A 144179-nucleotide genomic window follows, 5' to 3' on the forward strand; every position below is an offset into this window, starting at 1 on the left:
CATAAAAAATGGCAACTCCATCAGCTTAGACCTCTTCGGGTACTTTGAGATCAGCAGCACTGAGCATATTTACTCTGAATGCTTGAGCTTTGCCTTGCCAGATAAGAGCTTCAGTAAGGCCAGCAAAGATTTGGTGGAAGGTTTTTAAGAGAGCTGTGTCGTAATACTGACGTTGGATGTTGTTATGACGAATGTGATTGAAGGTCTGTTGTGCGAGAGTCATCATCTCGTTCTGCTTCATTGCGTCAGTATCCATCTCTTGCTTATTCAGATTAAGCAACCTTATAGCCTCACCAATTTGCTCTACTGAGCACTGACTATACGACACCATTTGCTCATTGGTCTTAAGTTGCTCAGTTTGAAGCTGAGCAAAAAGCATTTTGAGTTCAGATGAAGTGGCATAGTCAGTGTTCACAGCTGACAATTTCTGGACTTGTTGATGGAGAGAGTTTAGGTGTTGCACGATTGTCAGCTGGATCTCAGCCAGCTTGGCAATTGAATCCTGCTTAGCTTGTTGTGTTTGGAAGGATAAGACGACGTTCAGCAGATCCTTGAGTCCCTTAACTTCGTTGAGAAGCTGAGTGACTTGGGAGAGCTGGGTGGTCTCAAGAATTAAAGATCCACCAGCAGGAGAAGTGGAATGTTGAAGGTCTCTGATTAATGCTTGCACTGAGTCAATGATCTTTTTGCCGGACTCAGTAGCATTCAGATGGCTATGTGAACCTTCAGGGACATCAGTATGACCGGAAGGAAGAGGAGTGAAAGGGGTAACCTGGTCAGTGACTGGAATAGTATGCTCAATCTGCACTTGAGTTGTAGGAATAGTTGATTGATCGGCAGAGAGTTGAGTTTGAGAAGTGGTAATGCGAATATTGTCTGTGTTGACGGCAGAGGTGTGTGGGGTCAGCACCATGCTTGAGGAGATAGCATGAACAGTAGACGGCTCAACCTGACTGGTTGATGTTGCAGAAGCATTGGGGTCGGCATGTTCCTGTTGAGAAGAAACAGAGGCTTGTTTTTCTAATGGCGCTGATGTAGTGGAAGTGGATTGGCGTTTGAAAAACTTGAGTTTGACGCTAGAAGGGTCCTTAGTTGTCTTTGAGACGACAAAGTCAGGAAGAGTTGGTATTTGCACAGGAGGTTCACTTACTAGCTTCTCACTGGCCTTGACCAACTTTCGCCTTCTACAAGGTGGAGTGACAGTATTATCAGGTTCTCCTGAGTGAGAAGGGGAAGATTCTTGTTGCTCAGTATGAGGCTGGTCAGCTTGCTCTTCAGCTGGATCAACAGTGTGTTGATCGAGTACTTGCTCAACTCCAGCAGCCAACTCAGTATCGGCATGCTCAACCTCAATCTCACTGGCTGTTTCCTCAGAGTCCTCAGCGTCATCCTGACCGCTGGCTTCTTCTTTTTCTTCTTCAGTACTGTCACCATCAAGTTCTTCCTCAACTTGAGAGATGAAGTGATCATCTAGTTGAACCTCATGTTCATCATGCTCAGCTTCTGTACCTTGACACTGGGTGAAGTGAGAGTCACCCAGTACAATGAAGTCAGTATGTATGGCATTCAGTGGAGCCAGTGTTGAAGACTTCTGCTTCTTCTGAGGTTGCTCCACAGCTTCCTCAGTTCTAGGCTCACCTTGCCTGCTTCTTTTCTCAGCTGACTTACCAGCTGACTTCTGCCTCTTTGCTGGAGACTCAACGTTTTTGGTAGGAGTCTTAGCAGTTTTCCTCTTGCGGGAAGCTGGGGCCTTAGTCCTTCGCCCTTTCTTAGGCTCATCAGTTCCCTCAGCTTGGCCAGCAGCAGCAGCTTTACCTTTTTTCAAGGGCTGTCCAAACTTCAATGCCCTCAGTGAGGCAGTTGTTATCTCAGATCCTCGATTTTTCTCCTCACCTTCAAGATCAAACTTATGGTCAATGAGGATTCTGGTGATGAGTGATCCAAGCCGCATCATGCCAGTGCTTCGAAGGAAACCAGCAATGAGGAAGACCGGCATGTTGATGGGAGTGTACGTCAGCATGTGCCATATAAAGCACTGCTCGAAATTTGTTGCTGATGTAGTGCAGTTGATCTTCGGGTAGATGAAGTAGGTCAGCAAGTAGTGAGCCATCTTCTGGTGCTGACCCATTGATGAAGCTGACACTTCTCCTGAGTGACCCTCAGGTTTGCAAAAGTTGTGTACATAGTCAGTTTTGTCCTGATCTCCCGATCTTCTCAGCCTTGCTCCCTCAGTTTTTAGCTTGAGAAGATTTCCTATGTAGAGAGGGTTGATGAAGATGGTTTTGCCTTTCACCTCAGTGCATAGGTAGTCAGTGTTGTCATTGGCAACTTTGAGGTTGTGGTAAAATTCCCTCAATAGGTCAGGATAGGTTTCATCCCTAACCGAAAATAGCTCAGTCCAGCCGTTTTGTGAAATCCATTCGCAGAAGGGTTGTTCGTTCTGTACGAAGTTTTCTGAGACCTATCTGGAGGGCTCAACTTTCCATTCTCGTACGTTCTCAAAAACTTTGGAGTAGGTGCGAACTTTCACAGTCTTTCCTTGACCAGAGGTTTGGCCAGTTTTTCCCTTGCTCGGTGTAGGGGGATTTCCAGTAGGTTCATCGGAGTTAGTCTTTTGGTGGCCGGCACCGGAGGTATTGTAAGAAACCTTAGTCATTTTCGAGGATGGGGAAGGTTTAGAAGGATCTTGAGAGAGAAATTTTCTTTGCCTTAAAATTTGATTAAGCGTAAAGAATAAAAAATGGGGAATTACCCATTATTTATAGATGGAGTGAGCGGTGTGGATTTAATCAAATCCATGTGTCAGTTTTGCCTTGGGATTGTGTACCGACAAAGATCCTAGCATTTATGACACATATGGCGAATACGTCATCCTAGGGCTATACGCGTGCTTTTGCATTCATTCTAACGGATCTAACACTCAGCGTGTAGAATGCTAAGCGTTTGATATTCTGAGTGGTCAGTATTGCATTTACGGATGATTTTAAAGTTTAAGTTTAAACTAATTTACTTAGTGTGCAAGTTTACTCAGTATTTGATGTTCAGTCAGTTTTGATGAGTTACTTAGCAAACAATCAATCATTCAGCATAGTAATTCACTCAGCATTCATATTCATTTAGCACAGGAATTTACTGAAGAGGATTAAACATACCAATTGCTTCTCTCAGTATGCTGAACTGCTCACGGGCCAGTAGCTTCGTGAAGATATCCGCAAGCTGTTCGTCCATTGGGACAAAGGTCAGCTTGATCTCACCCTTGAGTACATGGTCTCTAATGAAGTGATGTCTGATGCTGACATGCTTCATTCTGCTGTGTTGAATTGGGTTCTTTGAAAGATCAATTGCACTTTTGTTGTCACACTTGACTTCAATTGTCTTCGTTTGAACACCATAGTCTTCAAGCTGTTGCTTAATCCATAGGACTTGAGCAACACAATGACCAGCAGCAATGTACTCAGCTTCAGTGGTGGACAAGGCTACTGATGCCTGCTTTTTGCTGAACCAGGATACAAGACAGCTTCCTAAGAAGTGACATCCTCCAGAGGTGCTTTTACGTTCTAGCTTATCCCGTCCATAGTCAGCGTCAGTGTATACGATGAGTGTAAAATCATGAGTATTTGGATACCACAGACCTGCGTTCACTGAGCTTTGCAAATATCTAAGGATTCTCGATATAATTTGCTGTCTACTGACTTACCATTCTCGTCAGCGCAGAGGACAGTGTCAGTGCCCATAGGAGTGGATATTGGCTTGCAATTCTCCAAGTCATATTTCTTTAATATCTCCTTGGCATATTTGGCTTGACTGATGAAGATGCCATTCTTTCCTTGTTTAATTTGAAGACCGAGGAAGAAGTTGAGTTCTCCCATAATGTACATTTCAAACTCAGTCTGCATTTGTTTGCTAAACTCCTTGCACATTGATTCGTTAGTTGCACCAAATATTATATCATCAACATAAATTTGGGCCAGTAGGGTATCTTTACCCTTTTTCTTAATGAATAAGGTTGTATCAGCTTTGCCCCTGACGTAATTTCTAGTCAGCAAGAAATTGGTCAGCCTCTCATACTAAGCACGTGGTGCTTGCTTGAGGCCGTACAGAGCCTTTTTGAGTTTGTAAACATGGTTTGGGAACTTAGGGTCCTCAAAACCTGGAGGTTGATTTACATAAACCTCCTCATTTATAACTCCATTAAGAAATGCACTTTTGACATCCATTTGGAATAATTTAAAGTTCATGTAAGATGCATATGCACATAGAATTCTAATTGCCTCTAGCCTTGCCACTGGGGCAAAGGTCTCACCATAGTCAATACCTTCTTGCTGACTGTAGCCCTGAGCTACAAGCCTTGCTTTGTTCCTGACTACGTTTCCTTGTTCATCCATCTTGTTCCTGAAGACCCATCTTGTTCCGATGGTCTTTTGACTCTTTGGATGAGGCACTAACTCCCATACATCGTTTCTTCTAAATTGATCGAGCTCCTCTTGCATTGCGATCATCCAGAATTCATCGTACTCAGCTTCAGCGAAATTCTTCGGTTCTTGTACTGAGACGAAAGCAACATTGCTGAGGTACTTCCTAGTTGATTCCTCATCATCAGGGTATTCCCAGCAGAATCAAGGATTGCACTTTCTGAGTGCCCTCTTGGAATCCTTATTTCTTTGGGTAGATTTATGTCTTGTGCTGTTTCTGTTTCAACAATCTCTGCAGAAGTAGATGGGTCAGTAAAAGTAATCTTAGGTTCACTCTTACTCTTGGTCAGCCTTTTCGTGAATGACTCAGTAGCTGGTTCTTGGTCAGCGGTGGTTACTGAGTGTGGATCATCTTCGGTCAGCGGCTGGTATCTACCTGCAGGGTCAGTTTCGTCGAACTCTACATGTACTGACTCTTCTAAAACTTGAGTTCGCTTATTAAAAACTCTGTATGCTTTGCTGTTTGTTGAGTAGCCCAAAAAGATAGCCTCATCAGCTTTTGAATCAAACTTTGCTAAGCTATCTTTGGTATTTAAAATAAAACATCTACTTCCAAAGGCACGAAAGTATCCTATATTGGGCTTTCGTCCTTTCCAAAGTTCATAGGGGGTTTTCTTGAGTATAGGTCTAACTAGAGCCCTATTAAGAATATAGCATGCTGTGTTAACAGCCTCTCCCCAAAAATACTTTGGAAGCCTATGCTCATCCAGCATTGTCCTGGCTATTTCAACCAGAGTTCTGTTCTTCCTTTCTACAACCCCATTTTGCTGAGGTGTTCTAGGAGCAGAAAAATTGTGGTCAATGCCGCTGGCTTCACAGAATTCAACAAACTTTTGGTTTTTGAATTCTCCACCGTTATCACTACGGATGTGAGCTAATTTTAGGTCTTTTTCATTTTCAATTTTTCTAACCAAATTTGAAAATGTCTCAAAGGTCTCATCCTTGCTGGTCAGCAAGATAACCCACGTATACCGAGAGAAGTCATCTACAATGACCAAGGAAAATCTTCTTCTACCCAGACTCAGCGGCTAGACTGGACCGAAGAGATCCAAGTGTAGTAACTCTAATGGACGTTTAGTTGAGACGATATTTTTGCTATGAAAAGATTGTTTGGTTTGTTTTCCAGCTTGGCAAGCGTGGCATAATTGATCTTTTTGAAATTTAAGTTCAGGCAGTCCCTCAACCAATTGCTTTCTTGCTAGTTTGGCTAGGAGGTCCATGCTTACATGACCAAGTCTCCTGTGCCATAGCCAGGAATTTTCTTCCTTTGATACTAAGCACACAGTTTTTGAAAACTTTTTCTCTAAGTCTAGCATAAAGACATTATCTATCCGAGGGGCAGTTAAAATTAACTCATTTGTTTTACCCTCGTATATTTTACATCCAGTAGCATCAAATATAACTTTTCTCCCATTGTCACATAGCTGAGCTACGCTGAGTAAGTTATATTTGAGTCCGCTGACTAGGGAGACAGATTCAATAGTAGGATTACCTCCGATGGTTCCTGACCCTACTATCTTACCCTTCTTGTTGTCTCCAAAACTTACGCTCCCTCCTCGTTTACGCTCAAACGTAATGAACTGAGTTTCATCACCCGTCATATGCCTTGAGCATGCGATGTCAATATACCACATCTTTGACTTCTCGGCACATCTCAGGCTTACCTGCATTGTAACTAGTTACTTTTAGGTAACCAATTCTTTTTGGGTCCTGACTTGTTAGGTGCAATAGGTATAGCATCATATTTTATTTTATGGCGACATACATGGACAGTATGGCCATTCTTTCCACAGAATTCACAACTGACCTTCTGTTTAGGGTGTTTCACTGACTTGTCAGCACCCCAGTGCTGAGCGTGCCAGCACACCTTAGTGGTGTGTCCTAACTTCCCACAAAAGTCACACTGGACTTTTCGCTGGGGATTCCATCTCTGCTTAGTACCTTGGTACTGAGTTCTCAGAGGACTGTTTCTTTTATTTGGAACCTTTAGTTGGTTCTGGATAGTTGTGATGTCCTTACTCAGTTTCTTTGAAACTGACTGGACTTCAGAGATAGACTCATGTATGATCTTCATGTTATCATGCAGAGTTGTATTGTCTTGAAGAAGGTATCTGAGGTCACTCAGTTTGACCTCTTCCACTTCGTCACAACGCCTGCTGAGTGCTCTAACTTTCTTATTACACTTCTTGACAAGTGTATAGAGATCACTCAGGGCATTAACCATATCGTTTCTGAGCTGGGGAAGAGAAATTACCTCATTTGATTGCTCCTCGTCATCTGATAGGTCAGCATGCTCAGAGACGCATGGCTCAGCAAGTTCGTCAGCCATGAAGCATATCTTCGCTGACTCGGTGGCCTCAGTTTCTGTAGATGAAGACTCATCGATGTCGCTCCAAGTAGCCACCATTGCTTTCTTCCCACTTTTCTTGTCTTTCCTCAGCGTGGGGAAGTTTGACTTAATATGGCCAGTTTGATGGCACTCAAAGCATGTAATGGGCTTTGAGCTGTCCTTTCTGTATTTGCTGTCACTTGAGTCAGCCTTATACTTATCAAACTTTCTGTAAGGCTTTTTAGAGTATTTGTCACTCTTCCTGAATAGCCTTTTCATCTTCCTTGTGAACATAGCCATCTCCTCATCGTCAGTTGAACTCCCGTCAGTGGAGTCAGCTTTCATGACAAGGGATTTCTGCTTCTTGTCTTCAGATTTTTCCTTCACCTCAAAGTTTTTCATGGATATCTCATGGGTCAGCAATGAACCGATGAGTTCGTCATATTTGTAGGTGGTTAAATCCTGAGCTTCCTCAACTGCTGTCTTCTTTGCTTGCCAGTCTTTAGGAAGACTCCTGAGTATCTTTTTGACTTGTTCTTCCTCAGTGAAGATTTTTCCAAGTCTCTTGAGCTCATTAATGATGTTGGTAAACCTTGCATTCATGTCTGAAATGCCCTCATCATTGTTCATCTCGAACAGCTCGTACAGTCTCATCTGCTGATTCACCTTGGACTCCTTTACTTTATTGGTTCCTTCGTAAGTGACTTCCAGCTTTCTCCAGATCTCTTGTGCCGACTCACAACCTGAGATTTTATTATATTCTGCAGCATCGAGCGCACAGTGAAGCATATTGATAGCCGAAGCATGGTTTTGGAGCTTCTTAAGATCATCCTCTGTCCATTTAGCCTCAGCTTTTACAACTGTTTGGCCAGCCACAACCTCGACAGGTACAAATGGGCCTTGGACTATAGATAGCCAGGCACTCATGTTTGTAGCCTGAATGAAGTTTTTCATCCTATTCTTCCAGAAGGTATAGTTTGACCCGAAGAATAGGGGAGGCCTAGTAATGGACAGCCCATCAGGCAGTATTTGAGTTGTTTGGTTTTCAGGGAGAAACCGAGTGCTGTTTTCGCCCATGGTAGGGATCAGCTCAAGGTTGTTAGACCTTTTAAAGTGAGCTTTTAAGCTCTGATACCACTTGTTGGTCCCTTGTAGGGTTACAAGTATAGTTCCAAGGGGGGGTTAGGAACTATTTAAACTTTTTCGCAATTAGGGCAGACTTCTTTTTCTAAGGAAAAAGGTTTTAACAGCGGCGCTGAGTAAACAGCAAGATACTGGCTTAGTCAACTGGTGACTAGGTCAGTTTCTTAGCTTGAGTCAGGAGATAGCACTTAGAGTCTATTCCTGAGCTCAGACGTTCAACGCGCACAACTCAACTTGACCTCTTTACTTGGTCAGTTTTTGGTTATTTTAAGCAAGCAATATAAATAAGGAGTTAAAGGTAAGAAATACTTCACTCAGCAGATTTATCCAGGTTCGGCTTCTTCTAAGCCTACGTCCTGTCCCCGGAACACGTTCCGAGATTTCAAATCCTCTACTGAGCTCTTTAAAGGTAGAGCCTCAAACCTTTTACAATATCAGCAACTGAGTATGACAAGAGTACCTTCCTCTATACCTCTACTCAATCCTAATCTCTCGCTGAGTACTAAAACCGAGTACTCAGCCTCTCCTTTCTATCTCTAGAAATGATAAGTGTTTTGTCCTATACAAAGATTTGCTAAGACACTTTAGACGATTGAAACAATCACTCTAGACTTTTACACAGATATAAGAATTGTAGTGTAAGAAATTTGCTTTGCTTCTTTGCTTGCAGAACTTGTAGAAATTTGGTCAGCGTAATGGCTTGATCAAGTTCTGTGTTGAGTGAAGCTTCTGATGGCACTATTTATAGAGACGTCTGGGCATCGGTCATTTCGAATTTCGAAATAACCGTTGGAGGGAAACGGCTACATGTCGTTGTCATCCTGACTTGCTCAGAGCTCTCGGCCAATCAGAATTGTGTATCTTCTGTCCTCGGTCAGCTCAGCAGACTGTCTCTCCTTTTATGGTAAAGTCAACTGGACAACATACTGTGTCGTCTGAACTTTTCCCAAAAGGGAAATACTTTGTCTAGAAGTTTTGCTTTGCCAGCTGCTGTCTTGTACGCTTTGTCGAGACTACTCAGCAGCTTCATCTTGAAGTTGTTCCCGAAGGTCTTCTAGATCCTTCCGTTTGCTGAGTTGCGTTTTGTTCAAAACGGCAACATCTTGACATACGCGGGCCGAGTTGTACTGAGTTGTTTGACTTGGGCCTTGGCTTCCGTATTGGGCTTGGGCCTTTTGATTCTTATGTCTTATAACAGTTTTAACTCAACATTGAACAAACACATTAGTGGAATAAATCAAAGCATTTAAACTTAGTGTGTTTAGAATATGTATTTTAAATTATATTTAAAAAATTTTGTCAAATCAAAATTATGTGGAAAGGTATTTCAACAGTGAAGGTGTTCCATGGGATCTTTGTTGCCATTATACTTACTGACCCTCGGTAGCGGACGCTTGATAGGTCCGATCTGCATTGCGAAGCGCTCTGCAGTCCTGTCCTCAGCTCTTTGGTACTTTTCTAGAAATAAATCTGACAATCGATCCCAATCATGCTTGCAAGAGTCGGGTAATGAGTGGAACCACCCCAAAGGCTCACCTATCAGCGAATGGTGGAACCACTGAGCAATCTCGTCCACCCTGAAGGATTCAACAAACATATCACGCATATATTCACGCAAGTGCACATCGGGATTCTCTCCACCACTAAACAGACCCAATTCTGGCACAATAGTCCGAGACGACCCTTCCCCGGTCTCTTCAGCACTATCTTCATCATACGGTGCTCCACCGTCCAACCCTTCACCCATCGGTTCACCCTCCTGTTCCTCGCCAAGGAAGGACACATATAGACCACTTCCTATATTGCCTTTTTCATCGGAGTCCAGCAACTCCTCTTCATTTTCCTCGAAGGATTTCATCACTACACTTTCTTTCAGACCGAATCTGATCATGCTCACCCTATGATTAGGCAATGGATTACGCCTAGTGGAAGGGTTTGCTGATGAAGGATCAGCTATCTTTTTCTCCTCAATCAAATCTTGGATCTCGTGCTTCAACCTCTCACAGTTCTCAATAGTATGCCCATAACTGCTGTGGAATTCGCAGTATCCCCTAGCTTGTATCTGCGGAGAAGGTGGAGCTTTGTTATAAGGAGTAAGAGCTTTCAGCAACCCCTTTTTCTGCAATCGTTCAAAAACTTTTGCGTAAATCTGATCAAATTTGGCGAACTGCCTCTTTTCGATAGCATTAAGATCAAGCACTTTCACCACTGCAGATTCTGCACTCGCACGATTGGCATGTACCGCAGCTCATTCTTAATATACGGCAATGTGTTACTGACTACCATTCGGATCTGATCCTGCTCAAGCGGCTTCTGCTTCATAACCGCGGCCTTGGCTCTCCATCTTTTTACAAAATCGGAAAAAGATTCCCCAGTCTGTTGCTTAGTGCTCTCTAACTCTTTCAAAGTGACCTCAAGCATGGTGTTGAAGCTATACTGAGCGATGAATGACTTTGCTAACTCCTTCCAATCTCTCTTCGTCACCATCGGCAATGCATGAAACCATGTGAGGGCAGCCCCCTCTAGATAAGTGTTAAACAGCCCCAGGACTTGATCCTCAGTCAGGATCGTGTGCTTCATCACAGCAATATACTGATTCATGTGGGCAGTGGGATCTCTAGTTCCATCGAACTTTTTCATGTCAGGGAGCCGGAATTTTAAAGGCAAAGCCGTTGCCGATAAACAATTCTTCAAGTTATAAAAGTCCTGACTCCCGGAACTTCCCCCACGTAGATCCTGCACCTCTTGAGTGATGTGTTGCTTCCACTCCTCTTCCTTAGCTTTCTCTTTCTCCAGCTGTTTCCGGATATAATCCTGATAGTCATCCTCATTCCCAAAGCGGGGACCATCGTTCACCTCGTTCTCAGCGTGCTTACTGCCACTCTTGTCATCCTTCATGGCCAACTTAGCTATCTGGGCCACTATCGCGGCTAACTGCTCATTAATGTTGTTCACAGAGTTTTCCAATCCGGCCACCTTTTCGTCGGTCGCAGACATGCTAACGGAAGAATGAGTATACCCGGATGAAGACGAATCATAAGCCACAATTGCCGATTCGGAACTGTCGATCGGTAACCGGTCAAACTGCCTGACTAGCCGGTTACTCTCGCGAAACCACAACCGCTTAATGATGAAGTCTGTGCGAACGGTATCCATTAGTATGTGTGCATGATTTTATATGCATGATTCGTGGTGTGTGCGTTTATTTATTTACGGATATATAAGATAAGAAGAACAAACGTTAGTCTAATTACACGTATCACAACATCTCTCTTCCACCCTTATTCCTCCACACACTCGATGGTCCAAGTCTCTTTCCTAGGATTTTGGTTTGGGGCTCACATTACGGTCCAGGGGACGCGTGATGCTGACGATTTATTGCGGGAAAGTAAATCACTCATCAGACAACACAGTTCGTTTTAACGTATCAGCGTTTAGTGACTAAGATATCGACCAAATTGGATTGTCTTTTCGGGATAACTCATCTTTTGTCATTTTGCGAGATGCATTAGTTCGGGTTTTGACTCCCTTTTGAGCGTATCTCGGATTTAGACACGGTACGAGTTATTCTTTCAGTCCAATCGTTCGTTATTGACAATGACTCGTTCCCTTTTATTCGCGTGGGTTCGTGTCTCGATTTTTGGATTACGACGGGATCTTTTGGATCTATCGAGAGACGTAACCACGTGTTCATTCGGTGATGAAAGCACTTTTAAGGAACGGACTCATCGTGTAACGTGTTTGTTTTTAGCGTTAAGAATCCATTTGCTTGTTTTTGCTACATGAAAAGACGGTGAGTCTTATTTGAGCGCACGATAATCTTTTGGCTACTAACAACTTTTATTCTTTCCAATTTACGGGATATATCACCTTAGTGTGGTTATAGAAAATCAACGTTTCGTTGAATCGCATGTTTATTCGAAGCAGGGATATTACCGTTCTTTTTGAGTTAGGCTCGAGTTTAAGCAAACATGCGTATCGGGCCATATTTCTTGTAGTTTGGTAACGGTCGAAATGATCGAGTTGTTAGTCAAACCCACAGTCTCGTCCATATGGCGCAATTATGTGGTTTAGCTTAATTCGGCTTTGTGATTTTAAACGGCATACATACCGATTCGAGACACGTATTTAACAAAATTGGTTCATTTTCTTTAACTACCCTCGGGATGGATATACATCGTAGATACAGAATGACTTTGGTCGTTTGTTTATTTTTGCTTTCCTTTTATTTTCTTAGTCACTTTTGCGGACACGTCCATTTCTCTTAAGAACGACACAAGGCATAACGTAAGATCTCGTCTTTTATTCAGAAGGGACGGGCCACGTTTGCGAAACTCTTTACGTTACAACGGGGTCATTCAAAACAGAAATGTTCTTTGTTTTCGTTTCGTCATAATTTCGTTTTATCCCAACCTATTTAAAGAATGTGAATAATGGCTACTGTTAATACAGTCTTTTGAATCGAGATATAACTATCCTTAATATCAAAGTGACTTGAACTAATACGTGCTTACGTCACAACGTATTTCCTGAACATGTGCCTTCTTCGGGACACAGAAAGGGACCAGGCGGGTCGCACAAGTTCATTCATACGAGATGACTAAGTCGTCTTTAGTTCGAATCGTTTCGATGTTTTGGGGTAGTTCGTATATCGGTTTAAGAGTATATATTAACGTATCATTTCATTTTCTTTACATATTTTAGGATTTAGACACGTATCATGGCAATTTGAAAACACGAACTGATTCATTCATCACATCAAAAATAGTAACGGGTAATCCTATGGCAACTTCTGAGGCTACTATATGCTGACACGGCTGATCGCGGGACCTCATAGGACCGCACAAATTCGCCCCTAACGAATGGATGGGGACCCTTTGGCGCCTTACTGTAAGGGAGAACTTACACTAGCCTCTTTCGAGCGACGAATGGACTCTCGCTAGAGGTTTCGCGGAAATTACCCAAAAGGTTTGCAATAATGCTTATTAATGCATACGAAAAGAAATAATACGATCCGTCCCCGTTAAGGGCTTAATACACGCCTTCCGAAATCAAATTTCTCACTTCCCCAGCAGAGTCGCCACTTGTTAGACGAGGTGCCGCGGCCTAATCTCCCGGGCGGACCGGGGGGTGGACACCTCATGGCGATGTAAGCGGTGATTGGCGCCGAAAGCAACCAATCATGGAATCAAGCTGCTCGGTAGGACCGGAGCTCGGAGTATGGAAGAGTCGCCACCCACGAATGGGAAAATGAACACCGATCCCTTGCGGGAGACCGGTGAGGGTTCGAGAAACTTAGGTACGAGCCGAGAAGGCTAGCTCCTTTCCGGAGAAAGGCTACTAGGCACCCCGACATCGCCCGGTTATGAACCACCGGCCTCCTACTCAGCGTGTTAGGCGATAACGGACTAATCGCATATCTCTTTAAGTTTAAAATTCATTTGAAACCTTTTCTTTCTCGTTTTGAAAACCGTTTTGAGCATATATTATTGAAAGCCACTTTGGTAAAGAATCACCCATTTACATCAGTTCAACATACATAGGAGAGAGAGGGGGGAGAAGAACGAATTAATTTATTTAACGGGGTGTCTTATGCTTCGATTCACATGTCAACCCTACACTAAAATCACTTCCCAAAAACGAGTTTATTTACATGGTTCGTACCTTAATCGCCGTTGGAACGATTTAGGTACGTTTCAAAACCCCGTTTGATGACGTTTACTCGAATCGCCGTTGGAACGACTCGAGCGTTTGAAAATGTTGAGATAAGAGTTTTAACAAGAAAACGATTCAAAACTCTATTATTTACAATAAAAACGATTTTAATTACAAGGTTCGCCTAATCCGTCGTTGGAACGGATTGAGGTTTCAACACGTGATGTTTTGGAAATGGTTTAAAAATGACAAGAAAACGTTATTCACACTTCAGGAACATCTAGAAAAGCTTTAATTTAAACCAACCAATTAAACTCTCTTTTTGTGATTTATTTTCCCTTTTTCACTCAATTAACCCTTACTTGAATATAATTGCAACAAATACCAAATTAAACCCAAAATTCACACCATTAAATACATTTTAAAATAGATACATTTTGGATAAAAATGGTATTTACACCTATAGATTAAAAATAAGGTAAAACCTAATATACACTATAGTTATGGGTATGTACCAACAAAAGGAAAATAATACTAAGGATAGTATGCTTATTATCCTAAAAACTTATGAAAATAATGCATAATGTTTATAGATGAGAAAATAGCATTTGACCCAAGAATAGTTTTTACATAAGAAAATAACCTTTAACCCCAAAATAACTATTATAATAAATATATAGAAAATAACTTTCCCAAATATACATTAAACATCAAAATAATACCTATTTATCCTCAAAACATCTACTAATTAATTACCCCAAAATACCCAAGTAAATAACATTCTAAAATAAAACCCAATATAATTTAAATGAATGAAAAAGAAAATATATACATATAGTTTTATTAAATCAAATTAATGAAAAATAATATCCAAACACATTAAATAAATATATGTACAAAGTATTTAAAAATAGCTTGAAAGTATACATTACATAAATATACATATATATATAAAGGACCAAAAGCCCAAAAGTTGAGAAGGAGGGACCAAAACAGCATTTTTTACATTTCAGCAGATTTACCGACGGAAAATCCGTCGGTAAACAGCAATCAGTGACAAAAAAAGAAGAATTACAGAAACAGTCCACAACTTTTCAGATTTGTTCAAAGGCTTAAAATTAGATCTATTCTATCGTTTTGGAACTCCGAACTACCCAAAATGGATCATAGTTTATAACGGAGGTTCTTAAACGATGTTTTTTTTATTTAAAACGTTATTTTGAAATATTTTTAAAAACTTATAATTACAACGTTTTTTAATACCCGAACTACCTTTGAATCGGATCACGGTTCGTATTGGGATATTAAAACGAGGTTTTTATTTTAAAACAAAACCGAACGTTTATCTAATACGGGATGAAAATAAATAAATACGGGAAATTAAATAAAACGTGACAAATAAATAAATAACTAAATAAATAAAATTATAACATAAAAATAAATAAAGAAAATAAAACAAATAAAATAAATAAAACGAGTCTAGTCCTCGGATAATACCTCAAGTTCGGTATTGACGGTTGAAGTCGGTTGATTCCACAAATCGTGCCTTTCCGGTGTTTTTTGTATTTTTGGTAAAATCTTAACTTTTAGGAAATTCGGAATTTTTAGGAAAAAAAATGTTTTTTCCAAAAAAAAAAGTCACTTCTCTCTCTAAAATGTTAGAGTAAGAAGTTCCCCTCCCAAAAAGTCCTCCTTTAATGCATGGGGATCCGTGCCTTATATAGGCACCGGATCCCCGGAAACTTTCGGCGACGCCCGAAGAAAATTGGGCGTCGCCCAAAGTTCGTTGGGCGAACGCCCAACATGGTTGGGCGAACGCCCAACTATTGTTGGGCGTACGCCCAACTATTGTTGGGCGTACGCCCAACTTCAGTTGGGCGTTCGCCCGACGATCTTTGGGCGTCCGCCCAACGTCGCTGGGCGGTCGCCCAGCGGCTGCCGGGCGCGCTCGCCCAGCGGCCGTCGGACGTGCGCCTCGCGCTGTCGGGCGTGCGCGCCCCACGGTCGTCGAGCGCGCGCTCCACGCTACCGGGCATCCGCGCCCAACGGACGTCGAGCGTGCGCCCCGCGCTGCCGGGCATGCGTCCAACTATCATCGGACACGCGTCGGCTGCCGCTAGGCGCTCGCACCACGTCGCTGAGCACTCGCGAGCCGTCCACTTGACAACCGTGCCTCATATTAACTTGTCTTTTCTTATTATATATTTTTGTTTTAAAACTTCCGGAATCAACCGCTTCGACCGTTTTGTTTACAGGTTTTCGTCACAGGTCCTCCGACTCGGTGTCTACAACGTGTCGACACACTTAGTATGTCTTGAGTTGACCGTGCGGAAAGTATACGGGACCTGCCCCACGATGCGAATGTGCGGATAAATGAGGTATGACCACCAAGCATTTTGGATCCGGCAAGGATGCATATCTAACGAACAATACGCCTAACCATGATAGAGGGATGCGGGGTATGTCACGACACATGGGATATGTCTCCGGATGACTTAAACACGATGGTGAAGATGCATGTGACATGTCACAATGCATGCGGTACACCCCCTAATGGTATGAATAGGATGATAAAGATATGTGCGGTGTATCCCCCACAAAGTATAACATGGCGAAGACGTAGGTAATACCTCAGGGTCTAAAGGTACTCCTCCGGACTAATATATGAGACACATCATAACATGCGGGGTAGACCTCTTGACGGGTATACGAGACATGGTAAAGACGCACGAGATACATTGCGATATACGGGGTATGTCTTCTGTTAGGCACCTAGCAAGGCGAGAACTCAGGTCATGACATACGGGGTATGGCTCTAGACTAGTGTACCCGATATGGAAGACGCATATGCGACCTATCGCGATGTACGACCTTGACAATACCTGGATGTACGCGATGTATGGCAGCGTATCAAGTACACGTCCTGACTAGTGTATAGCTGACGTGATGGAGACGCATGGGACACTTCAGGATATGGAAGGTGGGACGAGGCAAGGACGTATGGGATACGTCACGGCCCAAATGGTATGCCTCTCATCTAACGTACATAACATGGTGAAAAAGCACATGATACGCCATGACATATGGGGCGTGAAGCTCATGCCCCTCGTTTGGTGTAAATGATGAGGCGAAGATGTACAGGATGTGTTATAACACACCTAGTACGCCTTCTGACCGGTGTCTAATGACACGGTAGAGACACAAGGAATGGGTCACCATATACAAGGCATGACGGGAAAAGACATATGGGATACGTCATGACATAACAGGTACGCCTCTTGATCGGTGTCTGAATGATTAATGGAAGATGTATGGGGTGCGTTACGTCCTACGGGGTACGACCAAGTAAAAATGCAAGGAATACGTCACCACATGACCGGTGGGACTCCTGACGGGTGGACGCGTGATGACACGACGCAGCAAGGACATAGGGGATACGTCATGAGAGAACAGTACGCCTTTTGATAGGGTAAGGACATATTGGAGATGCCGCGACATACGGGGTATGCCAAAACCAAGGCGTATGGGATACGCCATGACATAAGGGTTGTACCTTCTGACTAGTGCCTACGATACTGGAAAAATGTACGAGGTACGCTACCATACGCACAGTATGCTAAGGCAAAGACGCATAGGATACGTCACGACATAATGGACATGCCTCCTAGCTAGCATACAAACGACATGATGAAGACGCACGAGAAGTGCCAAGGACGTATAGGATGTGTCCCAACACATAAGTACGACAAGGCAAAGATGTATGGGATACGTCACGATAACTGGTATGCCTCCTGAATGACATGCGATGCTGGGGTCGACTCTTTCTCACATTCCTAATAAACACGTCCTAAGTCTACGAAACCTAGAATGGCTGCATGCAATTTGGTTAGCATGCAACACTCTATATGGTATGACTGCAATGATTCGTTAAGCATAGAATGCATTATAAGTTAAATCTGACTCGACTGATGTACAACAAGATATAAATCTATACAAACAAACTAGTTAGCGAAAATCGTACATAACGCGTAATCAGATCGCAACAAGAGAAAGAAAATGTTAGATATCAATCACAATTATCACGCCATCTCTCTTCCATCCTTATTCCTCCACACACTCGTTGGTCCAAGTCTCTTTCCTAGGATTTTGGTATGGGCTCACATTACGGTCCAGAGGACGTATGATGCCATCGATTACTGCAGAAAAATAAATCATTCATCAAACAATACAATTCGTTCTGACGTATCAACATTCCGTGACTAAGATATCGACCAAATTGGATTGTCCCTCTGAATAACTCGTCTTTTGTTATTTCACGAGACGCATTAGTTCAGGTTTTGACTCCCTTTTGGCGTGTCTCGGATTTAGACATGGTACGAGTTATTCTTTTGGTTCAATCGTTCGTTATTGACAATGACTCGTTCCCCTTTATTCACATGGGTTCGTGTCTCGATTTTTGGATTACGACGGGATCTTTTGGATCTATCGAGAGACGTAACCACGTGTTTGTTTAGTGATGATATCACTTTATTTTAGGGAACGGACTCATCGCGTAATGTGTTTGTTTTTAAGCGTCAAGAATCCGCTTGCTCGTTTTGGTTATGTGAAAAGACGGTGAGTCTTATTTGAGCGCACGTTAATCTTTCGGCTAGCAACAAATTATTATTTCTTCCAATTTACGGGATATACCATCCTAGCGTGGTTATAGAAAATCAACATTTCGTTGAATCGCATGCTTATTCGAAGCAGGGATATTACCATTCTTTTCATTTAGGCACGAGTTAAGCAAACATGCAAATCGGGCCATATTTCTTGTAGTTTTGGTAACGGTCGAAATGATCGAGCCATTAGTCAAATCCACAGTCTCATCCATATAGTGCAATTATGCGGTTTGTTATCTTAACTCGGCTTTGTGATTTTTAAGCGGCGTATATACCAGTTCGAGGCATGTATTTAACGACATTGGTTCATTTTCTTTAACTACTCTCGGGATTGACATATATCGTAGATATGGAATGATTTTGGTCGTTTTTATTTTATTTTCCTTTTATTTTCTTAGACACTTTTGCAGATACGCCCGTTTCTCCTTAGAACAACGCAAGGCGTAACATAATAGCTCGTTTTTTATACGAAACTCTTTACGTTACAACGGGGTCATTCAAAACAGAAATGTTCTTCGTTTTCGTTTTGTCATAATCTCGCTTTATCCCAACGTATTTAAAGAATGTGAATAACGGTTACCGTTAATATAGTCTTTTGAATCGACATATAACTATCCTTAATACCAAACCGACTTGTACTAATACGTGCTTACGTCATAACATATTTCCTGACATGTGCCTTCTTTGGGACACGGAAAGGGACCAGGCGGGTCGCACAAGTTCATTCATACGAGATGACTAAGTCGTCTTTAGTTCGAATCGTTTCGATGCTTTGGGGTAGTTTGTATATCGGTTTAAGAGTATATATTAACGTCTCGTTTCATTTTCTTTACGTATTTTAGGATTAGACACGTATCATGGCAATTTGAAAACACGAATTGATTCATTCATCATACCAAAAATAGTAATGGGTAATCCTATGGCAACTTCTAAGGCTACTATATGCTGACACGGCTGATCGCGGGACCTCACAGGACCGCACAAATTCGCCCCTAACGAATGGATGGGGACCCTTTGGCGCCTTACTGCAAGGGGGAACTTACACTAGCCTCTTTCGAGCGACGAATGGACTCTCAATAGAGGTTTCGCGGAAATTACCCAAAAGGTTTGTAATAATGCTTATGAATGCATACGAAAAGAAATAATACGATCCGTCCCCGTTATGGGCTTAATACACGCCTTCCAGAATCAAATTTCTTGCTTCCCCATCAGAGTCGCCACTTGTAGGTGCCGCGGTGTTAGACGAGGTGCCGCGGCCTAATCTCCCGGGCGGACCGGGGGGTGGACACCTCATGGCGACGTAAGCGGTGATTGGCGCCGAAAGCAACCAATCGTGGAATCAAGCTACTCGGCAGGACCGGAGCTCGGAGTATGGAAGAGTCGCCACCCACGAATGGGAAAATGAACACCGATCCCTTGCGGGAGACCGGTGAGGGTTCGGGAAACTTAGGTACGAGCCGAGAAGGCTAGTTCCTTTCCGGAGAAAGGCTACTAGGCACCCCGACATCGCCCGGTTATGAACCACCGGCCTCCTACTCAGCGTGTTAGGCGATAACGGACTAATCGCATATCTCTTTAAGTTTAAAATTCATTTGAAACCTTTTCTTTCTCGTTTTGAAAACCGTTTTGAGCATATATTATTGAAAGCCACTTTGGTAAAGAATCACCCATTTACATCAGTTCAACATACATAGGAGAGAGAGGGGGGAGAAGAACGAATTAATTTATTTAACGGGGTGTCTTATGCTTCGATTCACATGTCAACCCTACACTAAACTCACTTCCCAAAAACGAGTTTATTTACATGGTTCGTACCTTAATCGCCGTTGGAACGATTTAGGTACGTTTCAAAACCCCGTTTGATGATGTTTACTCGAATCGTCGTTGGAACGACTCGAGCGTTTGAAAATGTTGAGATAAGAGTTTTAACAAGAAAACGTGATTAAGCATACAAGTCAATTTATTTTGTACAAATCATTTAAGAAAACGGTTCAAAACTCTATTATTTACAATAAAAACGATTTTAATTACAAGGTTCGCCTAATCCGTCGTTGGAACGGATTGAGGTTTCAACACGTGATGTTTTGGAAATGGTTTAAAAATGACAAGAAAACGTTATTCACACTTCAGGAACATCTAGAAAAGCTTTAATTTAAACCAACCAATTAAACTCTCTTTTTGTGATTTATTTTCCCTTTTTCACTCAATTAACCCTTACTTGAATATAATTGCAACAAATACCAAATTAAACCCAAAATTCACACCACTAAATACATTTTAAAATAGATACATTTTGGATAAAAATGGTATTTATACCTATAGATTAAAAATAAGGCAAAACCTAATATACACTATAGTTATGGGTATGTACCAACAAAAGGAAAATAATACTAAGGATAGTATGCTTATTATCCTAAAAACTTATGAAAATAATGCATAATGTTTATAGATGAGAAAATAGCATTTGACCCAAGAATAGTTTTTACATAAGAAAATAACCTTTAACCCCAAAATAACTATTATAATAAATATATAGAAAATAACTTTCCCAAATATATATTAAACATCAAAATAATACCTATTTATCCTCAAAACATCTACTAATTAATTACCCCAAAATTCCCAAATAAATAACATTCTAAAATAAAACCCAATATAATTTAAATGAATGAAAAAGAAAATATATACATATAGTTTTATTAAATCAAATTAATGAAAAATAATATCCAAACACATTGAATAAATATATGTACAAAGTATTCAAAAATAGCTTGAAAGTATACATTACATAAATATACATATATATATAAAGGACCAAAAGCCCAAAAGTTGAGAAGGAGGGACCAAAACAGCATTTTTTACATTTCAGCAGATTTACCGACGGAAAATCCGTCTGTAAACAGCAATCAGTGACAGAAAAATAAGAATTACAGAAACAGTCCACAACTTTCCAGATTTGTTCAAAGGCTTAAAATTAGATCTATTCTATCGTTTTGGAACTCCGAACTACCCAAACTGGATCATAGTTTATAACGGAGGTTCTTAAACGATGTTTTTTTTATTTAAAACGTTATTTTGAAATAGTTTTAAAAACTTATAATTACAACGTTTTTTAATACCCGAACTACCTTTGAATCGGATCACGGTTCGTATTGGGATATTAAAACGAGGTTTTTATTTTAAAACAAAACCGAACGTTTATCTAATACGAGATGAAAATAAATAAATACGGAAAATTAAATAAAACGTGACAAATAAATAAATAACTAAATAAATAAAATTACAACATAAAAATAAATAAAGAAAATAAAACAAATAAAATAAATAAAACGAGTCTAGTCCTCGGATAATACCTCAAGTTCGGTATTGACGGTTGAAGTCGGTTGATTCCACAAATCGTGCATTTCCGGTGTTTTTTGTGTTTTTGGTAAAATCTTAACTTTTAGGAAATTCGGAATTTTTAGGAAAAAAATGTTTTTTCCTAAAAAAAAGTCACTTCTCTCTCTAAAATGTTAGAGTAAGAAGTTCCCCTCCCCAAAAGTCCTACTCTAATGCATGGGGATCCGTGCCTTATATAGGCACCGGATACCCGGAAACTTTGGACGACGCCCGAAGAAAATTGGGCATCGCCCAAAGTCCGTTGGGCGCGCGTGCCCAACTGACGTTGGGCGTTCGCCTGACGATCGTTGGGCGTCCGCCCAACGTCGCTGGGCGCTCGCCCAGCGGCTGCCGGGCGCGCTCGTCCAGCTGCCGTCGGGCGTGCGTGCCCCACGGTCGTCGAGCGCGCGCTCCGCGCTGTCGGGCATCCGCACCCAACGGACGTCGAGCGTGCGCCCCGTGCTGCCGGGCGTGCGTCCAACTGTCGTCGGACACGCGTCGGCTGCCGCTAGGCGCTCGCACCACGTCGCTGAGCACTCGCGAGCCGTCCACTTGACGACCGCGCCTCACATTAACTTGTCTTTTCTTATTATATATTTTTGTTTTAAAACTTCCGGAATCAACCGCTTCGACCGTTTTGTTTGCAGGTTTTCATCACAGGTCCTCCGACTCAGTGTCTACACGCGGCCTCGCTCGGGCGGACCGGGCGGTGGACACCGTTGACGACAGATGCTGTGATTGGCGCCGAAAGCAACCAATCACGGAATCAAGCTGCTCGGTAGGGCCGGAGCTCGGAGTATGGAAGAGTCGCCACCCACGAATGGAAAATGAACACCGATCCTTTGTGGGAGACCGGTGAGGGTTCGGGAAACTTAGGTACGAGCCGAGAAGGCTAGCTCCTTCCCAGAGAAAGGCTACTAGGCACCCCTATATCGCCCGGTTATGAACCACCGACCTCCTACTTAGCATGTTAGGCGCTAACGGACTAATCGCATATTTCTTTAAGTTTAAAATTCATTTGAAACCTTTTCTTTCTCGTTTTGGAAACCGTTTTGAGCATATATTATTGAAAGCCATATTAGTAAAGAATCACCCATTTACATGAATTTAGAGTATATGGAAGAAAGAGGGAGATAGAAGAAAGAATTAGTTTATTCACCACGTGAGTTATGCTCTATATTATACATTAAATCTACACTAATCTCACTCCCAAAAACGAGTTTATTTACATGGTTTGTACCTTAATCACCGTTGGAACGATTTAAGTACATTTCAAAACCCCGTTAATTTACATGATGTTCACTCGAATCGCCGTTGGAACGACTCGAGCGTGTAAAAAACGTCGAACAAAAAGTTTTAACCAAAAACGTGATTAAGCATACAAGTCCATTTATTTTTGTACAAAACCGTTTAGTTAAGAAAACGATTCAAAACTCTATTATTTACAATGAAAACGATTTTAATTACAAGGTTCACTTAATCCGTTGTTGGAACGAATTAAAGTTTTAAAACGTGACGTTTAGGAAATGGTTTGAAACGGCAAAAAGCCTTTTATTTACACTTTAGAAATATCTAGAAGAACTTTACTTTAAATAAGCAAATTAAACTCTCTTTTTTGTGATTTATTTCCCCTTTTTCACTCAATTAATTTTTACTTGAATATATTTACAAGAATGATTAATTTAAATCCCAAAACTAACCAAATAAAACGAATTTGAAATATGTACATATAAATGTCCAAAAGTAGAGTGAATATACCTATATATATATATATATATATATATATATATATATATATATATATATATATATACATTTTTATCTAAAAATAAGGATATATCTATAGATTAAAAAAAACAAGTAAGAGATACTATATAATATAACTAAGTATATGTATAATAATGATAACGAAAAATACTAAATATAATACACTTTTATTCCAATTTAAAAACATGTAAAAAATAATGGATAAAATTCATAAATAAGAAAACTACATTTAAACCAAAATAGTTTTTATACATAATAAATATATAGAGAGTAACTCACCCCAAAAACAATAAAAGGAAAACATATATATATACATATAGCTTTTACGGGGTGAGATCCAGCGTGACAAGAGTTTAAGTTGTGACAAGGAGCTTATTGTGTGACATAACAAAACTACGTAGTTTTGATGATAATTAAAAAGGGAAGGTGTCAAATTGGTAAATAAAATGAAAGAGATGATAGAGAAAATTGTTTTATTTTTTTTCTTTAAAATGCATTTTCCCAACTTTTCCAATCTCGTTTTTCAAAACATTTTATACCGTTGGACTCGTCTTAATTAAACGGTCATTTTAAGATCCATGAAGCTCAAGTAAAAAAAATTCGGTGAACGGAATCCGGGTGGGCGTTTTCCGGTGAGACAAAAAGTATCCAGAAAATTCTCAAAAATTTCCAGAAAATGTAAAACATTATTCTAAGAAACTTTAATTCTTTGGTCGAAACGGGATTTCTTACGGTTTAGTCCCAATAAAACTTTTTCCTTAATTTTATCCATTTTACATGCTTCAACAATTTGTTGGGACTATACCGTACGAAATCTCGCTTCGACCCAAGAATTAAAGTTTCTTAGAATAATGTTTTACATGTTTTGGAAGTTTTTGAGAATTTTCTGGGCACTTTGTTTCTCGCCAGAAAACGCCCACCCGGATTCCGTTCACCGGAATTTTTTTTACTTGAGCTTCAGGGATCTTAAAATGACCGTCTAATTTAGACGAGTCTAATAGTATAAAATTTTTTGAAAACCAATGTTAGAAATGTCGGGAAAATGTATTTTAAAGAAAAGAAATAAAACATTTTTCTGTTGGAACAATACAAGTATTATGTTGGAACAAATGGTATACTGATTTGGAACAAATGGTACACTGATTTGGAACAATGTAAGTAGGACAAAAAATGTGTCCAGAAAATTATCAAAAAATTCAAAAACATGTAAAACATCATTTTAAGAAACTTTAATTCTTGGCTCAAAGCGAAATTCCCTACAGTTTTGACCCAATAAATTGTTGAAGCATATAAAATGGATAAAATTAAGGAACAAGTTTTATTGGGACTAAACCGTAAGAAATCCCGCTTCGACCCAAGAATTAAAGTTTCTTAGAATAATGTTTTACATTTTTTGGAATTTTTTAAGAATTTTCTGGACACTTTTTTTCTCATCAAAAAACGCCCACCCGGATTCCGTTCACCGGATTTTTTTTTACTTGAGCTTCAAGAATCTTAAAATGACTGTCTAATTTAGACGAGTCTAATAGTATAAAAAATTTCGAAAAACGAGGTTAGAAATGTCAGAAAAATGTATTTTAAAGAAAAGAAATAAAACAATTTTCTGTTGGAACAATATAAGTATTATGTTGGAACAAATGGTACACTCATTTGGAACAACGTAAGTAGGACAAAAAACGTGTCCAGAAAATTATCAAAAAATTCCAAAACATGTAAAACATTATTTTAAGAAACTTTAATTTTTGGCTTAAAGCGAGATTCCTTATATTTTTTACCCAACAAATTGTTGAACCGTGTAAAATGGATAAAATTAAGGAAAAAGTTTTATTGGAACTAAACCGTAAGAAATCTCGCTTTGACCGAAGAATTAAAGTTTCTTAGAATAAAGTTTTACATTTTCTGGACACTTTGTTTCTCGCCGAAAAACGCCCACCCGGATTCCGTTCACCGGAATTTTTTTTACTTGAGCTTCATGGATCTTAAAATGACCGTTTAATTAAGACGAGTCCAACGGTATAAAATTTTTTGAAAAACGAGGTTGGAAAAGTTGGGAAAATGCATTTTAAAGAAAAAAATAAAACAATTTTCTCTTTCCTTTTATTTACAAATTTGCCTCATCCTTTTGGTTAATTATAAAATTGGTCCTTGTCACACAATAAAGCTTATCACACCACAAGAAATGTGTCACACCTGATCTCTCCTCTAGCTTTTACAAAACCAAATTAATGAAAATCATACCCAAATATACAAGATAAGTATTTAATAGTAAATTATTACTAATTATACATTTTGAAAATAATTTTAATAAACACCTTACCTATTTATACATATATCTATACAAGAATAAATGTAAAAAAAGATGAGAAAAAGGTTGAAAAGGGGATTTTTTAAATTCCAGCAGCTTTACCGACGGAAAATCCGTCGGTAAACAGCCTTTAAAGACAGAAAATGGAGAATTACAGAATCAGTCCAACAGTTTCCAGATTTATTCAAACACTTTAAAACATTATTTAAAAATATTTTTAAAATCTATATTTACAACGTTTTAATTCCGAACTACCCTTAAATCGGGTCACGGTTCGTGTTGGGACTTTAAAACGAGGTTTTTATTTCAAAACAAAACAAAACGTTTATTTAATATGAGACGAGAATTAAATAAATACGGGAAAATAAATAAACGTAATAAATAAATAAATAAAGAAACAAAACTATAAATAAAATAAATAGATGAAATAAATAAAACGAGTCTAGTCCTAGGATAATACCTCAAGATCGGTATTGACGGCTTGATGTCGGTCGATTCCACGAGTTATGATTTTTGGTATTTTTTGGTGTTTTGGTAAAATATTAAACTTTTAGGAAATTTGAATTTTTTAGGAAAAAAAATGTTTTCTCCCAAAAATTCACTTTCTCTCTCTAAAAATAATTTTCTAGAGTGAGAAGCTCCCAAAATCCTCCTCCCTCAAATGCATGGGGATCCGTGCCTTTTATAGGCACGGATCCCAAGGTTGGGCGTGCGCCCAACGGGGGGTTGGGCGGACGCCCAACATGGAGTTGGGCGACGCCCAACTAGCGTTGGGCGGACGCCCAACCTTGGTTGTGCGCGCGCCCAACAGACGTTGGGCGGACGCCCAACGCACGTTGGGCGGACGCCCAATGCAGGTTGGGCGACGCCCAACGCTGGCTGGGCGCGCACCGGCTGCCGTTGGGCGCTCGCCCAACGCCGCTGGGCACTCGCGAGCCATCTATTTGACGACACGCAATCCCTCCGGACCCTTTCGTGGTTTTTTTATTTATTATTTATTTTTTATTATTGGAATCAACCGCTCTAACCGTCTGTCATGGGTTTTCATCACAGGCCCTCCGACTCTGTGTCTACACCAGCACATTAGGTTGTACGAGCTGTTTGAAATGAATGATGATGAAGGAATCTCTGAGATGAACGCAAGGTTTCACAAACATTATCAATGAGCTCAAGAGACTTGGCAAGATCTTTACTGAGGAGGAGCAAGTCAAGAAGATACTAAGGAGTCTTCTTAAAAGCTGGCAAGCCAAGAAAACTATTGTTGAGGAAGCTCAAGACTTAACCACCTACAAGTATGATGAACTCATTGGCTCGCTGCTGACCCATGAGATCTCAATGAAGAACTTTGAGGTGAAGGAGAAGTCTGAAGACAAGAAGCAAAAGTCTCTTGTCATGAAAGCTGACTCCACTGATGGGAGCTCAACAGACGATGAAGAGATGGCCATGTTCACTAGAAAAATGAAAAGGTTGTTCAGAAAGAATGACAAGTATTCAAAGAAGCCTTACAAGAAGTTTGATAAGTACAAAGCTGAGTCCAACGATAGCAAGTACAAGAAGGACAGCTCAAAGCCAATCACATGCTTTGAATGTCATCAAACTGGCCATATCAAATCAAGATGTCCTACCTTAAGGAAGGAAAAGAAGAACAGCAAGAAGGCAATGGTGGCAACCTGGAGTGATAGTGATGAGTCATCATCATCAGGAGATGATGCCACTGAGTTAGCAAAGATCTGTTTCATGGCAGATGAGCTTGCTGAGCCGTGTGTTTCTGAGCATGCTGACCCCTCCGTTGCATCTGACGATAAGGCACACTCAACTGAGGTAATATCACTACCCTTGCTCAGAAATGAAATGATAAATGCCCTGAGTGACCTCTACACACTTGTCAAAAAGTGTAACAAGAAGGTTAGAGCACTCAGCAGGCGATGTGACGAGATTGAAGAGGTCAAACTGAGTGACCTTCGATATCTTCTCCAAGACAACTCAACTTTGCATAGTAACGTAGAAATTATGCAAAAGTTTGTCTCCGAGGTCCAATCAGATTCTAAGAAACTGAAAAAGGATGTCACATCTATTGAGAACCAACTCAAGGTTCCGAATAAAAGAAATATTCCTCTGACCACTCAGTACCGGAGTACTAGTCAGCAGAGATGGAATCCTTAGCGGAATGTCTAGTGTGACTTCTGTGGGAAGAAAGGACACACCAGAAAGGTGTGCTGGCACGCTCAGCACTGGGGTGCTGACCAGTCAGTGAGATATCCTAAACGGAAGGTCAGCTGTGACTTCTGTGGGAAAAATGGACACACTGTCCAAGTGTGTCGTCATAAAATTAAATATGATGCTTTACCTGCTGAGCCTAACAAATAAGGACCCAAAAAGACTTGGGTACCTAAAGATAACTAGCTATATTGTAGGTAAGCCTGAGGTGTGCTGAGAAGTCAAAGATGTGGTGCATTGACAGCACATGCTCGAGGCATATGACTGGTGATGAAACTCAGTTCATCACATTTGTGCGTAAACGAGGTGGAAGTGTAAGTTTTGGAGACAACAAAAAGGGTAAGATAGTAGGGTCAGGAACCGTTGGTGGTAATCCTACTATTGAGTCAGTCTCCCTAGTCAGCGGGCTCAAATATAACTTACTCAGCGTAGCTCAGCTATGTGACAATGGGAGAAAAGTTATATTTGATGACACTGGATATAAAATATTCGAGGGTAAAACAAATGAGTTGATTTTAACTGCCCCTCGTATTGATAATGTCTTTATGCTTAATTTAGAAAAGAAATTTTCAAAAACTGTATGCTTAGTGTCAAAGGAAGAAAATTCCTGGCTATGGCACATGAGACTTGGTCATGTAAGCATGGACCTCCTGGCCAAATTAGCAAGAAAGGAACTAATTGAGGGACTGCCAGAACTTAAGTTTGAAAAAGATCAATTATGCCACGCTTGTCAAGCTGGAAAACAAACCAAACAATCTTTTCATAGTAAAAACATTGTCTCAACTAAGCATCCATTAGAGTTACTACACTTGGATCTCTTCGGTCCAGTCCAACCGCTGAGCTTGGGTGGTAGAAGATTTTCCTTGGTCATTGTAGATGACTTTTCTCGGTACACTTGGATCATCTTGCTGAGTAGCAAGGATGAAACCTTTGAGACGTTTTCAACTTTAGTAAGAAAACTTGAAAATGATAAAGACCTTAAGTTAGCTCACATCCGAAGTGATAATGGTGGAGAATTCAAGAACCAACAGTTTGTTGAATTCTGTGAAGCCAACGACATTGACCATAATTTTTCTGCTCCTAGAACGCCTCAACAAAATGGGGTTGTTGAAAGGAAAAACAGAACCTTGGTTGAAATAGCCAGGACAATGCTGAGTGAGCATAGGCTTCCAAAGTACTTTTGGGGAGAAGCTGTCAACACAGCGTGCTACATACTTAATAGGGCTCTAGTTAGACCCATATTAAAGAAAACTCCCTACGAACTTTGGAAAGGACGAAAGCCCAACATTGGATACTTTCATGCCTTTGGTTGTAAATGTTTTATTCTAAATACCAAAGACAGCCTAGCTAAGTTTGACTCAAAAGCTGATGAAGCTATCTTTTTAGGCTACTCAACAAACAACAAAGCATACAGAGTTTTCAATAAACGAACTCAGGTCTTAGAAGAGTCAGTACACGTTGAGTTCGATGAAACTAACCCTACAGGAAAAGACAAGCATCTGACTGAGGATGATCCATACTCAGCACCCGCTGACTAAGAAACAACCGCTGAGTCACTACCTCAAGGGCTGACCAAAGGTAAAAGCGAAACTCAAATTGTTTTCACTGACCAATCTACACCTGCAGAGATTGTTGAAACACCACCAGCTCAAGACATCAATCTTCCAAAAGAGATCAGAATACCAAGAGGACACTCAGAGAGTGCCATTCTTGATGCTGCTGAAAACACCTTGATAACAAGAAATCATCTCAGGAGATACCTCAGCAACGTAGCATTCGTCTCAATTCAGGAACCAAAGAACTTCGCTGAAGCTGAGTACGATGAGTTCTGGATGAATGCAATGCAAGAAGAACTTGATCAGTTCAGAAGAAATGAAGTATGGGACTTAGTGCCAAAACCAAGAAGCCAGAAGACCATAGGAACAAGATGGGTCTTTCGCAACAAGCTGGATGAACAAGGGAACATGGTCAGGAACAAAGCAAGACTTGTAGCTCAGGGCTACAGTCAGCAAGAAGGTATTGACTACGGTGAGACCTTCTCCCCAGTGGCAAGGCTAGAGGCTATAAGAATTTTATGTGCTTATGCAAGTTATATGAACTTTAAATTGTTTCAAATGGATGTTAAGAGTGCATTCCTTAATGGAGTTATAAACGAGGAAGTCTATGTTAATCAGCCTCTAGGGTTTGAGGATCCTAAGTTCCCAAACCACGTTTATAAGCTCAAAAAGGCTATGTATGGTCTCAAGCAAGCACCACGTGCTTGGTATGAGAGGCTGACCAGTTTCCTGCTGACTAGAAATTATGTCAGAGATAAATCTGATACAACCTTATTCATTAAGAGAAAGGGTAAAGATACCCTACTGGCTCAGATATATGTTGATGACATTATTTTTGGTGCCACTAATGAGTCAATGTGCAAGGAATTTAGTAAGCAGATGCAGGCTGAGTTTGAAATGTCAATGATGGGAGAACTCAACTTCTTCCTTGGACTTCAAATCAAACAAGGGAAAATGGCATCTTCATCAGTCAAACTAAGTATGCTAAGGAGATATTGAAGAAGTATGAACTTGAGAATTGCAAGTCAATATCTACCCCTATGGGCACTGACATTGTCCTCTGCGCTGATGAAAATGGTAAGTCAGTAGACAGCAGATTATACCGAGGTATGATTGGTTCTCTACTCTACTTAACTGCTAGTAGGCCAGACATTCAGTTCTCAGTATGTTATTGTGCTAGATATCAATCTAACCCTAAGGAATCTTATTACATAGCTGTAAAAAGAATCCTTAGATATTTGCAAGGCTCAGTAAATGCAGGTTTGTGGTATCCCAATACTCATGATTTCACACTCATTGGATACACTGACGCTGACTACGGACGAGACAAGCTTGAACGAAAAAGCACCTCAGGAGGATGCCACTTCCTTGGGAGCTGTCTTGTGTCCTGGTTCAGCAAGAAGCAGGCGTTAGTAGCCCTATCAACCACTGAAACTGAGTACATTATTGCTGGAAGCTGTGTGGCTCAAGTCCTATGGATTAAGCAACAGCTTAAAGATTATGGCGTTCAGACTAAAACAATTGAAGTCAAATGTGACAACAAGAGTGCCATTGACTTATCAAAGAACCCAATCCAGCACAGTAGGATGAAGCATGTCAGCATAAGACATCACTTCATCAGAGATCATGTACTCAAGGGAGAGATCAAGCTGACCTATGTCCCAATGGATGAGCAGCTTGCTGATATCTTCACAAAGCCACTGGCTCGTGAGCAATTCAACATACTTAGAGAAGCCATTGGTATGTTTAATCCCCTTCAATAAATTCCAAGTATAATATGTGATATATGCATGCTGAGTGATTTACCATGCTGAGTGATTTATGCTAAATTAATAACTATCACATGCTGAGTAGATATACATGCTGAGTGTTTATCTTAAGCTGAGCTACTAAGCATAAGAATTATTCCTTTGCGTAACACTGATTACTCAGAACTTTAAACGTTTGAAATCCTTAACACTGAGTAAAGATCCGTTGCAAAACTTAATGCCAAAACACATGAATTAAATAGCCACCTAGGATGACGTAAGCGTGATGATTAGAAAACACATGCGCCGAATGTGTCATAAATGCCAGAATATTTGTCGATTGAGTATCTCGAGGTCAGACGGCCACCTCAACGCTTAGGATCAATTTGACACCTCTATAAATAGTGGATGATTTCCCACTTTTATCTCTTTACGATTAGAAATCTCTGGTATTCAAATACTCTTCTCTAAAAACTCCCAAACTTCTCAAACTCTCAAAGAATCATGACAAAAGATTCTCAGAATGTCTCCGGTGCCGGTTACACCGATAATTGCTCCGATGAAAACCCTCAAATCCCTGCTCAGCAGGAACACGATGAGACTCCCACCAAGTCTCAAGAAACGAGTCAGCGTGACCACTCAAAGGTCACTACACCGAGGAAGCAAACCAAGGCTGGCCAAGTCACCTCCTCGAAAGGGAAGGAAAAGCAAGATAAAGCAAAGAAGCCCGTGGAACATACCTACTCTCCAGTTTACGAGAATGTGAGGGGGTATAAGGTTGACCACTCTAGATGGTTTTCAAAGGGTTTTGTGGAAGCTGAGCAACCCTTCTGTGAGTGGATAAAAAACAACGGCTAGACAGAGCTGTTCTCAGTTCGCGAAAATACCTATCCCGAGTTAGTGAAGGAATTCTACGCTAACCTAAAAGTCGCGGATGATAATCGGGACTACATGGTCACCCAGGTTCGAGGGAAGGATATCTTCATCAACCCGCTTATCTTGCCTCACTACTCAAGCTGAAAAACGAAGGAGCAATACTTCGTAAATCTGGTGACCAAGATAAAACCAACTACTCCGTCGAGTTCTGTAAACCTCCTGGTCATGTAGGCGAAATTTCGAGTACCTCCATGGGCCAGCATTAGAAGATGGCCCACTACATACTGACCAAGATCAACTGCACCAACTCAGCGACAAACTTTGAGCAGTGCTTCATCTGTCACATGCTGACCTACACGCCGACAAACATGCCTGTCTTCATAATCGGTGGGTTTCAAAGAAGCACTGGAACCCTTAGGTTAGGCTCCATAATTACCAGAATCCTCAAAGATCACAAGGTGAGCTTGGTTGAGGAAATCCACACAATAGGAACAGAGATCACTGCAGCGGCACTGTTTGGTCTATTCTACAATCAACCAATTGTGCCCAAGAAAGGGAAAGCAGTCACTGTCCAGGAAACTGAGGGTATGCAGACCTGTAAAGGAAAGAAGGAAAGAAAGAGGAAAGCTGTTCAAAGCCCCTCTAAAGAAGTTGTTTCTCCACTAAAGAAGCTTAAATTTGTGTCCAGAGGAACAAAGCCTCAAATTCAACAAGGGCTAGATGGACCTAGGTCAGCGGAAAACCTCAAGAGGCAAGCTGAGCCTGAGGTAGAAGAGAATGAGGACAATGATGAGCAACCACTGAGGAAGAAGAAGAAAATCTCTTCTGAGTTAAGCCCCATCAATGCACCTCCCACTAACTTCGTTATTCCTGCTGACTCACACTATGCACGAAGTCTTGGCACTGATGCTGGGCAACCACAGGATGAATAAGATGAAGAAGAACTGGGTGGTCAGTTCGATAATGAGGAAACAGTGGATGATGAGCATGATGAGCCAATAGATGTTGACCAACATGGCACAATTTACACTGAGGAGATTGAAGAGGAAGAAGCCGAGCCAACAGAAAAGGAACACACTGTTCAAAGGGAAACTTCACCTGTTGACTCTATTGAGTCTATTCCTGCTGACCCCTCTCCTCCAAAGACCAAGAAATTAAGGAGACTTAAGAAGAAGGCACACCGATCCCCAGTCATTGACCTAATGAGTGACTCACCTTTGAGGGATGAAATCACTGACCTATCAGATGTGCATATTAGGTTCTTCTCTAACCCTATTGAGTCTCCACCTGAGCAACAAGCCAAGATGATGTTGAGCAAGTGCTCGAAGATCCTGCTCCTCAACATGTTGAGCAAGCTAAGGAAATACCTACTCAGGTCAATACTGAACTTCCTCAGCTTCCCAAATCCAGTCAGCTTCAGCCTGACTCTGAGCAAGTAACACGTTCTGCCGATCATCCTCTTGCACAAATCCAAGTGCAGAATCTAATCCAGTCAGCTTCTACTGGAAATCTCAACTCAAGGCTAGCCGCTGATCATGCTGGCACTTCTAATATTGAGCAGAACCAAACACCTCCACAATCAGGTTCTACTCGTATTTCGGCTGCTGAGCCAAATGATGATGGATCCTTCTCGTATCTAAATGCCTCTGAGTTTGATCGAAGAATTATTGACTCAGCTCAAGCCCTACTCCAGGACCTCCATCAAAAAAACAACGATGCCGCTGGGTCAGTTCCTATTGAGCCAACTCAGTTTTCGTCTGTCACTCAGCTTCTCACAGAAATCAAAGGTCTGAAGGATCTTCTGAGTGTCATGACTTCATTACAGTCTCAAGAGCCCAGGCAGGAATCAATAACGAAGCTGGCCAAACTCCAGCTGACCATGGTTAATCACATGAACTCTCTACAGGGTCAACTTCATCAATTGTCAGCTGCGAACACAATGTATGCAACTTCTGCCGAAGTTCATCAACTCTTCAACCAGCTTCACACTGAGCAAGAGAAAACCAATCACCAACTCTCTTCCTCCTCCCAATGCTCCATTGAGCAAATTAGTGAGGTTGTACGTCTGCTAAACTTAAGCAAGGAAGAGATGGAAACTGACCACCTCAAGACGAACGAAATCCAGAAGTACTCTCGAGTTACTTTCAACCACGTGCGCCACTCAAATGCTCAACGTCGGTATTTTGAAACGTCTTTGCTAAAGATGTTTCATCAAGCTTTTGCAATGCTCACTGACAGTATACACTGGGTTGGAAAATCTCAAGCATATATCCTGAGTATGCTCAGTGCTGCGGCTATCAGGATTCCACGTTCTATTTTGGATGATGGTGTTCCAGTTTTTGACGACATAAATGAAAGCACACGAAAGCTTAAGGCATTCTCTAAACGCCTAACTCAAGCTGCCATTGAAGACACCTTCATTCCTCCTCCTCCCGATGGTGGCAAAACGGGGGAGAAAGAACAAGCTCAAAGAACTCAACATTCAGAGGAAGCTTCAGGAAGTCAGCAGAAATTCAAGGGAAAAGGAAAAGCTAAAGAGCATGAAGCCCAGCTCAACTACAAGAAAAAATAGCTTGACTAGGATTGACTAGATTCAATTTTTGTCAAACTTGTAGTCTTTTCCTTATGCTTTTTTGTTGTGCTGACCCTGAATACAAAACTATGCATGCATCTATTTTTTTCAAATTTGACCAATCTTATGTGATGCTTACTTATGTTTTGTGCTGAATAGTTATCGCATCTTCATTAAATCAATTGTCTACATTGCTTTATGATTGTATGTTGTGTTGATCAATATGTTGACCTCTTTTATATGTCTTCTTAAACACATTGAACAAAGAAATACTCAGCGCTCTCTGATATCTAAATCTTCCGCATAAACTGAGTTAAAAAGAATATGTTCCAAGAGCTGACCTAATTCTGAAAACCGACCTTAGACTTACTTGATTAAACCTTGAAATGTTTAAAGTAAAACTAAGTCAGCAGCTCAACCCTTACGGGGGAGTATACTGAGTAATATAAGGTCAACTATCATGGGGGAGCTCAACACTGAGTTCTTGACTGAATATTTTTGCCAACATCAAAATGGGGGAGTTTGTTGAAACACCTTTCCACATGATTTTGATTTGACAAAATTATTTATGTAATTGATAAAAAATATTCTCACACATTAAATTTAAATGCTTTGATTTATTCATACTAATGTGTTTGTTCAATGTTGAGTTTATTGATTTATAAGACATTAAGATATAAAGTCTAAAAGCCCATAACTGGAAGTCAAGCCCAAGTCAACTGATCAAGACCACACGGCCCAAGACTTCAAAACACGGTCGTTTTGTACAAAGCACAAGCTCAACTTGAAGAAGGATCGAGAAGCCTTCTCTCAATTGCTTCAAGATGAAGCTGCTGAGTGGAACAACAAGAAGTACAAGACAGCGGCAGACAAGAACCAACTTCTAGACAAAGTATTTCTACTTTGGGTAAAGTTCAGAAGGCGCAGGAAGCTATCTGGAAGACTTTGCCAAATATTTCGAAACATTCTGTTTACCGGACGAAAAGCTGCCGAGCACTGCCGTGGACAGAAGATGCAAGAATCTCATTGGCCAATGACACTGAGCACGTACTGAGTGACAATGAAAGGAAGCCGTTTCCCTCCAACGGTTATTTCGAAATTCGAAATTATCGGTGCTTGAAGTGTCACTATATAAAGGCCTCTCATTTGCTTCATTCGATGCAGATCTTCAATTAGTCGAAACGCTGACCAAATTCATACACGAAGTTCTGTGAGAAAAGCAAAGCAAAAATCTTACACCAATTTCCAATTATTGTGTAAAAGTCTAGAGTGATTTCAATCATCTAAAGTGTCTTAGCAATTGTTGTTTAGGACAAACACCTTATCATTTCTAGAAGAATAGAAAGGAGAGGCTGAGTACTCGGTTATAGTACTCAGCGGAAGTTATAGGAGTGAGTAGAGGTATAGAGGAAGGTACTCTTGTATACTCAGCTTCTATTGTAAAAGGTTTCGTGCTCTACCTTTAAAGAGCTCAGTAGAGGATTCAAAAAGCTTAGAACGAGTTCCGGGGACTGGACGTAGGTGGAGAGGCCGAACCAGGATATGTCTGCTGAATAACATATTTCTAACCCTTAAACTCCTTTATATATTGCTTGCTATAAAACTGACTAAGTAATGAACTCACGCTGAGTTGAGTGCACTAAGAAGCTGAGTTCAGGAATAGACTCTAAGTGCTATCTCTTGACTCAAGGAAAGAAACAGACTTAGTCACAAGTTGACTAAGCTTGCATCTTAAAACTACTTAACGCCGCTGTGTAAACCTTTTCTTAAGAAAATAAGTCAGCCTAAACGGACAAAATTTTAAATAGTTCCTATCCCCCCCCTTGGAACTAAACTTGTCACGTTATAAGGGACCAACATTGAGCTTAATAGGTAATGGGTTATTTTTGAGTTGACACGAAACTGACACGCAAATTTTTGGGTTGGGTTAGTATTGATATCTGAACCCGAAAACGACACGAAATGACACGGATATTGAAAATTATTGTTATATTCTCTCGTATTTTTTTATGTCACTTTATTAATAAAGATAATAAAATTATAATTATTAATTGCAAATATTGATTTGAATTTCCTAAATTGTTATAAACACATTACATTACCATCTAACATGATATTATCAAACTTTTCGGTAATTAGTGTTAATATATTAATCTAAAAATGATATAAAATGTTTAAAAACAGTACCATATCTTCTTATATTTTTAAGAGTTATTATTAATATATATTCATAACAAAATTACATGTAACCCGAAAACACGACACGAAATCGACACTAACTCGAACAGGTTAATACGATTTTGACACGAAAGTTTTTGGGTTGGGTTTGGGTTTACTCTTTTGACACGAACCCGAAATGACAAGACACGAACACGACTCGAACACGATAATTTTTAGGTCTACTTTCTCCTACCATTACGAATTCCACTATTCCTACTACTCTTCCCAATAATTCAAATACCCCTACCCATTCCATCATTCCTACTACTCTTCCCAACAATTCAAATACTAATAATTCCAATATCCATACCTCCATACCTACCTCCTCTATAGATGGGACTTCTTCTCTTTTACCTTCTAAGGATAATATTCTTTCTAGTCATTCCTTAAACATTTCGCTCTCTTCAACCATTCCACCCTCTTCTATTGTACCTATTTCTTCTTCAATTAATCCCACACCTTTACCTATTCCTCATAGCAGATTTGGTCGCCCGCTTAAAACACCTTCATGGCTACAAGATTTTGATGCTACTATTAAAACTACTTCTCCTACTATTTCTTGTTTACCTCCCTTTAGTGCTCAATATTCTACATTCCTTTCCACTATTGATACTGATTTTGAACCCACCACATACCAACAAGCATGTTCTAATCCTAATTGGGTTCAAGCTATAGAGGCAGAATTATGAGCCTTGGATGACAATGACACTTGGGATCTCACTACCCTTCTTAAAGGCAAGAAAACCATTTCTACTCGATGGGTTTTTCGCATTAAACGTCATCTTGATGGGTCCGTTGATCTATATAAGGCTCGATTAGTAGCTCGAGGATACAATCAAATTCAAGGTATTGACTATACTGATAGTTTTTCTCCAGTTGCTAAGGTTGTTACCGTTCGGTTAATGATCGCTTTTGCTTCTGCCCATACTTGGCATATTCACCAACTTGATATTAATAATGCCTACCTTCATAGTTTTGTGGATGAAGATATTTATCTTCAACCTCCTTTTGGGTACTTTAAAGCTTCACTTGGACAGGTTTGTAAATTGCGTAAATCGCTATATGGCTTTAAACAGGCCGGTCGTCAATGGAATAAGGAATTTACTTCTCGACTTATTGAGGATGGTTTTAAACAAACACCTTGTGATCATTACCTTTTCACTTATGATCATTCTAATATCTTCATTGTTCTTATCATTTATGTTGACGACATTCTTATTACTGGAAATTCTTCCGATGTTATTCAAAATGTCAAAAATCATTCACATGCACTCTTTACCATAAAAGGACATTGGTCTCGCTAAATATTTTTTGGGCATTGAGTTAGCTCGGGACACTACTGGCATTTTTTTATCCCAACGTAAATATATCTCGGATTTATTGTCTGATACGGGACTTACAACAACTCATTCCTCACCTTGTCCCATGCAACCCGGTCTTACTTTGGATCCGGATCTTGGCACTCCGATAGCTTTTCCTTATCAATATCGTCGTTTAATTAGCCAATTATTATACTTAAATTTTACTTGTCCTGATATCAGTTTCACGGTTCAACAACTCAGTCAGTTCATGACCACACCTTGTACTCATCATCTCAACGTCGTGTTTTATCTTCTTCGGTATCTTAAGGGTACCCTTCATTATGGCTTGTTTTATGGTGCTTCCTCTAATCTCCACATTACCGCCTATTATGATGCTGACTGGGGTCGTTGTAAAACATCTCGTCATTTTGTTAGTGGTTTTTGCATTTTTCTTGGCACTTCATTGATATCTTGGAAGGCTAAAAAGCAACCCACTGTTAGTAAGTCTTTCGTTGAAGCCGAATATCGCAGTATGGCAAGTACGAGTTGCGAATTTAAGTGGCTTTCTTACTTACTTCGTGAATTTCATGTTCCCCTCCATTTACCTATTCCACTTCATTGTGATAACAAAGCCGCTATTTATATTGCTTCTAATCCCATTTTCCATGAGCGTACCAAACATTTGGACATTGATTGTCATATTGTTCGTGAACTTCTTCTTTCCGACTTTCTTTCCACTCCTCACATTTCCACTAAATTTCAACTTGCTGATCTTTTTACTAAACCGCTATCCGCTCCTTCTCTTCAATTTTTTCTTCCCAAGTTGGGTCTTGTTTCATCACAACCTCCATCTTGAAGGGGGGTATTAGAGTATAATAGAGTTACTTTATATGTAAGGACACTCTTGTAATTAATTATAAATAATATAGGATCATTTGGTAATTATCTCACTCTCATGTAATAGTATAAATAAGTGTAAATACTTATTAATAAACAAGAGAGTATATTTTAATTTTGTTCCCTCTTCTCATATATTTCCATAACAACTTTAGGAGTTGAAAATAATAACAAGACACCATGTAGAAATTCTTATATTTTCATAACAACTTTAGTTGGTTGAAAAAAAGTTTGTAGTTTTCAAATGTTTGCTAATTTTTTATTTTGATAATTATTTATAATTCTGTTGTGAGTCACAAGTAGTATTTAATATCATTAGTGAGTTTAATGTAAATGATCCAAAAATTTATAATTAGTTATAAAATTACAATTAAATCATACTACAAAACATAATTCTCAAAATGTGACTATTTTTTATATATATTACAAATAAACTATACTTTTATATCCTAATTTATAAATTTTAGATCATAATTCAATAATTCTAAATCCTAAAACATATATCCTAACTTCTTTCTTTCTTTGGTAGGAAAAGGAAAGAAAAAACCAAAAAGAAACCTAACCCGAGATTAGCCTAGGGAAGCTAACCTCTACCACATCATCCAGAAGGAGAGAAGAAAGGAAAATAGGAGGAGTAGAGAAAGTTGTGACCCCCAACATCTTCTCATGCCCTACCGCTGTAAAACGATCCGCCACCCGGTTTTGTTCTCTGAAAATATGGCTGAAGTTAATAGAATCAAAGAAAGAAGATATCCTTCTAATGCCTCTGATTAAATTTTGGCTATTTAAGCAACAATCACTATCATCAGAGATCATTTTGATAGCTTCAAGGTTGTCGGCTTCCACCAGCAACTTCTTTAAGCCCAGGCTCTTAGCAAGTCTAAGGCCAGAAAGGACCCCCCAAAGCTCTGCAGAAAAGGGAGACCCTATACCCAAATTCTGAGCGAACCTAGAAACCCAAACACCACTATCATCTCTCAGAACTCCTCCAGCAGCAATATTACCGTCTTTAAGACAAGAACCGTCGGTATTTAATTTCACCACCCCTTCATTAGGCCTACACCAGCCAACAAGATGAACTGCCTTCTTCTGGATAAATCTAGCCGGAGAGACCTCCTTGAAGCTATCAACAATAGAACAAAAAATTTTAGAGAAGAAGTCAAGCAAATTAGGAATAATCACAGCTTCTCCTCCAAAAATCTCAACATTCCTCCAGTTCCAAATCTGATGACAGATCACTGCAAAGAAGATATCACCATGTTCTAGATCGGCCAACAGCTTTCCATTAACACCATCAGCAAACCAGTCAAGTTCAGAATGGGACAAGAAATCAGAAAGCAACTGGTTAGGGAGAACTTTCCTCCACACCTCTTTACTCCTAACACAATCTCTAAGAGCATGGCAAATGGTTTCTTCATGCCCTCTGCATCTACTACAAGCCCCAAACTCCACCAGATGATGCCTTTTTCTATTAATATTAGTAAGCAGTATATTCTTGACACCAAGCCATAAGAAACTCCTAATACGGTAAGGAACTTTCATAGCCCAAATCTTCTTCCAAACTTCTAAGTGCGGACTCTCCAAATTTTGAGTGAGGGCCTCATAGGCAGACTTACAAGTATAGGCTCCGTTGTTAGTCAGGGCCCAACAATGACTATCCCTATCTTCCTCATGGCTACTAATCTTAACTCCTCTAATTCTCAGAAGGGTTTCCAGATTGAAAAAGGAATCAAACATTGACCAAACCCAATCACCCTCAGAATCTACCACACCAGCAATCTTCCAATTACGGATATCAACAGGCGGAGGAGAGATACAAACCTCTAGTAAAGATTTTTTACCAATCCAGATATCATTCCAAAAGCTAATAGTCTTGCCATTGCCCAATGCCCAACCAATCCCAGAGCAAAACTCTGAAAACACATTACTAAGGCCTTTCTAAAGAAAAGAACAATTAATAACTCTCTCCTTGGGACCTCCAAAAATTCTATCTTTTCTATATTTCCCGCATAGTAAGCGAACCCAAAGGGAGGAAGGAAGTTGCCACATTCTCCACAGAAGTTTCATTAATAAAACTTTATTATTGTCCATGGCTTGCCTAATCCCCATGCCTCCCATAGCTTTAGGCTGACAAACCTCTTTCCAAGGAACTAGGTGGATTTTGTTCCCCTCAGCGGAACCCCCCCATAGGAACCGACGATTGATTTTATCAAGATCATTAAGAACAGGCTCAGGCAACTTACAGGCTTGCATAATATGATTAGGGACCGCACAATTCACTGACTGAATTAAAGTAAGCCGGCCTGCAAGAGACAGGGTTTTAGCTTTCCATATGGCACATTTACTATTTGTTTTGTCGAAAGTTTCTTTAAAGGAGGCTTTGGACACTCTATCACTATGGAGGGGAACCCCCAGATATTTACCCAAAGAATTGGTCAGTGGAATACCTGAGATTTCACTTAACCTTTTACAGACTCTTTGATTCATGTTTTTAGAACACAACATCCGGGATTTTTGGATATTGAGCTTTTGACCAGAAGCTGTGCAAAAACAGTTAAGGATATCCATGATCACACCAATCTGATCCTCATTCCCTTCCACAAATAACATAACATCATCTGCAAAGAATAAATGGGTAACCGGGGGACAAAATTTATTGATGGAAACCGGATGAAAAGTCCCATTACCAACAGCCTCTTGGATAAGGTGAGTCAACCTTTCCATAGCAATAACAAATAAAAAAGGGCTCATGGGGTCCCCTTGACGGATGCCCCAGGAAGGAGCAAACTCCTCCGACATATCTGCATTAATCAAAACTTGAAAACCAGGAGAAGAAATGCAGACCTCGATTAATCTCTTCCAATTATCCGGAATCCCCGCTCTATTAAGACTATCCAGAAGGAAACTCCAATTGAGGCGGTCATAAGCTTTCTCCAGATCCAGTTTAAGGGCCACAATACCCCTTTTACCCTTTTTAATTTTCATCGAGTGGACCATCTCCTGGGCGATAACAACATTATCCATCATCTGTCTGCCAGGAACGAAACTGCCTTGATTCTGGCTAATAATCTCCGAAAGAATACACCAGAGTCTATTGGCCACAATTTTGGTAACAGCTTTATAAATCACATTACAAAGACTGATAGGCCTCATTTGTAAAAAGAAGATGGCTTCTCCACTTTCGGAATCAGGACCAAAAGGGTCTTGTTCACAAGACTAATATCCTCAGATCCCCTAAAAACTCCTTTAATAAAACTATAAATACCTTCCTTCACAGTATCCCAATGTTTGTGATAAAAACCGGCAGGAATACCATCAACCCCAGGAGCTTTAGTAGCCCCAATGCTAAAGATAGCCTGATCAATCTCTTTCTCGTCAATAGGGTGGAAAGCTTTCAAAACCTCCCAAACAGGGAAATGTAGTATTAGAAAAAGCTTTATTCAGATCCACACTATCCTCTTTAAACAAATCTTTATAAAAGATAAGAGCTAAGCGACGAATATCCTCGTCCTCATAAACCCAATCTCCATTCGAATCTTTGATAGCATCAATTCGATTCCTCTGCCTTCTAACAATAGTAGAAAGGTGGAAATACCTGGTATTGCGATCGCCATCAGTAATCCAAGCTTTCCTAGATTTCTGAAACCAAAGAAGCTCTTCTTGTCTTAACACAGCTTCCAATTCCTTCTGGAGAGTTCTAAGAAGACCATCCAAGCTATGATCAAATCTAACCTGCAACAAACGTTGAAAGCCTTCGATTCTGCTCAACAGTTTATTCTTCCTTCTGATGATATGGCCAAAGACGTTTTTATTCCATCTCACCACATTCCTTCTAAAACTCTTAGCAGCAAGGAGCACATTAGAATGAGGCTGCCAATTGTCCTGAACAAAGTTTTTAAACTCAGGGTGAGATTCCCAAGCCACCTGGTACCTAAAAGGTCTGTCCCCTCTAGGACGATGACCTCTAACCAATTTGACTAAAATAGGGTAGTGGTCAAAGTGCCGGAAGGGGAGATTTAACACAGTTACTTCAGAAAATCTACAATGAGCCGCAACATTTGCATAAACTTTATCTAAACGGATAAAAGTATTATTACGTTTCCAAGTAAACTTATGACCAGCGGCCCCCAGATCCGAAAGCCCACACAAATCCATACTCTGTTTATGATTCAGACACCGGCTTACATAATGGTTCCCACCCCCTCTTTGATCACTCATAAGAGCAATATCATTAAAATCACTAGCCACAAACCAAACATCCTCCATACTCGTACTCAAAGTATGCAGAACCTCCCACAACCTTTTACGATTAGCCATAATAGGGTCCGCATAAACAAAGGTAATAAATAAGGGTTTATTACCAGGATAAATAACTTTGCTGTGAATAAATTGTTTATCCATACCAACAATATCAATATGAACGTGATCTGGCTTCCAAAAGAGCCAAATCCCACTAGCCCGGCCAGTAGCTTCCGATCTGACACAATTCCAATTTCTAAACTTTCTAACAACCTCATCCGCTTTAGTTCCACTGATCTTTGTTTCCATTAAAGCAAAACAAGAAGGGTTAAACTGTTTAATTAAATCTTTAACATGGATACGGGTAGCCTTGCTAGCCGCTCCTCTAACATTCCACACAAACAAATCCATAAAAGGAATACTACTGACCACATGCCCACCACCCTAGATTAGGTACTTATTGGGGGCTCCTGAGAGCCTAGAAGAGGTGCATGTAGGCTCCCTTTTATCATAAAATTCCAAGGAACTTTGATTATTTTTCTGATTTCCCTTAGGTTTTTTCATATTCATTTTATTGACACCCATGGTTTTCCCATTTGTTTTGGCTCAGCACAGATTTTCGGAATACTAACCTCATTGATCTTCTCCTTCACAATTGGGGCATGAGCCTGGGAACCACCCAGTGCCTCAACTTTGGATTCAAACAGAGGATTAACAGTCTCCACATTCATAGTTGCTGGCTCCGCAGGTTCTAAACCTGGCATGCTTAGCTCCAGTTGCTCATTCGCAAGGTCAGAATTTTGAGCAGCCTCAATAGAAAGAACTCCAAATCTAGACCCTGTGCTGGCAACCATAACACCACCTATACCTTCTATCTCCTTAGAACCGGGCTTTTCCTTAATTTCAGGATTGCTCTGGTGAAGACCAATATCAGGAGGACGATTCTGAACAACAGTCGTATGAGTCCTTTGTCTTCTAGACCTCTTTGCAACCATCCAGGGGCCAAAATTCCTCCCATCACCTTGAATCCCCTCTTCTCTCACTTGAACGGCTTCAGCAACCTTTACAACAACCTTTGCCCTCTTAGAACACCCTTCATAAGTATGGCCAAACATACCACACTCATAGAAGATATTATGAATACCTTCATACTCAATAAAGTAAACCATATTATGAACACATGATTTAGACAAAAGGGGCTTAGCTAGATCAATATCAATGCAAACTCTTGCAAATTTACCTCTAACTTCCCCAATGGCAGTTTTATCCACATGGTGAACTTTCCCAACTAGCCCGCCAATCTTATTAAGAAAGTTCTCATTATAATATTCAATTGGAAGGCCCGGGAATCTCACCCAAGTTAGAATCCTATTCACTGAACAGTCATGTGGATTAAAGTTAGGGAGCCATGGCCTTAAAGCCAAAACATGATTAGAGATAATATACGGACCCCCATTAATCACAGCATTAAAGTCCTCCACTCTAGTAAATTTTATTACATAATAATCATTTTCTAAGTCAGTAATACTGACTTTCCCTTTCTTAGCCCACTGCGCCAGGATTCTCTGCGCGAAATAGTTGAAACTAATCCTTTTTCCAAGCACCGTCACTATTAAAGATAACTTCCATTTAGCCCTGAGAGCACGCTTCTCGACCGACGAAAGCCGAATCATAGGGCATAAAGGATCATCATGTTCACCATTATGAACTCTAATCCTTAAAATATTTTTAAAATAATGATTTATTTAGTCTGGTATAATTCAAATTATTACTTGACATAATTATAAATAAATTTTTAAAACTGGTCATGATGTTTGTTTTTAAAAGGGAAATTTACAGGAAAATGACATAAGTGGCAGTAACAATCCGCTATATAATTGTTGTCTTTTTGCACATGCTTGTTTTAAAATTTTTTATTTTTTAAACATCTTTTTTTTGCTTTTTTATTTTATTCGCACCATTTATTGATCTTATGTTGTTTGGGTTGTCTTCCCTTTGAACTTGTTTTGTTTTTAATGTTCACTTGTTTCATTTTCAGAGTTGACTTGTTTTTTTCCTCTTATTTTCTTTGGTTTGAGTTTCTTTTTGTCCGTGTTTTTCGTATCAGGTACTTTGTTTCTCATATGTTGTATTGTTTCTTTGTGTATTCGTTGTTTGTTTTTTCTTTTTGTAAATTTTTAGAATGGTTAAAGGTGAGAATGACACTCTCTCTTACAATGAGAAACATTCCACTAGAATTTTGAGGATTATGAAGAGAATACTTAAATTAAATTGATGTATGATATGGATTGAAAGAGGAAAATATTGTGGAATGTGACGACTTTATGAAGAAATAGAAGAGATGTTTGGGGAATAAGTTGCATGGTGATAAAAATAAAAAGGTTTTTATGAAGAATGTTGTCCGGAAGAACATTGAGTATGCTTATAAGGAGAGTAACGGTAGTAAATCTGATTTGGATGAAATTTCGCATGTTCGAAATTTTGAGGCATGTAGATTTTTTTGTTTCACTTTATTTTAGTCAATTAAATAAGCTATGTATATGCATTGCTTTGTTTTGTTGTTGCTGGTTATGTTTGTTAATTTGTTTGCTAGAGTTGAAATTTCATTAAACCAACAGAAATTAGAAGAAATGGAATGAAACGGTGTGAAATATAATGTAATTGGTTCATATAAGATGAAATTGATTTGATTGCGTTTGGAGTTTTCATGACATTATTATGTTAAATTGGCTGTAACTGCGATTTAATGGATTCCATTCATTTTCATTAGAGACAGTTTTATTTGTAGTTATATTTTTTAATTGTTTTATCTGTAATATTTTTGTTATTACAATTTTTTTTAATGTTGATAATGTTTTTTTATAATATTTTCCTTTTGTTATACATGGATTTCATCGAATTTCTATCATTTTTATAGAGAGGTGAAATTGTGTGAAATTGTTTCAAATTTTGTGAAATATTGTGAAATTATGTGATTTTGTTGATGTTAACTATTTATAATTGATTTTATTTATTTGTTTATTTATTGATTTTGTTTGTCGTGTCTAGGATTTGTATTTTCAGTCAAGAGAATATTGGGATGTCAATGTACAAATAGATGGTGTATTCATGCTTTGAGATATATAAAATCAAGGTTAAGTGAAGAGTGGTTAAGTTTGTTTAGTAAAAGTTGTGTTGATAATTTTATTAATCGGGCAATTTGGCATAGCAGAATCAGTTGATTCATTATTTTCTTCTGAGAGAGGTTCATCAATAGAATAGTTCGTTCTTTATCTCAAAGTTGGTTGTGTGAAACTAAAGTTTGATATTGATGATTCTTTTACGAGTGGATTGAGTTGTTTGAAAAATAGGGAATATTTTTCGGAGCATAGAATATTGTTGATTTAGAAGTATTTTGGTAGGAAGATATTGGTTAATATTAAAGATGTGGAAGATGTTTGCTTGAAAGATTAGAAACTTAAATGAGATTGTGATTTAGAAGTATTTTGAAAAATAGGGAATATTTTTCGGAGCATAGAAGATTGTTGATTTAGAAGTATTTTGGTAGGAAGATATTAGTTAATGTTAAAGATGTGGAAGATGTTTGCTTGAAAGATGAGAAGCTTAAATGAGATTGTGATTTAGAAGTATTTTGAAAAATATGGAATATTTTTCGGCGCATAGAAGATTGTTGATTTAGAAGTATTTTGGTAGGAAGATATTGGTTAATGTTAAAGATGTGGAAGATGTTTGCTTGAAAGATGAGAAGCTTAAATGAGATTGTGATTTAGAAGTATTTTGAAAAATAGGGAATATTTTTCGAAGCATAGAAGATTGTTGATTTAGAAGTATTTTAGTAGGAAGATATTGGTTAATGTTAAAGATGTGGAAGATGTTTGCTTGAAAGATGAGAAACTTAAATGAGATTGTGATGATTATTTTATTAAGCGTTTTATGGTTTATTTTTTTAAATGTTTTTTATTAGGAAAAAGAGGTAGGAAGCACGTACTCATGCATCACACTATGTTTTTGTGGACTCTAATTATTCTCGGGGTGAAGAGGTTTCTGTTATTAGTATTTAATATATTGTGAAGTTTTCATATAGGAATAGCCTCGACCATTTTTCTCAAAAATTGAATTGACAAAATACGAGAGATATCAACTTACCGACATAAGTACTTTAACGCTCAAGTTAGTACTAAATTCACATCTGAATGAGTAAAATAAGAAAATAGGCTAGATGTGTTGAGTGACGCTGGTTTGATTGAGGCAAAGACTTGTGATGCACCTATGATATCAAATGGGAAGCTGAAGACCGATGATGGAGATTTACTTCCGGATCCTGAAAGATATAGACGAATCGTTGGAAAATTGAACTATCTTACAATCACTCGTCCTGATATTTCTTTTGCAGTAAGTGTTGTAAGCCAGTTCATGTCATCTCCAAGAACTTCACACTGGGATGCTATTAGTCATATTATGAAATACTTAAAGGGGACTCCGGGGCGTGGTATACTATATCAAAATCATGGTCATCACACTGTTGAAGGTTTTACAGATGCGGACTATGCAGGAGATCTTACAGATAGGCGTTCTACTACGGGTTATTGTGTATTTGTCGGAGGCAACCTAGTATCTTGGAAAAGTAAAAAGCAGAGTGTCGTATCTAGATCCAGTGCAGAATCTGAGTACAGGGCTATGGCACAAACTACGTGTGAACTTGTATGGCTACGGAACCTTCTTGGTGAGATTGGATTTGCTCAGATGAAACCCATGAAGTTATGGTGTGATAATCAAATAGCTATCTATATCGCCAATAATCCTATATTCAATGAAAGAACAAAGCACATAGAAGTTGACTGCCACTTTACTCGAGAAAAGATAGAAGATGGCATAATTACAACTCCACACATCAGAACAGGGGAACAATTGGCAGACGTGTTTACAAAAGCATTACCGGGAAATCGGGTTAACTATATATGTACCAAGCTGGGCATAATTAACATCTATGCTCCAGCTTGAGGGGGGGGGGTGTAATTAATATAGTCCATACCTATGGCTGCTTAAGGTGCTATTTGTCAATGTAAATGTAATTAATACAGAGTGGCTCAAGGCTGCTGTAGGGTAGAAATATTTAGGCTGCTTGTGGGGTAAGGATAGTTGACTGTCTAGCTAAGTTGTGTATATAAATATATGTAATGTGATACAGAAAATATTGAGATATAAGATTACAGAAGTTTACAAATACAAACTGTTTCATTCAATGCTTCTCCAACTCCTCTGGAGCCATCATGAACTAATCTCCTGTTGGGAAAAAATAAAAGGTTAAAAAACCCAAGACTGTGCATAATATTCACCAACAAAACATAAAAAATAAAAATTAAATTGATTAAAAGGAACAAGTTGCGAAAAAGAAAGAACAAACCTGTGGAGCATTAGTTCCACTTGCCCATCCACGATACTTGATCCGCCAACTGATCTATCTACTAAGATGGAGAGCTTTGACTTATCATCTTTCATGTAGATTCCAAGATTAATCTGAATGAATAAGAAAAGTGCCTTGCAAGTTAGTGCCAATTGAGAACAATAACTTCCGCACACATAATATGTTAGTAGATGTATGTGTTCTCTTGCTCTTTGCTAGAGTAACAAGTTAAAGACATGACCAACATTCTAATCCGATCTATTTCTAGAATTCAATCATCATAATCACATGTTTCAGTATATACTCGTTAAATTCAATAATGAAAATAAAATAATTTCACTTCTAAGATATCAACAATGTAATATAGGTTGTTTGATGAAACTTTTTCCCATATGGAAAAGTTTGGAGTGGTTCATGCAATTCATGGAATTACAGAGAAATAACATACAGGGTAATAATTTCCTGCCACAGGTTGGTTTACTTGGAGGTCCCAATCTTTTCTGTAATCTCGAATCTGCAAAGCAACGATTTTTCATTACATACAAACAACTTGATTTGAATTTCCAAGCAAAGATATGCAAAAACAAGGAAGTAACATACCCTTTCTATGAAATCACGCCCACTCGAATCTGTATAGAATGTTTTGTTGTTTTTCAGAGTTGTCGTGATTTTTGTAACCACTTCTTTGCCAATTCCATCATCAATTGGTATAGGCCCGATCTAAATATGAGAATTTTATTGATAAAATTTCCAAAATACACTAATTATTTGATATGGCAACAAATTTTTAACCACTTACAACAAACTCAACTTCAGCATGTTCTTTGTCCTTGTACACTCTTGTTATCTGTTTAAAAAAGGGTCAAACATATATAGAATAAGCAACATATCCTCGTGAAGTCGTGAAATTTGCTTTCTTGAAGAAATAAAGTGCAAGAACTGAAGGCTACTAGTTTCAAGAAGAGTAGAAATTACAACTGAATGTTATCTTATGCTATGAAAGAAGCTACCTGATATATCCATGAATTGATCCTCTGATGTATTTCATCCAATAGAGGTCCTCGTAAAACTGTGAAAGCGACCTGAATTATTCAACCTTTTAGTTGCTTGTTTGACACTAGATATTAAGAAAAACTCGAGAAAAGAACATATATACATGTTCTTTAGAGTTGATGGGATATGTACCATTTGGGCGAAAGATGTAAGCTCCATAAGCCTTCAATGAGTTAAACAAATAGTTACTCATATGCTTTTCCTCAAGTGAAAAGACGATGACACTTAAGTATATGATTGGAAGGAATAAATAAAACCTGGAGATCCTTGGACCCATCGTCTCCAGCATAATAGCTATATGATTGCTCCATGTATGTTTTGACCTTCATGTTTATATTAGAATAGAACTTAAATGTTAAATGCACATAAATATACCAATTAAAAGTAACAGTTTCTTATATTTTAGCATGAATCATTTGAAACAATTAACTTATTTTAGATTTAAGTGAAAGTTTAAACAAGGCCTACATGCCGAGCTTCTGCTATTTATATATTGAGTAAGCTTTCCTTCTTTTCCAGAATATAGTAGCTTTAAGTACCCTGGACCTATTGCAGTTGTATCATTTTGGGCGACTTTTGTCTTGTATATTATCTGTGCCTCTGAAATAGCTGCTGTTGTAACATACCGAGGAAATGAACATACAAATAAACTAAATGTGAATACAATATACATTACAGTCAATATAGTAAAAAATGATCCTAACAATTCTCTAGTTTAGATTGCTATCCTCACCTGCACCTTTAGGAGTTACTTTTGCACTGGAGATTGTGTAAGTGCTAAAACCAAGAGGTGGTACAGATGCTGAAAATGCCAACCAGTACTTTGGGGTCACATTTAGGGAACTGTCCATATATGCCATGGAATGGTAATTTCTTATTCAACGTACAACAACAACCCCATAGAATTACAAGTTGATACATAAACTCTTAAAATTCAACCACTTTCTGAAAATCTAATTTTGTTTTTGGTGTAAATTTTTATTGGTTTTTTTATTAGCATCTCCAACCACAACAAGGATCAAATTTGCAAGTTTCATTGTTTTTCCTTTTGGCTTTCAAATCTTGTTTTTTTGCTTCTAGATTCATTTTTCAAATCTTCAATTTCTTGTAGAAGAGAATCAAATTTTATGTCATTTATCTATTTGTTAAGTAAAAAACTTAATACTTAATTACATATTTAAATTTGTAATTTTTTACCGTTGGACATCCTCTAATTATATTTTGATCTATCACAAATTTAAATCTATCACACTTAAACTTATCAATTTTAATCTTGCGACCCCTCTATTTTTTGATTTGACACCTTTTTATTAATAATCATAAAAAAATATGTCCAATGTTTGAATAAATAAGCGACCTGACACCAGTAACCACTCAAAACAACCATAATATCAGTATTTAATGGGTTTAATCAAGCTTTAGTCTCAATAGCATTAATTACTAATCTGAGATGTTCTCATCCTTCTAACTACTTACAACATCTGTTAGAACTTAGAAGTCAAAGTGTTTTTAGAAATCGACATACAAAGGGGAGAAAATGACTGCAAAATAAGAGGTACATACATGATAATACAAGTTACATATTAGAAACAGAAAATACCTTCCATTAGAGTATGGGAATAAGCAACTGATCAATGCTTCAAGATCCTGGTCTTAACTGTTATGCCTTTGGATCTTTACTCCATTTTTTTTATTAAAACTCTACAAGGAAGGTTCGGATTTCCATAGGAGCAAGTTCAACAACTAGTGCTACTGGATCTACAGCTCCTCCCCTCACAAACGCTTCTTCTTCTTCGGTAGAGCCTTCTACTCTCCAAACTAGCCTTTTCCTCTCCATTTCTGCTCTTTCTTGGTTTGCAGATAAACTTGTCTCTGTTACTTTCATTATCTGGTAGTCCTAGATGATTCAAGCATTAATTAAATAAGAAAGTCTAACTGGATACTACTGAATGAAGCTATTATCGACAAATCATGTTTCTTATACCTTGCTGTTTGGGAACACCTTTTTCAATTCTACACTTGCCATGACTGATATATCCTTGTCCTCTCCAGTCTTGCAGTTAAAAGCATCAAATCAGAACAAGGAAAAGTTTTAAGATAAAAGTGGACTCTGCTAAGAAACCAGAATTTAGAAGTAGAGTAAGGCACGAGATCAGAACACAGTAATCGTTGTTCCGTATTAGCAAATGCATCTATGTTATGTTAAATTCCATAGCTAATTTGCCTTCTTTGAAATGCCTTGCTCATAAAAGAAAGTTTAAAAGAAGGACATATTCTTAGAATCTAGACAAAAAAAAAAGAACAATAATCCTTGATAAACATTTTAAAGCTGTTAGAAGAACAAGATTCTGGATTTTAGACTAGTGCGAAAAAATAGATAAGAAACTGCAAACCTCATATAAGTGAGCCAACCGAATCAGAACCTTTCCATCATCTAATTCCTGCACAGTTTTAGAAAAAGTATACTCTTTTCAGCTTGAAAATGTATAGTCAATGTATGATTATCAAGGCTCATCTTCAAAACATACTATGCTCAAATATACCACCAGTAATTTTTTTAAAGTTGTTTCAACTAAAGCATAAAAGAGTACCCTACTACAAGGAAAGCATTGTGGCAATTCCAATATTGAAAACTCAATTGTTGTGGCAATTCCAATATTGAAAACTCAATTGTTTTGTCTCTGGAAATCAAATTTGTTACTTTTCTTGTTTTTGTGGTAATTTATTCCTTAAAATAATACTAAACAAATAATTCGGGGTAGTCTATTATCAAAATTATTTTTGCATCCAGTGAAAATTTAATGTTACCGAGTAATAGCAAACATGTTCTCTCAGCAACCAAACAGCTTATTTGCCTGTACTTTTTCTCTTGTTTTACCCACCAAATGAAATGACCTGTGGCAGTAAAAAGATCTAGCAAGCGTAAAAAGGCACCTGAAGAGTTAGTATTGCAACATTATCTGGCAAAACATAGGAGGGATCCATTGCAGAAAAGGTTGTTACATGAGAGTTTGTCCAGTTGCCTCCATCCTGTCAAAGAGCACTATGCATGTAAGAGTTACTGATAAAGCACAAAAGCAACAAGATTCCAGAATGTTTCAATGTAGTTGATTCACCTGCTCTGCAAATGCAAGGAGGAAGGGAGAATATATTTCCTGACCATATGAGCGATGCCACTTAGCACCCTCACTTAGAGGATCTACTCGTAAGTAGTACTTCCCCAAAATTTGAAAGATGTATGCAAATAAAGTAAGCTAAATCTTCTTTCAAAAAAAAAGTAAGCTAAATCTCACAAAACAGGTAGCTAGACTTCAAATCAAATGCCCTCAAATTCTAAAAAAAAATATAATGATAGTATGTACTTAGGTACTTACTTGCAAACCTGTGCATTTATCAAGAAAACTGTAATTAATATAGTCCATACCTATGGCTGCTTAAGGTGCTATTTGTCAATGTAAATGTAATTAATACAGAGTGGCTCAAGGCTGCTGTAGGGTAGAAATATTTAGGCTGCTTGTGGGGTAAGAATAGTTGACTGTGTGATACAGAAAATATTGAGATATAAGATTACAGAAGTTTACATGGTATTAGAGCTTGAGGTTCTCTGTATTCTTGGGTTTGTGTGTTCTGGGTAGTATTTCCCAGGTCTGTGTGTTCTGGTAGAATTTCCAGAGTTATCAGTGAAGGGCTTGAGTCCCTTGTGTATATTTCTAGGCTTCAGTTTCTCACCACCCATCTCAGTCCTCCTTTCCGCCTCCGACCGGTCTGTCTCCGAAATCCGACCAGCTACCGACCTGCGCGTGAGTCCCATGCGCCTCCGTCAGAAAATCCCTCCGCCTCCACGCGCCGGCGTGTGACGCCTCCTTTCAACCTCCGTCTTACCTTTCCGGTGTCGGAATTTGATTTCCGACCATCCTGTGTACTCGCCGCCGACAGGCAAGTCCCTCCTCAGAATAAGACCTTCTAGTACTCTTTCGTTTACACCGTGTTTTTTTTTCTCTCCTGACGGTTCTATTCCTTCCTTTTACAATTTTCCTTTTTAAGTGTACTTCCTTTAATTTCAAGTGTATTATTTTTATTTAAAAAAAAGAAACAAAAAAGAGAGAAAAAAACAGAAGACAGTAAAGAAAAGAGAGAAAAGAATTTCCTTACCAAAAAAAAATATGTATATATATATATATATATATATATTCCATCTAGTTTCATGGCGGAAGGAATTGAAAAGAAAATTGGGACAGAATTTACGTTAGGGTCCTCCAAAATTACAGATAGGAAATTAATTGGGAGTCAAAACTATACTCAGTGGCAACGCACTATCCGTAGATTTGTCAACAGTGTTGATTTAGAAGACCATTTAACTAGTAATCCTCCGCCTAAAACAAATGCTGATGCTCGTAAGAAATGGTTAATGGAGGGTTATAAACTGTTTAATCAAATTCAAAACACTCTCGATCCCACTATTGATGATGTTGTGACTCACTGTGAGATTGTCAAGGAGTTATGGGAATATCTGGAGTTTCTGTATGCTAACAAAAAGGATATGTCTCATCTTTATATGTTACTGTTAAAGATTTATCGTGCAGAACAAAAAAATCGATCTCTTCTGCAATATTACACTGAAGTGAAACATGCATACGAAGAAGAGAACGGTATGTTTCCTATTGTGTCTGATGTGAAACAAATTCAAGCACAAAAGGAGCGCGTTGTTGTTCAATGTTTTTTGGCAGGTTTAGGTCCTGAGTATGATGTGGCCTGTACACAGTTGTTGACTAGTGGGACACTCCCATCTTTCGCGGAAGTCTACTCTCGTTTACTTAATGTATGTAAGGATGGCGTAATGGCTTCTGGTACGTTGTCTTCTGACACAGTAGCCTTGGTAAGCAATGCTAATCCAGGTCGGCGTGGTGGAGACAATACTCTTCCTAGTGGCCACCGTAGCTCCCCTCGTACTTGTTATCATTGTGGGGGAGAAGGGCATGTTAAGAAGCATTGTTGGAAACTGCATGGTAAACCACCCCAACACTTGGGACCACACCCTCTCCGAAGATCTGCAAATATGGAAACTCAAGGTGGCATCATTCCAACATCGTCCTCTGTCACCATTTCTGCCGATGAGTATGCTCGGTTTCAGCAACTTTCTGCGACTTATGATGCAGAACAACCATCAACTTCAACCTCCGCTTTGGCTGATACAGGTAATCATGTGGCATGTGTCTCCACCTCCTCTCGTAATTGGGTGATTGACTCTGGTGCTACAGACCATATGACTGGCAACACAGGTATTCTTTCTTCTTTTCAACATCTGGCCAATTTTCCATCTGTTATGTTAGCTAATGGCTCAACTGCTTCTGTAATTGGACAAGGGACAGCTCACCCAACATCTAATATTCCTTTATCCTCTGTTTTATGTTTACCCAATTTTCCTCTTAACTTATTATCTGTCAGCCAACATACTAAGACCTTTAACTGCTCTGTTGTTTTTTATCCTACCCATTGTCTTTTTCAGGATCTTGGGACGAAGAAAATTATTGGTAGAGGGAACCTGGTAAATGGATTGTACGTACTTGATTCAACTTATCGACAAGTGTCAAAATCCATTATCTGCACAAGCGCGTCCTTTTTGCAACTTCACTGTCAATTTGGCCATCCGTCCTTTCCAGTTTTACTAAAGTTATATCCTAGTCTTCCGCGTGATTCTACTCTGGAATGTGAAGCTTGTCAATTTGCTAAGCATCACAGGGTTTCGTATCCACCGCGAATCAATAAACGTGTCGAGTCTTCCTTTTATTTGGAGCACACTGATGTATGGGGTCCGTGTCCTGTTGTGTCCAAACTTGGTTTTCGTTATTTTGTAACCTTTGTTGATGATTATTCTCGTGTTACTTGGCTTTATCCTATGAAAAATCGTTCAGAATTATTTACTATCTTCTGTGCCTTTCATGCTGAGATTCGCACACAATTTAACAAATCTATTTGTATTTTGCGTAGTGACAATGCTAAAGATTATGTATCTTGCACTTTCCAATCGTATCTTTCCCAGCATGGTATTATTCATCAGACTTCTTGCATTGTTACCCCTCAGCAAAATGGTGTTGCCGAACGTAAGAATCGTCACTTATTAGAAGTCGCTCGAGCACTGTTGTTTCATATGCAGGTTCCTAAAACTTTTTGGGCAGATGCGGTCTCCATTGCCTGTTTTCTTATTAACCGTATGCCCTCTTCAGTCCTTAATGGTCAGATTCCATACTCCCTTCTTTTTCCCTCGTCTTCTTTATTTCCTCTTGCACCACGTGTTTTTGGATGTACTTGTTTTGTTCAAGACATGCGACCACAAGTCTCCAAACTTGATCCCAAATCCATCAAGTGTATCTTTGTGGGTTATTCTCGGACTCAAAAAGGGTATCATTGCTATTCTCCTTCTTTGGGTCGTTATTTGGTGTCTGCTGATGTCACCTTTTTTGAAAACACTCCTTTTTATGGTCTTGAATCAACTCTTTCTGCTGATCCGGCAAGTCCGTCTGACGATAATTATCTTGTTTATACTGTAAGTGAGTAGGTGGTTTCTGATCCTTCTCGGCCAGTTGTCCGTCACGTTTATTCTTGGCGTGTACGTCCTTCAAGTGCTGCACCTTCTAGTGCTCTAGTTGCCAGTGTTGCCCCTCCTGTTTCGTCTCCAGATCCTTCCCCACCTTCAGATCCTAGCATTGACCTTCCTATCGCCCTCCGAAAAGGTACCCGCCAATGCACTTACCCGATTTCTTCATTTGTATGTTATGATGCGTTATCACCTTCCTCGAAGTCTTTTGTAGCTTCTTTAAATTCAGTTGTTGTTCCTTCCTCCCTCTCTGAAGTACTGAATCATCCTGGTTGGCTCCAAGCAATGAAAGAGGAAATGCATGCCCTTGAACAAAATCATACTTGGGATCTAGTGTCTCTTCCATCTCAAAAGCGTGCTATTGGTTGCAAATGGGTGTACAATGTCAAGTTCAATCCAGATGGTTCTATTGCTCGGTTGAAAGTTCATTTTGTTGCCAAAGGTTATGCTCAGACTTATGGCATTGACTATTTAGAGACATTTTCCCCTGTTGCCAAACTTTCCTCTGTTCGATTGTTCGTGTCTTTGGCTGCGTAAACACGTCTGCCAATTGTTCCCCTGTTCTGATGTGTGGAGTTGTGATTGTGCCGTCTTCTAGCTTTTCTCGAGTAAAGTGGCAGTCAACTTCTATGTGCTTTGTTCTTTCATTGAATACAGGATTGTTGGCGATGTAGATAGCTGCTTCATTGTCACACCATAACTTCATGGGTTTCATCTGAGCAAATCCAATCTCACCAAGGAGGTTGTGTATCCATACAAGTTCACACATAGTCTGTGCCATAGCCCTATACTCAGATTCTGTACTGGATCTAGATACAACACTCTGCTTTTTACTTTTCCAAGATACTAGGTTGCCTCCGACAAATACACAATAACCCGTAGTAGAACGCCTATCTGTAAGATCTCCTGCATAATCCGCATATGTAAAACCTTCCATAGTGTGATGACCATGATTTTGATATAGTATACCACGCCCCGGAGTCCCCTTTAGGTATTTCAGAATATGACTAACAGCATCCCAGTGTGAAGTTCTTGGAGATGACATGAACTTGCTTACAACACTTACCGCAAAGGAAATATCAGGATGAGTGATTGTAAGATAGTTCAATTTTCCAACGATTCGTCTATATCTTTCAGGATCTGGGAGTAAATCTCCATCGTCGGTCTTCAACTTCCCATTTGGTATCATAGGTGCATCACAAGTCTTTGCCTCAATCAAACCAGCGTCACTTAACGCATCTAGACAGTATTTTCTTTGAGTGAGGTAAATCCCTTTACGGCTTCGGCAAACTTCAATGCCCAAAAAATATTTTAATTGTCCTAGGTCCTTTGTCTGAAAACAAGTATCGAGGAATTCTTTCAGTTTTATAATGCCAGTTTCATTATTTCCAGTAATTACAATGTCATCAACATATACTACTAGTAAAATGCATCCAGAACTAGATGATGAGTAGAACACAGAATGATCATATGCACTTCGACAAAGACCAAATTCAATGACAGCAGCACTGAATCGTCCAAACCAAGCACGAGGAGATTGTTTCAATCCATACAAGGACCTGCATAACCGGCAAACTTTCCCATCTAGTTTCATGGTGGAAGGAATTGAAAAGAAAATTATGACGGAATTTACGTTAGGGTCCTCCAAAATTACGGATAGGAAATTAATTGGGAGTCAAAACTATACTCAGTGGCAACGCACTATCCGTAGATTTGTCAACAGTGTTGATTTAGAAGACCATTTAACTGGTAATACTCCGCCTAAAACAAATGCTGATGCTCGTAAGAAATGGTTAATGGAGGGTTATAAACTGTTTAATCAAATTCAAAACACTCTCGATCCCATTGTTGATGATGTTGTGACTCACTGTGAGATTGTCAATGAGTTATGGGAATATCTGGAGTTTCTGTATGCTAACAAAAAGGATATGTCTCATCTTTATATGTTACTGTTAAAGATTTATCGTGCAGAACAAAAAAATCGATCTCTTCTGCAATATTACACTGAAGTGAAACATGCATACGAAGAAGAGAACGGTATGTTTCCTATTGTGTCTGATGTGAAACAAATGCAAGCACAAAAGGAGCATGTTGTTGTTCAGTGCTTTTTGGCAGGTTTAGGTCCTGAGTATGATGTGGCCCGTACACAGTTGTTGACTAGTGGGACACTCCCATCTTTCGTGGAAGTCTACTCTCGTTTACTTAATGTATGTAAGGATGGCGTAATGGCTTCTGGTACATTGTCTTCTGACACAGTAGCCTTGGTAAGCAATGCTAATCCAGGTCGGCGTGGTGGAGACAATACTCTTCATAGTGGCCACCGTAGCTCCCCTCGTACTTGTTATCATTGTGGGGGAGAAGGGCATGTTAAGAAGTATTGTTGGAAACTGCATGGTAAACCACCCCAACACTTGCGACCGCACCCTCACCGAAGATCTGCAAATATGGAAACTCAAGGTGGCATCATTCCAACTTCGTCCTCTATCACCATTTCTGCCGATGAGTATGCTCGGTTTCAGCAACTTTCTGCGACTTATGATGCAGAACAACCATCAACCTCAACCTCCGCTTTGGCTGATACAGGTAATCATGTGGCATGTCTCTCCACCTCCTCTCGTAATTGGGTGATTGACTCTGGTGCTACAGACCATATGACTGGCAACACAGGTATTCTTTCTTCTTTTCAACATCTGGCCAATTTTCCATCTGTTATGTTAGCCAATGGCTCAATTGCTTCTGTAATTGGACAAGGGACAGCTCACCCAACATCTAATATTCCTTTATCCTCTATTTTATGTTTACCCAATTTTCCTCTTAACTTGTTATCTGTCAGCCAACTTACTAAGACCTTTAACTGCTCTGTTGTTTTTTATCCTACCCATTGTCTTTTTCAGGATCTTAGGAAGAAGAAAATTATTGGTAGAGGGAACCTGGTAAATGGATTGTACGTACTTGATTCAACTTATCGACAAGTGTCAAAATCCATTATCTACACAAGCGCGTCCCTTTTGCAACTTCACTATCAATTTGGCCATCCGTCCTTTCCAGTTTACTAAAGTTATGTCCTAGTCTTCCGTGTGATTCTACTCTGGAATGTGAAGCTTGTCAATTTGCTAAGCATCATAGGGTTTCGTATGCACCGCGAATCAATAAACGTGTCGAGTCTTCCTTTTATTTGTAGCACACTGATGTATGGGGTCCGTGTACTGTTGTGTCCAAACTTGGTTTTCGTTATTTTGTAACCTTTGTTGATGATTATTCTCGTGTTACTTGGCTTTATCCTATGAAAAATCATTCAGAATTATTTACTATCTTCTGTGCCTTTCATGCTGAGATTCGCACACAATTTAACAAATCTATTTGTATTTTGCGTAGTGACAATGCTAAAGAATATGTATCTTGCACTTTCCAATCGTATCTTTCCCAGCATGGTATTATTCATCAAACTTCTTGCATTGTTACCTCTCAGCAAAACGGTGTTGCCGAACGTAAGAATCGTCACTTATTAGAAGTCGCTCGGGCACTGTTGTTTCATATGCAGGTTCCTAAAACTTTTTGGGCAGATGCGGTCTCAATTGCCTGTTTTCTTATTAACCGTATGCCCTCTTCAGTCCTTAATGGTCAGATTCCATACTCCCTTCTTTTTCCCTCGTCTTCTTTATTTCCTCTTGCACCACGTGTTTTTGGATGTACTTGTTTTGTTCAAGACATGCGACCACAAGTCTCCAAACTTGATCCCAAATCCATCAAGTGTATCTTTGTGGGTTATTCTCGGACTCAAAAAGGGTATCGTTGCTATTCTCCTTCTTTGGGTCGTTATTTGGTGTCCGATGATGTCACCTTTTTTGAAAACACTCCTTTTTATGGTCTTGAATCAACTCTTTCTGCTGATCCAGCAAGTCCGTCTGACGATAATTATCTTGTTTATACTGTAAGTGAGCAGGTGGTTTCTAATCCTTCTCGGCCAGTTGTCCATCACGTTTATTCTCGGCGTGTACGTCCTTTAAGTGCTGCACCTTCTAGTGCTCCAGTTGCCAGTGTTCCCCCTCCTGTTTCGTCTCCAGATCCTTCCCCACCTTCAGATCCTGGCATTGAACTTCCTATCACCCTCCGAAAAGGTACCCGCCAATGCACTTACCCAATTTCTTCATTTGTATGTTATGATGCGTTATCACCTTCCTCGAAGTCTTTTGTAGCTTCTTTAGATTCAGTTGTTGTTCCTTCCTCCCTCTCTGAAGCACTGAATCATCCTGGTTGGCTCCAAGCAATGAAAGAGGAAATGCATGCCCTTGAACAAAATCATACTTGGGATCCAGTGTCTCTTCCATCTCAAAAGCGTGCTATTGGTTGCAAATGGGCGTTCATGTTGGGAATTAGGCTAAGGTATAGCAGCGGAAATATAAAATTTTTAGCCTACTTCCTTTTAACCATAGGATCCGTTAATTATTATTTCATATAAAGAGGGATAAGAAGAAATACCTTATGATGAACAATCTACCGTTGTTAATGAAGTGCCCACAACTCTTCTCCGAGTTCCCAAGCACAAAGTAAAACACAGTGAGATTAAGTTAGAATCAACCGTATGAGATGCAACCAAAATAGATTGCCTCTAATTAATCAACACAAGATCAAAGAGAAAAGAAGATGAATGAAATTAATCAAATGATGAAAGTCGTATTAATTCTCATCCACGAACTAGGGGAGTCAAATTCTCTTTCTCTCTCTAGATGTAGGTTTCGAAAATCACATAGAGGGGAGGGTAAGAGCTTAGTCGAAATTCTATGTAGTAGGGGGTATATATAATCACTTGTATCTAAACCATAGTTAGATAGGAATAGGTTACTTAATAGGAATTCAATTCGGAATAGAATTCCTAATTATTATCTCACTATATATCTAATATATATAGGATAATAATAAATAACCTTATTGGATAATAATAGGAGTATATTAATCTAATTAAAACTCCTAACTTAATTATCTCTTAATTAATTTAATTCATATTCCTAATCAAATTAGGATTAATGGAATTAAAATAATTCCTTACCAATTACATATAAATTTCGGCCCCCTCTATTTAAATGGGCCTTACTGGGCTCAATTGGGCTTCCATCAATTAATAACATCCATCTCTCTTTTGGTTCCAAGTCTTATGTGTGATCCATTAGGTTCTTACTACTTCTGGCCGTATGCAACTATTAAATTAATTTCTTCAAGAATTATATTTAATCTTTGCATAATGGAATGATGTACTGAGTATGTTATTGGCAAGTCTGTAATCATTCCCCCAGAGTCCGTTAAGAAGACAGGTTGATTCTGTCGTTAACCTTTCCGTATTAGTTACAGTATAATTCGATCCTTTATCAACTACATCCTTGAACTGAATCTTATGACTATGGATGATGTCAAGTCACATATAGCGAGACGTTCGTTTTACTTGTACAGGCCGAGTCAACTCAAATAGATAGGTTAAGTGAAATCCGCATTTCAAGTCTTAAGCTATCACCTTGCAAGGATTTAGAGTCGAGTCTTCCACAAGTGATCCATGGACGTATCTCCCATTAATCGGGAGTGATAAATGCTCAATCCAATGTATAACTACCCTGACATTACCTCCTATGACACCCAACCTTTGCAGTTCACACCCCAGAGTCATCTCTGTTAAGGATCGTGGGACCGCAGGATCAAAGTCTCACATTCAGTAATTCAGGATGACCAATTAACATTCCTTTGAGTCTGAGGATTAGTTATACCTATTAATACCAATGAGATGAACAGGTGACAAGGATGAATCTACCCATCCTGTTATCTCAAATCGGATCCCCAATCCTAATGAACAACGTTTCATCAGATCTGTGTAACTGTCCAGATATCTATATATATGAAGCTCGTGAGATCAGCTTTCTGTCAGACAAAAGACATTGTTACATACAAGTCTCAACAGTGATATATCAATCCTAAACATATCACTTGACTTGGGGTGGTTTTAAGTTTATTAGTTTATTATAAAGTTTTGTCTCACTTCATGCTTGTATGAACACTTTATAATCACTTTAAACAAACTTACGGATTTCCTTTTATTAGACTTTATTTAGTGCTTAAAAGGGATTGCCTTTATATAGTTATAAAACATATATCTCATTAAAACAAATGATATAAAGAACAATTCATTTACATTAAGTTTGTATCCTAGAACAATTGTCTATAGGACACCAAACCCCAACATACTCCCACTTGGACTAAAGCCAATTGTTTCTAAAACTTATCCCAGTAGAAGTTAGATGACGATCATGTACTTTCTGGGTTAAAGGCTTTGTCAACGGATCTGCAACGTTGTCATCTGTAGGTACTCTTTCTATTCTCACATCTCCTCTAGCCACAATCTCTCTAATGATGTGGTATCGCTTTAGGTAGTGCTTGGATGCATTATGAGACCGTGGTTCCTTTGCTTGCGCAATGGCTCCGTTGTTATCACAGTACAGAGTAATGGGATTGACAATGTCAGGCACCACACCTAGTTCTGTAATGAACTTTCTAATCCAAACTGATTCCTTTGCTGCTTCCGCAGCAGCGATGTACTCTGACTCGGTCGTAGAGAAAGCTACGCTTCCCTGCTTGGAACTCTTCCAACTGACCGCGCCCCCATTCAAGATAAACAGGTATCCTGATTGGGATTTAAAATCATTCTCATCTGTGAGATGACTTGCATCCGAAAATCCTTCTATTTTTAGATCACCTTCTCCGTACACTAGGAACATATCTTTAGTTCTTCTCAAGTACTTAAGAGTGTTCTTGACAGCTGTTAGACAAGGTGCCGAACGGCCTCGCCCGGGCGGACCGGGGGGTGGACACCTCATGGCGACGTAAGCGGTGATTGGCGCCGAAAGCAACCAATCGCGGAATCAAGCTGCTCGGCAGGACCGGAGCCTGGAGTATGGAAGAGTCGCCACCCACGAATGGGAAAATGAACACCGATCCCTTGCGGGAGACCGGTGAGGGTTCGGGAAACTTAGGTACGAGCCGAGAAGGCTAGCTCCTTTCCGGAGAAAGGCTACTAGGCACCCCGACATCGCCCGGTTATGAACCACCGGCCTCCTACTCAGCGTGTTAGGCGATAACGGACTAATCACATATTTCTTTAAGTTTAAAATTCATTTGAAACCTTTTCTTTCTCGCTTTGAAAACCGTTTTGAGCATGTCATTGAAAGCCACTTTAGTAAAGAATCACCCATTTTGCATAAATTTAAGATACATAGGAGAGAGAGGGGGAGAATAAAGAATTGATTTATTCACGGTGTGATTTTATGCCTTAGTCTGTACACTAATTCTAAGCTAATCTCATTCCCCAAAACGAGTTTATTTACATGGTTCGTACCTTAATCGACGTTGGAACGATTTAGGTACGTTTTAAAACCCCGTTGATTAACATGATATCGACTCGAATCGCCGTCGGAACGATTCGAGTGTTTGAAAACGTGAGATAAGAAGTTTTAACAAAAACGTGATTAAGCATACAAGTTCATTTATTTTTGTACAAAATCATTTAAACAAGAAAACAATTCAAAACTCCATTATTTATAAATAGAAAACGACTTTAATTACAAGATTCGCTTAATCCGCCGTTGGAACGAATTAAGGTTTCAACACGTGATATTTTGGAAACGGTTTAAAATGACAAAAATATTTTATTTACACTTGAAGAATATCTAGAAAAAATCTAATTTAAACAAACAACTTGAAATCTCTTTTTGTCTTTTATTTTTCCCTTTTTCACTCAATTACCCTTTATTTGAACATAATTACAACACTTACAAATTAAACCCAAATTCACCCAACCCAAATACTTTTAAAACATATATATATATATAGGAACCAAAAGAAAAATAAACATATATATATATATACATTTTGGTAAAATGGTAATTATACCTATAGATTGAAAATAAGTGAAGAAACAATATATCCTATGATTATTAATATGTAAAAATAGTAATGAAAATACTACTAGACACATTACACCTTTATTTTAATAAAACAAATGTAAAAAAAGAATGAACAAGGTTCATAAATAAGAAAATAACATTTAATCCCCAAATAGCTTTCACATAATAAGTATATAGAAAATACCATACCCAAATGTACATCTAACATCAAAATGATATCTATTTATCCCAAAACATTTACCAATTAATTACCCAAAACACCCAAGTAGATGATCCCCTAAAATAATACCCAATATGGTTGTGAGTGATTTTTATAGAAAACATATATGTACATATATATATTTTACAAAGCTAAATTAATATAAAGGATACCCCAAGTGTAAAATAAATAGATACTTAACACACTATTATTAATTATATAATCCCAAAAATAATTTTAATAAGATAAATACCTAATTATATATACATATACAAGGGACAAATATCAAAAAGTTAAGAAAAGAGGGTTAAAAAGGCATTTTTAAAATTCCAGCATATTTACCGACGGAAAATCCATCGGTAAACTGCCTTTACTGACAGAAAACGGGATATTATAGAAACAGTCCCTTTGAAATTCCAGATTTATCAAGACTTATTAGATCTACTCTATTTCATCATTTTAGCCCCCAAACTACCCCAAATCGGGTCATGGTTTGTAACGGAGGATTCTAAAACGACGTTTTATTGAAAATAATGGTTCAAAACACTTGTAAACACACGGATCTACGACGTTTGGATCCCGAACTACCCTTAAATCGGGTCACGGTTCGTATTGGGATCCAAACAAAGTTTTTATTTCAAAACCAAAACCAAATACTTGTTCAAATGCAAAACAAAAATTAACTTAACAAATCTAAACCATAAAAGTGTAAAAAAAACAAATAAATAAATAGATCTAAACCACCAAAAATGCAATAAAAAATTAAACGGGTCTAGTTCCTCAGATTATTATCTCTTCAATCGGTAATGAAAATCCAAATCAAGTCGATTGATTGTGTTTTGAATCGGTTTTTGTGTTTTTTGGCTTTGTTCGGGTCTCGTCGAATTTCTCCAGGGGTTCGGGTTTTTTCTTTTCTCCCTTTTGTCTTGGGCTCCATCCTATTTATAGGCAAATGGAGCCCTAAAAAAGTAATTTACCTTTGCTTGGAGCCAAGGTAGGCTCCAAGCAAAGGTTGGCAGCTCACCCTTGGCTTGGAGCCAAAGGTAAGCTGCCAACATTTTTATTTTACTTACTTTTAATTTTTTTTTTTATATAAAATACCAAAATTTGCACTTGGCTTCGGCCAAGTGCAGCAAAAATGCACTTGGCCGAAGCCAAGTGCCATGGGCTGGGCCTGGGCGGCCCAGCCCACGTCACGGGCCGTTCAACGGCCCGTGACGAAAAATAGCGGTCCCCGACGGGACCGCATTTGTAAAAAAAATAAATAAACTAAATAAATAAAATACACCTAAAATAACCAAAACTAAAAAATGATTTTTATCAAAAATGATTTTTATCAAAAATGATTTTTATCCAAAACCGATTTTATAAAATTAGCTTTTATAAAATCGGTTTTTTACAAAACTCTCTTTTTATTTTTCGAGTTCTAAAACAAAACCCTTATTGATCTGAAATAAGAAAATGGCACGAAATACTCCGAACTCGGCGAGACGGTTTAAGATTTCATTCGCGGAACCGATTCGACCGTTGCTCGATTAAATTTTCGAATTCAATCAAGCCGGTCTTGACGGTTCCTTCGAACAACGTTTTTTTTATTTATTATTTTTACCGACTCATCGTTTATTTCAATCGACTGATTTGGATCCCTTTTTATAATTTTTCTTCGTCGGTCCTCCGACCCCGGTGTCTACAGTTGCCCCTACTTTCTATTTTTGGCAGTGACGTGTGTGCTTTTTCGAAAACCTCTTTTCGTGAATTCAACACATGCAATGCGAAATATATTAAAGTAAAAGACACCTATAGAGTGGGAGGATAAATACCTGATCTCCATGTCGCAAGTTCCTATCTTGTCTTCAATCTTCACTTTGGCTGTCCCGTCCTTGCCTCTGAATCGGCTGCCGGTGAACGCTCCTTCTGGGGCCCCTAGTCTCCAAATCGACCGCAGGTAAAATGGCTCTTTCTAGCAACCCTAGTCTAAATCGACCGCAGGTAAATGGATTTTTCTAGTGACCCTAGTCTAAATCGACCGCAGGTAAATAGCTTTTTCTAGCGACCCTAGTCCAAATCGACCGCAGGTAAATGGCTTTTTCTAGCGACCTTAGTCCTCTCATCGACCGCAGGTAAAGTTTCTTTTTCTAGCGACCCTAGTCTTTATCTCGACCGCAGGTAAAGTTGCTTTTTCTAGCGACCCTAGTCTTTATCTCGACCGCAGGTAAAGTTGCTTTTTCTAGCGACCCTAGTCTTTATCTCGACCGCAGGTAAAGTTGCTTTTTCTAGCGACCCTAGTCTTTATCTCGACCGCAGGTAAAGTTGCTTTTTCTAGCGACCCTAGTCTTTATCTCGACTGCAGGTAAAGTTGCTTTTTCTAGCGACCCTAGTCTTTATCTCAACCGCAGGTACTCTTTCGTTTTGAAATTAATCCTTCAACCCTAATCTCCACATCGATCGCAGGCGTCCTTTCGTTTGCGTATCTCCACATCCATCGTTCGACCCTAATCTCTACATCGATCGCAGGCGTTTTCATGTATTGTAGACCTCCAAATCGAACATCCGACCTTAATCTATACATCGATCGCAGGCGTCCTTTCGTTTGCATATCTCCAAATCCATCGTTCGACCCTAATCTCTACATCGATCACAGGCGTTTTCTTGTATTGCAGATCTCCAAATCGAACATCTGACCCTAATCTATACATCGATCGCAGGCGTTTGCTTGTTTCGTATATCTCTAAATCAACCGTTCGACCTTAATCTCTACATCGATCGCAGGTGCTCTTTGTTGATGATAGCTGGGCTTTATCACTCGTCTGAGAGTTGGAATTGAGACCTCGTCCAAGAGGTTTTGACCGCAGTCGCTTTGATATTTGGGCTTTATCACTCGTCCGAGAGTTTGTGACCGCAGTCGCTTCATACCGTAGACTGGAGTCCGTAGCGGTGCCTGTGCCCATTGATAATTCCGTAGACCGCAGTCCGTAGCGGGGCCTGTGCCCATTGATAATTCCATAGACCACAGTCCGTAGCGGGGCCTGTGCCCATTGACGATGCCATGGACCGCAGTCCGTAGCGGGGCCTGTGCCCATAGATCGAATCCTAATTTGCCTATCGAAGCCTGCCTAGACTTGCACAAATTTCGTGGAGCTATCCAAGTATTTCTGCGTGCGGCTTGACTTAAGTCACGCCCATCATCTGGTGAGTATTGTATAACCTAGTGTAGTGATATGTATGCACATGATTATGAATGAATGTATGTATATTTTCTCTTTTTTTTTTCTTTCTCCTTTTTTTACATTGCTTCCCTCCTATTTTTCTTTACAGGGAGGCCTCCATTCTATGGACCGAAGAGTACAGGAGGGCATGGCGGCCGGGCGAGGAGAGTCACTACAGAATGATGATGCTCAGATCGTACATCATTATCGAGAGATGGAGGATGAGTGCTCCACCTGGGAGGAGCGAGGCCGGGCAACCGAGGAGAGGAGCCGTGTGGATATAGAGGTCCAGCGAGCTGCTGAGGAGAGTTTGCGGATTGCGGTAAAGGGTCATCGGGTTGCCGAGGAGGCCTTAGCCGAGGAGTGGGCACCTTACTTCAGAGGCTTTGATTTTCTTGAGGGCTTTTGGGACTTTGGGGTTCCTCCTCTTTGATAGTCCCGTCATTGTTTTGGTTTACGACTTTATTAGTACTACCGTGATGTATAGTGGGTATATGTGAAAAAGATGTTTGTGTAGGCTTTTTATTTGGTGGTGGGGAAAAGAAATGTTTAACTCATGACTTGTAATACCATACATTCAGTCGATCATAATCATTTCAAACATTCTCTTCGAATATATTCATGCCTTTATTTATTTACAAGTAATAGAAATACTTAGCCACTTACACATTATTTCCATAATAGCTCAAGATATAACTACTGTTACCAGGACCCGCCTTTTTTCGGTTTTCAAGTCCCAGCGATTTTTCAACTCTCCTTTTATTATCCCAGAATTTTCAAATGAGCGCCCTCTTGGGTTTTCACTCATTGGGATGTCCCTTATTGTTGCATAGATCGCCCTTTGCGGGTTTTCAACCTATCGGGAATTTTTATTTCTTTTATTTCTTTTTTTTTACGAAAAGTATTTCTTAAGCCTATCCAGATTGGTAGGTTCGGAGAACTCAATGCCATCCATCGTGGTTAGTTTCACCGCCCCTTTGCTTAGGATCTTCTTCACGAGAAACGGTCCTTCCCAGTTTGGCCTAAACTTGCCCCTAGGGTCGGTGCGTGTCATTCGGATCTGTTTCAGCACCATGTCTCCTTCTTTGATAGGACTGACCTTAACCCTTTTGTTGAAAGCCCGGGCCATCCTCCTTTGATATAGCTGTATGTGGTAAAGGGCCTCCATCCTCTTCTCGTCTACCAATGCCAGTTGTTCATAACGCTTCTTCACCCATTCCGCTTTAGGAATCTCTACTTCTACCGCGATTCTCAGCGATCGCTTCTCAACCTCAATAGGCAGAACCGCTTCTGCCCCATATACTAAGGAGAACGGCGTTGCCCCAGTTGACGCTCTAACCGTCATGTGATAAGCCCATAAAGCGAGCGGAAGCTGCTCGTGCCAATTCCGATGCGATGCTACTGTCTTTACGAGAATCCTCTTAAGGTTCTTATTGGCCGCTTCTACTGCCCTGTTAGCTTATGGGCGATATGGAGACGATCTATGATGCTCAATACCGTACTCTTGGAAGAGACTTTTCACTTCCCCTTGAAACTGGATCCCATTATCCGTGATCATGTGGTGAGGCACCCCAAACCTGGTGATTAGATGCTTTTCAATAAAATTTCTCATCTGCTTCGATCCCAGCTTACTAAACAATTCTACCTCTACCCACTTGGTGAAGTAATCAATGGCAACTACGATGAACTTGTGTCCATTTGATGCATTAGGCCTCACCTCACCGATGATATCAATGCCCCAAGCTTCAAACGGCCAAACGGGTGCCAACACGTGCAGTTCCATAGCTGGCAGGTGATTATAACCGCCATAGATTTGACAATCGTGGCATTTCTTCTCATATTCATTGCAATCTCTTTCCATAGTGAGCCAATAGAAGCCTTGCCTTATGATTTTCTTTGCTAGCACTGACTCCATTGCTTCACGGCCTTCTCCCTCATCTAAACATCTCAATTGTAAACCATCGGCGTGCCTTTTGTAAAGCAAATCGTTGTGGATGACGAACTGCTGGGCTAACCTTCTGATCACGGCTTGATCCTTAAGCTCTAATTCTGTCGGATAAGTTCCACTTTTCATGAAGTTCACGATGTCGAAATACTAAGGCTTTCCATCCACTCCTAACAACATTACATCTTCGGAGCACGGTTTGTGAGACCTCTTCAATACCAGAGGCTTTGAGGCAATATTCTGTGGATTATCCCATACCGACACCAACGTGGCCAAAGCATCTGCCGCTTAGTTCTGCGCTCGAGGAATATGATAAAAGCGGCACTCACTGAACCTCTGTGCCAACCCCCCTAGCTGGTCTAGGTACGGGTGTAACCTTTCTTCCCTTACTTCCCAGTTTCTCTGCGCTTGTTCGATAATCAGTTTTGAGTCGCCCCAAATTTCAACATATGATACTCCCAGCACTGCTAATGACTCCAACCCATAGATGCACGCTTCTTATTCGGCCATATTATTGGTGAGAGGGATGGATAACTTCTTTGCCATTGGGATCCTTTCTCCTTCTGGTGAGATAAGTAGCACTCCTACTCCGGCTCCATTTGAGTTAACCGCTCCATCGAAGAACATTTTCCATGGTATAACTTCTATTGCGTTCAAGTGCTCATCGGGGAAATCATAATTTATCTCCTCCTCTTCTGCATTCAGAGGCTGATTGGCCAGAAATTCTGCTATGGCTCTCCCCTTAATAACCTTCTTCGTCATATATTCGATGTCGAACTCTGATAATAACAACAACCATCGGGCCAGCTTCCCGGTTAAGGATGGAGTTCGGTACAGATACTTCACGGGATCCATCCGGGAAATAATGATCACTTTGTAAGACTGAAAATAGTGCCGCAGCTTCTTCGTTAGCCATACTACTGCCACGCACATCTTTTCGATCATGTTATACTTAAGCTCATATTCCAGGAACTTCTTACTCAGATAATACACTCCATGCTCTACACTAGTGTCCCCTTCCTGGGCCAACATTGCTCCAATGGATCGCTCCTCGATCGCTACATATAGGAGAAGTGGTTTTCTGAGTTTGGGTGGTCTCAAAACTGGCGGATTAATCAAATAGGTCCAGATGCTCTCCAAGGCTTGCTGACATTTGTCGTTCCAAACCGTCGGTTGATCTTTCCGCAGCAGTTTAAAGATTGGCTCGCAGATCATGGTGAGTCGTGCTATGAACCGACTGATATACTGAACCTGCCCCAAAAATCCTCTCACTTCTCTCTCATTCTTCGGTGCCGGCATTTCCTGTATGGCCTTTACCTTGTCGGGATCCACCTCGATCCCCTTGTTACTGATCACATAGCCTGAGATTTTCCCTGATGAAACACCAAAGAAGCACTTCTTCGGGTTCAACCTCAGCTTGAATTCTGCAATTTGGGCCAAAAACTTCTCGAGTACAGCGAAATGCCCCTCTCTCATCTCCGACTTGACCATCATGTCATCCACATAAACTTCCACCTCCTTATGTATCATATCATGGAACAGTGCCGTAGCCATCCGTTGATAAGTTGCCCCGTCATTTTTCAAACCAAACGGCATTACCCTATAGCAGTACGTTCCCCACTCAGTTGTGAACGAGGTCTTTGCCTTGTGCTTTTCTGCCATTTGAACCTGTATGTAGCCCATGAAGCCGTCAACATTTGTGTGCAAGATGCTCGATGCAGCACTGTCGATTAATACGTCGATGTGAGGCAATGTGAATTCATCTTTGGGGCAAGCCTTGTTGAGATCTCTATTATCGACGCACATTCTCCCTTTACCGTCCTTCTTCGCGATTGGTACTACATTTGCAACCCAATGGGGATAGTCGATTACTTTGATGAACCCTGCTTCTAACTGTTTCTTCACTTCCTCTCTGATCTTATCTGCCCATTCCGGCCTCATGCGTCGGAGTTTCTGTTTCACGAGCTTAGCCTCGGGGTATGTTGGAATACGGTGAGTTACGATTGATTGATCGATTCCTGGCATGTCTTCGTACGTCCAAGCAAACACTATTTCATATTTTTTTCATTATTCTCTCAAATTCTTTTCTCTCTTCAATAATTAATTCTTGAGCAATTTGTATAAGTTCAGGATTTTCATCCGTGCCAAGATTTAAAGTTGACATTTCTATTGCATTGATTTCAAATGTAGGCATGTTATATGAATGAGAATGCATGGAATGATCAGAATCAACATCAAGCAAGTAAGCAAAATCAGAATTCATTTCATTGATAGTTTTGGCGAGTACATCATCGGATTCAAACAAAGCAGTAACATAGTTGTCATCATCGGGGTTCTCGGAGTTTTCATAGGCCTTGGAGGTGTTTGGTTCATCCACCGCCCCCACGGTTGTCTATGCAGTGATAACTTGCTCCTCAGCATTCAGGTCAAGCATCATGATCCCCTCTATGAAGCAGCTTGCCTTTCCTTTGCCCCAGTCAGTAACATCGTTGAAGATCTTAAATCCGGGCAGATTCTTTCCCTCGGTGCCTCGGCCCGACTCTACCATTACGGTAATTTCCAGCTCGTCATCAGACTCATCCCAGATATGGATTGGAGCTTTCTGATTGATACATTCCTCTTCCGAGGAACTTCCCCAGATATCCACAACAATCAGATCCATCACGTGGGGGACGTTCGGATTTACGTAGGAAGGGTCCGACGATCCATACCGAGCCCATCCTATAAGCTCATCATAATCCTTCACGAACACCCTGCTCAACCTCTTTGCCACAAGTGGAATAGCACCCTTTCGGATGCACATGAGTTGCTCCTGATCGCTCAAGGTGACCTGACATGAAGCATACTTGAACCTCCATCTCCTAGCATAATCCACGAATGCTTCCTCGGGAAATTGCTTGATCCTTTCTAAATCTTCCAACGACCCAGTCCACGGGATGTACATCTCATATCTCTGCACGAAAGCCTCCATTAGGGACCCCCAGTCCCCTTTTGCCTTTGCCGAGAGCATTCGGTGCCACATCAAAGCTTCTCCTACGAGTGTCTTTGGAAAATGCTGAACCAACTCACTTCGATAGAGTCCTGCGTCAAACATGTAGGCACGGAAACAGTTTATGTGGTCGATGGGGTTCTCACCTCCTTTGTACTTAGCCATGGTTAACACCGCCTCAGGTGTCTCCTCATCGGGTAACATCGGCACTTCCTCTGGGTATCCCCCTGCGGTGTACTTCTTGATGAATCTCTTAGTCATTTCAGCCCAATTCACTTTAACGTTCATCGGAAGAGACATATACCACACTAGTGACTCTACCGCCAATGAGTTGCAAAACAAACTCATGATTTCATCCTCTTTGAAGCCCAAAGGACCCATAGCGGATAGGTAAAAATGCAAGTGCTCCATGGGGTCCTTGCCTTCATTATACTTGCTGTCAGTCAGAAACGGACGTTTGATAAGCCCAATTTGCATCGCGCTATGTTCCCCCACCTGTGTTTGGGCTTTTCGATACTTCACCAAAAATAAGCTTGACATCAGTGACCAATCATGCTTAGTCGAGTCAGGTAGTGATTGAAACCACTTCAAAGGTTCGCCCACCAGCGAGAGATAGAACCATGGAGCGACTTCTTCCACTTTGTATGGCTCCCCAAACATAGCGCACACGTATCCATACAAATGAGCTTCGGGGTCTTCTACCCCACTAAACAGTTTCAACACAGGCATGATCCTCCGAGATGATACTTCCTCGGTTTTCTCAGTTTTAGTTCCATCATCCATCACTTCTTCCGTTGGCTCCTCTTCCAAAGCCGACCCATACAAACCATTTCCCACATTATTCTTCTCATCGGAGTCCAACAACTCCTCCTCGTCTTCCCCGAAGGGTTCCACAATCAAACTCTCTTCGAGCCCAGACCCGATCATGCTCACCCTATGGTTAGGCAAGGGATTATGCCTAGTGGAAGGGTTTGCTGACGAAGGATCAGCTATCTTCTTTTCCTCAATCAAATCCTGAATCTCGTGTTTCAATCTCTTGCAGTTCTCAATAGTGTGCCCATAATTACTGTGGAACTCGCAGTATCCCCTAGCTTGTATCTGCAGAGTAGGTCCTGTCTTGTTCTTGGGGGTAAGAGCTTTCAGCAACTCCTTTTTCTGCAATCGTTCGAAAACTTTTGCATAGGTCAGATCAAATTAGGCGAACTGCCTTTTCCCGATAGCATTGAGTTCAATCACCTTTACCGCAGCCGGTTCTACCTTAGTACTTGGCCCTCCAGCACTATACCCCGACTTTGTCCATTTAGTATAAGCTCTTTTCGGCTCTCCATCCCCCTCAACTGTCAAAGCATAGCTATATATCTGATTAAAATCGGTGAAAGGCATACACCACAGCTCATTCTTAACATACGGCAAAGTATTGCCGATTACCACCCGGATCTGATCCTGCTCCGACGGCTTCTGTTTCATAACTGCTGCCTTAGCTCTCCACCTATTCACAAAATCGGACAGAGACTCCCTAGCCTGCTGCTTGGTGCTCTCCAGCTCCCTTAAAGTAACCTCAAACATAGTGTTGAAGCTATATTGGGTGATGAATACCTTCGCCAGTTCTTTCCAATCTCTCTTCGTTCCTAGTGGCAATGTATGAAACCACACGAGGGCAACTCCCTCCAGATAGGCACTGAACAACCCTAGGATCTGTTCCTCAGTCAGAATTATGTGCTTCATCGCTGCCACATATTGGTTCACATGGGCGGTAGGATCCCCAGTTCCATCGAACTTCTTCATGTCCGGGAGTTGGAATTTCAAAGGCAAAGCAGTCGTCGATAAGCAGTTCTTCAAGTTATAAAAATCCTGACTCCCGGATCCTACCCTGCATAGATCATGCACTTCCTGAGTGATGTGCTGCTTCCATTCCTCTTCCCTTTTCTTTCTCTTCCCTAAACTGCTTGTTACACAATCCTGATAGTTATCTCCAAAACGGGGACCCGTGCTCACAATGTTCTCAGCTGGTTTACTGCCACTCTTGTTACTCTTAATTGCAAGCTCGTCCAGCTGGACTAAAATTGCGGTTAACTGATCGTTGAGGTTGTTTACCACTCTTTCTAACCCTGATATTCTCTCATCTGGCGTAGACATACTGACCGAAGACTGAGCTGATTCGGACAACGATGATTCGGATGTCACAACTGTTGATTCAGAATTGTCAATTCGTAGCTGATCAAACTGCCTGACTAGCTAGCTACTCACGCGAAACCACAACCGCTTAATGATGAAGTCTGCGCGAACGGTCATCCATTAGTATGTATGCATGATTTTATATGCATGATTCGTGGTGTGTGCGTTTATTTATTTACGGATATATAAGATAAGAAGATCAAACGTTAGTCTAATTACACGTATCACAGCATCTCTCTTCCACCCTTATTCCTCCACACACTCGATGGTCCAAGTCTCTTTCCTAGGATTTTGGTTTGGGGCTCATATTGCGGTCCAGGGGACGCGTGATGCCGTCGATTATTGTGGAAAAGTAAATCATCCATCAGACAATACAGTTCGTTTTAACGTATCAGCGTTCAGTGACTAAGATATCGACCAAATGGATTGCCCTTTTGAATAACTCGTCTTTTGTTATTTCACGAGATGCATCAGTTCTGGTTTTGACACCCTTTGAACGTATCTCGGATTTTAGACGTGGTACGAGTTATTTTTCTGGTTCAATCGTTCGTTATTGACAATGACTCGTTCCCTTTTATTCGCGTGGGTTCGTGTCTCGATTTTTGGATTACAACGGGATCTTTTTGGATCTATCAAGAGACGCAACCACGTGTTTGTTTAGTGATGAAATCACTTTTCGGATTTTTTCCTTAGGGAACGGACTCATCGCGTAACGCGTTTGTTTTTAGCGTCAAGGATCCGCTCACTCGTTTTGGCTACGTGAAAAAGACGGCGAGTCTTATTCGAGCGCACGATAATCCTTCGGCTATTAACAACTCTTTATTTCTTCCAATTTACGGGATATACTATCCTAGCGTGGTTATAGAAAATCAACGTTTCGTTGAATCGCATGCTTATTCGAAGCAGGGATATTACCGCTCTCCTCATTTAGACACGAATTGGGCAAACATGCCAATCGGGCCATATTTCTTGTGGTTTTGGTAACGGTCGAAATGATCGAGCCATTAGTCAAACCCACAGTCTCGTCCATATGGTGCAATTATGCAGTTTAGCTTAATTCGGCTTTATGATTTTAAACGGCGTATATACCGGCTTGAGGCACGTATTTAATGGCATTGGTTCATTTTCTTTAACTACCCTCGGGATGGATATACATCGTAGATACAAAATGACTTTGGTCGTTTGTTTATTTTCTTTTATTTTATTTTCTTAGTCACTTTTTGCGGATACGTCCATTTCTCTTTAGAACAACGCAAGGCATAACGTAAGAGCTCGTTTTTTATTCGGAAGGGACGGGCCATGTTTGCAAAACTCTTTACGTTACAACGGGGTCGTTCAAAACAGAAATGTTCTTCGTTTTCGTTTCGTCATAATCTCGTTTTATCCCAACCTATTTAAAGAATGCGAATAACGGCTACTGTTAATATAGTCTTTTGAATCGAGCTATAACTATCCTTAATATCAAACCGACTTGAACTAATACGTGCTTACGTCACAACGCATTTCCTGAACATGTGCCTTCTTCGGGACACGGAAAGGGACCAGGCGGGTCACACAAGTTCATTCATACGAGATGACTAAGTCGTCTTTAGTTCGAATCGTTTCGATGTTTTGGGGTAGTTTGTATATCGGTTTAAGAGTATATATTAACGTATCGTTTCATTTTCTTTACATATTTTAGGATTAGACACGTATCATGGCAATTTGAAAACACGAACTGATTCATTCATCACATCAAAAATAGTAACGGGTAATCCTATGGCAACTTCTAAGGCTACTATATGCTGACACGGCTGATCACGGGACCTCACAGGACCGCACAAATTCGCCCCTAACGAATGGATGGGGACCCTTTGGCGCCTTACTGTAAGGGGGAACTTACACTAGCCTCTTTCGAGCGACGAATGGACTCTCGCTAGAGGTTTCGCGGAAATTACCCAAAAGGTTTGTAATAATGCTTATGAATGCATACGAAAAGAAATAATACGATCCGTCCCCGTTAAGGGCTTAATACACGCCTTCCGAAATCAAATTTCTCACTTCCCCAGCAGATTCGCCACTTGTTAGACAAGGTGCCGAACGGCCTCGCCCGGGCGAACCGGGGGGTGGACACCTCATGGCGACGTAAGCGGTGATTGGCGCCGAAAGCAACCAATCACGGAATCAAGCTGCTCGGCAGGACCGGAGCCTGGAGTATGGAAGAGTCGCCACCCATGAATGGGAAAATGAACACCGATCCCTTGCGGGAGACCGGTGAGGGTTCGGAAAACTTAGGTACGAGCCGAGAAGGCTAGCTCCTTTCCGGAGAAAGGCTACTAGGCACCCCGACATCGCCCGGTTATGAACCACCGACCTCCTACTCAACGTGTTAGGCGATAACGGACTAATCGCATATTTCTTTAAGTTTAAAATTCATTTGAAACCTTTTCTTTCTCGCTTTGAAAACCGTTTTGAGCATGTCATTGAAAGCCACTTTAGTAAAGAATCACCCATTTTGCATAAATTTAAGATACATAGGAGAGAGAGAGGGGGAGAATAAAGAATTGATTTATTCACGGTGTGATTTTATGCCTTAGTATGTACACTAATTCTAAGCTAATCTCATTCTCCAAAACGAGTTTATTTACATGGTTCGTACCTTAACCGCCGTTGGAACGATTTAGGTACGTTTTAAAACCCCGTTGATTAACATGATATCGACTCGAATCGCCGTTGGAACGATTCGAGTGTTTGAAAACGTGAGATAAGAAGTTTTAACAAAAACGTGATTAAGCATACAAGTTCATTTATTTTTGTACAAAATCATTTAAACAAGAAAACAATTCAAAACTCCATTATTTACAAATAGAAAACGACTTTAATTACAAGATTCGCTTAATCCGCCGTTGGAACGAATTAAGGTTTCAACACGTGATATTTTGGAAACGGTTTAAAATGACAAAAATCTTTTATTTACACTTGAAGAATATCTAGAAAAAATCTAATTTAAACAAACAACTTGAAATCTCTTTTTGTCTTTTATTTTTCCCTTTTTCACTCAATTACCCTTTATTTGAACATAATTACAACACTTACAAATTAAACCCAAATTCACCCAACCCAAATACTTTTAAAACATATATATATATATATAGGAACCAAAAGAAAAATAAACATATATATATATACATTTTGGGTAAAATGGTAATTATACCTATAGATTGAAAATAAGTGAAGAAACAATATATCCTATGATTATTAATATGTAAAAATAGTAATGAAAATACTACTAGACACATTACACCTTTATTTTAATAAAACAAATGTAAAAAAAGAATAAACAAGGTTCATAAATAAGAAAATAACATTTAATCCCCAAATAGCTTTCACATAATAAGTATATAGAAAATACCATACCCAAATGTACATCTAACATCAAAATGATATCTATTTATCCCAAAACATTTACCAATTAATTACCCAAAACACCCAAGTAGATGATCCCCTAAAATAATACCCAATATGGTTGTGAGTGATTTTTATAGAAAACATATATGTACATATATATATTTTACAAAGCTAAATTAATATAAAGGATATCCCAAGTGTAAAATAAATAGATACTTAATACACTATTATTAATTATATAATCCCAAAAATAATTTTAATAAGATAAATACCTAATTATATATACATATACAAGGGACAAATATCAAAATGTTAAGAAAAGAGGGTTAAAAAGGCATTTTTAAAATTCCAGCATATTTACCGACGGAAAATCCATCGGTAAACTGCCTTTACTGACAGAAAATGGGATATTACAGAAACAATCCCTTTGAAATTTCAGATTTATCAAGACTTATTAGATCTACTGTATTTCATCATTTTAGCCCCCAAACTACCCCAAATCGGGTCATGGTTTGTAACGGAGGATTCTAAAACGACGTTTTATTGAAAATAATGGTTCAAAACACTTGTAAACACACGGACCTACGACGTTTGGATCCCGAACTACCCTTAAATCGGGTCACGGTTCGTATTGGGATCCAAACAAAGTTTTTATTTCAAAACCAAAACCAAATACTTGTTCAAATGCAAAACAAAAATTAACTTAACAAATCTAAACCATAAAAGTGTAAAAAAAACAAATAAATAAATAGATCTAAACCACCAAAAATGCAATAAAAAATTAAACGGGTCTAGTTCCTCAGATTATTACCTCTTCAATCGGTAATGAAAATCCAAATCAAGTCGATTGATCGTGTTTTGAGTCGGTTTTTGTGTTTTTTGGCTTTATTCGGGTCTCGTCGAATTTCTCCAGGGGTTCAAGTTTTTTCTTTTCTCCCTTTTGTCTTGGGCTCCATCCTATATATAGGCAAATGGAGCCCTAAAAAAGTAATTTACCTTTGCTTGGAGCCAAGGTAGGCTCCAAGCAAAGGTTGGCAGCTCACCCTTGGCTTGGAGCCAAGGGTAAGCTGCCAACATTTTTATTTTACTTACTTCTAATTTTTTTTTTTTTTTTATATAAAATACCAAAATGTGCACTTGGCTTCGGCCAAGTGCAGCAAAAATGCACTTGGCCGAAGCCAAGTGCCATGGGCTGGGCCTGGGCGGCCCAGCCCACGTCACAGGCCGTTCAACGGCCCGTGACGAAAAATAGCGGTCCCCGACGGGACCGCATTTGTAAAAAAAAAATAAACTAAATAAATAAAATACACCTAAAATAACCAAAACTAAAAAATGATTTTTATCAAAAATGATTTTTATCCAAAACCGATTTTATAAAATTAGCTTTTATAAAATCGGTTTTTTACAAAACTCTCTTTTTATTTTTCGAGTTCTAAAACAAAACCCTTATTGATCCGAAATAAGAAAATGGCACGAAATACTCCGAACTCGGCGAGACGGTTTAAGATTTCATTCGCGGAACCGATTCGACCGTTGCTCGATTAAATTTTCGAATTCAATCAAGCCGGTCTCGACGGTTCCTTCGAACAACGTTTTTTTATTTATTATTTTTACCGACTCATCGTTTATTTCAATCGACTGATTTGGATCTCTTTTTATAATTTTTCTTCATCGGTCCTCCGATCCCGGTGTCTACAACAACAATCCAATGCTCGTCTTCCGGATTACCTTGGTAACAACTCGTTACTGATAACGCGAACGCTACGTCCGGTCTATTGCATAGCATAACATACATAATCGAACCGATTGCGCTGGCGTACGGGACTACAGCCATGCGTCTTTTATCATCATCGGTTTTAGGACATTGATGATTGTTTAACTTTACTCCATGTAGCATGGGTAAGTTACCTCGTTTCGATTCAAGCATGCTAAACCGATTTAGCACCTTTTCAATGTATGTAGCCTGTGAAAGACCAAGCAGTCTACGTGATCTATCTCTGTAGATCTTTATACCAAGTATATAGGCTGCTTCACCAAGGTCTTTCATTGAGAAGTTACCAGATAACCATACTTTCACTGACTGTAGTAGAGCAATGTCATTTCCCATTAATAATATATCGTCCACATATAGTATGAGAAATGCTATAGAGCTCCCACTTGCTTTCTTGTAAATGCAAGCTTCTTCGCAATTTTGTTCGAAACCAAATTGTTTTATGGTTTCGTCAAAACGCTTATTCCAGATTCTAGATGCTTGCTTGAGTCCATAAATGGATCTCTGAAGTTTGCAAACTTTATTTGCATCCTTCGATATGAAACCTTCAGGCTGCATCATATATACATCCTCAAGCAGGTTTCCATTCAGGAAAGTTGTTTTCACATCCATTTGCCAAATCTCATAATCAAAATGAGCGGCAATCGCAAGCATGATTCTGATTGATTTGGACATAGCCACAAGAGAGAAAGTTTCGTCATAATCAATTCCTTGCTTCTGACGATATCCTTTCGCTACTAACCTAGCTTTGTAGGTGCTAACCTTTCCATCCATGTCTGTCTTCTTTTTGAAGATCCACCTGCACCCAATGGGAATTATCCCTTCGGGTGGATCAACCAAAGTCCACACTTGGTTAGTATACATGGAATCCTTGGCCTCAAGCCATGCTTTAGAATCTGGACTAGTAAGAGCCTCTTCGTAGTTTTCGGGTTCGTCATCTAACACGGGAACCTCATTATCATCTCCCACTAGAAAACCATATCTAACTGGGAGTTCACGAACTCTTTGTGATCTACGAATAGGTGGCACTGGAGTCTCATCTAATGGGACTCCTTCGGGTACCTCAACCGCCTCTGTCGTTTCAGTTGGTGTCTCTTCTTCTTGAACTTCGTCAAGTTCAATCATGCTTCCCTTTTGTGTTTCTTCAAGAAACTCTTTCTCTAAGAAGGTTGCATGCTTGGATATGATTACTTTCTGATCATCTGGATGATAGAAGTAATATCCCATGGTTTCCTTAGGGTATCCAATGAAGAAACATTTATCAGATTTAGAATCTAGTTTGTCGGACGCAATGCGTTTGACAAACGCTGAACAACCCCATACTCTCATGAATGAGAACACGGGTTTCCTACCAACGAACAATTCATATGGTGTGGAACTAGCGGATTTAGTTGGTACTCGATTTAGGGTGAAGAGGGCAGTTTCTAAGGCATAGCCCCAGAACGTCTTTGGAAGTAAGGCCATGCTCATCATGGATCGTACCATATCTAGTAGGGTACAGTTTCTCCTCTCGGATACACCATTGTGTTGTGGTGTATAGGGAGGTGTCCATTGTGAGCATATCCCACATTCAGTTAGATAATTCAGAAAATCATCAGAAAGATATTCGCCACCTCGATCAGATCGAAGCGTCTTTATTTTCCTTTCTAATTGATTTTCCACTTCATTCTTGAAGCATTTGAATTTCTCAAAAGCTTCTGATTTGTGCTTCATCAAGTAGACGTAACCATATCGGGTATGGTCATCTATGAAGCTTATGAAGTATCTGAATCCTCCTCTTGCTTGGACTGACATAGGACCACATACATCTGAATGAATAAGTCCTAGAGTGTTTGATACACGCTCACCTTTATTGCTAAAGGGTGTCTTTGTCATTTTACCTTTTAAACATGATTCGCATGTTTCCAATGATTCATGATCGATTGGATCTATAAGCCCATCTGAATGTAGCTTTAGCATGCGTCTCTTGTTTATATGGCCTAAACGACAATGCCACAAGTAAGTTGAATTATCTATCTTATGTCTTTTGGTATCAATTGCAAAAACATGAGTTTTGTCATCCAACACATAAATCCCATTTTGTGATATTCCTGAAAAATAAAAGATCGAATCTTTATAAAAATTGCAACTATTGTTCTTTATTGAAATATGAAAACCGTCGTCAACAAGACGGCTAATAGAAATAATGTTACGAGAAATTTCAGGAACGTATAAACAATTCCTTAATTCTATTACAAGCCCAGAGGGCAAAGATAAAACATAATCTCCAATTGCGATGGCGGCAACTCTTGCTCCATTTCCCACTCGCAAGTTTATGCTTCATTTCTTTAGTTCCTTAGTCTGTTTTAGCTCCTGCATATTTGTACAAATATGAGATCCACATCCGGTATCAAGTACCCAAGATTCAGACAGTGAAACTGTATTTATTTCAATATAAAACATACCAGATGTTGAAGCACCGCCGTTTCCCTTCTTGAGGGAGGCTAGGTACTCCTTGTAGTTCCTCTTCCAATGCCCGTCTTTACCACAGAAGTGGCACTCTCCTTTGGGCTTCTTCACTTCCTTTCCCTTTGCTTTGTTGGGCACGGCTTTCTTACCTTTCTTGGGATATTTAGGATTGGGATAATTCCCTTTCCTCTTCTTTGATCCCTCAATGACAAGAGCCGGTATGACTTTGTCTTTCTTTATATTGGGCTCAACCGACTTGAGCATATTTGCAAGCTCTTCAAGAGAGGTTTGCAAGTCATTCATCTGATAGTTCATAATGAACTGTGAATAACTTTCTGGGAGGGATTGAAGAATTAAGTCTACACTTAATTCGTTATCCATCGCAAATCCAATACTAGAAAGTTTGGTAATGCAGCCAATCATCTTGACACAATGTGTCATGACAGATGTGCCCTCTTGCATCCTACTACGATATAGCAACTTGGATATCTCGTAGCGTTCGCACCTGGTTTGTTTCCCAAACAATTCCTTTAGGTGTACGATGATGGAATAGGCATCCATTTCCTCATGTTGCCTTTGTAATTCCGGTGTCATCGATGCAAGTATGATGCATCCGGCATGATCATCATTAGCCTTATGCTTCTGGTAAGCATCAATTTCCTCAATGGGAGCATCATCAGCAGGGATAGGGGGTATCAATGTATCAAGTACATACCCTATCTTATCAAACTTCAAAACAATTTTGAGGTTACGAAACCAGTCGGTGAAGTTTGAACCATTCAACTTGTTATCGGTAAGAATGTTTTGCAGATTGGTTTTAGTCATGATTTTAAGAGTGTGCGTTTAATTAAACCTGAGAGTGAGAAAGAGTAAACGTATGTCATTCATTTTCTTAAAGTATATCAATCTAAAATTATAGGACTTTTAGTTTATTTTAGATTGCTCCCACTATTTTGCCAAATTAATAGCCATCCATATTAATTCGAAGAATTTCACAAATCCTTTAGTGAGCTAGGATCCTAACTCCTGAGATTTCGCCTTGAGTTTACTCAACAGGCTAGTCTCATTCATTAGGTAGATTCATATGATCAATCACATCTCTAATGTGATTCCTAGGTTATTGGGTTACTAACCACATTAGTAACTATTATGCTATTCATATTAATCCCAACCATCTTGCCCATTAGTTTATGACAACATGAGTTTACTCATCCAATTATCATAATCTAATTTAAGTATTACCCCATATTCATGAAAGAACGATTTTCGATAATTCAGGTGTTACCATAAGACCCCGAGCTTGAGTTTACTCAACAACCCAAAGGCCCCCAGTACTGCCGGCTGAATTATAATATTAGGGAGGGGCAATCGATTTTAATAACTTGCTTATTTACTTAACTTTTTAACGAGGGATTTTATTTTAGGTCTCATAATCTAACTTAGTCTTGATTTGCTTTAGCATACATCAGACACATACATTCACATACATTGGCGTTATGGACATATCATCTAAATTATTCCGTCGAACCAAAGACGGAATAAAAGGGCAAACCTAAGGAAATACTAACTATTACATATTTCTCTTTAGGTCCTCCGTCTTCTCCATGGCGCCTTGAAATTACATATTAATTTCTATACTACTAAAGAAAACTTCAACTGAATTGAAGGGAATTAGATGAGAGGAGAAATTACAATAGATAGTAGATAGGCAGGACTCGCAGGCCCTATTTCAAAAATACCAAAAGACTAAAGAGAGGGTCCAAATATGTCCATAACTCCAAACATGCATAGACTCAATTAAATAAATTTAATTGGTTGATTACATAACTATCTTATGTAATATTTATGTTAATCACATTAACTTATCAAATTAACTTTCATCCAATTTTACTTCTAATAGTTTCGTATCCTTTTATATTAAACTTTTAGGTTAATATAACTATACAAAACTTTAATTATGTATGTTCCAATTATTTAGATTTTAATTCATTTAACATTTTGATTTACAAATTCGTAAAACAAACTTTTAAACAAATTTTCATTCGATAATCAAAAACAGAAAAACTATCAATTTCTGAAATATATATATTCAAATATAAAACGATTTTAAACCATTTAAAATCAAGTGGGTATCGGGCCGGGCCCGAGAGTGGGCCGCTGCCGATTGGCAGCGGCCCTTAGGGCGCGCGGGACGCCGCTGCCTTGCGGCAGCAGCCGCGCGTGACAGCGGCCAGTCGCGCCGCGAGGCGCGACTCGGCCCGCTGTCGCGTTATATTTTTTTTATTTATAAATATATATATATATATATATATATATATATATCAGATTTTAAAACGATTTTAAAAACGATTTTCAGAAATAGGAAAAACTACAATAGGTTTCCGTTTTATCTTTAGATTTAATAAAACTGATTTTATTAACCTAACTATAAAACTAATAGATTCTGTTATAATGATTATCAACCGAAATAATTAGGAACATATGCATAATCAATTTTAATTAACAATTAATTAAAACTTATTTATCCTTAGGATTAATTAATCAAAACTTATTTATCAATTAATCTAACCATAAATATTTATTCAATCCTATTGAAAAACTTCTAAATTTTCATATATGAAATAACGGATTTAACGATGGCTCTGATACCACTGTTGGGAATTAGGCTAAGGTATAGCAGCGGAAATATAAAAAATTTAGCCTACTTCCTTTTAACCGTAGGATCCGTTAATCGTTATTTCATATAAAGAGGGATAAGAAGAAATACCTTATGATGAACAATCTACCGTTGTTAATGAAGTGCCCACAACTCTTCTCTGAGTTCCCAAGCACAAAGTAAAACACAATGAGATTAAGTTAGAATCAACCGTATGAGATGCAACCAAAATAGATTGCCTCTAATTAATCAACACAAGATCAAAGAGAAAAGAAGATGAATGAAATTAATCAAACGATGAAAGCCGTATTAATTCTCGTCCACGAACTAGGGGAGTCAAATTCTCTTTCTCTCTCTAGATGTAGGTTTCGAAAATCACATAGAGGGGAGGGTAAGAGCTTAGTCGAAATTCTATGTAGTAGGGGGTATATATAATCACTTGTATCTAAACCCTAGTTAGATAGGAATAGGTTACTTAATAGGAATTCAATTCGGAATAGAATTCCTAATTATTATCTCACTATATATCTAATATATCTAGGATAATAATAAATAACCTTATTGGATAATAATAGGAGTATATTAATCTAATTAAAACTCCTAACTTAATTATCTCTTAATTAATTTAATTCATATTCCTAATCAAATTAGGATTAATGGAATTAAAATAATTCCTTACCAATTACATATAAATTTCGGCCCCCTCTATTTAAATGGGCCTTACTGGGTTCAATTGGGCTTCCATCAATTAATAACATCCATCTCTCTTTTGGTTCCAAGTCTTATGTGTGATCCATTAGGTTCTTACTACTTCTGGCCGTATGCAACTATTAAATTAATTTCTTCAAGAATTATATTTAATCTTTGCATAATGGAATGATGTACTGAGTATGTTATTGGCAAGTCTGTAATCATTCCCCCAGATTCCGTTAAGAAGACAGGTTGATTCTGTCGTTAACCTTTCCGTATTAGTTACAGTATAATTCGATCCTTTATCAACTACATCCTTGAACTGAATCTTATGACTATGGATGATGTCAAGTCACATATAGCGAGACGTTCGTTTTACTTGTACAGGCCGAGTCAACTCAAATAGATAGGTTAAGTGAAATCCGCATTTCAAGTCTTAAGCTATCACCTTGCAAGGATTTAGAGTCGAGTCTTCCACAAGTGATCCATGGATGTATCTCCCATTAATCGGGAGTGATAAATGCTCAATCCAATGTATAACTACCCTGACATTATCTCCTGTGACACCCAACCTTTGCAGTTCACACCCCAGAGTCATCTCTGTTAAGGATCGTGGGACCGCAGGATCAAAGTCTCACATTCAGTAATTCAGGATGACCAATTAACATTCCTTTGAGTCTGAGGATTAGTTATACCTATTAATACCAATGAGATGAACAGGTGACAAGGATGAATCTACCCATCCTGTTATCTCAAATCGGATCCCCAATCCTAATGAACAACGTTTCATCAGATCTGTGTAACTGTCCAGATATCTATATATATGAAGCTCGTGAGATCAGCTTTCTATCGGACAGAAGACATTGTTACATACAAGTCTCAACAGTGATATATCAATCCTAAACATATCACTTGACTTGGGGTGGTTTTAAGTTTATTAGTTTATTATAAAGTTTTGTCTCACTTCATGCTTGTATGAACACTTTATAATCACTTTAAACAAACTTACGGATTTCCTTTTATTAGACTTTATTTAGTGCTTAAAAGGGATTGCCTTTATATAGTTATAAAACGTATATCTCATTAAAACAAATGATATAAAGAACAATTCATTTACATTAAGTTTGTATCCTAGAACAATTGTCTATAGGACACCAAACCCCAACAGTTCAATGTCAAGTTCAATCCAGATGGTTCTATCACTCGGTTGAAAGCTCGTTTGGTTGCCAAAGGTTATGCTCAGACTTATGGCATTGACTATTTAGAGACATTTTCCCCTGTTGCCAAACTTTCCTCTGTTCGATTGTTCGTGTCCTTGGCTGCGTAAACACGTCTGCCAATTGTTCCCCTATTCTGATGTGTGGAGTTGTGATTGTGCCATCTTCTAGCTTTTCTCGAGTAAAGTGGCAGTCAACTTCTATGTGCTTTGTTCTTTCATTGAATACAGGATTGTTGGCAATATAGATAGCTGCTTCATTGTCACACCATAACTTCATGGGTTTCATCTGAGCAAATCCAATCTCACCAAGGAGGTTGCGTAGCCATACAAGTTCACACGTAGTCTGTGCCATAGCCATGTACTCAGATTCTGCACTGGATCTAGATACAACACTATGCTTTTTACTTTTCCAAGATACCAGGTTGCCTCCGACAAATACACAATAACCCGTAGTAGAACGCCTATCTGTAAGATCTTCTGTGTAATCCGCATCTGTAAAACCTTCCACTGTGTGATGACCATGATTTTGATATAGTATACCACGCCCCGGAGTCCCCTTTAGGTATTTCAGAATATGACTAACAGCATCCCAGTGTGAAGTTCTTGGAGATGACATGAATTGGCTTACAACACATACCGCAAAGGAAATATCAGGACGAGTGATTGTAAGATAGTTCAATTTTCCAACGATTCGTCTATATCTTTCAGGATCCGGGAGTAAATCTCCATCGTCGGTCTTCAACTTCCCATTTGGTATCATAGGTGCATCACAAGTCTTTGCCTCAATCAAACCAACGTCACTTAACACATCTAGACATTATTTTCTCTGAGTGAGGTAAATCCCTTTACGGCTTCGGCAAACTTCAATCCCCAAAAAATATTTCAATTGTCCTAGGTCCTTTGTCTGAAAACAAGTACCGAGGAATTCTTTCAGTTTTATAATGCCAGTTTCATTATTTCCAGTAATTACAATGTCATCAGCATATACTGTTAGTAAAATACATCCAGAACTAGATGATGAGTAGAACACAGAATGATCATATGCACTTCGACGAAGACCAAATTCAATGACAGCAGCACTGAATCGTCTAAACCAAGCACGAGGAGATTGCTTCAATCCATACAAGGACCTGCGTAACCGGCAAACTTTCCCATACTCCCCCCGAGCAATAAAACCAGGAGGTTGCTCCATGTAAACTTCCTCGCGTAGATCACCATTCAAAAAAACATTCTTGACATCAAGTTGATGAAGCGGCCAGTTGTAAGTAGCAGCCAAAGAAATGAACAATCGAACAAAGGAGATGTTGGCAACAGGGGAAAATATCTCTAAATAGTCAATGCCATAAGTCTGAGCATAACCTTTTGCAACTAAACGAGCTTTCAACCGAGCAACAGAACCATCTGGATTGAACTTGACAGTGAACACCCATTTGCAACCAATAGCACGCTTCTGAGATGGAAGAGACACTAGATCCCAAGTATGATTTTGTTCAAGAGCATGCATTTCCTCTTTCATTACTTGGAGCCAACCAGGATGATTTAGTGCTTCAAAGAGGGATGAAGGAACAGCAACGGAATCTAAGGAAGCTACAAAAGACTTCGAGGAAGGTGATAACGCATCATAACATACAAATGAAGAGATCAGGTAAGTTCATTGGCGGGTACCTTTTCGGAGGGCGATAGGAAGGTCAATGCTAGGATCTGAAGGTGGGGAAGGATTTGGAGACGAAACTAGAGGGGGAACACTGGCAATTGGAGCACTAGAAGGTGCAGCACTTGGAGGATGTACACGCCGAGAATAAACATGACGGACAACTGGCTGAGAAGGAACAGAAACCACCTGCTCACTTACAGTATAAACAAGATAATTATCGTCAGACGGACTTGCCGGATTAACAGAAGGAGTTGATTCAAGACCATAAAAAGGAGTGTTTTCAAAAAAAGCTAACATCAGCGGACACCAAATAACGACCCAAAGAAGGAGAATAACAACGATACCCTTTTTGGGTCCGAGAATAACCCACAAAGATACACTTGATGGATTTGGGATCAAGTTTGGAGACTTGTGGTCGCATGGCTTGAACAAAACAAGTACATCCAAAAACACGTGGTGCAAGAGGAAATAAAGAAGACGAGGGAAACAGAAGGGAGTATGGAATCTGACCGTTAAGGACTGAAGAGGGCATATGGTTGATGAGAAAACAGGCAGTGGAGACTGCATCTGTCCAAAAAGTCTTAGGAACCTGCATATGAAACAACAGTGCTCGAGCGACTTCTAATAAGTGACGATTCTTACGTTCGGCAACACCGTTTTGCTGAGGGGGTGACGATGCATGAAGTCCCGTGAATAATACCATGCTGGGAAAGATACGATTGGAAAGTGCAAGATACATATTCTTTAGTATTGTCACTTCGCAAAATACAAATAAATTTGTTAAATTGTGTGCGAATCTCAGCATGAAAGGTACAAAAGATAGTAAATAATTTTGAACGATTTTTCATAGGATAAAGCCAAGTAACACGAGAATAATCATCAACAAAGGTTACAAAATATCGAAAACCAAGTTTGGACACAACAGGACACGGACCCCATACATCAGTGTGCACAAAAAAAAGGAAGACTCGACACGTTTATTGATTCGCGGTGGATACGAAACTCTATGATGCTTAGCAAATTGACAAGCTTCACATTCCAGAGTCGAATCACGCGGAAGCCTAGTAAAACTCGATAAGAAGGATGGCCAAATTGACAGTGAAGTCGCAAAAGAGACGCGCTTGTGCAAATAATGGATTTTGACACTTTTCGATAAGTTGAATCAAGTACGTACAATCCATTTACCAGGTTCCCTCTACCAATAATTGTCTTCATCCCAAGATCCTGAAAATACAATGGGTAGGATAAAAAAACAACAGAGCAGTTAAGAGTTTTAGTAAGTTGGCTGACAGATAATAAGTTAAGAGGAAAATTGGGTAAACATAAAACAGAGGATAAAGGAATATTAGATGTTGGGTGAGCTGTCCCTTGTCCAATAACAGAAGCAGTTGAGCCATTGGCTAACGTAACAGATGGAAAATTGGCCAGATGTTAAAAAGAAGAAAGAATACCTGTGTTGCCAGTCATATGGTCTGTAGCACCAGAGTTAATCACCCAACTACGAGAGGAGGTGGAGAGACATGCCACATGATTACCTGTATCGGCCAAAGCGGAGGTTGAGGTTGATGGTTGTTCTGCATCATAAGTCGCACAAAGTTGTTGAAACCGAGCATACTCATCGGCAGAAATGGTGACAGAGGGTGGGGTTGGAATGATGCCAGCTTGAGTTGCCATATTTGCATATCTTCGGGGAGGGTGCTGTCCCGAGTGTTGGGGTGGTTTACCATGCAGTTTCCAACAATGTTTCTTAACATGCCCTTCTCCCCCACAGTGATAACAAGTGCGAGGGGAGCTACGGTGGCCACTAGGAAGAGTATTATCTCCACCTCTCCGACCTGGATTAGCATTGCTTACCAAGGCTACTGTGTCAGAAGACAATGTACCAGAAACCATTACGCCATCCTTACATACATTAAGTAAATGAGAGTAGACTTCCGCGAAAGACGGGAGGATCCCACAAGTCAACAGCTGTGTACAGGCCACATGATACTCAAGACCTAAACCTGCCAAAAAACACTGAACAACAACGCGCTCCTTTTGTGCTTGCATTTGTTTCACATCAGACACAATAGAAAACATACTATTCTCTTCTTCGTATGCCTGTTTCACTTCAGTGTAATATTGCAGAAGAGACCGATTTTTTTATTCTGCATGATAAATCTTTAACAGTAACATATGAAGATGAGACATATCCTTTTTGTTAGCATACAGAAACTCCAGATATTCCCATAACTCTTTGACAGTCTCACAGTGAGTCATAACATCATCAACAGTGGGATCGAGAGTGTTTTGAATTTGATTAAACATTTTATAATCCTCCATTAACCATTTCTTACGAGCATCAGCACTTGTTTTAGGCGGAGGGTTACCAGTTAAATGGTCTTCTAAATCAACATTGTTGACAAATCAACGGATAGTGCGTTGCCACTAAGTATAGTTTTGACTCTCAATTAATTTTTTATCCGTAATTTTGGAGGACCCTAACGTAAATTCAGTCACAACTTTCTTTTCAATGCCTTCCGCCATGAAACTAGATGAAATATATATATATATATATGATAGGGGTATTTTTCCCCTATCTTTTAGCGTGATTTACGGGTTAATTTTAGAAGAAACAAATAAGTTTAATTATAAAAATAGAGTGTTTTAATAAAATAACAGAATAAAGATAAATCCCATGCTTTCAGTTATTTTCCCTTATTTTTGAGTAATTTAGGAAATAAAAACATCAAGCTAACTCGGCCCCGAGATTTGTATTTCAGGTACGAGCAAGGAGTGAAAATCCACTCAGATACGCGAGGCGCATCATCTCATACGCGGGGCGTGAAACATAAAGTCAGAAATGATTGCCCTATCCACAAACACCACGCGGAATCTAGTCAGCATACGCGAGGCGTACGCCAACTTACGCGAGGCGTATAAACACATGTCAGAAATAATTGCCTAATCCTGAAAAGTCAGACTGCATGGTCTCCCTGAGTCAACGATCCATACGCGGGGCGTACCACCTTACACGCAGGGCGTGTAAGGGAATTCTTCAATGCAAAAAGATCAGAGACTCATTTACGCAGGGCGTGCCTCAAGCTACGCACGGCGTAAAAGGACCAAATCAAGCAGTAAAAAGTCAGAGACTCAAACACGCAAGGCGCAGTCCATCCTACGCGGGGCGTGTTTGAGGCATCAAGATCCGGAATTGGTCCACATGCAGGAGATTTCCGACGGAATGGGCATACACGCGGGGCGTACTCCACCATACGCGGGGCGTATTATGGGATTTCTGCACAAATAATGTTGCTCCATACTTGTACCTTGCAAAGTTACAATTTTGCCCTAGCTTGATATGTATAAATAGGCAGCTCTTGATACACACTTATACACCAATTAGAGAGAGCAAACTATACTTGTTTTGATTGTTGTAGTTTAGATTTGTGTTTAGGCTTTGTGTAACTAAACTCTTCCATCTCGAGAGCTTGTCCGTTGCTCCCGGCATTTCATCAAAGTCCCGCTCCATCTCCGCACACCAAGCTCGAGAGCTCCACCATTCAAGTCCTTAGAGACGGCTTTTGAGTCTGGTTAGCTAGTTCCGAGGGTGGATTCTTCCCTTTACACTTGCTAATTAGCTTGATCTCATCCTATGTACTAGGCTTGTTTGTAATCCATATTTACACTTTCCATATTTATAATTTATGATTCATAATCTTCTTTTCTATATATGTGTTGATGTTTGTTACTTGTTTTGATATTCATAATTGATTGTTGTGTAGGAGAACGCGACTTCCGACGCCATTCGGGCTATTTTTAGGGATTCATATAGGTGTTGCCTTACCGGAAGTGACAAATCGGAATCCGTAGGAATTGACAAGCCACAGAACTTACGGGCCCTAATTTCTAGTCCCAAGCATTAGACATGCCTTGACTAGGAACCACGTAGTCTAAGTACTTCACGGGTCGGTTACTCTACACGTAGTTGTCTTTGCAAGAGCAAACCATCAACTGTGTAAACATTAGAAGTCATTATTTGTCATGATTATAACTTATCGCACCCATATCACTTTATAGAGTTTCGTTATATAAATTCGCCTCACACGTAGTTAGGAGTAGTTTGTAGTTGTGTCTCACACCAACCTCAAAGTATTCACCGCTTAAATAACGTATAAAACCGAGTCGTTTAATACTTGCAGTTATAAATCCCGTGGATTCGATACCCGGTCCTAACCGGATTATTACTTGATACGACGGGGTACACTTGCCCCTAAGTAGTGACATCTAGTAGATATAAAGCACTTAGAAAGACCACATCCATAGTCATAACGCAATCATCGTGATATACATTTCGTCGTTAAAAAGAACACTACTAGGTGACACGCATCAATATATATTCTTGTTTTTTTTTCTTTTTTCTTTTTCTTTTTCTCTTTTTTTTTTCTTTTTTTCTGTTTTCCTTTTTTTCTGTTTTTTTTAATATAAAGGTAAAACACTTGAAATTAAAGGAAGTACACTTAAAGTAAGGGTGAAAACCCTACTTCGAAAAATAAAAGAACAGAACCGACAAAAAAACTACACGTAAAAGGAGTACCAGAAATGCAGAAACTACACGTGAGGAGGAACTTGCCTGACGGCGGCGATCACAGAGGGTGGCCGAAAATTAGATTCCGATGCCGGAAATCTAAAACGGAGGTGAGAAGGAGAAGGCACGCGCCGGTGCGTGGAGGCGGATGGAGTTTCTGAAGGAGGCGCGTGGGACTCACGCGCAGGTCGGTAGCTGGTCGGATTTCGGAGACAGGACGGCCGGAGGTGGAAAGGAGGGTTGAGATGGGTGGTGAGATAAACTGAAGGCTGGAAACATACACAAGGGACTCAAGCCCTTCACTGATAACCATATTTTTTGGGGATTGAAGTTTGCCGAAGCCGTAAAGGGATTTACCTCACTCAGAGAAAGTACTGTCTAGATGTGTTAAGTGACACTGGTTTGATTGAGGCAAAGACTTGTGATGCACCTATGATACCAAATGGGAAGCTGAAGACTGACGATGGAGATTTACTTCCGGATCCTGAAAGATATAGACGAATCGTTGGAAAATTGAACTATCTTACAATCACTCGTCCTGATATTTCCTTTGCAGTAAGTGTTGTAAGCCAGTTAATGTCATCTCCAAGAACTTCACAATGGGATGTTGTTAGTCATATTCTGAAATACCTAAAGGGGACTCCGGGGCGTGGTATACTATATCAAAATCATGGTCATCACACTATTGAGGGTTTTACAGATGCGGATTACGCAGGAGATCTTACAGATAGGCGTTCTGCTACGGGTTATTGTGTATTTGTCGGAGGCAACCTAGTATCTTGGAAAAGTAAAAAACAGAGTGTCGTATCTAGATCCAGTGCAGAATCTGAGTACAGGGCTATGGCACAAACTACGTGTGAACTTGTAAGGCTACGGAACCTTCTTGGTGAGATTGGATTTGCTCAGACAAAACCTATGAAGTTATGTTGTGATAATGAAGCAGCTATCTATATCGCCAATAATCCTGTATTCAATGAAAGAACAAAGCACATAGAAGTTGACTGCCACTTTACTCGAGAAAAGATAGAAGATGGCACAATCACAACTCCACACATCAGAACAGTGGAACAATTGGCAGACGTGGCGACAACAACACAGGGTGGCCGGAATGAGAGGATGAACCAGAGGGCTGGTGAGATAGAATGATGTCCCAATAGTGAGTATTCAAGAGACCCAAGCTCTTGACAGAAATGGAACCCTGGGAAATACTACCCAGAAAATATTGAACCCTAGGAAATACTACCCAGAAAATATTGAATCCTTGCAGAAACACAACTCTGGAAATACTTCAAAACTCTGGAAATACTACCCAGAAAAAATAATTTAGAAACCTTAGACCTTAGGCTCTGATACCATGTAACACACCATGGAAATAGAGAGCACATGTTGACAACATAAAAACAAGATAGAAAAGTGCATAGAAAGGATTTGCTGCCATATCAGTAAGACTTGATGGTGCAGTAATGTAGTAAGCGATGCCGCCAACAGGAACGGACTGGCCATTTGAGTATTCAGATTCCTCAGGGGGAGTCTAGGAAAGTTTGCAGGTTGCGCAGGTCCTTGTATGGGTTGAAGCAATCTCCTCGTGCCTGGTTTGGACGATTCAGTGCTGCTGTCATTGAATTTGGTCTTCATTGAAGTGCATATGATCATTCTGTGTTCTACTCATCATATAGTTATGGGTGCATTTTACTAGTCGTATATGTTGATGACATTGTAATTACTGGAAATAATGAAACTGACATTATAAAACTGAAAGAATTCCTCGGTACTTGTTTTTAGACAAAGGATCTAGGACAATTGAAATATTTTTTGGGGATTGAAGTTTGCCGAAGCCGTAAAGGGATTTACCTCACTCAGAGAAAATACTGTCTAGATGTGTTAAGTGACACCGGTTTGATTGAGGCAAAGACTTGTGATGCACCTATGATACCAAATGGGAAGCTGAAGACCGATGATGGAGATTTACTTCCGGATCCTGAAAGATATAGACGAATCGTTGGAAAATTGAACTATCATACAATCACTCGTCCTGATATTTCCTTTGCAGTAAGTGTTGTAAGCCAGTTCATGTCATCTCCAAGAACTTCACACTGGGATGCTGTTAGTCATATTCTGAAATACTTAAAGGGGACTCCGGGGCGTGGTATACTATATCAAAATCATGGTCATCACACTGTTGAAAGTTTTACAGATGCGGATTACGCAGGAGATCTTACAGATAGGCGTTCTACTACGGGTTATTGTGTATTTGTCGGAGGCAACCTAGTATCTTGGAAAAGTAAAAAGTAGAGTGTCGTATCTAAATCCAGTGCAGAATCTGAGTACAGGGCTATGGCACAAACTACGTGTGAACTTGTATGGCTACGGAACCTTCTTGGTGAGATTGGATTTGCTCAGACGAAACCCATGAAGTTATGGTGTGATAATCAAGCAGCTATCTATATCGCCAATAATCCTGTATTCAATGAAAGAACAAAGCACATAGAAGTTGACTGCCACTTTACTCGAGAAAAGATAGAAGATGGCACAATAACAACTCCACACATCAGAACGGGGGAACAATTGGCAGACGTGTTTACAAAAGCATTACTGGGAAATCGGGTTAACTATATATGTACCAAGCTGGGCATGATTAACATCTATGCTCCAGCTTGAGGGGGAGTGTAATTAATATAGTCCATACCTATGGCTGCTTAAGGTGCTATTTGTCAATGTAAATGTAATTAATACAGAGTGGCTCAAGGCTGCTGTAGGTTAGAAATATTTAGGCTGCTTATGGGGTAAGGATAGTTGACTGTCTAGTTAAGTTGTGTATATAAATATATGTAATATGATACAGAAAATATTGAGATATAAGATTACAGAAGTTTACAAATACAAACTGTTTCTTTCAATGCTTCTCCAACTCCTCTGGAGTCATCGTGAACTAATCTCTTGTTGGGAAAAATAAAAGGTTAAAAAACCCAAGACTGTGCATAATATTCACCAGCAAAACATAAAAAAATAAAAATTAAACTGATTAAAAGGAACAAGCTGCGAAAAACAAAGAACAAACCTGTGGAGCATTAGTTCCACTTGCCCATCCACGATACTTAATCCGCCAACTGATCTATCTACTAAGATGGAGAGCTCTGACTTATCATCTTTCATGTAGATTCCAAGATTAATCTGAATGAATAAGAAAAGTGCCTTGCAAGTTAGTGCCAATTGAGAACAATAACTTCCACACACATAATATGTTAGTATATGTATGTGTTCTCTTGCTCTTTGCTAGAGTAACAAGTTAAAGACATAACCAACATTCTAATCCGATCTATTTCTAGAATTCAATCATCATAATCACATGTTTCAGTATATACTCGTTAAATTCAATAATGAAAATAAAATAATTTCACTTCTAAGATATCAACAATGTAATATAGGTTATTTGATGAAACTTTTTCCCATATGGAAAAGTTTGGAGCGGTTCATGCAATTCATGGAATTACAGAGAAATAACATACAGGGTAATAATTTCCTGCACAGGTTGGTTTACTTGGAGGTCCTAATCTTTTCTGTAATCTCGAATCTGTAAAGCAACAATTTTTCATTACATACAAACAACTTGATTTGAATTTCCAAGCAAAGATATGCGAAAACAAGGAAGTAACATACCCTTTCTATGAAATCACACCCACTCGAATCTGTATAGAATGTTTTGTTGTTTTTCAGAGTTGTCGTGATTTTTGTAACCACTTCTTTGCCAATTCCATCATCAATTGGTATAGGCCCAATCTAAATATGAGAATTTTATTGATAAAATTTCCAAAATACACTAATTATTTGATATGGCAACAAATTTTTAACCACTTACAACAAACTCAACTTCAGCATGTTCTTTGTCCTTGTACATTCTTGTTATCTGTTTAAAAAAGGGTCAAACATATATAGAATAAGCAACATATCCGCGTAAAGTCGTGAAATTTTCTTTCTTGAAGAAATAAAGTGCAGGAATTGAAGGCTACTAGTTTCAAGAAGAGTAGAAATTACAACTGAATGTTATCTTATGCTATGAAAGAAGCTACCTGATATATCCATGAATTGATCCTCTGATGTATTTCATCCAATAGAGGTCCTCGCAAAACTGTGAAAGCGACCTGAATTATTCAACCTTTTAGTTGCTTGTTTGACACTAGATATTAAGAAAAACTCGAGAAAAGAACATATATACCTGTTCTTTAGAGTTGATGGGATATGTACCATTTGGGCGAAAGATGTAAGCTCCAGAAGCCTTCAATGAGTTAAACAAATAGTTACTCATATGCTTTTCCTCAGGTGAAAAGACGATGACACTTAAGTATATGATTGGAAGGAATAAATAAAACTTGGAGATCCTTGGACCCATCGTCTCCAGTATAATAGCTATATGATTGTTCCATGTATGTTTTGACCTTCATGTTTATATTAGAATAGAACTTAAATGTTAAATGCACATAAATATACCAATTAAAAGTAACAGTTTCTTATATTTTAGCATGAATCATTTGAAACAATTAACTTTTTTTAGATTTAAGTGAAAGTTTAAACAAGGCCTACATACCGAGCTTCTGCTATTTATATATTGAGTAAGCTTTCCTTCTTTTCCAGAATATAGTAGCTTTAAGTACCCTGTACCTATTACAATTGTATCATTTTGAGTGACTTCTGTCTTGTATATTATCTGTGCCTCTGAAATAGATGTTGTTGTAACATACCGAGGAAATGAACATACAAATAAACTAAATGTGAATACAATATACATTACAGTCAATATAGTAAAAAATGATCCTAACAATTCTCTAGTTTAGATTGCTATCCTCACCTGCACCTTTAGGAGTTACTTTTGCACTGGAGATTGTGTAAGTGCTAAAACCAAGAGGTGGTACAGATGCTGAAAATGCCAACCAGTACTTTGGGGTCACATTTGGGGAACTGCCCATATATGCCATGGAATGGTAATTTCTTATGCTTACAGAGGCACAAGAAGAGGCAAAATCTGCGATTCAATTTTTTTCCACTTGAATCCTTGACATTGACATTTTCATTAATGACCTGCATCAACTTTTTATGTCAGGTGATAAACATAAGCTATTGAAAATTTGCAGAATGAGAGAGTCATCTATAAGACAAAATTGGATAGGACAAAATTGGATATGCATCCTGATTTAGAGAAATATATACATTCATGCATATACATGCACATATGAGTCTTTAAGAATCTACAGGCTTCCATTTAATATAAAATAAAGACCACAAAAGTTCAGCATAAAAAAACACTCACGGGAATTCTTATCACACCCTCTCTTTGCCACCCCAGAGAATTGTAGACAAGCACCACCTACAGAAAAGGATCCATCAAAAAATGCTCTGTTCCACCAAAAGAAGTGCGAGAATGTCATTTGTGCTCTCCTTACCAAGCTTTTTCCATTTGAAATATCAACTTCTGATGCTGGACAGTAAGTTATGTTCAGCAGAGGACACTGAAAGGTTGAAATGAAAAATACAAAGAAAAATCTGCATGTTAGGCAAAAAATATGGGTTTGAACTCTTTCTACTTCAAAGAACAAAGTATAATGCACAAAGTGAGATATAAAGCTTAGTTAGTATTAGTATTGCCTGTTGAAACATGTTTGTTGTATTTGTGCAACCAGTTTTTGATTTTGACTTTGCTATGCAGGTTAATGATGCTCCAACTACCTTCTCAGCCTGCAAGATTGCTAATAGATTTAAAGTAATTGAGCTAAAGCATAATAACAGGAAACCAAGAGAACATCAAATAAGCAAATATAAACCTCTGTATATCCTATTGACAGGCGTTTCGCGTAATCATAAGCCACATGCTGTATCTCTGTGCCAGTAACTGCATCATGGTGTTGAGCAATTGCTAAGGCATCAGCTAGAGAATCTGTATTTGGTCCAGCTTTACTCCTTCCTTTAAAAAACTCCAACTGTCTTGCTGCCTAATTTTTGTTCAAATTCAGAATAAGCATCATTTGCTCAGATTTCTGTCAAAACCTAATCATATAATTCTTACCAAATAGTAACCACTCATTGTTCTAATAAGAATTTGTAAAGTATCCAGTCCAATAAGAATTTGCATCATCTGCATATCTGACATTTTCAACTGTTAAGTTTTAACTGCTTGAAGAGAAAAGAGGAATGGCCAAACAATACTAAATTCAATTCCCAAATTCGCACTTACGGAAAATAGTCATCAGTCTTGAGTGGCCAGGATTCTTTTGCAGCATATTTTGCATCAGTATATATTGATGGTGTTGAATACAAAGCATTTACACGCCCATCCTGCAAGCATTCATTCCAATATTAGCATCGCAAATTACAGAAGTAGAAAGATCTAAACATTCCTCAAAACAAAAGCATATCATATGTAGCACAGTTGAATCAACGTGCCAAAAAGAATTAATAATTTAGGTGCATGCAACAGAAAGAAAGAAAGAGATGTTGTAATCAGAAGTCTTCATCAGCCATAAAAAAAATATTATATCCAGAAAACTTCTCAAGAATAACTCACAAGCATTTGCGTTTACAATTAAGGAATCACAAAACGTTCATGCTTTTTATTTATTTTTTACTATTGGCATTCTTTTATAAGGTTGAGTAACTAATCTTTACAAGACTTGACCTGACCCTTCACTACCAGGACCCAGCTGGATCGGCTAAGACATTCATGCTTAGTTCGCAATTAGATGGAAAATATGAACATTCAGCTGCTGTGAGCAGTTTAACGCATAATTGTAATCTCTGGAGATACTAACTTGATTCACATAATGAATAAATTTGTCCATCTGCTTGAACCATGTATGAGCATATTGGTACTGGAAATTGGTCCCCATAGTCCACATGATATGATTTGTCCGAGTTATATTAGCCTGGAAAACAGAAGGTAAAGAACTGTTGTAATATGCCTCCACTGACTTGAACTTTTTTCTTTACATATCCCTCAACACCATCTTACACAACCAACTTTTCTAATATAGAATGGGATCAAAATAAAAGAAAGTTAACCTCTTAAAGAGGATACGTCATTTGATGGTATAATGTGAACATAAATAGAAAGAGAATGAATTAACATCATTATCTTACTTGAGAGATTGCAGCAGACACAAAATCATTCACACGATCAAAGACATTGTAGTCGAACAAATTGATGTTATCCTTCAGGTGAGCAGAAGAAGAAAAAGAAAATTTTAAAAACCATATATTGTTAGAAAAATAGGTTAACGTATATCAGCGGAAATATAAAAAATTTTAACCTATTTCTATAAACCACAAGATCTGTTAACCGTTATTTCATATAAAGAGGGATAAGAAGAAATACCTTTTAGATGTTCTATCTACCGTTGCAAACGAAGTGCCGAAATCGTGAACTGACTTGATGTAGGAGTAGTAAAACGAATTTCTCCCTTTTGTTTGTTTTTCTTCTTTCATGAACACAACAAAACAAAACAAAACAAAACAAGTAAACGATCAGAAATCAACCGATGAATAGCAACCAAAATAGATTGCCTCTAATAAATCAACACAAGATCAAAGATAAAGAGAAAGAGATGAAAATCAATTGAACGGAAGGAAGAGGTGAAATCTCATCCTCGGCTAAGGGGATTTCGAATTCTCTCTCCTGGAATCAATAATGGATTTCGAAAAATCCCTAGTAGGGGTATTTATAATATCTTGTATCTAAACCCTAGTTAGATAGAATTAGGTTTCTTGAATAAGAATTTAATTCGGAATAGAATTCTTAAAATATTATCTATTAATATATCTAAATATAAAAGATAATAATCAATAACCTTATTGGATAATAATATGAGTAATATAATCGAATTAAAACTCCTAACTTATTTATCCTTTAATTAATTTAATTCATAATCCTAATCTAATTAGGATTTAACAAAATCAAATTAATTATTCATGTATCTAGCTACATGAATTTCGACCCCCTTGATCCATGGGCCCTATTGGGCTCATTTGGGCTTCCATCAATTAATTAACATCTATCTCTCTTTTAGGTTCCAAGTCTTATGTGTGACCCATTAGGTTCTTATTGCTTCTAGCCATATGCAACGTTATTAAATAAATTTCAAAGAATTATATTTAATCTTTGCATAACGGAATGATGTACAAAGTATGTGATTAGCAAGTCCGTAATGATTCCCCCAGAGCTATAAGAAGACAGGTTGATTCTTTCGTTAACCTTTCCATATTAGTTACAGTATAATTCGATCCTTTATCAACTACATTCTTGAACTGAATCTTATGACTATGGGTGATGTCAAGTCACATATAGCGAGACGTTCGTTTTACTTATACAGGTCGAGTCAACTCAAAAAGATAGGTTAAGTGAAATCTGTATTTCAACTCTTAAGCTATCACCTTGCAAGGATTTAGAGTCGAGTCTTCCACAAGCGATCCATGGATGTATCTCCCATTTATCGGGAGTGATAAATGCTCAATCCAATATATAACGATCCCGCAATCACTTCCTGTGATACCCAACGTCTACTGTTCACACCCCAGAATCATCTCCGTTAAGGATCGTGTTACACCAGAGTCAAAGCGTCACATTCCGTAATCCAGAATACCAATTAATATTCCTTTGAGTCTGAGGATTAGTTATACCTATTAATACCAATGAGATGAACAGGTGACAAGGATGAATCTACCCATCCTGTTATCTCAAATCGGATCCCCAATCCTAATGAACAACTTTTCATCGGATCTATGTAACTGTCCAGATATCTGCATATATGAAGCTTGTGAGATCAGCTTTCTGTCGGACAGAAGACATTGTTACATACAAGTCTCAACAGTGATATATCAATCCTAAACATATCACTTGACTTGGGGTGGTTTTAAGTTTATTAGTTTATTATAAAGTTTTGTCTCACTTTATGCTTGTATGAACACTTTATAATCACTTTAAATAAACTTACGGATTTCCTTTTATTAGACTTTATTTAGTGCTTAAAAGGGATTGCCTTTATATAGTTACAAAACATATATCTCATTAAAACAAATGATATAAAGAACAATTCATTTACATTAAGTTTGTATCCTAGAACAATTGTCTATAGGACACTAAACCCCAACATACTCCCACTTGGACTAAAGCCAATTGTTTCTAAAACTTATTCCAGTAGAAGTTAAATGACGATCATGTACTTTCTGGGTTAAAGGCTTTGTCAACGGATCTGCAACTTTGTCCTCTGTAGGTACTCTTTCTATTCTCACATCTCCTCTAGCCACAATCTCTCTAATGATGTGGTATCGCTTAAGGTAATGCTTGGACGCATTATGAGACCGTGGTTCCTTTGCTTGCGCAATGGCTCCATTGTTATCACAATATAGTGTAATGGGATTTACAATGTCAGGCACCACACCAAGTTCTGTAATGAACTTTCTTATCCAAACCGCTTCCTTTGATGCTTTCGCAGCTGCGATATACTTTGACTCTGTCGTAGAGAAAGCTACGCTTCCCTGCTTGGAACTCTTCCAACTGACCGCGCCCCCATTCAAGATAAACAGGTATCCTGATTGGGATTTAAAATCATTCTCATCTGTGAGATGACTTGCGTCTGAAAATCCTTATATTTTCATATCACCTTCTGTAACCCCCTCACTTGGATCACATGATATCTCACACAATATCAGTTATAGACATGCTTTCAATTCTCAATCATATCATCTGTGCTACGGAGGAGTTACACTCAACTCACGTACTTATATATCTCAACACATGTGCTTCCAGCTCACAATATTCGGATAGCACTCTCAACTTGGACCATTTCACATATCCATCTAAGCAAGCTTATATTCATTTATAATCCAACCATTATCCAGTTCCAGTATGTGCACAAGGCTCAACATGCCGTATTTACTCATAACACTGCAACATACTCAATCATATCACTTTCTTATCAATCATGACGTATCACAAACACTCAAACATTATCCACATCATTCACATCAGATTCAACCACATCTCACATTCAACAAGTCACAAGGCACAATACAGTCATACACATATATAAGCAATATGCTTACCGTCGCACTTGGTTCGATCTATTCAACACGATCGGGTGTGCGTTCAATTGCACCTTGCCCTCCTAATGTCACATAACATTTATACAATTAGCCTTAACATAAACTTAATAAAAATATAAACTAATCAATGCTATATGATTTACAAGACACTAACTCCACAAAGTTCATACAATCTAATCCTTTTATCTTAGATCATCACATGACCTACTTGCACACATTCTGCCATAACTTAATCGTCTACTAATCGCACGGTAATCGCATTATGCATATGAAACTTCTAATGACAATGCGATGAATCTAAAATGTATGTATTCAATCATGAAAACATATATGAATGTGGGAAGATGTATATGTTAGGGTTTTAGGGATGTTACACCTTCTCCGTACACTAGGAACATATCTTTAGTTCTTCTCAAGTACTTAAGAATGTTCTTGACGACAATCCAATGCTCGTCTCTCGGATTCCCTTGGTAACGACTCGTTACAGATAACGCGAACGCTACGTCAGGTCTAGTGCATAGCATAGCATACATAATCGAACCGATTGCGTTGGCGTACGGGACTACAGCCATGCGTCTTTTGTCATCATCGGTTTTAGGACATTTATGATTGTTTAACTTTACTCCATGTAGCATGGGTAAGTTACCTCGTTTCGATTCAAGCATGCTAAACCGATTTAGCACCTTTTCAATGTATGTAGCCTGTGAAAGACCAAGCAATCTTCTCGATCTATCTCTGTAGATCTTTATACCAAGTATATAAGCTGCTTCACAAAGGTCTTTCATTGAGAAGTTACCAGATAACCATACTTTTACCGACTATAGTAGAGTAATGTCATTTCCCATTAATAATATATTGTCCATATATAGTATGAGAAATGCTATAGAGCTCCCACTTGCTTTCTTGTAAATGCAAGCTTCTTCGCAATTTTGTTCGAAACCAAATTGTTTTATGGTTTCGTCAAAACGCTTATTCCAGCTTTTCGATGCTTGCTTGAGTCCATAAATGGATCTCTGAAGTTTGCAAACTTTGTTTGCATCCTTTGATATGAAACCTTCAGGTTGCATCATATATACATCCTCAAGCAGGTTTCCGTTTAGGAAAGCTATTTTCACATCCATTTGCCAAATCTCATAATCGTAGTGAGCGGCAATAGTAAGCATGATTCTGATTGATTTGGACATAGCCACAGGAGAGAAAGTTTCGTCATAATCAATTCCTTGCTTCTGACGATATCCTTTCGCTACTAACCTAGCTTTGTAGGTGCTAACCTTTCCATCCATGTCTGTCTTCTTTTTGAAGATCCATCTGCACCCAATGGGTTTTATCCCTTCGGGTGGATCAACCAAAGTCCACACTTGGTTAGTATACATGGAATCCATTTCAGAATCCATGGCCTCAAGCTATGCTTTAGAATCTGGACTAGTAAGAGCCTCTTCGTAGTTTTCGGGTTAGTCGTCTAACACAGGAACCTCATTATCATCTCCCACTAGAAAACCATATCTAACTGGGAGTTCACGAACTCCTTGTGATCTACGAATAGGTGGCACTGGAGTCTCATCTAATGGGACTTCTTCGGGTACCTCAACCGCCTCTGTTGTTTCAGTCGGTGTTTCTTCTTCTTAAACTTCGTCAAGTTCAATCACGCTTCCATTTTGTGTTTCTTCGAGAAACTCTTTCTCTAAGAAGGTTGCGTGCTTGGATACTATTACTTTCTGATCATCTGGATGATAGAAGTAATATCCTATAGTTTCCTTAGGGTATCCAATGAAGAAACATTTATCAGATTTCGAATCTAGTTTGTCGGACGCAATGCGTTTGACAAATGCTGAACAACCCCATACTCTCATAAATGAAAACACGGGTTTCCTACCAACGAACAATTCATATGGTGTGGAACTAGCGGATTTAGTTGGTACTCGATTTAGGGTGAAGAGGGCAGTTTCTAAGGCATAGCCCCAGAACGTCTTTGGAAGTAAGGCCATGCTCATCATGGATCGTACCATATCTAGTAGGGTACGGTTTCTCCTCTCGGACACACCATTGTGTTGTGGTGTATAGGGAGGTGTCCATTGTGAGCATATCCCACATTCAGTTAGATAATTCAGAAAATCATCTGAAAGATATTCGCCACCTCGATCAGATCGAAGCGTCTTTATTTTCTTTCCTAATTGATTTTCTACTTCATTCTTGAAGCATTTGAATTTCTCAAAAGCTTCTGATTTGTGCTTCATCAATTAGATGTAACCATATCGGGTATGGTCATCTATGAAGCTTATGAAGAATCTGAATCCTCCTCTTGCTTGGACTGACATAGGACCGCATACATCTGAATGAATGAGTCCTAGAGTGTCTGATACACGCTCACCTTTATTGCTAAAGGGTGTCTTTATCATTTTACCTTTTAAACATGATTCATATGTTTCCAATGATTCGGGATCGATTAGATCTATAAGCCCATCTGAATGTAGCTTTAGCATACGTCTCTTGTTTATATGGCCTAAACGACAATGCCACAAGTAAGTTGAATTATCTAGCTTATGTCTTTTGGTATCAATTGCAAAAACAGGAATTTTGTCATCTAACATATAAATCCCATTTTGTGATATTCCTGAAAAATAAAAGATCGAATCTTTATAAAAATTACAACTCTTGTCTTTTATTGAAATATGAAAACCGTCGCCAACAAGACGGCTAATAGAAATAATGTTACGAGACATTTGCGGAACATACAAACAGTTCCTTAATTCTATTACAAGCCCAGAGGGAAAATTCAAAACATAATCTCCAATTGCGAGGACGGCAACTCTTGCTCCATTTCCCACTCGCAAGTTTATGCTTCCTTTCTTTAGTTCCCCAGTCTGATTTAGCTCCTGCATATTTGTACAAATATGAGATCCACATCCGGTATCAAGTACCCAAGATTCAGACTGTGAAACTATATTTATTTCAATATAAAACATACCAGATGTTGAAGCACCGCCATTTCCCTTCTTGAGGGAGGCTAGGTACTCCTTGCAGTTCCTCTTCCAATGCCCGTCTTTACCACAGAAGTGGCACTCTCCTTTGGGCTTCTTCACTTCCTTTCCCTTAGCTTTGTAGGGCACGGCTTTCTTACCTTTCTTGGGATATTTAGGATTGGGATAATTCCCTTTCCTTTTCTTTGATCCCTCAATGACAAGAGCTGGTATGGCTTTGTCTTTCTTCATATTGGGCTCAACTAACTTGAGCATATTTGCAAGCTCTTCAAGAGAGGTTTACAAGTCATTCATCTAATAGTTCATAATGAACTGTGAATAACTCTCTGGGAGGGATTGAAGAATTAAGTTTATGCTTAATTCGTTATCCATCACAAATCCAATACTAGAAAGTTTGGTAATGTAGCCAATCATCTTGACACAATGTGTCATGACAGATGTGCCCTCTTGCATCCTGCAACGATATAGCAACTTGGATATCTCGTAGCGTTCGCACCTGGTTTGTTTCCCAAACAATTCCTTTAGGTGCATGATGATGGAATAGGCATCCATTTCCTCATGTTGCCTTTGTAATTCCGGTGTCATCGATGCAAGTATGATGCATCCGGCATGATCATCATCAGCCTTGTGCTTCTGGTAAGCATCAATTTCCTCAATGGGAGCATCATCAGCAGGGATATGGGGTATCGTTGTATCAAGTACATACTCTATCTTATCGAACTTCAAAACAATTTTGAGGTTACGAAACCAGTCGGTGAAGTTTGAACCATTCAATTTGTTATCGGTAAGAATGTTTTGCAGATTGGTTTTAGTCATGATTTTAAGAGTGTGTTTAATTAAACCTGAGAGTGAGAAAGAGTAAACGTATGTCATTCATTTGCTTAAAGTATATCAATCTAAAATTATAGGCCTTTTAGTTTATTTTAGATTGCTCCCACTATTTTGCCAAATTAATAGCCCTCCATATTAATTCGAAGAATTTCACAAATCCTTTAGTGAGCTAGGATCCTAACTCCTGAGATTTCGCCTTGAGTTTACTCAACAAGCTAGTCTCATTCATTAGGTAGATTTATGTAATCAATCACATCCTCAATGTGATTCCTAGGTTATTGGGTTACTAACCACATTAGTAACTGATATGCTATTCATATTAATCCCAACCATATTGCCCATTAGTTTATGACAACATGAGTTTACTCATCCAATTATCATAATCTAATTTAAGTATAGCAGCGGAAATATAAAATTTTAAACCTATTTCCATAAACCACAAGATCCGTTAACCGTTATTTCATATAAAGAGGGATAAGAAGAAATACCTTTTAGATGTTCTATCTACCGTTGCAAACGAAGTGCCCACAACTTCATAAGAGATAGAAACTGTCTACCAATCTGCCCCTACCCGAAAATACTTTCCAGAAATCCGAACGACAATCCGAACGGTGGAAACATGGAAGAATATGTCTAGAAGCTCCTGTCCAAAAATCGCGACGATCTGACAGTTCAATCTCTGGGAATCCGCGAAATCGTGAACTAACTTGATGTAGGAGTAGTAAAACGAATTTCTCCCTTTTGTTTGTTTTTCTTCTTTCATGAACACAACAAAACAAAACAAGTAAACGATCAGAAATCAACCGATTAATAGCAACCAAAATAGATTGCCTCTAATTAATCAACACAAGATCAAGGATAAAGAGAAAGAGATGAAAATCAATTGAACGGAAGGAAGCGGTGAAATCTCATCCTCGGCTAAGGGGATTTCGAATTCTCTCTCCTGGAATCAATAATGGATTTCGAAAAATCCCTAGTAGGGGGTATTTATAATCTCTTGTATCTAAACCCTAGTTAGATAGAATTAGGTTTCTTGAATAAGAATTCAATTCGGAATAGAATTCTTAAATATTATCTATTAATATATCTAAATATAAAAGATAATAATCAATAACCTTATTGGATAATAATAGGAGTAATATAATCTAATTAAAACTCCTAACTTATTTATCCTTTAATTAATTTAATTCATAATCCTAATCTAATTAGGATTTAACAAAATCAAATTAATTATTCATGTATCTAGCTGCATGAATTTCGACCCCCTTGATCCATGGGCCCTGTTGGGCTCATTTGGGCTTCCATCAATTAATTAACATCTATCTCTCTTTTAGGTTCCAAGTCTTATGTGTGACCCATTAGGTTCTTATTGCTTCTAGCCGTATGCAACGTTATTAAATAAATTTCAAAGAATTATATTTAATCTTTGCATAACGGAATGATGTACAGAGTATGTGATTAGCAAGTCCGTAATCATTCCCCCGGAGCTATAAGAAGACAGGTTGATTCTGTCGTTAACCTTTCCGTATTAGTTACAGTATAATTCGATCCTTTATCAACTACATCCTTGAACTGAATCTTATGACTATGGGTGATGTCAAGTCACATATAGCGAGACGTTCGTTTTACTTATACAGGCCGAGTCAACTCAAAAAGATAGGTTAAGGGAAATCTGTATTTCAACTCTTAAGCTATCACCTTGCAAGGATTTAGAGTCGAGTCTTCCACAAGCGATCCATGGATGTATCTCCCATTTATCGGGAGTGATAAATGCTCAATCCAATATATAACGATCCCGCAATCACTTCCTGTGATACCTAACGTCTACTGTTCACACCCAAGAGTCATCTCTGTTAAGGATCGTGTTACACCAGAGTCAAAGCGTCACATTCCGTAATCGAATACCAATTAATATTCCTTTGAGTCTGAGGATTAGTTATACCTATTAATACCAATGAGATGAACATGTGACAAGGATGAATCTACCCATCCTGTTATCTCAAATCGGATCCCCAATCCTAATGAACAACTTTTCATCGGATCTATGTAACTGTCCAGATATCTGCATATATGAAGCTTGTGAGATCAGCTTTCTGTCGGACAGAAGACATTGTTACATACAAGTCTCAACAGTGATATATCAATCCTAAACATATCACTTGACTTGGGGTGGTTTTAAGTTTATTAGTTTATTATAAAGTTTTGTCTCACTTTATGCTTGTATGAACACTTTATAATCACTTTAAATAAACTTACGGATTTCCTTTTATTAGACTTTATTTAGTGCTTAAAAGGGATTGCCTTTATATAGTTATAAAACATATATCTCATTAAAACAAATGATATAAAGAACAATTCATTTACATTAAGTTTGTATCCTAGAATAATTGTCTATAGGACACTAAATAGCATTAATCAAATAAATCAGGACCTTAACAAATATACGCGTATGAAATCAAATTCCATAAAATAAGAAAGAAGATAAAAAAAACCTGTATGGAATTGTTAGATCCAACATAGTATTGATCAACCGTCTTTAACCATCCAACATCATCATGAGTGTGAGGCACCAAATGAACATTGATCTTCCTAGGGACAATTCGTGATGTTGTATTATAAGCAATATAGGTTGATTCTACACAGAAACTGCTTGATAATACGATCTAGAAACATGCTTGAATTAGCATTCTGATGGTTGGTAGTGAGCAAACAATTAAAAGAGCTTGGTAAGTCAAATTAAATACAAAGTACAGTCAATAGACTAGATCACGGCATCAAAGAGGAATATCAAAGAAGACCCACAATAACGCAATTACTTTGTATGGACCTCATTATTTGAGGTAAAAGGAATTTTACCAAAAAAAATAAAGAAAGATAACATCACTTTCTAAAGGAAAGGAGAGGAGCAAATTAGTGTGATGCTTGAGTACATGCTTCCTACCTCTTTTGCCTAATAAAAAACCATAAAACCCTTAATAAAATAATCATCATAATCTCATTTAACATTCTCATCTTTCAAGCAAACATCTTTCACATTGACCAATATCTCCCTACTAAAATACTTCTAAATCAACAATCTTCTATGCTTCGAAAAATATTTTCTATTTTTCAAAAAAACTCAATCCACTCTATCAAACTTTAGTTTCACATATAAAGAACGAACTATCCTATTGATGAACCTTTCTCAGAAGAAAATAATGAATCAACTGATTCTGCTATGCCAAATTGCCCGATTAATAAAATTATCAACACAACTTTTACTAAACAAACTTAACCATTCTTTACTCAACCTTGATTTTATATATCCCAAAGCACGAATACACCATCTATTTGTACATTGGCATCCCGATATTCTCTTGACTGAAAATACAAATCCTAGACCCGACAAACAAAATAAATAAAATCAACTATAAATAGTTAACATCAACAAAATCACATAATTTCACAATATTTCACAAAATTTGAAACAATTTCACACAAATTCTCCTCTCTATAAAAATGATAGAAATTTGATGAAATCCATGTATAACAAAAAGAAAATATTATTAAAAAGCATTATCAAAATTAAAAAAAAATTGTAATAACAAAAATACTACAGATAAAACAATTCAAAAATATAACTACAAATAAAACTGTCTCTAATGAAAATGAATGAATCCATTAAATCGCAGTTACAACCAATTTAACATAATGTCACGAAAACTTCAAACGCAATCAAATCAATTTCATCTTATATGATTCAACGTAACCAAATTTCAACCAATTATATTATATTTCACACGGTTTCATTCCATTTCTTCTAATTTCTGCTGGTTTAATCAAATTTCAACTCTAATAAACAAATTAACAAACATAACCAGCAACAACAAAACAAAGCAATGCATATACATAGCTTATGAAATTGACTAAAATAAAGTGAAACGAAAAAAATCTACATACCTCAAAATTTCGAACATGCGAAATTTCATCCAAATCGGATTTACTAGAATACTTTTTATTTGATTTCTTTAATGATTTCTTTTGTCACTTGGTCACTATCTTCTTTCGATCATCATTCCACTACCATTACTCTCCTTATAAGGAGACTCAACGTTTTTCCGGACAACATTCTTCACAAGAACCTTTTTATTTTCATCACCATGCAACTTCTCCCCAAACATCTCTTCTATGTCTTCATAAAGCTATCACAGTCCACAATATTTTCCTCTTCAATCCATATCATACATCAATTTAATTTAAGTATTCTCTTCATAATCCTCAAAATTAGAAGAAGTGGAATGTTTCTAATTGTAAGAGAGAGTGTCATTTTCACCTTTAACCATTCTAAAAATTTACAAAAAGAAAAAACAAACAACGAATACACAAAGAAACAATACAACACATGAGAAACAAAGTACCTAATACGAAAAACATTGACCATACAAAGTACCTTCAAGGTCTATCTGAATTCAAGGCTACAACTAAGTTATATAACATTTGTTTATTTGAGTGGTGCAGTCTTTATCATTTACTTGATCATGTAACACCCCCAAATAGTTTCCAATTCTATTGCTTATTGCTTCTACTGAATTAACACTGCTTGTTTGAACTGTTACCATATCTTGGTCAAAATATGATGCAACATCTCCAATCTTAATCTATAAAATCTTCACCTACCAATTGCGTAGGCATATGTTGTTTATATGAATGGAAATTTGTTGTTTGAACAAGACCGAAATTGGGATACTGCATTAAAGAATTTCATCAGTGCTAGGTACATTCTTCTCTCCTTTATATATATATATATATGTACTTCTCTACTAGTGTCATTTTACTGTTCATATTTATTAACACAACTAACACAATGATAGTTTTGTCCTTCCATGTGTTGCTTTTCCTTGTTGTGGCAATCCACTTTAAAGAATCACTATGAAACCTAATTATCCCTTCTGAACAAGCTGCCATAATCAAATGAGGATATGATATATGATTTTTATTTTTGAAGTTAGATAGTTATATTGATTTTTTGGTGTAGTTTTAACTTTTTAATTTGTTTGGATCAATTCAGGCCTTTTATTACTTTCCAATATGGATGTAATGGCTCTGCAATATTTGCAAGCTCATACTGTTCCCTCTTTTTGTTCACTAAATATAGTTATTAGGTAACATGTGATATGTCAAGTAGAGCTGTTTATGAAGAGCTTGGGAAATATGGAGACATGGAAAATCGACTTTTGTGCCGTGAGCATGTTGAGGAGCTAGAGCCTAGTATTCGGTACTGCCGACACAAAATTGGCGAAGCAAATCTTCAAACTTCTGACCTTCTACAAATGGGCGAGACAGGTCCTGCACTATATTAGCAGTATTTGAATTATTAGCAATATTTGACTTAGTCCTTGCAGTTTATGTTATTTAGTTCATGTCCTATTTTGTAGGGATCTCTAGCATCTTATTTGATTCTGATTCTGTTAACACGTAGTCTGTTTGCAAGCCACTAATTAGGAGTGGTCAGTTATCTTTGTAAGCTATTTAATAGCATTTCCAATTCAATGAAAGATATGTCAGTTGCCATAATCTCTAATTGTTAACATCTAGTATCAGAGCAGAGAGACTTTTAGAGAGATTGAGTGTTAAAAAAAACCCTAAAGAGTGCTTCCGAGAGAAACACAAGAGAGTCGACATGGGATCTGAGGAGAAGAATGGTGGTTTCTCAACACCTTCAATTCCTAAATTTGATGGGGATTATGATCACTAGAGTATGGTCATGGAAAACCTCCTTCGATCAAAAGAGTATTGGACCATGGTAGAGACAGGCTATACTCTGCCTAGAGAAGGTGTTGTTCTGACAGATGCCCAGAAGAAGGTCCTAGACGAGATGAAACTCAAGGACCTTAAGGCAAAGAATTATTTGTTTCAATCTCTGGACAAATCAATTCTGAAAACCATAACAAAGAAGGAGACGTCTAAGCAGTTATGGGATTCGATGAAGATGAAATATCAAGGGAATGCTCGAGTTCAGCGCGCTCAACTCAATCGGCTTCAAAGGGAGTTCGAGGTCTTAGCCATGAAACAAGGTGAATCAATCAATGATTACTTTGGTCGGGTGATGGTCATCGCTAATGACATGCGAAATTGCGGAAAAGACATGGATGATGTCAAAATTGTAGAGAAAAGCGTGCGGACATTGACAGAGAGATGGAACTATATTGTGTGTTCCATTGAGGAAGCTAAGGATGTTGATGAACTTTCTGTAGATGCCCTACAAAGTTCAAGAAAGAACTTGACGAGGAGCAAGCACTAGCAGTATCTTATAGTGAAGGCGACAGCAATCGAGGGCGAGAGAGAAATGCCTTTAGAGGAGGAAGAGGACATGGTCGAGGGTGTCAGAATTTCAATAAGGCAACCATTGAATGCTACAGTTGTCATCAATTGGGCCACTTTCAGTATGAGTGTTCCAATTTGGGGAAGCAAGTTAACTATGTTGAGTTGAATGAAGATGAAGAGATGCTTCTTATGGCATATATTGAAGCTGCTGAAGCAAAAATGCAGGATGTGTGGTTCTTAGACATTGGGTGTAGCAACCACATGAGACGTCTCTCTATTATGTGCCATGGAGGAAGGGTTCAAACGAGACATCAGCCTGGGAAATCACATGAAGATGAAGGTAGTTGGTGATGGGGCGTAACGCCTAGTGGTAGAGTTTCTTACGACGATTTAAATGTGTATTGCGGTGAATGTGCTATGTCTATGGATATGGTCTTTATAAATTGCTCTTGACTCTACTTAGACGCTACGACTACTTAGGGGCAAGTGTACCCCGTCGTATCAAGTAATAATCCGGTTAAGACCGTGTCACGTCCGTGTCAAAAAAAATTAATATTTATTTAAAAAAAATATAGATTGTTAATTAATTATGAATTTAAGTATATTATTGGGTTTAATTTAATGTTTTTAATCATAAATTAATAATTATGAGCAAGTTTTATAAAACATTATAAATTAGAGTACCTTACTTGATATTTTTCTAAATAATAATATATAATTGTGTCTTGTTATGGTCATTTACGTTTTTTTTTTGTAAAAAAAAAAGATATGTAGAATAAAAGAATTAAAAGAATAATTGTATTATTTTTATTATTATTATAAATTCAAATGTTTACATTAGAAAGTGTCAAATTGCATGTAATGTACATCACATGTGTTACTTAGAATATTTACATATTTGACACATGTAAATTTTGCATGAAAAATTCATGCCATTTGTTAAGTTTGTGAATTTTTTTATTCAAAATCAATTTATGATATCTATAAAAATTATAAATAATCTAGCATGTCAAGTGTCAAGAAAAGAAAGAAAGTTGCTTTATATTTTAACATGTGTATGTAAAGTGTCAAAAGGGGATGAATCCTATACATTAGTATTGTTCTTTATTAGTTGGAAAAGGATGAAGGCTCTAAAAAAAAATGGATTTCTATTTCAGAATATTTGAAGTTTTATAAAAAGAAAGGAACTTTTAAAGAAATGGTTTTCTGAGAGAAATGAATTTTGTGCTTTTTACAAAGAAGTGATTTACTTAAGAAATTGATTTTCTTTAAATTATATATATATATATACACTATGGTTTCAAATTGATTTTCTTTAAATTGATTTACTTAAGAAATGAAGTTTTATTTTTCTTAAAATTCTTAATGAGCAAGAGTAACGAAGCTTATGAAGTTTTGGCGACCGGCAACGGAGACCGAAATGACATTTTGGCGACGACATTTCGGTAATGATATTTTAGACTTGAGTTATTTTTAAAATGTTATAGGTATGATTTTGATAAGTTTAATTTCGGTAATTTTGTTCAATTTTAACAGATTTAGATTTATGATTAATAATTTATCGGCTATAGATAATACATATAAATTTTAGACTAGTTGTTCTTTAGATTTATTAACGTGAAATTCGGTATTAATGGGCTTTTAGCAACGTTACGAATTTAAAAGTATAATCGATTAAAGTATGACCAGTTGAAACTAAGTAAGTCGGTTTAGAATTTCTATCTAACTGAACGAAAATAATCCAATAGGAATATGTTAATTATTTCAAATTCTATCAATAAAATATAATTAAGCATTTTAATCTTTAGAGTTTAAATAAGTTATAAATTAAAAATGACTCATACCAAATATTTATCCATTTGAGTCGTAATATAAAAGTTAGTACAATAATTTGAATATAAAAGTTAATATAATACTTTGAATAATATTTGGAATCTATACGGATATACGGATAGATTCTTAGTAGTGTCACGAGTCTAACTGAACTTTCGGTCAGAATTAACGATACTAGTTTAGTGTTACAGATTACATTTCGGTGACAAACGTAAATGGTCTGATAAAAGTGTTTGATGCAAAATTTAGTTTTATATAATAATTAAGTGATGTTAATTTGTCGAATTAAAATAAGTTATAAATTAAAAGGACTAATACCGATATTTGCCAGCCAATTAGAGTCGGTATAAAGAAAAATAGTAGAATATATATATATAGATTTATGACACCGTAACGAGTCTAACGATATATTCGGTTTAAAATATTTATACCGGTTAGTATTACACATAGCTATTCCGGATAAAAATAAGTTATGAAAGTAATTAACTTAAAATCTATTTAAGTTTATATATATTTGAGTGATTTAAATCCTTGGAATCGTGAACTTATGATTTTTATGGAAATATATTATTTAAATTATTTAATGATGAATTTGAAGCATAATTTCATATTTGTGGTATTAACTTTATTGGATTTAAGAAGCTATATATATTTGAGTGATTTAAATCCTTGGAATTGTGAACTTATGATTTTTATGGAAATATATTATTTAAATTATTTAATGATGAATTTGAAGCATAATTTCATATTTGTGGTATTAACTTTATTGGATTTAAGAAAATTAACTCGATGTGAATGGTTTTTGGATTGAGAATATTCAATTGAGAATATTATGATAATGATTTTATATATCCATCTAGAGTAATCCGGACCGGTGGTTTTATATTTGAAGTCCATGTTCAGTGAGGGACATGGCCTGTGTACACAGTTGAAAGACCTATCGGGTATGGTAAAGAAGTGTTGAGTAAGACCATGCGGGTTAGGCAAAATTATGAGATATCTCGGTTCTATTGTGGGGATTGATACGTAAGGGGAGAAACTCTAGGATGGATATCATGTTAAGTTTGTTGATATTACGAATTTGGTTTGTTAAACCGTTTGTTTGATTATGAATTTGATTTGGTAAAACGTTTATTTGGTTACAAATTGGTTTGATAACCCGTTTATTGGTTTTGAACTCATTTAATAAAGAGTTATTTGATTATGAGTCAGATTTTATAAACAATTTATTTGATTACGGGTTATTTGATAAAAATGTTAATTCGAAGACATCGATATTTATTTGTGAATTGTGAATTGATTTATTGTGATTTGATTTCATTTGACAATATGATTTTCAAGGTTAAAAATTTATATTGTCGGATTCGATAATATATTCGTATATAGAATATATTAGAGATACTAAATATTAGTTATGCTCAATAATTGTATTGTGAAAAATAAACTTGTACAGAAAATGATTATTGAGTCAAACAAACAAGATGTGAATAATTAAAAAGAACCACCTAAATTAAGAAAACTACCTAAATAGGTAGAACTACGTGGCTTTGATTCCCGATTTAAAGATTTATAACGTTCGGGATACGTAGGAAGCTTGATAGAATTATCAAGTTCAAGCCAAATAATAAATAAAATTTTAGGTAGTCCGAATAAATTTTTATCTAGAAGAAAGTTAAATTAAGAATTGAACTAGTTAAAGATTGAAGAGCCGAATTCGTAGATTGTTATCCTGTTTTCTTTTCATACCCGATGCCGTTTTGGGTCGGGTGTGACAGTTACCGGGTATCGAATCCACGGGATTTATAACTGCAAGTATTAAACGACTCGGTTTTATACGTTATCTAAGCGGTGAATACTTTGGGGTTGGTGAGAGACACAACTACAAACTACTCCTAACCTATTGGTGATACAGATTTATGTAGCAAATACTCTGCGAGGTGCAATGGCGACGATGAGTTATAAATATGACAAACAAAGACTCCGAATATGTACGATTAATGGTCTACTCTTGCAAAGACGACTACGTGTAGTTCGACCGATCCGTGAGGTACTTAGACAACGTGGTTCCTAGTCAAGGCGTGTCTAATGCTGGGGACCAGAAACTAGGGCCCGTAAGTTCCGTGGTGTGTCAATTCCTACGGTTTCCGGTTTGTCACTTCCGGTAAGGCAACACCTATATGAATCCCTAAAGATAGCCCGAATGGCGTCGGAAATCGCGTTCCCCTACACAATAGTCAATTATGAGCATCAAAACAAGCAATAAACATCAACACGTATATAGAAACGGAAATTGAAAATCATATATTATAAATATGGAAAGCGTGAATAAGGAATACAACCAAGCCTAGTACATAGGAAGAGTGCAAGCTAATTAGCAAGTAGGGAGGGGAGAATCGGCCCTCGGAACTAGCCAACCGGACTCAAGGCCGTCTCTTAGGACTTGGAGGTGGAACTCTTGAGCTTGGTGATGAATGATGGAGCGGAACGTTGATGGAACGCCGGAATAACCGAACAAGCTCTCGAGGTGGGAGAGTTTTTATTACATAAACTGAATCTAAAACCAAAACTATACAACAACTATCTAGAAGAAGCAAAATGTAGCTATGTTCAAGGTGTCAAGAGATGTCTAAATGAGTGCTAGTCACTCTTATTTATACATCAAGCTAGGGGTAGAATTGTAACTTCACAAGGTACAAGTATGGAGCAACATTATTTGGTGCAGAAATCCCATGATACGCCCCGCATAAGGTGATCTACGCCCCGCGTAAGTGCCCATTCCGTCAAAAATCTCCTGCATGTGGACCAATTCTATGTCTACTTGTCTCAAATACGCCCTGCGTAGCTGAAGTACGCCCCGCGTAAATGAGTTTCTGAGATTTTATAGCTTGAATTGGAGCTTTTACGCCATGCGTAGCTGAAGTACGCCCCACGTAAAGGATGATACGCCCCGTGTAAAAGATGATACGCCCCGCGTATGGAGAGTTGACTCCGGGAGACAATGCAGTCTGACTTTCAGGATTAGGCCAATTATTTCTGACATGTGTCATACGCCCCGCGTATGCTGAGTCATTTCCACATGGTGCCTGCGGATAAGGCAATTATTTCTGACACCATATTTTACGCCCCGCGTAAATGACCATACGCCCCGCGTAAATAATGATACGCCCCGCGTATTTGAGTAGATTTTCACTCCTTCCTCGTACCTGAAATACAAATCTTTGAGAGCCGAGTTAGCTTGACATTTTATTTTCTAATATTAATCAAAAATAAGGAAAATTAACCGAAAGTAAGGAATTTATTTTTATTTTGTTATTTTATTAAAACACTCTATTTTTGTAATTAAACTTATTTATTTCTTCTAAAATTAAACCGTAAATCACGCTAAAAGATAGGGACGAAACGCCCCTATCAAACCTCCTCGGACTTTAAAGTTTTACTTGTCCTCAAGTAAAAGAAATCGAAAGACAAGGGATTGAGATAATTGAGAAACAAACAGAAGGTTGGTTTTGCCAAGTGCGTGATTTCAAAGTTATGGTTTTGTGCAAAGGTTTCGGTAAGTACCTACGCAAACAATTGAGTACAAAAACTTGTTTGAAACCTCCATGATCAAGATTTAATAGGCAATATTAACGGGGGTTGATTATCTTTTGAGAACCCAATAGTACCTCACCAAGGGATTTCGCTCTTACGCTCAAATTTAGGTGGATCGGTGTTTTATCGCTCTCCTTTGTTTTGATAGAGGCACAAAAAGGTGGAGCACGCGGGGCGTAACAAGGATACGCCCCACGTGAATGTTATTAACTTATGCAAAAACAGAAATAACAAGCACGGTGCGCGGGGCGTATAGGTGTGTACGCCCCGCGTGGCTTATTCTCCTTTGGATAAAGTGGGATTTTTTTTTAAAGAAATGACATGCGGAAAATAAAAGTTGGGAAAGAAAACTCCCTTATTCGAGCTTGGGTCGCCTCCCAAGAAGCACTACGTTATAGTCGGTGAGCTCGACTTAGCATTTCCTCCTAGGTGTATGCTTCCATTCGCGTTAGAAATGCAAATTCTTGAATAAACAATCTGTACCTACAAAACGAATTGTTAGCTTCAAAAGAATTTAACAAAAACCAAAAACTATATTTACAGAAATTATTGAAGAGTTTCGTTTGCTCCCTTTTTGACTCCTTTGGTAGTTCAAAAAGAGTGAAATATTCCGAGGTAGAAGGAACCTCAAACTCTTCTAGCTTTGGATTTATTTCCATGGGTCCGCACACAACCGGCTTATCGATTAGGATTTCCAGCTCCTCGCAGTTGAGACATCCTACATGACTTGGGGACTCCTCTTGAGAGGGCTCAATTAACTCGACCCCTACAACTTGACCACTCGGATTGGCATCTCGAATTGATTCATCCGCGGTTGAATCAATACGAGACGTCAATCTAGTGATTTGATTTCCCAAATCCCTGCAATATGCCTCATTGTTAGATAATCTCACTTGAATATCTTTAAGGATAGAGATTACCACATCAAATTGCGAGGGAGATTGTTGGTGCGAACATTCGTCATCCATGAGATCGTCCCACAGATGACAACTATGATACCATGGAGAAGATTATTAGTATGAAACAAAATAAATTATTCACAAAAAGAAAGTAATATGTACAAATTCTTAGACTAACAATAAAACGTTTTTGTCTAATATTGCAAGAAATTATAAATCCCCGGCAACGGCGCCAAAAACTTGATGGGGCCTAACGCCTAGTGGTAGAGTTTCTTACGGCGATTTAAATGTGTATTGCGGTGAATGTGCTATGTCTATGGATATGGTCTTTATAAATTGCTCTTGACTCTACTTAGACGCTACGACTACTTAGGGGCAAGTGTACCCCGTCGTATCAAGTAATAATCCGGTTAAGACCGGGTATCGAATCCACGGGATTTATAACTGCAAGTATTAAACGACTAGGTTTTATACGTTATCTAAGCGGTGAATACTTTGGGGTTGGTGAGAGACACAACTACAAACTACTCCTAACCTATTGGTGATACAGATTTATGTAGCAAATACTCTGCGAGGTGCAATGGCGACGATGAGTTATAAATATGACAAACAAAGACTCCGAATATGTACGATTAATGGTCTACTCTTGCAAAGACGACTACGTGTAGTTCGACCGATCCATGAGGTACTTAGACGACGTGGTTCCTAGTCAAGGCGTGTCTAATGCTGGGGACCAGAAACTAGGGCCCGTAAGTTCCGTGGTGTGTCAATTCCTACGGTTTCCGGTTTGTCACTTCCGGTAAGGCAACACCTATATGAATCCCTAAAGATAGCCCGAATGGCGTCGGAAATCGCGTTCCCCTACACAATAGTCAATTATGAGCATCAAAACAAGCAATAAACATCAACACGTATATAGAAACGGAAATTGAAAATCATATATTATAAATATGGAAAGCGTGAATAAGGAATACAACCAAGCCTAGTACATAGGAAGAGTGCAAGCTAATTAGCAAGTAGAGAGGGGAGAATCGGCCCTCGGAACTAGCCAACCGGACTCAAGGCCGTCTCTTAGGACTTGGAGGTGGAACTCTCGAGCTTGGTGATGAATGATGGAGCGGAACGTTGATGGAACGCCGGAATAACCGAACAAGCTCTCGAGGTGGGAGAGTTTTTATTACATAAACTGAATCTAAAACCAAAACTATACAACAACTATCTAGAAGAAGCAAAATGTAGATATGTTCAAGGTGTCAAGAGATGTCTAAATGAGTGCTAGTCACTCTTATTTATACATCAAGCTATGGGTAGAATTGTAACTTCACAAAGTACAAGTATGGAGCAACATTATTTGGTGCAGAAATCCCATGATACGCCCCGCGTAAGGTGATCTACGCCCCGCGTAAGTGCCCATTCCATCAGAAATCTCCTGCATGTGGACCAATTCTATGTCTACTTGTCTCAAATACGCCCTGCGTAGCTGAAGTACGCCCCGCGTAAATGAGTTTCTGAGATTTTATAGCTTGAATTGGAGCTTTTACGCCGTGCGTAGCTGAAGTATGCCCCGCGTAAAGGATGATACGCCCCGTGTAAAAGATGATACGCCCCGCGTATGGAGAGTTGACTCCGGGAGACAATGCAGTCTGACTTTCAGGATTAGGCCAATTATTTCTGACATGTGTCATACGCCCCGCGTATGCTGAGTCATTTCCACATGGTGCCTGCGGATAAGGCAATTATTTCTGACACCATGTTTTACGCCCCGCGTAAATAATGATACGCCCCGCGTATTTGAGTAGATTTTCACTCCTTCCTCGTACCTGAAATACAAATCTTTGAGAGCCGAGTTAGCTTGACATTTTATTTTCTAATATTAATCAAAAATAAGGAAAATTAACCGAAAGTAAGGAATTTATTTTTATTTTGTTATTTTATTAAAACACTCTATTTTTGTAATTAAACTTATTTATTTCTTCTAAAATTAAACCGTAAATCACGCTAAAAGATAGGGACGAAATGCCCCTATCAAACCTCCTCGGACTTTAAAGTTTTACTTGTCCTCAAGTAAAAGAAATCGAAAGACAAGGGATTGAGATAATTGAGAAACAAACAGAAGGTTGGTTTTGCCAAGTGCGTGATTTCAAAGTTATGGTTTTGTGCAAAGGTTTCGGTAAGTACCTACGCAAACAATTGAGTACAAAAACTTGTTTGAAACATCCATGATTAAGATTTAATAGGCAATATTAACGGGGGTTGATTATCTTTTGAGAACCCGATAGTACCTCACCAAGGGATTTCGCTCTTACGCTCAAATTTAGGTGGATCGGTGTTTTATCGCTCTTCTTTGCACTTACTCGAGATCATGTTGAATTTGCATTTTTATCCGGGTTTTTCCTCCTAAAATATGGTTAGGCAATATTAAAAATGAACCCGGAGGGGGGTTGTAATGTGGGTGGCTTCTTTAGTGGTTAGTTTAAAGAAACTCAAGTTCCAAAATACCGACTTATGATCGCACCGTATTTTGCTTTGGCCTTAGCGAATTTTACAAGATATACTTCAAAATTGCTCGGGTGGAGCTTGAGAATGCCTTTTTATTTTTATTGTATCCTTTGTTTTGATAGAGGCACAAAAACAATATTTTGAAAGCTTATGGTGCTCATTTGCTAAGGCCGTGACTTATTTCGGGTAATTCGGGTGCAAATTGATTTTGTCGGTATTTGAACAAGAGGAAAAAGGGTTAAATGTTAAAAGGGTATTAACAAAAAAAAGTTGGTTAATAGGCTCGAAGGGGTTTCCTAATGTTCAATGAAAACGAGAAAAATAAATTAAGAAAAATTAGCCTAAATAGGTTCAGTTTATCATCTATTGCCTTTTTACCAAAAATAAGTGTACTTAACCCGGTATTGGATGCAAATTCTATGAGTCGAGTGAAGTCAAAGCTCTCGAAAAAATGTGAAAGAATTTAGAGTTCTCGTACGAACTCTTTTAGGCTCAAAAATACCTCACAAAGATTCGGGTTTAAATTGTGTACTATCAAGTCTTCGCTAAATTCTCGACTATCCCGTTTTTATTGCCTTTTCAAAGTTCATTATGGAGATAAAATTTGGGTTAAGACTCAATGCCTTAGTTTAGTACTAACCTAAGCTTTGCACAAATTCCCTAATTTCAAAACCAAGACTAAAATCCCTTAATTAGGTCATCCCTTTGTGTCGACGTCTTTTATTTTTGACGACAAATAACAGAACTTTAGTTAATTTTCGAAGGAGGTGTAGCGTGTCGGAAGAATTCAAGAGTCAATAAATTTGTTTAATTATTTGATTTTTATTTTTGTTTTTGTTAGTGCAAACCAAACTAAAAGTGCGGGATTGCACGTCCCTCCGCGTTATTAAAATGACGCATATTCCAAGGGCGTCGCAAAAAGAAAACAAAACAAAAACAAAAATAAAGAATGAGCTGAAAAAGGGACCCTTAAGGTCAGATCCTACGCGAGGCGTATCCCTGGGGGCGCCCCGCGTAGAAGAGGCTTTTTAAGTGCACCGGGGCCAGAGACTCAGATACGCGGGGCGCACGTAAAGGGACGCCCCGTGTATTCCGAGCTCTGAGCCATCTTATTATGGAAAAGGTGGAGCACGCGGGGCGTAACAAGGATATGCCCCGCATGAATGTTATTAACTTACGCAAAAACAGAAATAATAAGCACGGTGCGCGGGGTGTATAGGTGTGTACGCCCCGCGTGGCTTATTCTCCTTTGGATAAAGTGGGATTTTTTTTTTAAAGAAATGACATGCGGAAAATAAAAGTTGGGAAAGAAAACTCCCTTATTCGAGCTTGGGTCGCCTCCCAAGAAGCACTACGTTATAGTCGGTGAGCTCGACTTAGCATTTCCTCCTAGGTGTATGCTTCCATTCGCGTTAGAAATGCAAATTCTTGAATAAACAATCTGTACCTACAAAACGAATTGTTAGCTTCAAAAGAATTTAACAAAAACCAAAAACTATATTTACAGAAATTATTGAAGAGTTTCGTTTGCTCCCTTTTTGACTCCTTTGGTAGTTCAAAAAGAGTGAAATATTCCGAGGTAGAAGGAACCTCAAACTCTTCTAGCTTTGGATTTATTTCCATGGGTCCGCACACAACCGGCTTATCGATTAGGATTTCCGGCTCCTCGCAGTTGAGACATCCTACATGACTTGGGGACTCCTCTTGAGAGGGCTCAATTAACTCGACCCCTACAACTTGACAACTCGGATTGGCATCTCGAATTGATTCGTCCGCGGTTGAATCAATACGAGACGTCAATCTAGTGATTTGATTTCCCAAATCCCTGCAATATGCCTCATTGTTAGATAATCTCACTTGAATATCTTTAAGGATAGAGATTACCACATCAAATTCCGAGGGAGATTGTTGGTGCGAACATTCGTCATCCACGAGATCGTCCCACAGATGACAACTATGATACCATGGAGAAGATTATTAGTATGAAACAAAATAAATTATTCACAAAAAGAAAGTAATATGTACAAATGCTTAGACTAACCATAAAACGTTTTTGTCTAATATTGCAAGAAATTATAAATCCCCGGCAACGGCGCCAAAAACTTGATGGGGCGTAACGCCTAGTGGTAGAGTTTCTTACGACGATTTAAATGTGTATTGCGGTGAATGTGCTATGTCTATGGATATGGTCTTTATAAATTGCTCTTGACTCTACTTAGACGCTACGACTACTTAGGGGCAAGTGTACCCCGTCGTATCAAGTAATAATCCGGTTAAGACCGGGTATCGAATCCACGGGATTTATAACTGCAAGTATTAAACGACTAGGTTTTATACGTTATCTAAGCGGTGAATACTTTGGGGTTGGTGAGAGACACAACTACAAACTACTCCTAACCTATTGGTGATACAGATTTATGTAGCAAATACTCTGCGAGGTGCAATGGCGATGATGAGTTATAAATATGACAAACAAAGACTCCGAATATGTACGATTAATGGTCTACTCTTGCAAAGACGACTACGTGTAGTTCGACCGATCCGTGAGGTACTTAGACGACGTGGTTCCTAGTCAAGGCGTGTCTAATGCTGGGGACCAGAAACTAGGGCCCGTAAGTTCCGTGGTGTGTCAATTCCTACGGTTTCCGGTTTGTCACTTCCGGTAAGGCAACACCTATATGAATCCCTAAAGATAGCCCGAATGGCGTCGGAAATCGCGTTCCCCTACACAATAGTCAATTATGAGCATCAAAACAAGCAATAAACATCAACACGTATATAAAAACGGAAATTGAAAATCATATATTATAAATATGGAAAGCGTGAATAAGGAATACAACCAAGCCTAGTACATAGGAAGAGTGCAAGCTAATTAGTAAGTAGAGAGGGGAGAATCGGCCCTCGGAACTAGCCAACCGGACTCAAGGCCGTCTCTTAGGACTTGGAGGTGGAACTCTCGAGCTTGGTGATGAATGATGGAGCGGAACGTTTATGGAACGCCGGAATAACCGAACAAGCTCTCGAGATGGGAGAGTTTTTATTACATAAACTGAATCTAAAACCAAAACTATACAACAACTATCTAGAAGAAGCAAAATGTAGATATGTTCAAGGTGTCAAGAGATGTCTAAATGAGTGCTAGTCATTCTTATTTATACATCAAGCTATGGGTAGAATTGTAACTTCACAAGGTACAAGTATAGAGCAACATTATTTGGTGCAGAAATCCCATGATACGCCCCGCGTAAGGTGATCTACGCCCCGCGTAAGTGCCCATTCCGTCAGAAATCTCCTGCATGTGGACCAATTCTATGTCTACTTGTCTCAAATACGCCCTGCGTAGCTGAAGTACGCCCCGCATAAATGAGTTTCTGAGATTTTATAGCTTGAATTGGAGCTTTTACGCCGTGCGTAGCTGAAGTACGCCCCGCGTAAAGGATGATACGCCCCGTGTAAAAGATGATACGCCCCGCGTATGGAGAGTTGACTCCGGGAGACAATGCAGTCTGACTTTCAGGATTAGGCCAATTATTTCTGAAATGTGTCATACGCCCCGCGTATGCTGAGTCATTTCCACATGGTGCCTGCGGATAAGGCAATTATTTCTGACACCATGTTTTACGCCCCGCGTAAATAATGATACGCCCCGCGTATTTGAGTAGATTTTCACTCCTTCCTCGTACCTGAAATACAAATCTTTGAGAGCCGAGTTAGCTTGACATTTTATTTTCTAATATTAATCAAAAATAAGGAAAATTAACCGAAAGTAAGGAATTTATTTTTATTTTGTTATTTTATTAAAACACTCTATTTTTGTAATTAAACTTATTTATTTCTTCTAAAATTAAACCGTAAATCACGCTAAAAGATAGGGACGAAACGCCCCTATCAAACCTCCTCGGACTTTAAAGTTTTACTTGTCCTCAAGTAAAAGAAATCGAAAGACAAGGGATTGAGATAATTGAGAAACAAACAGAAGGTTGGTTTTGCCAAGTGCGTGATTTCAAAGTTATGGTTTTGTGCAAAGGTTTCGGTAAGTACCTACGCAAACAATTGAGTACAAAAACTTGTTTGAAACCTCCATGATCAAGATTTAATAGGCAATATTAACGGGGGTTGATTATCTTTTGAGAACCCGATAGTACCTCACCAAGGGATTTCGCTCTTACGCTCAAATTTAGGTGGATCGGTGTTTTATCGCTCTTCTTTGCACTTACTCGAGATCATGTTGAATTTGCATTTTTATCCGGGTTTTTCCTCCTAAAATATGGTTAGGCAATATTAAAAATGAACCCGGAGGGGGGTTGTAATGTGGGTGGCTTCTTTAGTGGTTAGTTTAAAGAAACTCAAGTTCCAAAATACCGACTTATGATCGCACCGTATTTTGCTTTGGCCTTAGCGAATTTTACAAGATATACTTCAAAATTGCTCGGGTGGAGCGTGAGAATGCCTTTTTATTTTTATTGTATCCTTTGTTTTGATAGAGGCACAAAAACAATATTTTGAAAGCTTATGGTGCTCATTTGCTAAGGTCGTGACTTATTTCGGGTAATTCGGGTGCAAATTGATTTTGTCGGTATTTGAACAAGAGGAAAAAGGGTTAAATGTTAAAAGGGTATTAACAAAAAAAAAGTTGGTTAATAGGCTCGAAGGGGTTTCCTAATGTTTAATGAAAACGAGAAAAATAAATTAAGAAAAATTAGCCTAAATAGGTTCAGTTTATCATCTATTGCCTTTTTACCAAAAATAAGTGTACTTAACCCGGTATTGGATGCAAATTCTATGAGTCGAGTGAAGTCAAAGCTCTCAAAAAAATGTGAAAGAATTTAGAGTTCTCGTACGAACTCTTTTAGGCTCAAAAATACCTCACAAAGATTCGGGTTTAAATTGTGTACTATCAAGTCTTCGCTAAATTCTCGACTATCCCGTTTTTATTGCCTTTTCAAAGTTCATTATGGAGATAACATTTGGGTTAAGACTCAATGCCTTAGTTTAGTACTAACCTAAGCTTTGCACAAATTCCCTAATTTCAAAACCAAGACTAAAATCCCTTAATTAGGTCATCCCTTTGTATCGACGTCTTTTATTTTTGACGACAAATAACAGAACTTTAGTTAATTTCCGAAGGAGGTGTAGCGTGTCGGAAGAATTCAAGAGTCAATAAATTTGTTTAATTATTTTGATAATTATTTGATTTTTATTTTTGTTTTTGTTAGTGCAAACCAAACTAAAAGTGCGGGATTGCACGTCCCTCCGCGTTATTAAAATGACGCCTATTCCAAGGGCGTCGCAAAAAGAAAACAAAACAAAAACAAAAATAAAGAATGAGCTGAAAAAGGGACCCTTAAGGTCAGATCCTACGCGAGGCGTATCCCTGGGGGCGCCCCGCGTAGAAGAGGCTTTTTAAGTGCACCGGGGCCAGAGACTCAGATACGCGGGGCGCACGTAAAGGGACGCCCCGTGTATTCCGAGCTCTGAGCCATCTTATTATGGAAAAGGTGGAGCACGCGGGGCGTAACAAGGATACGCCCCGCGTGAATGTTATTAACTTATGCAAAAACAGAAATAACAAGCACGGTGCGCGGGGCGTATAGGTGTGTACGCCCCGCGTGGCTTATTCTCCTTTGGATAAAGTGGGATTTTTTTTTTTAAAGAAATGACATGCGGAAAATAAAAGTTGGGAAAGAAAACTCCCTTATTCGAGCTTGGGTCGCCTCCCAAGAAGCACTACGTTATAGTCGGTGAGCTCGACTTAGCATTTCCTCCTAGGTGTATGCTTCCATTCGCGTTAGAAATGCAAATTCTTGAATAAACAATCTGTACCTACAAAACGAATTGTTAGCTTCAAAAGAATTTAACAAAAACCAAAAACTATATTTACAGAAATTATTGAAGAGTTTCGTTTGCTCCCTTTTTGACTCCTTTGGTAGTTCAAAAAGAGTGAAATATTCCGAGGTAGAAGGAACCTCAAACTCTTCTAGCTTTGGATTTATTTCCATGGGTCCGCACACAACCGGCTTATCGATTAGGATTTCCGGCTCCTCGCAGTTGAGACATCCTACATGACTTGGGGACTCCTCTTGAGAGGGCTCAATTAACTCGACCCCTATAACTTGACCACTCGGATTGGCGTCTCGAATTGATTCGTCCGCGGTTGAATCAATACGAGACGTCAATCTAGTGATTTGATTTCCCAAATCCCTGCAATATGCCTCATTGTTAGATAATCTCACTTGAATATCTTTAAGGATAGAGATTACCACATCAAATTGCGAGGGAGATTGTTGGTGCGAACATTCGTCATCCATGAGATCGTCCCACAGATGACAACTATGATACCATGGAGAAGATTATTAGTATGAAACAAAATAAATTATTCACAAAAAGAAAGTAATATGTACAAATGCTTAGACTAACCATAAAACGTTTTTGTCTAATATTGCAAGAAATTATAAATCCCCGGCAACGGCGCCAAAAACTTGATGGGGCGTAACGCCTAGTGGTAGAGTTTCTTACGACGATTTAAATGTGGATTGCGGTGAATGTGCTATGTCTATGGATATGGTCTTTATAAATTGCTCTTGACTCTACTTAGACGCTACGACTACTTAGGGGCAAGTGTACCCCGTCGTATCAAGTAATAATCCGGTTAAGACCGGGTATCGAATCCACGGGATTTATAACTGCAAGTATTAAACGACTAGGTTTTATACGTTATCTAAGCGGTGAATACTTTGGGGTTGGTGAGAGACACAACTACAAACTACTCCTAACCTATTGGTGATACAGATTTATGTAGCAAATACTCTGCGAGGTGCAATGGCGACGATGAGTTATAAATATGACAAACAAAGACTCCGAATATGTACGATTAATGGTCTACTCTTGCAAAGACGACTACGTGTAGGTCGACCGATCCGTGAGGTACTTAGACGACGTGGTTCCTAGTCAAGGCGTGTCTAATGCTGGGGACCAGAAACTAGGGCCCGTAAGTTCCGTGGTGTGTCAATTCCTACGGTTTCCGGTTTGTCACTTCCGGTAAGGCAACACCTATATGAATCCCTAAAGATAGCCCGAATGGCATCGGAAATCGCGTTCCCCTACACAATAGTCAATTATGAGCATCAAAACAAGCAATAAACATCAACACGTATATAAAAACGGAAATTGAAAATCATATATTATAAATATGGAAAGCGTGAATAAGGAATACAACCAAGCCTAGTACATAGGAAGAGTGCAAGCTAATTAGTAAGTAGAGAGGGGAGAATCGGCCCTCGGAACTAGCCAACCGGACTCAAGACCGTCTCTTAGGACTTGGAGGTGGAACTCTCGAGCTTGGTGATGAATGATGGAGCGGAACGTTGATGGAACGCCGGAATAACCGAACAAGCTCTCGAGGTGGGAGAGTTTTTATTACATAAACTGAATCTAAAACCAAAACTATACAACAACTATCTAGAAGAAGCAAAATGTAGCTATGTTCAAGGTGTCAAGAGATGTCTAAATGAGTGCTAGTCACTCTTATTTATACATCAAGCTATGGGTAGAATTGTAACTTCACAAGGTACAAGTATGGAGCAACATTATTTGGTGCAAAAATCCCATGATACGCCCCGTGTAAGGTGATCTACGCCCCGCGTAAGTGCCCATTCCGTCAGAAATCTCCTGCATGTGGACCAATTCTATGTCTACTTGTCTCAAATACGCCCTGCGTAGCTGAAGTACGCCCCGCGTAAATGAGTTTCTGAGATTTTATAGCTTGAATTGGAGCTTTTACGCCGTGCGTAGCTGAAGTACGCCCCGCGTAAAGGATGATACGCCCCGTGTAAAAGATGATACGCCCCGCGTATGGAGAGTTGACTCCGGGAGACAATGCAGTCTGACTTTCAGGATTAGGCCAATTATTTCTGACATGTGTCATACGCCCCGCGTATGCTGAGTCATTTCCACATGGTGCCTGCGGATAAGACAATTATTTCTGACACCATGTTTTACGCCCCGCGTAAATAATGATACGCCCCGCGTATTTGAGTAGATTTTCACTCCTTCCTCGTACCTGAAATACAAATCTTTGAGAGCCGAGTTAGCTTGACATTTTATTTTCTAATATTAATCAAAAATAAGGAAAATTAACCGAAAGTAAGGAATTTATTTTTATTTTGTTATTTTATTAAAACACTCTATTTTTGTAATTAAACTTATTTATTTCTTCTAAAATTAAACCGTAAATCACGCTAAAAGATAGGGACGAAACGCCCCTATCAAACCTCCTCGGACTTTAAAGTTTTACTTGTCCTCAAGTAAAAGAAATCGAAAGACAAGGGATTGAGATAATTGAGAAACAAACAGAAGGTTGGTTTTGCCAAGTGCGTGATTTCAAAGTTATGGTTTTGTGCAAAGGTTTCGGTAAGTACCTACGCAAACAATTGAGTACAAAAACTTGTTTGAAACCTCCATGATCAAGATTTAATAGGCAATATTAACGGGGGTTGATTATCTTTTGAGAACCCGATAGTACCTCACCAAGGGATTTCGCTCTTACGCTCAAATTTAGGTGGATCAGTGTTTTATCGCTCTTCTTTGCACTTACTCGAGATCATGTTGAATTTGCATTTTTATCCGGGTTTTTCCTCCTAAAATATGGTTAGGCAATATTAAAAATGAACCCGGAGGGGGGTTGTAATGTGGGTGGCTTCTTTAGTGGTTAGTTTAAAGAAACTCAAGTTCCAAAATACCGACTTATGATCGCACCGTATTTTGCTTTGGCCTTAGCGAATTTTACAAGATATACTTCAAAATTGCTCGGGTGGAGCGTGAGAATGCCTTTTTATTTTTATTGTATCCTTTGTTTTGATAGAGGCACAAAAACAATATTTTGAAAGCTTATGGTGCTCATTTGCTAAGGTCGTGACTTATTTCGGGTAATTCGGGTGCAAATTGATTTTGTCGGTATTTGAACAAGAGGAAAAAGGGTTAAATGTTAAAAGGGTATTAACAAAAAAAAAAGTTGGTTAATAGGCTCGAAGGGGTTTCCTAATGTTTAATGAAAACGAGAAAAATAAATTAAGAAAAATTAGCCTAAATAGGTTCAGTTTATCATCTATTGCCTTTTTACCAAAAATAAGTGTACTTAACCCGGTATTGGATGCAAATTCTATGAGTCGAGTGAAGTCAAAGCTCTCAAAAAAATGTGAAAGAATTTAGAGTTCTCGTACGAACTCTTTTAGGCTCAAAAATACCTCACAAAGATTCGGGTTTAAATTGTGTACTATCAAGTCTTCGCTAAATTCTCGACTATCCCGTTTTTATTGCCTTTTCAAAGTTCATTATGGAGATAATATTTGGGTTAAGACTCAATGCCTTAGTTTAGTACTAACCTAAGCTTTGCACAAATTCCCTAATTTCAAAACCAAGACTAAAATCCCTTAATTAGGTCATCCCTTTGTGTCGACGTCTTTTATTTTTGATGACAAATAACAGAACTTTAGTTAATTTCCGAAGGAGGCGTAGCGTGTCGGAAGAATTCAAGAGTCAATAAATTTGTTTAATTATTTTGATAATTATTTGATTTTTATTTTTGTTTTTGTTAGTGCAAACCAAACTAAAAGTGCGGGATTGCACGTCCCTCCGCGTTATTAAAATGACGCCTATTCCAAGGGTGTCGCAAAAAGAAAACAAAACAAAAACAAAAATAAAGAATGAGCTGAAAAAGGGACCCTTAAGGTCAGATCCTACGCGAGGCGTATCCCTAGGGGCGCCCCGCGTAGAAGAGGCTTTTTAAGTGCACCGGGGCCAGAGACTCAGATACGCGGGGCGCACGTAAAGGGAGAGTTGACTCCGGGAGATAATGCAGTCTGACTTTCAGGATTAGGCCAATTATTTCTGACATGTGTCATACGCCCCGCGTAAGGTGTCATACGCCCCGCGTATGCTGAGTCATTTCCACATGGTGCCTGCGGATAAGGCAATTATTTCTGACACCATGTTTTACGCCCCGCGTAAATGACGATACGCCCCGCGTAAATAATGATACGCCCCGCGTATTTGAGTAGATTTTCACTCCTTCCTCGTACCTGAAATACAATTCTTTGAGAGCCGAGTTAGCTTGACGTTTTATTTTCTAATATTAATCAAAAATAAGGAAAATTAACCAAAAGTAAGGAATTTATTTTTATTTTGTTATTTTATTAAAACACTCTATTTTTGTAATTAAACTTATTTCTTCTAAAATTAAACCGTAAATCACGCTAAAAGATAGGGACGAAACGCCCCTATCAGTTGGCAAGGGCAGTGTGAGACTAATTTGTGCAGGAGCAAGCCATGTTATTCAAAATGTATTCTGTCCTTGAGCTGCGGAATAATTTGCTCAGCATTGGACAACTTCAAGAAAAAGGCTTGGCATTTCTGATCAAGAACAATGAATGTCGCATCTATCATCCTTCTAAAGGCCTCATTTTTTGGAGTAAGATGACGGCTAACAAGATGTTCATCTTAATCTCAAACAGCAATGCAACAAAGGAACAATGTTTTCAAACCAATGCCCAAGAAGCTGCACATCTCTGGCACTGCAGATTTGGACACTTAAGCTACAACGACCTTCAAGCATTACAGAGCCACAACATGGTAAGAGGCTTACCAAGTCTTGGAGAGAGCACAGCTATGTGCACTGAATGTTTAAGGGGCAAGCAACATAGGGAAATCATACCAAAGAAAGCTATGTGGAGAGTAGCCGAGCCTTTGGAACTCATACATGCAGACATATGTGGTCCCATCTCTCCAATGTCTCACGGTCAAAAGAGGTATTTTATAAGCTTCATTGATGATTTCAGTAGGAAAGCCTAGGTTAGTTTGTTGTTTTCTGTCTGCACGTTGAAGAGAAATCCAAGAAGTTGCTTTGGGTTAATTTGGTCATAGATTTAGAATAGTAAGCTAATTAAAAAATAGATTTAGGAAGAGATGCAAATTCAATTGAATTTAGAGAGAGAAATTAACAAAGAGGAGAGATAGAAGATGAAGAAAGAAGAAAAAAAAATAAGAAATTAGGGAGAGATTTTTGGGGTTTGTTTGTGATAATTAGATAATAAGAAGGGTTAATTTATGAAATAAATAAATATAAGGACCAAATTAACTCTTTTCCCTTTGACTTTTAACACCGTTAATTAATTTGGTATGTGTTTGCTAGCGGAATGAACCTCAAGCTACCATTTTGTAAACTTTTAAACCACATGGATGTTGATCGAAAATAGGTGTAAACACAAGGTTTATTTTTGTAATTTTCCCTTTACTATATTCAAGCAATTTAGAAGTTGTGTTGAAAAGGAGTCTAGATTATCTGTGAAATGCTTGAGAACTGACCGTGGAGGAGAATTTACACCAAATGAGTTTAATGCTTTTTGTAGAGAAAATGGCATAAAAAGGCATCTCACCACAACTTACACGCCCAGCAAAACGGAGTTGCAGAGAGGAAAAACAGATCCGTTATGAACATGGTAAGAAGTCTGCTTATTGAGAAGGAGGTGCTAAGGACTTTCTGGCCCGAGGCAGTGAACTGGGCGTTCTATGTGCTCAACAGGTGCCCTACTTCAGCAGTGCAAGGCATCATACCAGAAGAAGCTTGGTCTGGAGTGAAACCATCAGTTGAGCATTTCAGGGTATTTGGGTGCATTGCCCATGTTCATGTCCCAAATGCTCAGTGAACTAAACTGGACAGTAAGAGCACAACATGTGTCTTACTTGTAGTCAGTACAGAGTCTAAGGGATATAGGCTATATGATCCCATTAGAAAGAAAATTACAGTGAGCAGGGACGTGATTTTTGAAGAAGATAAGAAATAGGATTGGGACAAGAGCCATTCCGAATTGGTTAAGTTGCAGCTTGAGTGGGAAGATAAGCAATCTGTTGGAGATGAAGTGCCTGCACTAGAGCTTGAGATTGAGGAAGCTGCAACTCCAACTGAGACAATAGCAACGACAGAGGAAGTTACTGCAGTTGAGAATTCAACAAGTGTTGTTGCTGGAAATTCTTCAAGGCCAGTAGCTGCAATTGAAAATGCTGAAAATACTGAGAATATGAGTCAAGGTCGCACCAGGAGAGCTCCAACATGGATGAAGGATTATGTTGTCAACTCCACTGGCGTCAGTCAAGATGATTTAGTCAACTCTACCCCGCTTGCTAGCTCTGATCCTTTGAGATTCGAGGAAGCTGTGTAGAATGCCAACTGGAAAAGGGCTATATGGATGATGAGATCAATTCAATTGAGAAGAATGGCACTTGGACTTTGGTTGATTTACCAAAGGAAACTGCAAGTATAGGAGTCAAATGGGTCTATAAGACAAAGCTAAATCAACATGGCAAGGTTGACAAGTACAAGGCCCGTTTAGTGGCAAAGGGATATGCTCAGCAATATGGAGTTGACTATGAAGAGGTGTATGCACCAGTGGCACGTATGGACACGATTCGAATGATCCTAGCTCTTCCTGCTCAAAGAAGTTGGGGCGTATTTCAACTAGATGTGAAGTCAGCCTTCTTGCAAGGAGAACTCATAGAGGAGGTATATGTTGACCAGCCAAAGGGCTATGAAAGGAAGCATGAGGAGGCTAAAGTTTACAAGCTCAAGAAAGCCTTGTACAAAATAAGAGGTACATACATGATAATACAAGCAGCTGATACTTTTTTTAATGAATCTCTGGTTCTAAACAACTTACATATTAGAAACAGAAAATACCTTCCATTAGAGTATGGAAATAACCAATTGATCAATGCTTCAAGATCATGGTCTTAACTGTTATTGCTATGGATCTTTACACCATTTTGTTTATTAAAACTCTACAAGGAAGGTTTGGATTTCCATAGGGGCAAGTTCAACAACTAGTGCTACTGGATCTACAGGTCCTCCCCTCACTACCGACACTTCTTCTTTTTCTTCGGTAGAGCCTTCTACTCTCCAAATTAGTCTCTTCTTCTCCATTTCTGCCCTTTCTTGGTTTGCAGATAAACTTATCTCTGTTACTTTCATTATCTGGTAGTCATAGATGATTCAAGCATTAATTACATAAGAAAGTCTAACTAGCTACTACCGAATCAAGCTATTATCGACAAATCATGTTTCTTATACCTTACTATTTGGGAACACCTTTTTCAATTCTACACTTGCCATGACTGACATATCCTTGTCCTCTCCAGTCTTGCAGTTAAAAGCATAACTCAGAACAAGGAAAACTTTTAAGATAAAAGTGGACTTGCTAAGAAACCAGAATCTAAAAGTAGAAAAGCACGAGATCAGAACACAATAATCGTTGCTTTGTATTGGCATATGTTATGTTAAATTGCATAGTAATTTGCCTTCTTTGAAATGCCTTGCTCATAAAAGAAAGTTTAAAGGAAGGACATATTCTTAGAATCTAGACCAAAAAAGAAGAAGAAGAATAATCCTTGATAAACATTTTAAAGCTGTTAGAAGAGCAAGATTATGGAGTAGATAAGAAACTGTAAACCTCATATAAGTGAGCCAACCGAATCAGAACCTTTCCATCATCTAATTCCTACACAGTTTTAGAAAAAGTATACTATTTTCAGCTTCAAAATGGATAATCAATGTATGTTTATCAAGGCTCATCTTCAAAACATACTATGTTCAAATACCACAGTAATTCTTTTAAAGCTGTTTCAACTAAAGCATAAAAGAGTACCCTACCACAAGGAAAGCATTGTGGCAATTCCAATATTGAAAACTCAATTGTTTTGTCTCTGGAAATCAATTTTGTTACTTTTCTTGTTTTCAGGGTAATTTATTCCTTCAAATTGTAATTGGAAAGCAGTTCCCAAGTGAAAAAATAACTAAAAAAATAACTCGGGGCAGTCTATTATCAAAATTATTTTTGCATCCAGTGAAAATTTAATGTTCCCCAGTAAAAGCAAACATGTTCTCTCATCAACCAAACACCTTATTTGTCTGTACTTTTTCTCTTGCTTTACCAACCAAATGAAATGACATGTGGCAGTAAAAAGATCTAGCAAGCGTAAAAAGGCACCTGAAGAGTTAGTATTGCAACATTATCTGGCAAAACATAGGAGGGATCCATTGCAGAAAAGGTTGTTACATGAGAGTTTGTCTAGTTGCCTCCATCCTGTCAAAGAGCACTATGCATGTAAGAGTTACTGATGAAGCACAAAAGCAACAGGATTTAAGAATGTTTCAATGTCGTTGATTCACCTGCTCTGCAAATGCAAGGAGGAAGGGAGAATATATTTCCTGACCATATGACCGACGCCACTTAGCACCCTCACTTAGGGGATCTACTCGTAAGTAGTAATTCCCCAAAATCTGAAAGATGTATGCAAATAAAGTAAGCTAAATCTCACAAAACAGGTATGCTAGACTTCAAATAACATGTCCTCGAATTCTAAAAATGTATATAATGATAGTATGTACTTAGGTACTTACTTGCAACCTTGTGCATTTATCAAGAATACAAACTGTTTCATTCAATGCTTCTCCAACTCCTCTGGAGTCATCGTGAACTAATCTCCTGTTGGGAAAAATAAAAGGTTAAAAAACCCAAGACTGTGCATAATATTCACCACCAAAACATATAAATAAAAATTAAATTGATTAAAAGGAAAGCACAAGCTGCGAAAAAGAAAGAACAAACCTGTGGAGCATTAGTTCCACTTGCCCATCCACGAGACTTGATCCGCCAAAAAAATCTCAAGCTTAATACAAGTAACTATCCTGGGAAGTCTATTTTCCATAAGCGTTCATATTCGCCCTTAAGATCAGCCCTCAGAGCTTCACACTTCTTACAATTGAATTTAGTATGGTTGTGCTCGCCGCACACCATCAAATTCCACATATCATGTTCTTGAGTGAAAATTAGTATCTTCGTACCGTTAACGTCTAGTACGTTATGTTCTATGTCCTTCAAATCCTCCTTCATGTGAAGATATGCGGATTTAACCAAAAAATCAACCACTCTAATGGAGTATCTAGGGGTCCAATTCAATACAAAGTTCAATTTCTTCGAAGCCATGAACTGCTTAACATCCCGCACCATCTTGGACAATTTATCGAACACCTCTCCCTTTCCAACTCTATTCGATTGGAAACGATCAAAAAGCTTAGTAAGTTGCTTGCAATCGCTCTTTGAAACTACATTTCTCACACTGTTCGGATACTTAGTGGCCAAAATTGTGGCAAAATGAACACCACCGACAAATGGAGTGTTTATATAGAAGGTCGGGATGAGAAGCAAGAGCTTTCCCGCTTTTTTGTTTTTTGAATGTAGGTCGTTTCCGCTTTCTTTATTTTCAGTAATTCAAAGGACATTTATAAACGAACCTACTTCTATTCCATAATGGCATCACTTTAAAGGTTCATTAAAGTCTACTTAGGACTTGTTTGGTTTACATGATGTTTGTTGTTGGAAAAAGTTGCTAGTCGAAAAAGCACTGATGCCCTACTTTTATAAAAAAGTTACTTTTGACGAGCCTTGACCGAGCCGAGCTTTGACCGAATCTGACCGAGCGTTGACCAAGCCGAGCTTTAATCAAGCTTCTAACGGACTTTAACCCGATTCATCATACATGCATAGATTAAGTAGCGTTGAAACATAAAAAAATTAACCCAAAAAATTAAGCCTCCTCCGGATTTGGAAGTTACTTAGGAAAATCGGATGCGAGAAGACATGGAACGTTCGAATACCTTATTTGTACACACAGATGCTTCCTTTATAAGTAGTACAAGAATGGATCAATAGGTGGGTCATTACACAAGGACGACATATATTATGGGTCCTTTGTGGCCAAAGTAGTCGAGATGACATGCTATCCAGAATTAAAGTTCCTTTAACACTAAAAGTATATGATATAATTCTGACATTTAGTATAATATTTCCAGGTTACAAAAAAAATCTCAACCTTAATACAAGTAACTATCCTGGGAAGTCTATTTTCCATAAGCGTTCATATTCGCTCTTAAGATCAGCCCTCAAAGCTTCACACTTCTTACAATTGAATTTAGTATGATTGTGCTCGCCGCACACCATCAAATTCCACATATCATGTTCTTGAGTGAAAATTAGTATCTATGTACCGTTAACGTCTACTACGTTATGTTCTATGTCCTTCAAATCCTCCTTCATGTGAAGATATGCAGATTTGACCAAAAAATCAACCACTCCAATGGAGTATCTAGGGGTCCAATTCAATACAAAGTTCAATTTCTTCGAAGCCATGAACTGCTTAACATCCCGCACCATCTTGGACAATTTATCGAACACCTCTCCCTTTCCAACTCTATTCGATTGGAAACGATCAAAAAGCTTAGTAAGTTGCTTGCAATCGTTCCTTGAAACTACATTTCTCACACTGTTCGGATACTTAGTGGCCAAAATTGTGGCAAAATGAACACCACTGACAAATGGAGTGTTTATATAGAAGGTCGGGATGAGAAGCAAGAGCTTTTCCGCTTTTTTGTTTTTTGAATGTAGGTCGTTTCCGCTTTCTTTATTTTCAGTAATTCAAAGGACATTTATAAATGAACCTACTTCTATTCCATAATGGCATCGCTTTAAAGGTTCATTAAAGTCTACTTAGGACTTGTTTGGTTTACATGATGTTTGCTGTTGAAAAAAGTTGCTAGTCGAAAAAGCACCGATTCACTACTTTTATAAAAAAGTTACTTTTGACGAGCTTTGACCGAGCCGAGCTTTGACCGAATCTGACCGAGCGTTGACCAAGCCGAGCTTTAATCAAGCTTCTAACGGACTTTAACCCGATTCATCATACATGCATAGATTAAGTAGCGTTGAAACATAAAAAAATTAACCCAAAAAATTAAGCCTCCTCCGGATTTGGCAGTTACTTTGGAAAATCGGATGCGAGAAGACATGAAACGTTCGAATACCTTATTTGTACACACAGATGCTTCCTTTATAAGTAGTACAGGAATGGATCAATAGGTGGGCCAGTACACAAGGACGACATATATTATGGGTCCTTTGTGGCCAAAGTAGCCGAGATGACATGCTATCCAAAATTAAAGTTCCTTTAACACTAAAAGTATATGATATAATTCTGACATTTAGTATAATATTTCCAGGTTACAAAAAAAATCTCAAGCTTAATACAAGTAACTATCCTAGGAAGTCTATTTGCCATAAGCGTTCATATTCGCTCTTAAGATCAGCCCTCAAAGCTTCACACTTCTTACAATTGAATTTAGTATGCTTGTGCTTGCCGCACACCATCAAATTCCAGATATCATGTTCTTGAATGAAAATTAGTATCTTCGTACCGTTAACGTCTAGTACGTTATGTTCTATGTCCTTCAAATCCTCCTTCATGTGAAGATATGCGGATTTGACCAAAAAATCAACCACTCTAATGGAGTATTTAGGGGTCCAATTCAATACAAAGTTCAATTTCTTCGAAGCCATGAACTGCTTAACATCCCGTACCATCTTGGACAATTTATCGAACACCTCTCCCTTTCCAACTCTATTCGATTGGAAACGATCAAAAAGCTTAGTAAGGTGCTTGCAATCGCTCATTGAAACTACATTTCTCACACTGTTCGGATACTTAGTGGCCAAAATTGTGGCAAAATGAACACCACCGACAAATGGAGTGTTTATATAGAAGGTCGGGATGAGAAGGAAGAGCTTTTCCGCTTTTTTGTTTTTTGAATGTAGGTCGTTTCCGCTTTCTTTATTTTCAGTAATTCAAAGGACATTTATAAACGAACCTACTTCTATTCCATAATGGCATCACTTTAAAGGTTCATTAAAGTCTACTTAGGACTTGTTTGGTTTACATGATGTTTGCTGTTGGAAAAAGTTGCTAGTCGAAAAAGCACCGATTCACTACTTTTATAAAAAAGTTACTTTTGACGAGCTTTGACCGAGCCGAGCTTTGACCGAATCTGACCGAGCGTTGACCAAGCCGAGCTTTAATCAAGCTTCTAACGGACTTTAACCCGATTCATCATACATGCATAGATTAAGTAGCGTTGAAACATAAAAAAATTAACCCAAAAAATTAAGCCTCCTCCGGATTTGGAAGTTACTTAGGAAAATCGGATGCGAGAAGACATGAAACGTTCGAATACCTTATTTGTACACACAGATGCTTCCTTTATAAGTAGTACAAGAATGGATCAATAGGTGGGTCATTACACAAGGACGACATATATTATGGGTCCTTTGTGGCCAAAGTAGTCGAGATGACATGCTATCCAGAATTAAAGTTCCTTTAACACTAAAAGTATATGATATAATTCTGACATTTAGTATAATATTTCCAGGTTACAAAAAAAATCTCAACCTTAATACAAGTAACTATCCTGGGAAGTCTATTTTCCATAAGCGTTCATATTCGCTCTTAAGATCAGCCCTCAAAGCTTCACACTTCTTACAATTGAATTTAGTATGATTGTGCTCGCCGCACACCATCAAATTCCACATATCATGTTCTTGAGTGAAAATTAGTATCTATGTACCGTTAACGTCTACTACGTTATGTTCTATGTCCTTCAAATCCTCCTTCATGTGAAGATATGCAGATTTGACCAAAAAATCAACCACTCCAATGGAGTATCTAGGGGTCCAATTCAATACAAAGTTCAATTTCTTCGAAGCCATGAACTGCTTAACATCCCGCACCATCTTGGACAATTTATCGAACACCTCTCCCTTTCCAACTCTATTCGATTGGAAACGATCAAAAAGCTTAGTAAGTTGCTTGCAATCGTTCCTTGAAACTACATTTCTCACACTGTTCGGATACTTAGTGGCCAAAATTGTGGCAAAATGAACACCACCGACAAATGGAGTGTTTATATAGAAGGTCGGGATGAGAAGCAAGAGCTTTTCCGCTTTTTTGTTTTTTGAATGTAGGTCGTTTCCGCTTTCTTTATTTTCAGTAATTCAAAGGACATTTATAAATGAACCTACTTCTATTCCATAATGGCATCGCTTTAAAGGTTCATTAAAGTCTACTTAGGACTTGTTTGGTTTACATGATGTTTGCTGTTGAAAAAAGTTGCTAGTCGAAAAAGCACCGATTCACTACTTTTATAAAAAAGTTACTTTTGACGAGCTTTGACCGAGCCGAGCTTTGACCGAATCTGACCGAGCGTTGACCAAGCCGAGCTTTAATCAAGCTTCTAACGGACTTTAACCCGATTCATCATACATGCATAGATTAAGTAGCGTTGAAACATAAAAAAATTAACCCAAAAAATTAAGCCTCCTCCGGATTTGGCAGTTACTTTGGAAAATCGGATGCGAGAAGACATGAAACGTTCGAATACCTTATTTGTACACACAGATGCTTCCTTTATAAGTAGTACAGGAATGGATCAATAGGTGGGCCAGTACACAAGGACGACATATATTATGGGTCCTTTGTGGCCAAAGTAGCCGAGATGACATGCTATCCAAAATTAAAGTTCCTTTAACACTAAAAGTATATGATATAATTCTGACATTTAGTATAATATTTCCAGGTTACAAAAAAAATCTCAACCTTAATACAAGTAACTATCCTGGGAAGTCTATTTTCCATAAGCGTTCATATTCGCTCTTAAGATCAGCCCTCAAAGCTTCACACTTCTTACAATTGAATTTAGTATGATTGTGCTCGCCGCACACCATCAAATTCCACATATCATGTTCTTGAGTGAAAATTAGTATCTATGTACCGTTAACGTCTACTACGTTATGTTCTATGTCCTTCAAATCCTCCTTCATGTGAAGATATGCAGATTTGACCAAAAAATCAACCACTCCAATGGAGTATCTAGGGGTCCAATTCAATACAAAGTTCAATTTCTTCGAAGCCATGAACTGCTTAACATCCCGCACCATCTTGGACAATTTATCGAACACCTCTCCCTTTCCAACTCTATTCGATTGGAAACGATCAAAAAGCTTAGTAAGTTGCTTGCAATCGTTCCTTGAAACTACATTTCTCACACTGTTCGGATACTTAGTGGCCAAAATTGTGGCAAAATGAACACCACTGACAAATGGAGTGTTTATATAGAAGGTCGGGATGAGAAGCAAGAGCTTTTCCGCTTTTTTGTTTTTTGAATGTAGGTCGTTTCCGCTTTCTTTATTTTCAGTAATTCAAAGGACATTTATAAATGAACCTACTTCTATTCCATAATGGCATCGCTTTAAAGGTTCATTAAAGTCTACTTAGGACTTGTTTGGTTTACATGATGTTTGCTGTTGAAAAAAGTTGCTAGTCGAAAAAGCACCGATTCACTACTTTTATAAAAAAGTTACTTTTGACGAGCTTTGACCGAGCCGAGCTTTGACCGAATCTGACCGAGCGTTGACCAAGCCGAGCTTTAATCAAGCTTCTAACGGACTTTAACCCGATTCATCATACATGCATAGATTAAGTAGCGTTGAAACATAAAAAAATTAACCCAAAAAATTAAGCCTCCTCCGGATTTGGCAGTTACTTTGGAAAATCGGATGCGAGAAGACATGAAACGTTCGAATACCTTATTTGTACACACAGATGCTTCCTTTATAAGTAGTACAGGAATGGATCAATAGGTGGGCCAGTACACAAGGACGACATATATTATGGGTCCTTTGTGGCCAAAGTAGCCGAGATGACATGCTATCCAAAATTAAAGTTCCTTTAACACTAAAAGTATATGATATAATTCTGACATTTAGTATAATATTTCCAGGTTACAAAAAAAATCTCAAGCTTAATACAAGTAACTATCCTAGGAAGTCTATTTGCCATAAGCGTTCATATTCGCTCTTAAGATCAGCCCTCAAAGCTTCACACTTCTTACAATTGAATTTAGTATGCTTGTGCTTGCCGCACACCATCAAATTCCAGATATCATGTTCTTGAATGAAAATTAGTATCTTCGTACCGTTAACGTCTAGTACGTTATGTTCTATGTCCTTCAAATCCTCCTTCATGTGAAGATATGCGGATTTGACCAAAAAATCAACCACTCTAATGGAGTATTTAGGGGTCCAATTCAATACAAAGTTCAATTTCTTCGAAGCCATGAACTGCTTAACATCCCGTACCATCTTGGACAATTTATCGAACACCTCTCCCTTTCCAACTCTATTCGATTGGAAACGATCAAAAAGCTTAGTAAGGTGCTTGCAATCGCTCATTGAAACTACATTTCTCACACTGTTCGGATACTTAGTGGCCAAAATTGTGGCAAAATGAACACCACCGACAAATGGAGTGTTTATATAGAAGGTCGGGATGAGAAGGAAGAGCTTTTCCGCTTTTTTGTTTTTTGAATGTAGGTCGTTTCCGCTTTCTTTATTTTCAGTAATTCAAAGGACATTTATAAACGAACCTACTTCTATTCCATAATGGCATCACTTTAAAGGTTCATTAAAGTCTACTTAGGACTTGTTTGTTTTACATGATGTTTGCTGTTGGAAAAAGTTGCTAGTCGAAAAAGCACCGATTCACTACTTTTATAAAAAAGTTACTTTTGACGAGCTTTGACCGAGCCGAGCTTTGACCGAATCTGACCGAGCGTTGACCAAGCCGAGCTTTAATCAAGCTTCTAACGGACTTTAACCCGATTCATCATACATGCATAGATTAAGTAGCGTTGAAACATAAAAAAATTAACCCAAAAAATTAAGCCTCCTCCGGATTTGGAAGTTACTTAGGAAAATCGGATGCGAGAAGACATGGAACGTTCGAATACCTTATTTGTACACACAGATGCTTCCTTTATAAGTAGTACAAGAATGGATCAATAGGTGGGTCATTACACAAGGACGACATATATTATGGGTCCTTTGTGGCCAAAGTAGTCGAGATGACATGCTATCCAGAATTAAAGTTCCTTTAACACTAAAAGTATATGATATAATTCTGACATTTAGTATAATATTTCCAGGTTACAAAA

At 38.6% G+C, this 144179-nt stretch overlaps 1 protein-coding gene, 1 long non-coding RNA gene and 1 pseudogene across 2 annotated transcripts; all 3 read right to left on the bottom strand.

The window, feature by feature from the left end:
• Positions 1–48543: 48543 nt before the first annotated feature.
• LOC136217691 (alpha-mannosidase At3g26720-like) lies at positions 48544–50122 on the bottom strand. Its single transcript, XM_066004326.1, has 8 exons — positions 50051–50122; positions 49897–49956; positions 49751–49822; positions 49540–49587; positions 49341–49460; positions 49189–49254; positions 48741–48853; positions 48544–48619 (listed from the first exon to the last, which is right to left on the bottom strand). Exons 1-8 carry the CDS (start codon positions 50120–50122, stop codon positions 48544–48546), a joined length of 627 nt encoding a protein of 208 aa, XP_065860398.1.
• A 1364-nt stretch (positions 50123–51486) lies between these two features.
• Positions 51487–111730, bottom strand: LOC136217696 (alpha-mannosidase At3g26720-like; annotated as a pseudogene).
• Positions 111731–135753: 24023 nt separating this feature from the next.
• On the bottom strand, positions 135754–136589 carry LOC136229618 (uncharacterized). Its single transcript, XR_010689185.1, has 3 exons — positions 136473–136589; positions 136291–136386; positions 135754–135801 (listed from the first exon to the last, which is right to left on the bottom strand). It is a non-coding gene; the product is annotated as an uncharacterized lncRNA (long non-coding RNA).
• Positions 136590–144179: the final 7590 nt, after the last annotated feature.

The sequence above is a fragment of the Euphorbia lathyris genome, chromosome 1 (genome assembly GCF_963576675.1).
Source record: "Euphorbia lathyris chromosome 1, ddEupLath1.1, whole genome shotgun sequence".
Classification (NCBI taxonomy): Eukaryota; Viridiplantae; Streptophyta; class Magnoliopsida; order Malpighiales; family Euphorbiaceae; genus Euphorbia; species Euphorbia lathyris.

Bases quoted from the DNA above. Each gene is read 5' to 3' on its own strand.
- LOC136217691 (XM_066004326.1), bottom strand. From the start codon at position 50,122: ATGAAGGTCAAAACATACATGGAGCAATCATATAGCTATTATGCTGGA. The intron at 49,957-50,050 runs GTTTTATTTATT...AACTCATTGAAG, and splicing joins ATGGGTCCAAGGATCTCCAG to GCTTATGGAGCTTACATCTT. The intron at 48,854-49,188 runs GTATGTTATTTC...TTATTCATTCAG, and splicing joins TGGCAGGAAATTATTACCCT to ATTAATCTTGGAATCTACAT.